This window comes from Balaenoptera physalus (genome assembly GCF_965194825.1).
Source record: "Balaenoptera physalus genome assembly, chromosome: 15".
NCBI lineage: Eukaryota > Metazoa > Chordata > Mammalia > Artiodactyla > Balaenopteridae > Balaenoptera > Balaenoptera physalus.
In genome coordinates, this window is record NC_138894.1 from 19,881,263 (window position 1) to 20,025,441 (window position 144,179).

General features: G+C 34.9%; 1 long non-coding RNA gene across 1 annotated transcript; it reads right to left on the bottom strand.

Moving 5' to 3' along the window:
• Positions 1–52,078: 52,078 nt before the first annotated feature.
• On the bottom strand, positions 52,079–97,464 carry LOC309643304. The gene is made up of 3 exons (XR_014253672.1): positions 95,224–97,464; positions 65,847–94,889; positions 52,079–65,519 (listed from the first exon to the last, which is right to left on the bottom strand). It is a non-coding gene; the product is annotated as an uncharacterized lncRNA (long non-coding RNA).
• Between the last annotated feature and the right edge of the window lie 46,715 nt (positions 97,465–144,179).

The window sequence follows — 144,179 nt, forward strand, 5'->3', positions numbered from 1 at the left end:
GGAACAAAACTTAAGTTTAGCTTTTCTTCCCAAAGCCCTCATTTCCTCAAAGTCACCTCATACCAATGGTCAATCATATAATGATAAACAAGCCTTGATGGAACTTTGGAAAGTCCCCAACCCAACCAATAAGAAGAGGCCCAACAACTATCTCTATTTCCTGCTTTAGCCAGTAAATAGTTGGGCTTGCCCTGCTTTCAGCTGATCACCTAACTTTGTTTTTGATTTGCTCTGCCCTGTTCTCCAACTGTGGTACACTCAAATAAACTTAGAATTTGATGAAACTGAAGTAAATTTATTTTTCTTTGACAGCTGGTACCAATCCCAGGTAAGGAATTCCTTTATTCTAAAGAGACTACAAAAGTTTAGAAGTCAGTAACACAAAGCAAAACTAATAAGTAATTTAATTTTAGAAATTATAAATTTTGTTCACAAAAAGTAACATCAGATTTTATATATCACACACACACTCACATATATATATATCTATTTCTGTTTCTATGTCTACTTTTTCTATCCCATCTCCTTGCAGGGACTTTGCTTCTCTAAAGCATTATGTTGGATTTCACCAAGTGACTTGCTTTGGTCTTATGGTGGGTGGAAACTACCACACTGACCGTTGGCTTCAGTCTTGGCTTTGTGAACTTCTTGGAGAATGTGATGTTAACATATGGGATGTAAGCACAAGCTTGAAATGTTTTTAGGAGTGTGGATTTGCCCTCTGAGGTTCCTGCCATCAGCATAATAAGAACTTCTTCCCTGTCCTTTATGACATGAATCCAAAATGAAAATACAGAAGGCAGAAGTGAACCCAATTTGCCAATTCAAGCCAGACCCCACTGCTAGAAGAAGAGCTTTCTGGCAGTCCAATCAGGTTAACAAACCCCAGGCACCTAGAAGATTGACAAGATGGAATAAATGATTGGTATTTAAAGGTACTGAATTATGAAGTGCTTTCTTATGTAAGAATAGTGAATAACCAATAAATACTATCTGTTAAATAAATACATTACAAGCCATTTTACTACAGCATATGTGTCCTCTCTATATTGGCACAAATGAACCTTGAATATTTTATTAATCCTGTTGGGTGAAAGAAATACTGCAAATATGTAAATAATGTCTCCAAAATAATGTAATAATGAATAAATATTAGACATAAAATGCTTTGAAATGTTAAAAGAACTTTATCAGTATGACAGGACCTATAACATTTTCTCCAATAAGAAGATATTTACTGTAAAAAGATAACCATTGTACACATGCTAACTATGCCCATAGCATGAAGATAATATATGCATTCTCTGAACCTTCACATATAATGCCTTAAGTCATTAAGTCATTTCCTTCATTAAGAATCTTGAAGAGTCCTTTGACAACACATAGCCACTCCAGAAACAGCACACCAACCATTGATTCAAACTAGTGTTTATAAAAAGAAAAAATCCTCGTATTTTAAACTAAAATATTTTCACGTGTGCTTGCTTAGCTTTCTCCCAGGTTATATATTTTCCAAAAAGTGTGGCTACAAGTTGCTTCTAAATTTGTCACATAGACTTTAGAAAATCGGTTGTTAGTAAACACTATTCATTTAAGGATCTTTGGCATGAAACTGTTACTGCAACTTCTTAAGTTTCCCACATTGTAAACCTTATCAGTTAAAACCAAAGGCATTCAATAGTTAGTGAATTAAGAGTTATATAAATTTTTAGTAAAGACTAAGTAGTTGATTACAAATAAAATCAAGATCCTTGCTAAGAACTGTCAAAGGCTTTTTTCTTTATAGGATGACAGTTTGTTATTACCTTCCCATGGTTTCTACATTAACTGGAGATGTTTCTTAGAACCTGTCACTCAAAATATCCACTGGACAGATTTTTTTCCATGATAAGAATTAAAGGCATATCTAAATATCAGGTAAAGCCATTTAGATCTACTTGCAATGCCTCCTTAAAGTGGCCCTACACATTCCGTGTGCACTTCAATAAAAGAGAAAAACATTTCATTGTTGAAACTTCGGGGGACTATAGAGATGATTAGTTTAACCACAGTAATTTCACCAGAATTAATTCTTTTTAATATTATAAACGATTAGGAAATTCACATTTACCTATTTCAAAAGTTCCAGTATATAAAATGTTCTATTCTCTTTCCTTTTTTCTTCCAAAGAAATTCACCACACTATCAGTAATTATGAGTGAGTTGCTATGATTTATGAATATGGTACATTTTGAGATTAAGATCTTATTTCAGTTTTCTTTAATGTTTTTTTCCATATAATAGCTCTTATTTATGATTCTAAAATTCAAATAACCACTCTATTTAAATCTGAAAGCACCTTTTCCACCACCTCATGAAAACTTGACTGTAAGTTGGAAAAGGGGTCAAGATTTTTGCTATTTTTTCCTCCTTTTGGTTTCAGACACACTTTCTACTTACATCAAAGGCCTTTTGGGAGAGATAACAATTTAGTAACTTAATGGAGCTCATATAACATAATTGCATTAAAATCTTCCACTATTCTATTTTTTTCTCTATATAAATCTTCTTAGCTAACTATTCTGTAAAAATAAGTGAATAACAGCATCACTTCTGAAAAATGAGAATATCAGGAAAGGATAAACTGAATTTTACATATACAATTTATTTTTCAGGCATTTTAAGGAAAATAGATTTCTGCATTCTGGATCCATGGCATATGCATTGAGACTCAACTGTCTCATTTTTCTCCCAACATGGACATCTTTTTATTCATAGTGTGTTCTTCGTATTCATAGCCATACCCTCAGTTTTCACCATTTGCCCCAAGTAGGTTGCTAATTTTCCTGACTCTTTCCTGTCCTTTTCTGGGGCATTTTTACTCATTCTATCTCAGAAGCATGGATATAGAAGAGAAAATTGAGAAGAGAAGAAAGAGAGAATAAGAAGAGATTGGAAATAAGGCTTATGTAAAGTTACCACAAAGCAGATAAAAAATAATATATATTTGACAGGACATAATATATAGTAGCAGTTCAAAAAAATCTGCTATGCGATTGTCAAAAACAACACAATGTTCAATTTATTTTGAGGCTTTGTAAACTTTGTTTCTCTTTTAGACAAGAAACCTCTAAAATAATAAAGAGCAAAGCTTAGCAAAGCTAGTAGCTCCTTCCATAGGAGAGCTTTATTAATAGCAAATCAGACTGTGCCACCTCTAATTCCCATGACCATTTTAAACACATTGTTCTTCAAAGTGAACAAATTCATCCTCACCTATAATTAATAATTGTTTGCCATACCTCCAGGCTTAAATATTTTCTTTACTCATCAACCTCACACTAGTTATTCTAGCCCACAAATGATCTTAATGAACTTTCATGACACTTCTGTTTGTTAACAAAAGATTAAGTATTTAATTAGTCTCAATTAATTGTATGTGCCTCAAGTTTTTTGCACAGACTATACACAGCAGAGCCAACACTCAATGCCCTTCTTGAAACCAGCCCTTATTGTTTTATTCTCTGTGCTTATTTTCTCTTGATTGCAGGTTCCTTATATGCTACTTTTTTATGCCATCTGACCACATCTATAGACATCTGGATAATATATGTAGATTCCTTAGAATCACCTTGATCAGCTGGACATTTACTTTGTGTACAGAAAAGATGCACTCACTTCCTAGGTGTCTAACCATCCTCTCATCTTTTTTTTGTTTCGTTGAACAACTTTAAAGTGAAAACATCTGACTTTTCTCCTTTATGGGTCTTTGGGGGTTTGTATTGTAAATTTCAATGGAGACAATGCTTTTGGATTGTAAATTATTTGAACAAGGTATTGAGATTTTTTTTTTAAAGCTACAATAAAATTAGTATTGACTAGACAGCAATAATACTAATAACTAAGTGCTATGCTCTTCTGAATACTAGAAGTTTTGTCATGTCAATATTAAGATAACATAGAATATATACCACTACAGTAAAGTCTAAATATTTATTGGGTGAATAATTAAAACGTCTAACAGTTTGATACCACCTCTTATATCAGACTATAAATCAGGTATATTTTCAGGTTTAAGTGATAACACCTTTTACTTAAGCAATAGTCAACTCTATCAAACTAAAATAAAGCACACAATCAAAACCATGACTCAGGGTCTTTAAATTAATTAAATCTGAGAGGCACTGAAGAGTTTTACATGTAGCAAAATATTAACTCAGCTCCAAGTAATAATAATAATAAAAAAAAGAAGTTTCAATTACTTTTTGTGTTCCTTAATTCATCCACTCATACATTTTTTACACAGATAACTCTCAGGAATTAGCACAAGAAATGAACTAGAAAAGGTCTGTAGTGCTGTATAAACTATCTGCCAGACCTAAATGTTGGTCACTTCCAGGCAAGTCCTACAGGCAGTTTTAATGGTTGGTGAGAACCAGTTTAAATTTAAGGAATTTTTAAAGCTAGTTAATAAAACAATTGTTAAAAATTAAAATATATAAGCTTCCAACTAAAAATATATAAAAAAGTAGTCCATACTCAAAACACATCACTCCCTATTTACTTACTATATTTTTCTATTACATGCAGCTTTGAGATTTTTTTGCATATATTGTTTCTATATTGTGGAAACATTATAAAATGGTGTACCACTGCACATATTTTTCCAAGCACATTCAGCAGTATATTGCTAGCTGACAACTGGACATGGTGGGAATATTGTCACCACACAAATTGATAAATTCAAAATTCAGGGACCCTTCTGCCACCCAAATAGCTAAAATCAGAAATGGAGGGAAGGACATTACTAACAACCTTACAGAAATAAAATGGAATATAAGACAATACAATGAACAACAGTGTGTCAATAAATTAGATAACTTAGAAAAAATAAACAAATTTCTAGAAAGGCCAAACTATTGAAACTGATTAAAGAAAAAGTAAAAATAATAGAACTAGAGCAATAAAGAGGTTGAAATAGTAATCAGAGAAAATTACCTACAGAGGAAATCCCAATCCCAGATGGCTCCACTGGTGAATGCTAACAATTGTGCAATGAAGAATTAATAGCAACTCTTCACAAATTTTTCCAACAATTATTACAGAAGGGGGCACTTTCTAAATCATTCCATGAGATGAGTATTATCCTTGTATCAAAACCAAAGATATCACAAGAAAATAGAACTATAAGCCAATATACTTTATTAATATTGAAACAAAAGTTATCAACAAAGTATTAGCAAACTGAAATAGCAAATTATAAAAAGGATTATACATCATAACCAAGTGAGGATTATTACAAGAATGCAAGATCAGATTAACATTTGAACATGTACATCTTATCAGTCGAATAAAGGACAAAAACCACATAACAAAGTTGATAGACCCAAAATATTATTTTTCATAATTTACATCCTTTATTAATAAAACCACTCAAGAAACTATGAAAGAAGGAAATTTTCTCAACCTGATCAAGAGCATTTTTGAAGAACACACAGCTAAAATCATACATAATAGTGAGAGACTGGATGCTTTCCTCCTAAAATCAGGAACAAAAAAAGGATGTACACTTTTGTCATTCCTATTTAACATAATGTTCTGGAGGTTCTAATCAGGACAATTAGGACAAAAAATAACTGAAGTAAAAGTCATGCATATTGGACAGGAAGAATGAAACTATCTCTATTTGCAGACTACATGATCTTTTATATAAATCTCAAGGAATCCACAAAATAATTATTAGAAATAGTAAACAAGTTTAGAAAGGTAGCACTATCAAAATTAATATACAAAAATCTATACAATTACAATGAACAATATGGAAGGAAATTAAGAAAACAAATCCATTTACAATAGCATAAGAAAGAATAAAATGTTTAGAAATAAATTTAACAAATGAAGTGCAAAATTATAAAAAAATCATTGAAAAATCAAAGAGATTCTAAATAATCAGAAATAAATCTCAAATTCATGAATTAGAACACTTAATATTGTTAAGATTGACCTATAAATTGTTTACAGGTTTAACACAATTTCTTTCAGAATCCCAGCTACCTTCTTTACAAAAATTGACACACTAATCCTAAAATTCATATAGAAATGTACTGAACCCAGAATTGCTAACATAACATTGAAAAACAAAAACAAAGTTGGAGGACTCACAGTTCCTAATTCAAAGGCTTACTACACAAATACAGTAGTAAAGACAGTGTAGTATTGACAAGAAGAGAGACATAAAATAGAATTGACAGTCCAGAACAAACCTTTATATCTACAATAAATTGATTTCTTCAGCTTTATTGAGGTAAATTAACAAATAAAATTAAAATATATTTAAAGTGTACAATGTGAAAATTTGATATACATATACATTGTGAAAGGATTTTCAACAAATGGTGTTGGACCATATGAATATACAAATGCAAAATAATTTAGATGAACCCCCTACCTCATACCATACAGGAAAGTTAAGGGAAAAAATGGATAAGTAGTTTAAATGTAATAGCTAAAAGTATAAACATTTTAGAAGAAAAGAGAGGGTTAAATCTTTGTCAGCTTGGATTTGGTAGGATGTTTAGATAAGACTCCAAATGCACAGGCAACAAAACAATAAAAATAGATAAATTATGTTTCATCATCAAAATTGAAACTTAAACACTTCATAGGACACCATAAAAAAAGTGAAAATATAACCCACTGAAAGGGAGGAAATATTTTCAAATCAAATATCTGATAAAGAACTTGTATCTAGAAAACATAACAATGCCTACAGATTAATAAAGGAAAATAACCCTATTTAAAGATGGTAAAGGATCTGAATAGATATTTCTACAAAGAAGACATAAAATAGAAAATAAGCACATAAACGAATGCTCAACATCATTAACCGTCAGGAAAAATGCAAATCAAAACCACAATGAGACACCACTACACACACACTAGGATAAGTGTTAATAAGGATATGAAGAAATTGAAACCCTCATACATTATTGATGGAAATTTAAAATTATACAACTCCTCTGGAATATAGTGGTATTTCTTCCAAAAGTTAAACATAGAGTTACCATTTGACACAGCAATTATATTTTTTGGTATTCAAGATAATTGAAGACACATGACCATACAAATACTTTCACATGAATGCTCATAGCAATATTATTCAAAACGGGCAAAAATGAAATATATACCAAATTCTATCAACTGTTGAGTTAAACAAAAATTGCTATAGCCATACAATGAAATATTATTCTGTCATAAAAAATAATGGAGTACTTATTCATGGTGGATGAACCTTGAAAACACACTAAGGGAAATAAGCCAGACATAAAAGGTCAGGTACTGTATTGTATATATGTATCACATGTTATATGATTACATTTACATATGTTAATGAACATTTCAGAAAGGGAGACCTGATTGAAATAAAGAAGTGTTAATTTGGGGTTCATTAGGACTGTAGCCTGGGAGACAAAGATTCCAAAAGCATTTGAATTGTGTTCCTCTGGACTACAAAATGCAGGAATCTTATAAAGGCAAAAAGTTGCAAGGCTTTGCAAGGTACTTAGTTACACAAGTTGTTTCTCAAGAACTGTAATTGGAGCTGGCAATTAGTAAGTGTGCTTGTTAAGTAAGGATTCATAGTGGTCTGAAATAGTTTCATGGTTACAAGGGGGTCATTGAGACCATAAGGTTGCAGCTGACAGATGTTCTGAATATGGCTGGTGGTGTCCTTGGATCTGGTACAGTTAAAGAAAGTTCAAGTTCTCAGTGGTGTGGGGACTTGACTAAGACCAGATCCTCAATGACTGTCTGACTCTATTTTTGCATTCCTGAGCTGTGCTTAGTCCATTATGATATCAGTTTGGCATCATATGAAATTTCCAGAATAGGCAAATTTATGGAGACAGAAAATAAGTTAGTAATTGACTAGGGTTGGGATTATTGGGGAACTATGGGGTGATGGCTAATGGGTAAAGGATTTCTTTTTGGAGTGACACAAGTATTCTAAAATTGATTGTGGTGATAGTTGTACAAGTATGTGAATATACAAAAAAAAAAATTGTACATGTTAAATTTGTAAGTTATATCTTAGTAAATCTATTACCAACAACAAAAAACTATGTAAGCAGCTAGTTTTTACCTTCTTCCCTCTGCTTCTGAAAAATAATTTCGCATTTGTCAGAAATGTAAAACTGCAATCTTTAATACATTCTTTTATGGAATGTATTTTTCTGATTATAATTAGCTGCTTTTATGAAAAAATATCTATTTAAAGAAATCATTAAAGTACTGTTTTAAGGCTGTCTTAGTTTTGACTGTTTAAGAGAATTTTCTGTAATATTTGCTGCCTCGTTTTAGGAGTTTCTTTCAATTCTCTTTGTGTTTGCTGTGCATTGTTTAATTCTTGATGTGTGACTACTTTAAGTCTTCTACAATATTGGGAATACTGCTAATTTCACAAACTCTGGATGTAACTAATTCACAAGATTATGAGCAGTGTTTAGTTGTTCTCACTCCCTTCCACAATTTCAGTAATCTCTATAACAGAACATGAATATAATTAACTATTTTTTGTTCAAAGTATTCACAGCATTTTCTTATCCACTCCTCCTCTTCCCCCTTATCTTTAATGAAGTTAGACTATCAACTGATATCTGGCTTTTGTTCACATCTTATTAAAATAACAGTAGAAAATCTTTGTCCAAGACATAACTTGCATTGATATTTGAGACAGTTTAGTATAGAGGAAAAATTGTCTATACAAAAATGATTTGAAGCTGATACATACACATTCAAATTAAAAAATCTGTTTATTACTGTGGAGAGCATTTTAAAATCAATGAATAACCATCTCTTGGGCTGGCAACCAAGATGGCGAGTAAAAAGACCCTGTGTTCATCCCCTCTCACAGGCACATGGAAACAAAAAAATATTTGTAAAACAACCATCGGTGAAAAAGCCTGAAGCCTACCAGAAAAGATCTTCTACAGCTAAAGATATAAAGAAGATGGGTAAGAGGAGTGGAGTCACTATATAATCAAGTCCCATACACGAGGGTCAGTGACCCACAAATGGGAGAATAATTACAATTGCAGAGGTTCTCCCAAAGGAGGTCCAAGCCCCATGTCAAGCTCCCCAGCTCTGGGGCCCTAGGGTGGGAAGATAAGTCCCCAGAACATTTGGTTTTGAAGGCCAGTGGGGCTTAATTTCAGGAGTCTCAGAGGGCTAGGGGAAATAGAAACTTAATTCTTAAAGGAAAGTGTGCACACAAAATCTCACATGCTCCAGGACTCAGGAAAGAAGCAGTAATTTCAAAGGCGCCTGGGTCAGACCTATCTGCTCATACTGGACAGTGTCCTGAAGAGGCAGGAGGTACCTGCAGTTCACCCAGAGCACATAGATACTGGTGGCAACTATTTTGGGGATTGGTCTACCACATGAACAATGATGCTGGCAAACACTATTTTGAAATCCACTCTCTAGCTTATTAGCCCAGGACCCAGCTTTGTCCTGGCCTAGTAGCTTGTATCCTAATACCAGTGCTGGGATGCGTCAGTCTAAGCAACTAACTAGGTATGGATACAGCCCATCCACTAGGAAACAGGCTGCATTAAGAGCTCCTGAGTGCACAGCCACTGTTGGACATGGCCCTGCTTACAGAGGGCCCAGGACCCAGCATGATACACCAGAGCACAGGCACTAGAGGGAGAACCCCCAGTGCCTTACTTCCAAAGATCATGGGACCTGCTCCACACACCATGTGGCAGTCACCAGCCCTAGAACCTCCTGGGCCCTAACCCCACCTTCCAAGGAGTCTACTCTACCCCTAGGGCCAATTTTATCCACAAACAGGCAGACACCAGCTGCAAGAAAACTGCAACCCAGTAGCCTGTGGATAAAACCCATCCACTAACAGACCAGATCCTTCCCTGGGACTGAAAGGGCCTTGGCCCCACCCAATACCAGGCCAACACAAGCTTTGGGACACCCTAGATTCCAAAGCTAACTATGTCAGAAACTGGGCCCACCCACCAGCAATTCAACAACATTTCTGGGTCCCTGAGATATGCAATCAGACCCCAGGACTGGGTCTGCCCACCAGTAAGTTAGCACTAGTCTCAGGACCTAGTTTCACACACCAGTGAGCAAGCAACAGCCCTGGGGTCTCCTGGATCCTGACCTCATCCACCACTAAGCCAACAAGAGACTCAGGGCCCCCCCAGGGTTCCAGTCGGCCACCTCATGATCCAGTCCTACCAACCAGAGGATGGCAGCCTCTAAACAAGTTGGGGCCTGGGAACCAAACAGACCAGGGGCCAACCAAACCTATCAGACTGCTCACTTTGTCAGCCTAACACAAGAAAGACACACACAAGCCTTATAGGGGGAACTTCTAGAGCATATAGCTCTGGTGATGAGAGTGCATTGCTGGGATACATAGAAATACTACAAATGGCCACGTCTCCAAGGTCAGAAAAGTTAATCAATCAACCTACTAGATACATAAGAATAACAACAGCAACTTAGGCAAAATGAGGCAGCAGAGGAACAGGTTCTAAATGAAAGGACAAGATGAAACCCCAGAAGAGAACTAAGTGAAGTAGAGATAAGCAATCTACCTGAGAAAGAGTTCAGGGCAGTGATCATAAAAACGATCAAAGAACTCAGGAGAAGAATAGATGCACAGAGTGAGAAGTTAGCAGTTTTTAGCAAAGAGTTAGAAAACATAAAGAACAATCAAACATAGATAAAGAAAGAATACAACAACTGAAATGAAAAATACACTAGAAGGCATCAACAGTAGACAAAATAATACAGAGATCAGTGAGCTGAAAGACAGAGTAGTGGAAATCAGTGATGTTAAACAGAAAAAAAGAAAAAGGAATGAAAAGAAATGAGGACAGTTTAAGAGACCTCTGGAACAAGATTCAGCACACTAATATTCACATTATAGGGGTCCCCTAAGGAGAAGAGAGGAAAGGGTTGAGAACATATTTGAAGACATAATAGCTGAAAACTTCCTTAACCTATGAAAAGAAACAGAAATCCAAATCCAAGAAGCACAGAGAGTCCCATATAAGAATAACTCAAAGATGAACACACCATGAACACACCATTATAATTAAAATGGCAAAATTAATGATAAAGAGAGAATATAAGCAGCAGCAAGGGGAAAGCAACAATTTATATACAAGGGAACTCCTATAAGGATGTCAGCTAACTTTCTTTAAAATGAAACTTTTATATAGAGTTTTTAAAGAGTTTCTCTCTTTAAAAAAAAAAAAAAAAAAAAGTCTGCAGGCCAGAAAGAAGAGGCACAATATATTTAAAGTGATGAAAGGGAAACACCTACAACAAAAATACTCTACCTGGCAAGTTTCTCATTCAAAGTTAATGGAGGGCTCAAAAGCTTTACAGACAAGCAAAAGCTAAAAGAGTTCAGCACCACCAAACCAGATTTACAAGAAATGTTAAAGGAACTACTCTAAGGGAAAAGAAAAGACCACAACTAGAAACATGATAATTAGGGAAGAAAGAAAAAACTCATATGTAAAGTCAAATACAGGGTAAAGTTATGAAACCATCCATGCACAAATCTAGTAAGAATATTAAAAGAAAAAATTAGGAAAATCATTCATATACACGTTAAGCGGTTAGGGGATACACAAAACTATTAGATGTAAAATATGATATCAAAAGTGTAATCATGAGGGGAGGGAAGTACAAATGCTGAGGGATTGTTAAAATGCATTTGAAATGAAGAGATCAACAACTTAAAGCAATCATGTATATATACAGATTTTTATATATAAACCTCATGGTAATGACAAACAAAAATTCTACAGAATGTACATACATGAAAAAGAAAAAGGAATCCAAACATATCACTAAAGATAGTCATCAGAGAAGAGAAGAAGAAAATAACAAAAATGACCTATAAAACCACCCCCAAATAAATAACATAATGGCAATAAGAATATACATATCAACAATTAGTTTAAGTGTAAATGGACTAAACACTCTAACCAAAAGACATAGAAGAGCTGAATGGATACTAAAACAAGACCCATATATCCATATATAAGCTGCCTACAAGAGACTCACTTCAGATCTAAAGACACACATTGAAAGTGAGAGGATGGAAAAGGTATCCCATGCAAATGGGATTCAAAAGAAACCTGGGGTAGCAATATTTATATAAGAGAAAATAGACTTTAAAATAAGAATGTTACTAGAGACAAAGAAGAATACTACATAATGATCAAGGGATCAATACAATAAGAAGATAATATATAATATATATGTCAATATATATGCACCAGCATAGAAGTACTTAAATACATCAAGCAATATTAACAGAAATTAAGGGAGAAATTGAAGTAATCCAATAATAATAGGGACTTTAACACCCCACTTACATCAATGGATAGATCATCTAGACAGAAAAAAAATAATGAAGCATTGGCCTTAAATGACTCACTAGACCAGATTGAGTTAATAGGCTTATACAGAGCATTTCATCCAAAAACAGCAGAATACACATTCTTTTCAAGTGCATATGGAACATTCTCCAGGATAGATCACATGCTAGGCCATAAAACAAGCCTCAGTAAATTTAAGAAAACTGAAATCATATCAACCATCTATTCTGACTACAGTACTATGAGACTAGAAATCAACTACAAGAAAGAACTGCAAAAAATGCAAACACATGAAGGCTAAACAAAATGTTACTAAACAACCAATGGATCACTGAAGAAATCAAAGAAAAAAATAAAAAAATACCTGGAAACAAATAAAAATGGAAACACAAAACTCCAAATTTTATAAGATGCAGAAAAAATACTTCTAAGAGGGAAATTTATAGCAATACAAGCTTACCTCAGGGAAAATAAATCTTAAGTTAACAACCTAACCTTACACCTAAAGAATGTAGAAAAAGAAGAACACACAAAATCTAAAGTTAATTATGGAAAAAAATCATAAAGGTCAAATCAGAAATAAAATATACAGTTAAAAAAAATAAGATCAATGAAACTAAGTGCTAGTTCTTTGAAAATATAAACAAAATTAATAAAACTTTAGCCAGAATCATCAAGAAAAAAAAGAGAGAGAGCACAAATCATAAAAGCAGAAATGAAAAACAAGTTACAACTGACACAACAGAAATACAAAGGATCATAAGAGACTACTAGAAGCAACTAAACACCAGTAAAATGGACAACCTAGAATATATGGACAAATTTCTAGAAATCTGCAATCTCCCAAGACTGAATCAGGAAGAAGTAAAAAATATGGACAGATCCATTGCCAACAGTGAAACTGAATCAGTAATAAAACAACTCCAACAAACAAAATTCCAGGACCAGATGGTTTCACATGTAAATTCTTCCAATCCTTTAAAGAAGAGTTAACACCTATTTTCAAACTAATGTAAAATTTTTCAGAGGCAGGAATGCTTCTGATTTCACTCTATGAGATCAGCAACACCCTGATAACAAAACCAGACAAAGACACCACAAAAAAAAAAAAAAAAGAAAAAAGAAAGTCACAGGCCAATATCACTGATGAACATGATGCAAAAATCCTCAACAGAACATTAGCAAACCAAATTCACCAATACTTGAAAAGGATCATACATCAAGATCAAATGGGATTTAACCCAGATACGCAAGAATTTTTCAATATCCATCAATAAATCAACGTGATACACCACTTTAACAAATTGAAGAATGAAAATCATATGATCCCCTCAAAAGATGCTGAAAAACTTTTTAACAAAATTCAACATCCATTTACGATAAAAACTCTCCAGAGAATGGGTGTAGAGGGAATATTCAACATAATAAAGGTCACATATGACAAGCCCACAGCTAATATCATGCTCAGTGGTGAAAAGTTGAAAGCATTTCTTTTGAGATCAGGAGCAAGATAAGGATGCCCAATGTAACCACTTTTATTCAACATAGTATTGGAAGGCCTAGTCACTGCAATCAGACAAGGAAAGAAATAAAAGAAATCCATAATGTAAAGGAAAAAATAAAACTGTCACTATTTGTGGAACACATGATACTATACATAGAAAATTCTAAAGACAACACCAGAAAACTATTAGAGCTCATAAATGAATTTAGTAAAATTTCAGGATACACAATTAATATACAGAATTAATATACACAATTAATAATATATGCTGCATTTCTATACACTCAAAATGAACTATCAGAAAGAGAAATTAAAGAAACAATTCCATTTATAATCTCATCAAAAAGAATAAAATACCTATGAATAAACCTACCTACAGAGGGTACAAACCTGTACACAGAAAAATCTAGTAATACATTGATGAAAGAGATTGAAGATGACACAAAAAGATGAAAAGGTATAGCATGTTTATGATTTGGAAGAATTTATATTGTTAAAAAGACCATACTACCAAAGACAACCTACAGATTCAATGTAAGCCTTATCAAATAGCAAGGGCTTTTTTTCACAGAACTAGAACAAATAATTTTAAAATTTGTGTGGAAACAAAAAATACCCCAAATAGCCAAAACAATCTTGAGAAGGAAGAACATAGCTGGAGGAATCATGTTCCCTGGCTTCAGACTACACTACAAAGCTATAGTAATTAAAACAGTATTGCACTGGCACAAAACAGACACATAGGACCATGGAACAGAATAAAGAACTCAGAAATAAACCCACACACTTATGGTCAATTAATCTACAACAAAGGAGGCAAGAATATACAACGGAGAAATTACATTCTTTTCAATAAGCAGTGCTGGGAAAACTGGACAGCTACAAGTAAAATAATGAAATTAGAACATACTCTAACACCATATACAAAAATAAACTCAAAATGGATTAAAGACCTAAATGCAAGATGGGAAAACATAAAACTCCTAGAAGAAAATATAGGAATAACACTATTTGACATAAATCATAGCAATACTTTTTGGGTCTGTCTCCTAAAGCAAAGGAAATAAAAACAAAAGGAAACAAGTGGTACCTAATTAAACTTAAAAGCTTTTGCATATCAAAGGAAACCATGGACAAAATGAAAAAAATTCTACTGAATGGGAAAAACCGTTTGCAAATGACACGACCAATAAGAGGTTAATATTCAAAACACATAAAAAATTTGTACAACTCAGTACTAAAGAGCACCCCAGTTAAAAAATGAGAAGATCTGAGCAGACATTTTTTTCAGAGAAGACACACAGATGGCCAACTGGCACATGAAAAGATGCTCAGTGTCACTAGTCATCATGGAAATGCAAATCAAACCCAGAAGGAGATATCACCTTACACCTGTCATAATGGCTGTCATCAAAAGAAAAAACACAAATAACGAATATTGGCAAGAATGTGGAGAAAAGGGAATCTTTGTAGAACATTAATAGGGTATAAATTTGCACAGCCACTGTGTAAGACAGTATGGAGGTTTCTCAAAATACTATATAACTACCATATGACCCAGCAATTCTACTTTTGGGTATATATCTGAAAAAACAAAAAAACTGTTCAAAAAGATACATGCACCTCAATATTCACAGCAGCATTATTTACAATTGCCAAAGTATGGAAACAACCTAAGTCTGTCAACAGGTGAATGGATAAAGAAGATGTGGTACAACTGTACAATGGAATACTACTCAGCCATAAGAAAATAATGGAATTTTGCCATTTGTAACAACATGGATTGACTTGGAGAGTATTATGCTAAGTGAAATAAGTCAGACAGAGAAAGGCAAATACTGTATGATGTCACTTATATGGAATCTAAAAAATAAAACAAACTAGTGAATATACCAAAAAAGAAACAGATTCACAGATATAGAGAACAAACTAGTGATTACCAGTGGGGAGAGTGGAGTGGGAAGTGGCAAGAGAGGGGTAGGACATTAAGAGAAACAAGCTACTATGTATAAAATAAATAAGCCACAAGGATATATTGTATAACATAGAGAATATAGCCAATATTCTATAATAACTATAAATGGAAAATAACTTCTAAAAATTGCAAATCACTGTTTTACACCTGAAACATAGAATATTGTACACCAACTATACCTCAATAAAAAATAAATAAAATAAAATAAAATATGACTCTTGAAAACAAAAAAATAAATAAATAAAATTAATGAATAGCATGTTGTGAGTGAATTCAGCTATTTCATTTTCACTTATTTATTTAAATTTATTCCATTTACCTAGCTGTGTTTCTATATTAATTATGTTAAATCTCTAATATATTTTCTTTCCAGAACTTAATCCTTGAGAATTGAAGACTACTAGGTATTTGTTAGGAATGCTTGCTCTTCAGATATCACTAGTACTGCTTGTAGATAGGACAAAGTTTAATTTATTTCTTACCTCAATAAAGGAAAATACTACCTCAACAAGACTTTTATAATATTTCCCAGGGAAAACAAGGACAAGGTCAAATTTATTGAAATTTTGAAGTTTAGTTGAAGGCAAACCTCTTATTATGAGATTTAGTTAAGATTGGTAAAAACTAAAATAAAATTTATGATTTGGGAGAAAAACAAACAAACTTCTGAGGCCAAAAGTTAAATGAAATTGGGATGTCTGGTGATTCTATTAAGAGTTAATGAGTCTTTCAGGAAATTCCTGTAATAAAGTTTAAAGTTATTTTCTTAGGCCACAATCTTCTGGAATTTTTAGTAAAATTATGCTAAAGAAAACAATGGGACAATAAAGTCATGTTAATGTAGACAGCAAGCTGAGGGCAGATAATTCTGGTTCTCTATTGTTTTAACATCTTCACAGAAAAGGGTCATTTGAATTTGCTCTTGCATCTTTGAGCCAGATTATAAATGAGAATTAAAAGGGCAGAGGTAATTATACCTATTTCTTTGTGAAAAAAAAAGAAGAAAAGGATTGAGCTATATGTTTTCAGAGAGAAGTGACAGATTGAGATATTAATTAAGAGTGTACTATGAAATGAAACAAGGATAAAAGATTAATGAAAACATTTGATGTCATGTAATAAGAAATGCAATTTTTTTACTAAATCAAACAAAGGCAAAATACAGAACATAGACTATAAGGTACCTGAAAATACAAAATATAATAATTAAATCATATTCAAGTAGCAGCTGGTAAAAATCAAGTTTAAGACAGGAAGATATATGATAAGTACCTAAATTACATTGGTTCATGCTGGTTTCATCATACTCATATTATTTTAATTAATAGAATAAAATATATAATCCATAATCAATCAAAAACCATGATATATATATGTGTGTGTATATATATATATCGCCATATTCAATTCAATAAATTTTCAATAAAACTTAACTCCATTAATTTTATTAATATTATATTATTATTTATGCTTATGTTTTTTTGGTGAGCATCAGTGACAATTAAGAGAAAAAACATGGGATTCCTCCTAAAGAATCAAGATTTTGAAATCAAGCATAATTTGCTTATTGTGCTCCCAGATACAGGAATGAACATCCTTACCTATAAAAATTTCATGTTTTCTAGAATCTTAAGATAATTATATTCATCTTTGTCTATTTATGTCCCATTGATTACTATCAGGTTTTGGACTTGTAAGAGAATTCAGGAAATACTATGATACCAATTGTGGGAATTTTGCTCATTTAGCTGCAAAGCTTTCAATACTCAGAGCGGGAAATGCATTAACACAATATGCCAACATGAATAAGATGTAATAAGAACCCTGAAAATTTCCCAAAGGACCAAATATTGAAACAGGAGTGCAGATACCCTTTGCCTTTTTGTTGCTCTCCTTGCCTCTAGAATCTGGATAATGATTCCTTTTTGGTACATTTGATAGAGAACAACATTTTAAAACCCAGGAGGATTATAGTAGTATTCACATGTAGTTTTTGAAGAATCTTAGGGATTCACTAAAGACTTCTTGGTGTCAAGTTTTCGTGCTGCCCTCAGCTGACAGCAGTTTGTAGGTCATCGTATTAAATAGCTCTGTGATAGATACCAAACCTCCAAGTGATAAGGAACTGTTTGGAAAGATATGAGGGTGTGGACCAGGAAGATATGTTGATCTCAAGTCACAAGAGATACTAGATTTAAAGGTTGTTGAGTATGGGCCAAATTTTTGAGTGAGTCAAGTACTTAAAGGCCAAACTGCAGGGCCTTCAAGTTTGAATAGGGAGGGTGGGTACTGTGGCCTGCTGGGGAATTAACATTTTCTCTGTCGCTGGATAAAAAAAAAGGAGTGCCAATATTGTAGCATGTTGTAGAATCATCTTTTCTTTGCTTATACGTAACAAAGTTCTCTCACAGCACACCAGGACCCAGAAAGAGGTAAGGAATAACACAGACTGTTCAGACACCCACTAAATAGAATTGTGCATAATCTTTGTGGAAGGTTGGAATTTGATGAGCCTTTCATTTTAAGAAAGAGATACTATTGTAGTATGAGAAAATATAAAACAAAACAAAACAAATTGATCTTAACAAAACAAACAAACATAACAAAACAACTGGAGACCTCAAGTCTTTTCAAATGTATTTCTAAAACAGGGCAAATCAAGTAAATATCTCACCAGTGCTTTTCTATAGATTTTCCAAGCATTTCCAACATTCTTAAAGAAAATTAAAAGGGTCAAGAACAAGTCAGGGACATTTCCAAAATTAGCAGGGTAAATAAAAGTATCCTATTACCTGTCAAAGTTTATTATGAAGCTCAGTGTAACTAGTTCTAGTAATTAAAAATTTTGTAATATTTGAATCAATAATGGAAAGGATGAATAGGCCAGAAACAGATTCATGATGACAAAGACAATTATACATATTTGAGAGGAATGTAGTCTATTCAATAAACAGATCTCTAGTGTTGGAAAGAATGTCTTACGCTGGATGAAAATACTTTTCATTCCTGATATTATATTTAAAAATTCAATGCCAACTTTTCATGACTCTCCATGGATTTAAACACATGGAATTTAAGAGCTTCAGTCCCACATTGTCATGAGTATACAACCTTACTACTAAATTGAGAACCTGGACATTTTCTGTGGGAAACAATTATAAATGCCGAGTTTCTAAAATTGTTTAGTTGCTATGAAAATACGTATTGGTATTTTTCTTTATTTTTCTTCCGAGTTTAAATAATTAACCAGCATTTGAAGAAATCATGTCTAAAACTCATTCTCTCTTTAGTTGGGTCAATAGAGTAGAGCTCCAGAATGAGTAAATATTTGGTCACTGCAGGAAGGCATAAATCAAAATTCCCACATTTGTTTGTTTTTACAATGCGTTAAGCAAACTAATTTCATTTGGATATTACATAGAAACCCATTCTAATGTTCAGCCTTTCTCCCTGGCCATGAGTAAAATGTGGTGAGTAAAGACAAGATTACATACATAATCTTTATATAATCATTTAGAGCAGAGCTGGTTTCAAACTCCAGAGCCTTTATAAGAGTAATTCTTTAACTCTTATGTTTCAATCCTGGTCTCAGTATTTGTAGCCTTGCAAAACCAAGAAAGTCACTTATTCACTCAGTTTAAGTGTCTGCCTCTGTAGAATACTAATTATAATACCAACTGTACAGTGAGGATTAAATGAGATGATATGTGTGAACATTGTGGTCATCAGTGAAACGCTTTCCAAATATGCGAGATGTGATGTTTATGGTACACACAGGGGGGACCTTTAATAGATGCAGCAATAGATGGAGTGATAACAGAGAACCAGCTGTGGATGGGATTACTATCGGAGGGAATACCACTGCACTCAGTAGAAAGACACATGTTATCAAATGTCCTCCTCTTTAGGCATTTCTGTAAGATAAACAATTTGGGTTGCTGGGCAGAAAAAGCTCCCTTATCATTTATGATTGTATTTTGCATGCACACCAAGTGAAGTTTTTTATTTTTTTTTCAGTAAGTCTAAGGGATTATCTATAAACTCAATGCCTATTTTGAAATGTATAATATTAAATAAATCTGTCACTAAAAACAGAAATTAAATTGATCAGTTCTCTCACTATTGGCAACCAGACATGGTAAGCTACATTTATTTGGCAGGTGTGGAATCAAAACAAGAAGGGTCAGAATTTAAAATTTAATGACATCAGGTAAAATCAGCCTAGTGATCCATCTCCACCTTAGAGCTCACTTCCTGGAGGATCATGAATACTCTCAGATTACTGGCTAAGGCTGTCTTCATCTGGACATTGCTAAAACGGTTATTGCTCCTGTTTGACCGTATGACTCTCGTTTTCATGGCTGTCAAGGATGATCAAACTGCCTGTAACCAATACGTTCTCTAATAATGCTGGTATAAAAAGACCTGTTTTACACTTGGAAATATCTACTCTATTGTGTATCGTTTTTCATCTTAAACTCTGAAGTTTTGTAAGAAGTGTGATAAAATTTGCATATACATCTATGAGCCTCCTAAAAGAGAAAGTATTGGTTTTCTCAGGCTTCTACCTCTGATGCTCCATTTTTCATAAAGAGAATTTCTGCAGTGATAAAATGAAGTCCAAGTCAGTACCTAGATGGTTATTGGAAGGCTTGGTTCCATGACCAGCATGAAATAGAGACAGAGACTATCTCCTGATCTAACATTTAGAATTTCTAAGAGCCACAAATGATTATGAAGTTGATGCACTTCACGTAGATGCCCAGCTACAGGTGGGGTAAGTAGAAACTAAAAATCTGACTCACTTTAATCACCAAACTTAAACACTGCTAAGAAGTTGCATCCTGCCAGAGGGGTGCCTGTGTCTAATTCGAACCAAAGTGCCAAATAGCATGGTAAAGACTATGATCTTGAATCTGTTTGGGTATTAAAGAGAATGTGGGATAATTTAAAATTAGGAACTCTAGGGTTTGCAAGGCTGTGGAGAAATCACAGTTGTGTGTAACAAGGGAGTAGACAAGATTTCTGCCTCTCGCCCACCCTAAATTTGATACAACAGGACATGCACTGAGACAAGCAGTAAGATTAGCAGAGGCTTCGTCACAGCAGTTGACATGTGTCACACTCTGTTTTCAATAAACAACCCTGTGGCCGACACAGGATATTCTACTGTTCTCTCTTTGAGAATTCTTAAAGATACTGAGGTGCCTTGATATTGTTAGACAAAAAGTTTCTTCAAATCTCTCTCTTTCTTACTGCCTGTACTTTCTGGTAATTAGAACAATATCTCTGGAAGCAGCCATATATTGGTGACAATTTTACCTGGTAGCAATTGAAGTACTTTCTCGTCTGATGTTTATGAATCTGAATTCCAACTCCTGGAGAGAGAAAGTTACCAGGATTGTGTTTTGTGGTTAAATACCATGGGTAATATTTTTATGCCAAGGAGAGTTAGTCCAGGTGGAGGTAAAATCATTAATGTAGTAGGGAGTTCAGAATATTATGTATATTAAATTAACTAGTTTAAAAACAAGTTTCCTTGTTTTTCTCTTAGATTGATGAAATATATCACACATGTTATGCCAAGACAGGTAATCAAGTTATCTAGGAGTCTTACAGAACAAAGAATTATCCTTACTAATTTTTTTTTTTTTTTATGAAATCATTTTTAGTATGTAATTCTGAGAAAAAAATATTTCCTATTTTGGGGGGAAAATTTCAGGGTACAACTCAAATGTTCTCAACTTCCTTTTTCTGAGCCAACTGTCCAGTCTTACAAAGACATCTACCACTAAGATTTTGGCATTTGCATTGCACTGCCTATTCAAATAACAAAAGAATATATCCTACTGTTTGCATTTTGATGCTGTGGAATTCCATTTGAAACAGCTCAAGAGGACAGGTAAAATCAAGTACGGTTTTTCTAATTGCAATTAGCAACTACAAGATGGTGTCTCATTTTAGACTGAAACCATACTGGTCTATTTCCTTAGAAAAGTACATGAAGACTGAGAGTTGAATCCTACCAAATCATATGTCTCCAACATTTTTTATTATGGTAAAATATGCATAACATAAATTAACCTCCTTAATCATTTTAAGTACACAGTTCAGTGGTATTAAATACATTCATGGTGTCATGCTACTATCGCCACCATATATCTCCAGAACTCTTCATCTTGTAAAACTGAAACTCTATATCCATTAAACAATAATTCCCCATTCCTCGCCTCCAACTAGCCCCTAGCAACCACAATTCCCTTTTCTTTCTCTATTATTTTGTCAATTCTAACTATCTCATATAAGTAGAATCAGAGTATTTGTCTTTTTTTTCATGACTTATTTCACTTAGCGTAATACCCTCAAGGTTTATCCATGCTACAGCTTATGTCATAATTTTCTTATTTTTAAGACTGAATACAATGCCATTTTATGTATATAGCACATTTTGCTTATTCATTCATCATCCATCAATGGACACTTGTTTTGCTTCCATGTTTTAGCTATTGTGAATAATGCTGCTGTGAACATGGGTATACAAATATTTCTTTGAAACCTTGCTTTCAATTATTTTGGGTATATACCCAGAAGTGGAATTGCTAAATCATATGGTATATTCTATTTGTGATTTTTGGAGGAAATGTCATACTGTTTACCACAATGGATCTACCGTTTTACAACTCTGTTTTCAATGAGCAACATGTGGCTAATACTGGATATTCTACAGTTCTCTCTTTAAGAGTCTTAAAGACATTAACCAACAGTGCACAGGGTTCTAATTTCTCCACATCCTAGCTAACACTTGTTATTTTCTGCTTTATTTTTTCATAGTAGCCATCCTAATGACTGTCAGGTGGTATCTCATTGTAGTTTTGATATTTATTTCACTAAAGATTAGTGATCTTGAGCCTCTTTTCATGAATGTATTGACAATTTGTATATCTTCTTTGGAGAACTAGTTATTCCAGGTCTTTGCCTATTTTTGTATCCAGTTGTTTGTTTTATTGTTGTTAAGGTTTAGAAGTTGTCTATATACTCTATATATTAATCCTTATTAGAGATATAATTTTCAAATATTTTATCCCACTCTGTGTGCTGTCTTCTTACTCCATTGATAGTATCATTTGATGCACACAACTTTAAAATTTTTATGAAATCTAATTTGTCTTTTTTTTTTCTTCTGTTGCATGTGCCTTTGGTACCATTTTCAAGAAACCATTTCCAAATCCAAAGTTGTGAAAATGTTTGCTCTGTTTTTTCTTCTATGAGTTTTATAGTTTTAGCTCCTACATTTAGGTCTTTGATCCATTTTGAGTTAATTCTTGTATATGGTGTTAGGTAATGGTACAGCATCTTTCGTTTGCATGTGGAGATTCTATTTTCCCCAATCCTTTTTTTAAAAAGATGGTCTTACCCCATTGAATTGCACTCTCTTCAAAATCATTTGGCCATATATTTGAGTGTTTATTTCTGGGTTCTCTATTCTGTTCCATTTGTCTCTATGTCTGTCTTTATGTCAGTCTCACACAGTTTTGATTAATGTAGCTTTGTAGTAGTTTTGAAATCAGGAATTAAGAGTCCTCCAACTTCGACTTCTTTTTCAAGATAATTTTGGCTATTTGAGGTTGTCCCTTGAGATTCCATATGAATTTTAGGATTTTTTTTCTATTTTTGCAAAAAAAATGTAGTTGGATTTTTAATAGGTATTTAACTGAATCTGTAGAACACATTGGGAAATACTGACATCTTAATACTGTCTTCCAATTCATGAACATGGCATGTTTTACCACATATTTATACTTCCTTTAATTTCTTTCAGCAATAATTTGCAGTTTTCTTCCTACAGATAGTTTACCTCCTTAATTCATAAGTATTTTGTTCTTTGGATGCTATTGTAAATGGAACTGTTTTCTTAATTTCCTTTTCAGATTGTTTATTTTTAGGGTATAGAAATGCAACTGATTTTTGTGTGTTGACTTTGTATCCTGCTACATTACTGAATGTTTTTACTAGCTAACAACTTGTGTGTGTATGTGTGTGTGTGCGTGTGCCTGTGTGTGTGCTATCTTTAAGTTTTTCTATATATAAGATCATGTCAAGAGTGAACAATTTTATTTCTTACTTTCCAATTTGAAAGTCTTTATTTTCCTTTTCTTGTCTATTGTTGTGGCTAGAAATTCCAATAATATATTGAATAAAAATGGAAAAATCAGACATCTTTGCCTTGTTCCTGATCTCAGAAGAAAAGATTTCCGTCTTTCACCATTGAGTATAATGTTTACTGTGGGTGTTTCATATATGACTTTTATTATGTTGAAGCAATTTTCTTCTGCTCTTAGTTTGTTGAGTAATTTTATCACAAAAGGGTGGTGCATTTTGTCAAATGTTTTTTTGCATTGAGATGATCATTTTTTTTGGCCATCGTTCTGTTAATGTGGTGTATTACATTGAATAATTTTCATATGTTGAACCATCCTTGCATTCCTGGAATAAATCCCACATAGTCCTGTTGCATAATCCTTTCACTATGCTGTTGAATTTGGTTTGTTAGTATTTTGTTAAGGCATTTGCATCAGGGTTTAAAAGGGACATTGATCTGTAGTTTTTGCTTCTCATAGTTGCTTTGTCTGATTTTAGAATCATGCTAATTTTGTACTCAAAGAATGAGATAGGAAGTTTTCCCTTCTTTTCAATTTTTAGAAAAGTTTCAGCAGCATTGCTGTTAATTATTCTTTAAAGGTTTGGAAGAATTCAAAGATATCAGGTCCAGGGCTGTCTTTCATTGGGAGATTGTTAATTGCTGATTCAATCTCTTCACCAGTTAGAGGTCTATTTAGATTTTCTATTTCTTCATGATTTGATCTTAGTAGGTTATATATTTCTAGGAATTGTTTCATCTAGGTTATCCAATTTGTTGACCTACCAGTGTTCATAGTACTCTCTTATTTTTTTTTTTAATTTTTGTAGAATTGGTAGTATATCTCCATTTTCATTTCTGATTTTAGTAATTTGAATATTCTCTTTTTCTTAGTCCTTTTAGCTATCTTTAAGTTGTAATGTTAGATTAAGGATTTGAGTTCTTTCTGTTTTTTAATGTAAGCATTTATTAATTTCCCCCTTAATGCTGCTTTCTCTGCCCCATAAGTTTTGGTATGTTGTGTTTCCATTTTCATTCCTCTAAGTATTTCTATTTTCCTCTGCTCTTTTCTTTATAGAGCCATTGGTGGTTTGAGTGGGTTGTTTAATTTCCTCAAGTTTGTAATTTTTCCAGTTTAACTTATGTTGTTGATTTCTAATTATAATACATCCTGGTGTGGTTGGAAAAGATACTTTTTGGGAGATCTGTGTTTTTAAATCTATTGGGACTTAGTTTGTGGCCTAATATATGGTTTATCCTGGAATGACCCATATACACTTAAGAAGAATGTTTATTTTGTTGTTGGGTAAAGCATTCTGTAAACATTTGTTAGATATAATTGGTTTATTGTGTTTTCAAGTCTTATATTTTCTTTCTTATCTACTGTCTGGTTGGTCAATCAATTATTCAGAATAAGATCTGAAAGTCTCCAACTATTATGGTAGAATTCTCTATTTCTTTCTTCACTTCTATAAATTTCTGCTTCATATGTTTTAATGGTATATTATTAAATGGTGTGTAAATGTTTATAATTTCTCCATCTTCTTGCTGTACTGAACTTTTCATTAATATAAAATGTCCTTTATCTCTTGTAAATTTTTTTGATTTAAAGTCTTTCTGTCTGAGAGTGGGGGCAAGATGACAGAAGAGTAAGACGCAGAGATCACCTTCCTCCCCACAGATACATCAGAAATACATCTACACGTGGAACTGTTCCTATAGAACACCCACTGAACACTGGCAGAAGACGTCAAACCTCCCAAAAGACAAGAAACTCCCCACGTACCTGGGTAGGGCAAAAGAAAAAAGAAAAAACAAAGACAAAATAATAGGGACGGGACCTGCACCAGTGGGAGGGAGCTGTGAAGGAGGAAAGGTTTCCACACACTAGGAAGCCCCTTTTCGGGCGGAGACTGCAGGGGGCAGAGGGGGGAAGCTTCGGAGCCATGGAGGAGAGTGCAGCAACAGGGGTGCGGAGGGCAAAGCGGAGAGATTCCCGCACAGAGGAGCAGTGCCGAGCAGCACTCACCAGCCTGAGAGGCTTGTCTGCTCACCTTCCGGGGCAGACGGGGGCTGGGAGCGGAGGCTCAGGCTTCAGTAGGATCGCAGAGAGAGGACTGGGGTTGGCTGAGTGAACACAGCCTGGAGGGGGCTAGTTCGCCACGGCTAGCTGGGAGGGAGTCCGGGAAAAGGTCTGGAGCTGCCAAACAGGCAAGATAATTTTTCTTGCCTCTTTGTTTCCTGGTGCGAGAAGAGAGAAGATTCAGAGCGCCGCCTAAACGAGCTCCAGAGACAGGCACGAGCCGCGGCTCTCAGCGCAGACCTCAGAGACAGGCATGAGACGCTAAGGCTGCTGCTGCCGCCACCAAGAAACCTGTGTGCGAGCATATGTCACTATCCACACCACCCCACCAGGGAGCCTGTGCAGCCCGCCACTGCCAGGGTCCCGTGATCCAGGGACAACTTCCCTGGGAGAATGCACGGCGCGCCTCAGGCTGCTGCAACTTCACGCTGGCCTCTGCTGCTGCAGGCTCGCCCCACATCTGTACCCTTCCCTCCCCCCAGCCTGAGTGAGCCGGAGCCCCCGAAGCAGCTGCTCCTTTAACCCCGTCCTGTCTGAGCGAAGAACAGACGCCCTCAGGCAACCTACAGGCAGAGGCGAGTCCAAATCCAAAGCTGAACCCTAGGAGCTGTACGAACAAAGAAGAGAAAGGGAAATTTCTCCAAGCAGATTCAGAAGCAGCGGATTAAAACTCCACAAACAACTTGATGTACCTGCATATGTGGAATACCTGAATAGACAACGAATCATTCCAAATTGAGGAGGTGGACTTTGGGAGCACGATATATTATCTTTTTCCCTTTTCCTCTTTTTGTGAGTGTATATGTGTATGCTTCTGTGTGAGATTTTTTCTGTATAGCTTTGCTTTCACCATTTGTCCTAGGGTTCGGTCCGTCCTTTTTTGTTTTGTTTTGTTTTTTTTCATTTTACTTAAAATAAATTTTTTTTCTTAATAAATTTTTTTCTTAATAATTCTTTTCTTAATTTTTATTTTAAAAAATTTAAAACATTTTTTTCTTATTACTATTTTTCTTATTTTTTATTTAAAAAAACTAAAAATTTATGTTCTTAATAAGTTTTTCCTTAATTTTTTTCTTATTTTTTATTTTAACAAACTAAAAATTTTATTTTAAAAAATTAAAAATTTTTTTTCTTAATAATTTTTTATTTTTTATTATAATAGCTTTATTTTATTTTATCTTACTTTATTTTATTTTATTTCATCCTCTTTCTTTCTATCTTTCTTTCTTTCTATTTTTTCTCCCTTTTATTCTGAGCCGTGTGGATGAAAGGCTCTTGGTGCTCCAGCCAGGCATCAGGGCTGTGCCTCTGAGGTGGGAGATCCAACTGCAGGACACTGATCCACAAGAGACCTCCCAGCTCCATGTAATACCAAACGACAAAAATCTCTCAGAGAACTCCATCTCAACATCAAGACCCAGCTTCACTCAACGACCAGCAAGCTACAGTGCTGGACACCCTATGCCAAACAACTAGCAAGACAGGAACACAGCCCCATCCATTAGCAGAGAGGCTGCCTAAAATCATAATAAGGCCACAGACACCCCTAAACACACCACCAGACGTGGACGTGCCCACTGGAAAGACAAGATCCAGCCTCATCCACCAGAACACAGGCACTAGTTCCCTCCACCAGGAAGCCTACACAACCCACTGAACCAACCTTGGCCACTGGGGACAGATACCAAAAACAATAGAAACTACGAACCTGCAGTCTGTGAAAAGGAGACCCCAAATACAGTAAGATAAGCAAAATGAGACGACAGAAAAACACACAGCAGATGAAGGAACAAGGTAAAAACACACCAGACCCAACAAATGAAGAGGAAATAGGTAGTCTACCTGAAAAAGAATACAGAATAATGATAGTAAAGATGATCCAAAATATTGAAAATAGAATAGACAAAATGAAAGAAACATTTAACAAGGACGTAGAAGAACTAAAGAGGAACCAAGCAACGATGAAAAACACAATAAATGAAATTAAAAATACTCTAGACAGGATCAATAGCAGAATAACTGAGGCAGAAGAACGGGTAAGTGACCTGGAAGATAAAATAGTGGAAATAACTACTGCAGAGCAGAATAAAGAAAAAAGAATGAAAAGAACAGAGGACAGTCTCAGAGACCTCTGGGACAACATTAAATGCACCAACATTCGATTATAGGGGTCCCAGAAGAAGAAGAGAAAAAGAAAGGGACTGAGAAAATATTTGAAGAGATTATAGTTGAAAACTTCCCTAATATGGGAAAGGAAATAGTTAATCAAGTCCTGGAAGCACAGAGAGTCCCATACAGGATAAATCCAAGGAGAAACACACCAAGACACACATTAATCAAACTGTCAAAAATTAAATATAAAGAAAACATATTAAAAGCAGCAAGGGAAAAACAACAAATAACACACAAGGGAATCCCCATAAGGTTTACAGCTGAACTTTCAGTAGAAACTCTGGAAGCCAGAAGGGATTGGCAGGATATACTTAAAGTGATGAAGGAGAAAAACCTACAACCAAGATTACTCTACCCAGCAAGGATCTCATTCAGATTTGATAGAGAAATTAAAACCTTTACAGACAAGCAAAAGCTGAGAGAGTTCAGCACCACCAAACGAGCCTTACAACAAATGCTAAAGGAACTTCTCTAGGCAAGAAACACAAGAGAAGGAAAACACCTACAATAACAAACCCAAAACATTTAAGAAAATGGGAATAGGAACATACATATCAATAATTACCTTGAAGGTAAATGGAATAAATGCTCCCACCAAAAGACACAGACTGGCTGAATGGATACAAAAACAAGACCCATATATATGCTGTCTACAAGAGACCCACTTCAGACCTAGGGACACACACAGACTGAAAGTGAGGGGATGGAAAAAGATATTCCATGCAAATGGAAATCAAAAGAAAGCTGGAGTAGCCATTCTCATATCAGACAAAATAGACTATAAAATAAAGAATGTTACAAGAGACAAGGAAGGACACTACATAATGATCAAGGGATCAATCCAAGAAGAAGATATAACAACTGTAAATATTTATGCACCCAACATAGGAGCACCGCAATACATAAGGCAAATACTAACAGCCATAAAAGGGGAAATTGACAGTAACACAATCATTGTAGGGGACTTTAACACCCCACATTCACCAATGGACAGATCATCCAAAATGAAAATAAATAAGGAAACACAAGCTTTAAATGATACATTAAACAAGATGGACTTAATTGATATTTATAGGACATTCGACCCCAAAACAACAGAATACACATTTTTCCCAAGTGCTCATGGAACATTCTCCAGGATAGATCATATCTTGGGTCACAAATCATGCCTTGGTAAATTTAAGAAAATTGAAATCGTATCAAGTATCTTTTCCGACCACAACGCTATGAGACTAGATATAAATTACAGGAAAAGATCTGTAAAGAATACAAACACATGGAGGCTACACAGTACACTACTTAATAACGAAGTGACCACTGAAGAAATCAAAGGGGAAATCAAAAAATACCTAGAAACAAATGACAATGGAGAAACGATGACCCAAAACCTATGGGATGCAGCAAAAGCAGTTCTAAGAGGGAAGTTTATAGCAATACAAGCCTACCTCAAGAAACAGGAAACATCTCGAATAAACAACCTAACCTTGCACCTAAAGCAATTAGAGAAAGAAGAACAAAAAAACCCCAAAGCTAACAGAAGGAAAGAAATCATAAAGATCAGATCAGAAATAAATGAAAAAGAAAGGAAGGAAACAATAGCAAAGATCAATGAAACTAAAAGCTGGTTCTTTGAGAAGATAAACAAAATTGATAAACCATTAGGCAGACTCATCAAGAGAAAAAGGGAGAAGACTCAAATCAATAGAATTAGAAATGAAAAAGGAGAAGTAACCACTGACACTGCAGAAATACAAAAGATCATGAGAGATTACTACAAGCAACTCTATGCCAATAAAATGGACAACCTGGAAGAAATGGACAGCTTCTTAGAAATGCACAACCTGCCGAGACTGAACCAGGAAGAAATAGAAAATATGAACAGACCAATCACAAGCACTGAAATTGAAACTGTTAATTAAAATCTTCCAACAAACGAAAGCCCAGGACCAGATGGCTTCACAGGCGAATTCTATCAAACATTTAGACAAGAGCTAACACCTACCCTTCTCAAAATCTTCCAAAATATTGCAGAGGGAGGAACACTCCCCAACACATTCTACGAGGCCACCATCACCCTGATACCAAAACCAGACAAACATGTCACAAAGAAAGAAAACTACAGACGAATATCACTGATGAAAATAGATGCAAAAATCCTCAACAAAATACTAGCAAACGGAATCCAACAGCACATTAAAAGGATCATACACCATGATCAAGTGGGGTTTATTCCAGGAATTCAAGGATTCTTCAGTATATGCAAATCAATCAACGTTATACACCATATTAACAAAGTGAAGGAGAAAAACCATATGATCATCTCAATAGATACAGAGAAAGCTTTTGACAAAATTTAACACCCATTTATGATAAAAGCCCTGTAGAAAGTAGGCATAGAGGGAACTTTCCTCAACATAATAAAGGCCATATGTGACCAACCCAAAGCCAACATTGTCCTCAATGGTGAAAAACTGAAACCATTTCTACTAAGATCAGGAAAAAGACAAAGTTGCCCATTCTTAACACTATTATTCAACATAGTTTTGGAAGTGTTAGCCACAGCAATCAGAGAAGAAAAAGAAATAAAAGGAATCCATATCACTGAAGAAGACGTAAAGCTGTCACTGTTTGCAAATGATGTGACACTATATATAGAGAATCCTAAAGATGCTACCAGAAAACTACTAGAGCTAATCAATGAATTTGGTAAAGTAGCAGGATACAAAATTAATGCACAGAAATCTCTTGCATTCCTATACACTAATGATGAAAAATTTGAAAGTGAAATTAAGAAAACACTCCCGTTTACCATTGCAACAAAAAGAATAAAATACCTAGGAATAAACCTACCTAAGGAGACAAAAGACCTGTATGCGGAAAATTATAAGACACTGAAGAAAGAAATTGGAGATGGAGAGATATACCATGTTTTTGGATTGGAAGAATCAACATTGTGAAAATGACTCTACTACACAAAGCAATCTACAGATTCAATGCAATCCCTATCAAACTACCACTGGCATTTTTCACAGAACTAGAACAAAAAATTTCACAATTTGTATGGAAACACAAAAGACCCCGAATAGCCAAAGCAATCTTGAGAAAAAAAAATGGAGCTGGAGGAATCCGCCTCCCTGACTTCAGACTATACTACAAAGCTACAGTAATCAAGACAGTATGGTACTGGCACAAAAACAGAAATATAGATCAATGGAACAGGATAGAAAGCCCAGAGATAAACCCATGCACACATGGTCACCTAATCTTTGATAAAGGAGGCAAGCATATACAGTGGAGAAAAGACAGCCTCTTCAATAAGTGGTGCTGGGAAAACTGGACAGGTACATGTAACAGTATGAAATTAGAACACTCCCTAACACCATACACAAAAACAAACTCAAAATGGATTAAAGACCTAAATGTAAGGCCAGACACTATCAAACTCTTAGAGGAAAACATAGGTAGAACACTCTATGACATAAATCACAGCAAGATCCTTTTTGACCCAACTCCTAGCGCAATGGAAATAAAAACACAAATAAACCAATGGGACCTAATAAAACTTAAAAGCTTTTGCGCAGCAAAGGAAACCATAAACAAGACCAAAAGACAACCCTCAGAATGGGATAAAATACTTGCAAATGAAGCAACTGACAAAGGATTAATCTCCAAGATTTACAAGCAGCTCATTCAGCTCAATAACAAAAAAACAAACAACCCAATCCAAAAATGGGCAGAAGATGTAAACAGACATTTCTCCAAAGAAGATATACAGATTGCCAACAGACACATGAAAGAATGCTCAACATCATTAATCATTAGATAAATGCAAATCAAAACTACAATGAGGTATCATCTCACGCCTGTCAGAATGGCCATCATCAAAAAAACTAGAAACAATAAATGCTGGAGAGGGTGTGGAGAAAAGGGAACACTCTTGCACTGTTGGTGGGAATGTAAATTGATACAGCCACTATGGAGAACAGTATGGAGGTTCCTTAAAAAACTAAAAATAGAGGTACCATACGACCCAGGAATACCACCACTGGGCATATACCCTGAGAAAACCATAATTCAAAAAGAACCATGTACCAAAATGTTCATTGCAGCTCTATTTACAATAGCCAGGACATGGAAGCAACCTAAGTGTCCCTCATCGGATGAATGGATAAAGAAGATGTGGCACATATATACAATGGAATATTACTCAGCCATAAAAAGAAACGAAATGGAGGTATTTGTAGTGAGGTGGATGGAGTTAGAGTCTGTCTTACAGAGTGAAGTAAGTCAGAAAGAGAAAAACAAATACAGTATGTTAACACATATATATGGAATCAAAGGGAAAAAAAGAAAAAGGTCATGAAGAACCTAGTGGCAAGACGGGAATAAAGACACAGATCTACTAGAGAATGGACTTGAGAATATGGGGAGGGGGAAGTGTAAGATGTGACAAAGTGAGAGAGTGACATGGACATATATACACTACCAAACGTAAAATAGATAGCTAGTGGGAAGCAACCGCATAGCACAGGGAGATCAGCTCTGTGATTTGTGACCACCTAGATGGGTGGGATAGGGAGGGCGGGAGGGAGGGAGATGCAAGAGGGAAGAGACATGGGAACATATGTATATGTATAACTGATTCACTTTGTTATCAAGCAGAATCTAACACACCACTGTAAAGCAATTATACTCCAATAAAGATGTTAAAAAAAAAAAGTCATTCTGTCTGATGTTAGTATTAACACCCCTTTTCTCTTTGTTTTTTTATTTATATGAAATATCTTTATTCATTCCTTTTTCTTTCAACCTATTTGTGTATTGTGATGTAAAGTGAGTCCCTTGTAGACAGCATAGAGTTAGGTCATGTGTTTTTTATTTCATCCTGCTAATCTGTTCCTTTGATTGGAGAATTTAGTCCATTTACATATGAGGTAATTACTGACAAAGAACTTACTTACTGCTGTCATTTTGCTATTTGTTTTCTGTGTCTTACAGATATTTTGTTTTCATTTGCTACATTACTGCCTTTTTTTGTGATCAGTTAACTGCAGTGAAACATATAAATTCTTTTTTTCTTATTTTAATTTGTTTAGAACTCAGATGTGATAAATGGATACAAATTACATCTCTGAGATCCATATTTACAAAATGGTTTTAGTTCATATTTATAACAATTTCATATCAAATAATTTTATATCCCTATTGTTACCATACTATATATTTCTTTTACTTGGTGAAGTGCATTTGATATATTGAACTCAGTCTTAAATTATAATGTGTCCCAGGGGAAACAAACATTCACAAAGAATGCCATTAGAAAGGATGTACAAATTTTGTCGGCTTTAAGGAAGACAAATAAAAATGCAACTTAACTGATCTGGTTATTAAAACAAATCTCAAAATTTATAATGGAAAGGAATTATATTTCTGCCAATGCAGGAGATTTCTTAGTTTATTTCAAAGGTATATAATTTATGGTTAGTTTAATAAAACTAAACTAAGGGAAAAGTATTTTATGATTATTTTTAAATGGGTCCTTTTTACTTCATAAGTAGAACGTATCGAAGTGTTAGTATCTATCTTCTGGCCACAAGAGCAATCAGGTTTTTTTCTCCTTACATCTTGGTATCACCTACTATTATCACTGACTACTCTATATTTAATATTATACTTTTGACCAGCTGTTAATTACTTAACTGTATCTTTATATCTAAAATTTTGAAATAAGTATATAACTACTCCCATTATCCAGCCAGGTAAAATTCCAAGAAAATTATTTTATGAAGGAATGAAGAAGAAGTATTACGTTTGAAAAATAATGGAAAACATTTCCCTTGATGAGAAAAAGTAAAAACTTGTAATGCATTTAAGAATTAATTTGAGGGACCTTCTCTGAGATGAGAAAAAAGAAACATTGAGAGAATTTTCTCACTTGTCCATGCATCCAGCCTGCAAATGACAGTGTTCAGATATAACTCAGGTAGGCTGACTTCAGAATTTGCACTCTGAAATGTTATGTCATATGTTACTAGTAATAGTGGTAACCATATTATATCAATCAACTGATTAATATGTACCAGATATTTTATAAATGCTTCATCCATATATGGTAATTAATACTATGCAATGACTATGTGATGTAGACATTGATATTAACATTTTACAAGGTAAATTTTCTACATCAGAAATCATGTGCAATGTGAATTTCATGTATTGATGTGACTGTGTTTCATCACACAGTTGTACTCAGAGTTGTTCTGGGCATAATAATTTGTAAATCAGAGAGACATATGGAAACAAAGTTCAAAGAATTTTTTGTCTACTAAAAATTACTAGGCAGAGTGGAAGAATTGAACCTTGTTTTAGTATTTCCATGTTGGACGTATTTACATTGTATTATATATTTATTCATTGAATGACCTCTATGATTACTCACCTGAGAAAGCTGAGCTAAAGGGGGTGTTAGAAGTGATTCTTGTCTTTGAAAAGTGCACACTTAAATTGTGGATATTAGCTATGTAGACATTTAAAGAGCTGATAATTTTTTGCCTTGTTTTAGGCTTCAAAATTGCTAACATATGTGTCGATATAATCATTTTTCAAGGATTCTTTATATTTCAAAGTGTAAAAATGAGGAGGAGGAAATGAAGAAAATAAAAGACAAAAGCATTTCAGTACTGTTGTTAAGCCCTTCTATTTCACACCAAGCCATTTTAGTGAATCTTTTCACCATTCCATCACCAGCCAAGAGCTGTTGCAGCTAAAACTGCAGATGGTTCCAGCATAGACCACACAACGTCCTGGGTTCCACCTGGCTATACAAACCTCAAAGCTGAACTTATGAGACACAGCAGTTTATGAGCTTATGCCAGCAAGCTGCTATTCCTTCTTCTTTATTTTTCCTATTAAAAAAAAGGTTTTCAAAAAGAATAGAAGATTTGCTTGAGTCCATTGGCAGTTTATAATCTTTTGGAATCAGAGAAATCAAAGTAAAGCTGGAAATGCTAACTTCTTTTCTTCCTCCTCATACTGAGCCCTAGTGCCCTTTCCTCTCCAGCACTCATCATAGGCATAAGAATTTTGCTTAGCCTTGATAAGACTAAGCAGGCTGTACCTCTCATTAAGTATTAGGATTGAGTAATTCCTTGAAGCTTCTGCATATCAAGATGATGAAAGAGAATCAGACTAATCCAAACAGCAGAACAATCAGGCACTGACTAATTTGGTTGTAGAGAAATTTAGGAAAAATATTACACTGCAATCTAATCTAGAACTCCCATGCTCATCATAAGCTTAAAGCAGAAAGTGAAATCCTACCCAAAGAAACATAATTTTGAATCAAAACTTCCAGAAACTCCCTAACAATATTCAACAGTAAGAATTGTGTGAAAATCGTCATTACACATTGGAATCTGGATAAAAACAAGTGTGTTGCTAGGGAATAAGATATAGGAGCTGCCCACAGTTTTCCATTTCAAAATATCTGCAAAATATAGTTGCAAGTCTACAACTTGTGGGTCAGGGAAGTGGAACGTAGAAAACAAAACAAACCAAAAATTGTGCTGGGAACTGCTCCACACCTTTCAGTGTTTTATGTCCTTTCTGCCAATTCATAAGCCTGGAGGAAAAGGGCAGAGCTGTGTGACTGCAGTGGAGGAAACAAAAATTTACCAACAATTTAACTCAGTCTGCATTTTTTTAATGTTTGAATTGGCCCAATTTTTCCACTACAAGTATCCGTGTGTATAAGAATTAATGCTAGAATTATGGAGTTGAGAGGTACCTTCATAGTCCAGTCTCTTTTACGCTGCAGATATTATTTCTTTAGAACTGTACCTCTAGACAACCTTAGGATGGAGGTATTTACTAATTTGTGAGTTAAAGCTGGGATCCTTATGCTGACCTCAAAATTCCTTATCTGTAATGTCTACCCATTTGTCCAACTGGAAATATAAAATACCTCACTTCAATCTAACAGCTATTGAAATAGCTAAAATAACCTGCATTCTTCCATATTTCAACTATGATAAAACACTTTTTAAAACTTCAGAGTCTGTTTTTAGAGCAATTTTAGTTCACAGTAAAATTGAGAGGAAGGTACATAGGTTTCCCATGTACTCCCATGCCAGCACACATGCATAAGTTTGCACATTATCAGTATCCCCCCAATGGAGTGGTACATTGTTACAACTAATGAACATAAGTTAACACATCATAACCACCCAAAGTTCATAATTTAACTTAGAGGTCATTTTTGGTGTGGTACATTCTATGGTTTAGACAAATAAGTGCCATTTATCTGTCATTATAATATTATACAAAGTATTTCACTGCCCTAAAAGTACTCTGCTCCACCTGTTCATCCCTCCCCCACCACACCTACCCATGGTAAACACTTATTTTTTTAGTGCTTCCATATAGTTTTGTCTTTTCCCAGAATGTCATATAGTTGGAATCATATAGTGTGTAGCCTTTTCAGATTGGCTGCTTTTGCCTAGTAATATGCATTTAAGTTTCATCCATGGCTTGACAGCTCATTTTGTATTAGTGCTGAAAAATCATCCATTGTCTGGATATACCACAGTTTATTTATCCATTCTGACAATCTCTGCCTTTTAATTGGTGCATTTAGATCATTCACTTTCAAAGTGACTATTGATTTAGTTGTACTAATATCTACCATATTTCTTATCATTTTCTTGTGGTGCCTTTGTTCTTTATGTCTCTTTTTGTCTTCTTCATTTTTTCTGTCTTTTGATATTTGAATTGATTTGTGTGATTCCATTTTCTCTCCTTTCCTAACATAGCACGTTTTGTTTATTTATTTATTTTTTACTTTTTTATTTGTTGCTCTAGAGTTCACAATACATAATTACAACTCATCAAAGTATGCTTTCAAATAACCCCACACTGATTCAGGGGTAGTTATTAAGGAATAGTAACAAACTAATACTAATTCCTCCCTCTCATCTCTTACAGCATTGCTGTCATTCAATTCACTTATATATAGGCACACATAGTATACACATAAATTTAGACAAAACACAGTGTTGCTATCACTATTTTGAAAATCTCTAATCTGTATGATCAATTAAAATAAGAAAATAGATGTTTTTATTTTACCTTCACTTATTCCTTCGATGCTCATTCTTTCCTTATGTAGATCCAAGTTTCTGACCTATATAACATTTTCCTTCTTTCTAAATTATTTCTTTTTAACATCTCCTGCAAGGCACGTCTACTGGCAACACATTCCCTCAATTTTTGTTTGGCTGAGGATGTTTTTATTTATTTTTCACTTTTAGAGGAAAATTTCACAGGCTACAGAATTTTAGGTTGGTTGGGTTTTTATCTCAACACTTTATTTCACTTCAGTCTCTTCTGGAGTGCATGGTTTCTGAGGAGGAATCAGATGTAATTCTTATCTTTGTTATTCTATAGGTAAGGTGTTTTTTTCAACTGGCTTGTTACAGGATTTTTTTTTTTTCTTATCTTTGATTTTTCTGTAGTTTAAAAATCATCATCCTAGGTAACAGTTTTTTGGCATTGATGTTGCTTGGTGTTCTCTGAGATTCCAGGATCTATGATTTGGTGTCTGACATTAATTTGGGGAAATTCTAAGTCATTATTGTTTCATATATTTTTTATATTCCTTTCTCTCTTTTTTCTTTTGGCATTCCATTTTTGCATATCTTATTCCTTTTGTAGTTGTCCCACACTTGTTGGTTATTCTGATTTCCCAGTCTTTGTTCTCTTTGCTTACTAGTTTTTGATGATTCTATTGATATACTGTCTAAGTCAGAGTTTCTTCCTTCAGCCATGTCCAATCTACTAATAAGCCCATAAAAGGCATCCTTCATTTTTTGACTATATTTCTATTTCTAGCATTTCTTTTTGGTTTTTTCTTATGATTTCCATTTCTCTGCTTACAGTGCCATCTATCTTGCATGCTGTTTACTTTACCCATTAGCATATTAGCATATTAATCATGGTGGTTTTAAATCTCTGATCTGATAATATCAACTTCCCTGCCATCCTGGTTCTGATACTTGCTCTGTCACCTCAGATTGTGATTTTGCCTTTTGATATGCCTTGTGATTTCTTTTTTACTTGTGATGTTTTCTTAATAGCTAGACATAACGTACTATGTAAAAGGAACTGTTGTAAATAGGCATGTAGTAGTGTGCAGGTGAAGAGTGGGGGCATGGGAAACATTCTATAGTTCTATGATTAGGTCTCAGGCTTTTAGTGTACCTATGCATGTGGACTGTGAACTAACGAGTGTTTCTCAGTGTTTCTTCTTCCTCTTTGGGCAGGAGAGTATGGTTAGTGTTGGCTGGAGTTGAGTATATTCTTTCTCCCATTTAAGAGATTAGAGCTTACTGGTGTTGGTTATTTCTTCTTTCCCAGATCATTTAGGCCATAATAATACCCCAGAAAGTTAGACTGTGGTTAACTAGTTTCTCCTCAGGGCAGGCCTTTATTATAATAATAATCATAGTGATAATCATAATCATAATCATAATACTGTGGCACATTTCAAAATGGTTTTGTTTCCCTCCTCCCTTCAAAAATCATGAGGGAATTTTTCACCAATATTATTTTGAGAACCTGGTTGAGTTCCTGAAGGAAATTCTCACAAAATTTGGAGGTCTCCCTGATGATTGGGTCTCCATGGAATATTTAACTCTCAGGGTTTTCCACACTGAACTTCCAATAATTCCTCAATTACAGTTCAGGTTTTCCTATCCTGACACTGGTTTCCATGGAGGTTTCTACCCCTTAGCCTCATCTTTAGTAAGCTATGATCACCTGTTTCTGCCTCTATGTCTTTTGAACCTTGGAGACAATGGTTTGCCCTGTATCTTTGCCTCTCTTACACAATCTAGAAGAATTGTTGATTTTTAAGTTGGCTGAGCTTTTTACTTGTTGATGGATGCTGTGGTGATGATCAAGCTCCTTACATGTGGAAATAGAAACCAATAAAGCAAATTATTTTGAAATTATTAATGAAAATTTATTTTCATTAATTATTATTCAAAAATGTTTTCAAAACTTTCACATTATTGGAAATATTCCTAAATATGTACTCAAATTTTCAAGCAGGACTTTAATAATGAAAATTTCTCTATAAGAAATTTCTTGTGTATCTTGGTGTCCTTTACAGCTTCATTCAATGTGTCCTCAATATAGTTTACATTCATTGAGTCTTAATGGATAAAGTCTGACCCCTCTAACATACAGGTAACCAATGAGTTCCTACATTTCAAAAATCATTCTAGTTTTCTAACCTGTCAATTTATCCCCATACTTTAAACACTCTCATACTTATTTTTTACCTGCATTATTGCAATAATTTTCTCATTATTCTTCCTGTTTCATCTCTTACTCTGTGTTAACCATACTTTACACTGAAGTAAGAATGGTCTTGCAAATATTAAAATCTAATTATTTCATCTCCCTTATGGAAACTTCATGGTTTCTCGTTGTCTTAAAAAACAGAAATGTCCAAGCTGTTTAACCAAGGATATACGGCTCTGGCCAACATTGTGTTCTCAGTTCTCTCCCTTGCCACCTCTTTTCTCACATGCTTTTAGCCAACACTATGCAAACACTTTCACTACACTCTGTTACTGGCAGCCTTGTGACCACAATCCTTTCCCTGCTATGCATCATCTCTTCCTTTTGCTTTCCTTGGTAGTTTGCCCATATTAGCTAATAAATGTCCCCCACTCTAGAAGTTCAGGACAGAGTAGAGGACCTAGAATTTAGTTCATGTTATACTATTTACTAGGTGTCGGACCCTGGATATGTCACTTATTCCCACTGGATTATTCTTTCCACTCTAAAATTAAATAAATTAAATAGGTGTTTATGCTCAATTTATGGGGTTGATGTGAGGATAAAATGAGATGCAAAAAAAAGTTACCTGAACTTTAATGCGCCATACAGTTAAGAAACATTACTAAGGTGAACATTGCTGTATAGAATCTTCTGGTGGCTTCCCTTCTAATTTCTGCTTTCTTTTTTGCTTTATTTATTTGGAATAAAGTTTAAATAAAGCAGGATAAAGAGCAGTAATTTGTTAATCCTTCAATGATGACAGCAGTGCATAGATTCATTACATCAAATGTGTTTACATTTTTAAATAACATGCCAGTGGCTACTTTTTACAAAAAAAAAAAAAAAAAAAAAATTCTAGAGATGCTATATTGGGAATTTGAGCAAGATCTGAGCATTCTTCTGGGCCTGTGGTGATTTTCAATAAGGTTTCTTCCTATAAGGAATAAATTTTGTGCAAGCTAAGAGAAGTGAGTTATGGAAAGAAATGCTTCCTCTCTGTCCTTAAAATCATGACACAGATAAATACTGAATATAAAAGAAACCTGCTTTATTTTCTCTTAACTTTCCTTGATATGAGAATTCCTTGGCATATGCTCTTAAGCGGGTATTAATAGAAAAAATATCTTTTTAAATACAATCTTTACAACACCAAGAGTGAAGCCAATATAAACTTCAGGTGACAATGATGTCTCAATTCAGGTTCATCAATTGTGACATGTGTGCCACTTTGGGGGGATGTTGTTAATGGGAGGCTCTGCATGAATTGGGCCAGGAGATATATGTGAAACCTCTATGTCTTCCACTCAACTTTGCTATAAACCTAAAACTACTCTAAAATATAGTCTATTAAAAATATTTTCCAGAACAGTAAAAAAAAAAGGAAAGCAATCTCTAAAATGCCCAAGAAATTTATAAAAAGATCTTTTCTCAAAGGGATTAACAGTATGGCTCTAGACTTTTTGATCAAATGCTCAAATCTCAAAGTCAGAGCTAAGGCACTTATTTGCAACTTATAAGAGATTTAAGACTCAAGGAAGTGAAATACACAACTGAATTGTAACTGATGACAAAATTTGTAGGATTTTTTTAGGGGAGGGTGCTTTAAAATACAAAATCTTTATAACAATTTATAATTTATATATTGATTCATAGCATTCTAAGTAGCCTTCCTGTGAAGTAGGTTGTTATTCATTTTTTTGTTAAAAATATTTTCTGGAGTCATATATCTAGTATATCACAAATCAAAATATCAAATTATAGTTGATTGACATAAAAAATAGGCAAATCATAATAGCCAGAAGGTATTACGTTTCAAGTCTGTCATATTCGCTTTTGGATAATAGCTGTATATTTTTTTAGTGGTATATAATGTTAAATACAATCAAATCCTATCAAGCTGCAAAACACATAAAAAGTAACTAATGTATTTTTGGTTTTCATTCTTTTAATTTTCATATCTATTGTTTCTTCCACTGGAAATCATGTAAAGAAAGTGTTTAAAGTAGACAAAAAAAACCACTGCTGATAGGTCATATAAAAGTTGATGTGCATGCTCCTGAATTCAGTTTCCCCTCTGGTCTGCATTTGTTGAAAGCTAAAAACTTCTCTAAGAAATTAAGTCTTTAAAAAACTAACTAAATAAATAGATTTATTTGCTATATGAAAAGTTGACCCTGAAATTGGGAATTGTTGGAAGGGGGTGTAAAACAAGGGGAGAAGAAAGAGAAACAGATAGATGGTTATTGCAATAATCCAGAAGAAAGATGGCAGTGTCATGAACCAGAATGGTAGCCAAGAACAGGATCAGAAATGGGCATATTCTGGAAATATTTGGAAACGAGTGTCAAAGATTTTTTGTGATGAATTTATTATTAGGGGTAAGAGAGAGATAGAGAGGGAGAAGAAGATAAGAGAACAAGGGAGGGAAAGAGAAAGGGAGGAAAACAAGCAAGAAATAGGAAAGAAAGAAGATAAGAATGGCTACAAATATGTTGGCTTGATCAAGTGGAGGGTGTTGTCAACAACTGAGAGGAATTTCAGTTTAAGGCATATTCCTATTAAACATCAGTGTGAGGCTATTATAGAGAATGCAGTTTAATAAAAATAGGTTCAAGTGGGGACTCCAGAATAGATATATAAATTTTGGAATCATTGATGCACAGGTTATATATAAAACCATGAGAATTTAAGAGATCATCAAGATAGTTGATAAAGTAAAAAAATAAATAAATAAAAATAAGTTCAAAGAATAAGACCTGGAGCACTTCAAGGGAAAGTTTTTCAGGGAAGAAAGCATAATCAGAAATATGAACAGGAGAAAAGACTCCAGTAAAATAGCAGGAAAACCAAGAGAATGCTGTGTTCTAGAAGTCATATAAAAAAGAGATTTTAAAGGAGACAAAAGTTATTAGATGACTACTGCTACTGATGGGTCAAGTAAGATGAAAGTTAAGAACTGACCATAGCATTTTGTAATATATAGGTGATTGGTGACCTAGACTAAGGCAATTTGCGGAGAATGGTGGAGAAAATCATGAACTGAATGCATGCAAAGAGATTGACAACAAGGGAAAATCAAGGCAGTAAGTCCAGAAAACTTCCAAGTAGTTTTTCTGTAAACAAAACAGAGAAATGGTATTTGAGATGGAAGTGTTAATGGATTTAAGGATCTCCTTATTTAAGGAGATCCCAGTGATCCCCACCTCTTGTTGTTCATGCCTCTTTATAATACCCTCCCACTGCATATGGGCAATACCTGTGAATTGCTTCAAACTTATGGTATATGGCAAAAGTAATGATTGTTACTTCCATGACTACTTTATATTAGAATCCTTCTAGAGTCACTCTCCTTGCTACTTTTGCCAGAGCATCCATGAATCTTATAGTCACAAAAAATAAATTCTGCCAAACATCTGACTGAGCTTTGACACAGACCATTCCTCAGTTGAGCCCATAGAAAAGAACCCATCCTTCACTAACTTTGTGAATGCAACTGTGCAGAGGTCCCAGATAAGTCATGACTAGACCCCTGACACATAGAATCTGTGAGACGACAATAACTAACTATGTTATTTTAAATTTCTATGAAGGAATGAGATGCAAACACATAGAGGAGGGAATGTTTGAAACTTAGAATATTGGGAAATTGCAGTTACTAGAAGGACCAGGTCTAGGCTATGACCATGGGAAACAATGTCTACGGTTGATGGAGATTAATATGAGAAGGCAATTTCAAGGAGGAGGCCAGTTTGTTGATAGGGTTATTGATATATATCAATATATTCAAGTAACTTAAAGTTTAAAATAGAATAGTGTTGGAAAACATGACAGTGAACCAGAACTTAAGACCAGTAAATACTGAGTTGGTAAATGACTATAATAATGAGGTGTATTGGATAATATAGCTTGTTATCAAAACATTCAACATTATTGGGATAGGGAGGGAGAAGCAATAAAGAACAAGTGGTACAAAGACTTTGGGATCAGACAAGTACCACTTGAGAGAGCCACAGGTTTACTTAGGTCTCAGGAAAGACCTGAGTATCAATTACATCAAGAATGATAATGCAACATTAGTCAAAAAGTTTAGGGATCTAGGGCATTTGGCTAGCATGAATTATAAACTGCAGAGAGCACAGAGAGTGAGTCACAACAGTTGTGGAGGAGTGAGAGATGGGGACAGAAGAGAGGATGTATATAACTGCATGGAGTTTAGGGTGTAGGTATTGAGGTATGATCTGGCAACATGGGAGTTTGCTGGAACACTGATAGAAAAAATAACTTAATGAAATCAATCCTCAATAAACTGTAATTATCATAATTCTTATTTCAGATAAGAAGAGTAAGTTTAACATATACAAATTAGGTAGGGAAGGCTTCATGCATTAAGCAAAACTTGATTGGAGCATAATAAATGATTGAAATTTGGATATGTATAAAATCTAGTTTATTTTATTCAAAATGTAATTATTAATTTATTTTGGATATAAGAAGAAACAAGACAGACAAAATCCTGTACTCATAGAAATGTAATATAATACAGGTACCATATATCAAGTTAAAAAAATAATATAATATTAGTTAATATGGTAAAAAAGACTATCAAGAAAAATATGCCAGGTAAGAGGACAGAAAAATACCATGGATGATTTAGGAAAGAAGATAGAAAATGATAGAACCTATTACAGAGGGGTTGTGAGGAAAAGGTTCATTGAGGAGTAAACTTCAGAGGAGCCAATGGAAAATGAGGTGGCAAGTCATAAAAGGCATGTTCTAGGAGAATAGCATCCCAACCAGATAAAGAGTAGTGTCAATGTCCCTGAGATGACAATCTTGCTTCATCTCAGGAACCATAAAAGGTCCACTGACGCTGCTGTGAAATGATTTTAAGACATAATAGGAGACACACTGAAGAAAAAGTCAGAACCATCTCCAAGGAAGGCCTCCTAGGCCAAGGTAAGAAATTTAAATTTCTGTTTTAGGTATGATGAGAAACCACTGAAGAGTATTGAACATGAAAATGGCTTGATTGTATTTACTTTTAAATCAAGTTTAGCTGGTCACTTTGGATGTTATATATAAACAAGTTAAGAAGCAACTAAAGTGTTCTAGGAAGAAATCACGGTGGCTTGTAATAAATACAGAAATAATGTCTCCTTCATGCAGGAAAGAACAAAGTATGTTTGTAAAACAGTAAACAGGGCAGAACTGAGGGTTCATGTTGAGGATAAACAGATAAAAGTTTGGAAATGTGAAGTAAACCAGATAAGAAAAGATCTTGGTTTGCACTTAATTTTATTTATTTTGATTTTGAATTTGAAATAAGAAAAAGAAGAGAAAGTTACTGGAAAAAGCAGGAAAACCTATGTTACAGTGGCAAAGAAAGAGTTCAAGAAAAGTTGTGGATCTATTTTGACTGATGACAATAGAATGGAGAGAAAATGATTCATAAAAAGAATATTTCAAATGATGAATTGGCTAGAATAAGTAGAATGATTCTTATAAATAACATCTTTTTTAAAAATAATATTCTGTAAGGATGTAATGGGACAATATAGTTCTACATTTAATGAATTTTATAGACATCACTGTTTATATAAATTTCACATGAAAGTATAAATTTTATGAATTTTATTGTCCTGAAGGTGAAGAATCAAAGTTCAAGCTTTTAAAATAAAAATATTGGGGAAAAGGTGGACTGCTATGACATATAAAAGATTTGAAAAATGTCACTCCTGTTCTTACAATAAGAAAAAAATACTGAACAAAGTGAAAACCAATGACTTTTGTTATACTCCTCAGAGGACTGAGGTCATAGGGCAAACCCCTATCCTGCAATCTAAAGAGACAGGAAAATACAGAGAATAACCAGTGAGATCATCTTATCTGAAGCAAAAGCTAATGTACATACACTGGTAGGAACACTTTTACAAGGATTCTAACGAATTGATGCAGGATGAGTGTAGATTAATTTAAGATTGAGAAGCTCCTTGGGTCCACAGTCTTAGAGGGACTCCATACTATTGTAGGTATTATCGCCTGGAACTCTATTAGATTACTGAAGTAAGGAGCCTAGGAAAATGCCCTATTGTTTCAGGCAAAGGAAAGGGAAAAGTAACTGGAAATATGCCCAGAAGGTTGTCTGTAGCAAGCACCTTCTTTCCAAGGGAAGTAACATTACTAGAGCCTTATATATACAGGGAAAGGCAATTAGCCAATCCCAGCCCTCATCAGTCTTAATGTATCATCTATGGAGCCAAAAATTTAAGGTCCTCTTAAGCACTGAAGCCCACTAAAAGACCGAGATTTAATCATAACATTATACAACACTCCCCTCCCCCATACCTTATACCAAAACAGGGCTCCAGTACAGTAACAATGGATTACAATTGAAAGCTCTGCAAGGCCCATACTCTATGTAAGAAAGAGTTCTCAAGGGAAAACAATAACAACTGGGGAGAATAAGAAGGAAAAAAAAAAAAAAAAAGAAAACAAGGAAACAAGTTTTCATTGAGTAATAAAATACATCTTGCCATGTCAGTAAACAAAGGATATCATAGTCATCAGCGATTGCAGCCACCTCCAATGGTGAGCTGGTGAGCCCTGAGGAAACTCAGGAAGGAAACAAAGAATACCTGCCATCTATCAGCCATCGGGCTGCAGCCACTCCTGATGGTGAACTCTGAGGAAACTCAGGATATGAAAACACAGGATACTGGCCCGAGAGAACTGAGGTACATATCAAAAGAATTATTTCAGTAAGCCCAGACTTGCATATTCCCATACATAGAAAAGTGCTAAATTCCTTAACTGGAGATATCTAGTTTTCTTTTATTAACAGTAATCTTTTGTTCCTACTACCTGCCTTTTGTTGCAAAACTCCTATATATCCTACCTCCCCCCTTGCCTCCTTGGAGCAGTTTCCTCAGGGCTACTTGAGATGCTGCCTCCCGAGCTTGAAGTCCTCGGCATACCTGCCCAATAAAACATAACTTTCAACTTTTAGATAGTGCATATTTTTTTTTAGTCGACAGACATATATGTTACCTCCAACTTTTAACAAAAGATTGTAAGTCATTCTAAAAGGTAAAAAAAACTCATTCCAAAAAAACAAAACAAGAATTAGAACCAGACTCAGATATGATATATATTTGGAAATCATTAGATAAAAAATTACAATAACTGTGATTAATATGTTAAAATTTCTAATGGACAAACGTAGACACAGGTAGGAACAGATGGGTAATGTAAGCAAAGAGGTGGAACTATTAAGAAATGATCAATAGGAAATACTAAAATTAAACCACTCTACGAAATGAAGAATGCCATTTTTAGGCTCATCAGCAAACTGGACACAACCAAGGAAGAAATTAGTGAGTTTGAAGATATGTCAATAGAAATTTCCCAAACTGAAAAGCAAAGAGACAAAGAATGGGGGAAAAGGAAAAAAAATATCCAGACACCAAACTACTGATCCAGGAAACTCAGAGAACACCAAGCAGTATGAATGCCGATAAAATTACACCTAGGCATATAATATTCTAACTATGGAAAACCAAAGACAAAGGGTAAATCTTGAAAAGAAGTCAGAAGAAAAAATTACATTGACCATAGAAAGAATAATAAGAATTGTATTGGACTTCTCATCAGAAACCAAACAAGCAAGAGTGTGGAGCGAAATATGTATCACTGATAGACAAAAATAAAATAAAATAAAATCCTCCTAGAATTCTGTATTTAGTAAAATTATCCTTCAAAAAGTAAGGAGAAATAAAAACTTTATCCAAAAAGCAAAATGAAGGGAACTTTTCACCAGTAGACATACCTGATAAGAAATGTTAAAATAATTTCTTCATAGAAAAGAAAAACAATATAAGTTAGAATTTGGATCTACATAAAGAAAGGAAGTACCAAGAAAGGAACAAACGAAGGTAAAATAAATATTTTACTTTTTATATTCTTAATTAATTGACCAGATGTTATCTCAAAGTAATAACAGTAAAAATGTATTTGGCAGTTATAGCATATGGATAAGTGAAATGAATGACAGTAGTGTTACAGGGTTGGAAGGGAGAAATTCAGAATATTCTGCTGTATGATACCAATGCTATCCAAGAACTGGAATAAAGTTATCTGAAAGTGGACTTAGATTAGTTTTAAACATATATGGCAAACTCTAGTGCAATGACTATAAATATTTTTTAAAGAAGTATAATTGATATAAAAAAAGAGAGAAACTTGAATTGTATAAAATGAAAAATTAAATCAGAGAAAACAAAGAGGTGAGGACAGGAAAAGGAAACAAAGAACAATTGCAGGACTGGATCAGTTGATACAGTTCATTCCTGACTGTGCTTCCCCTCACAAGAACAACTAACAACTATGTAAGAACAAGACACCACTTAAAAAATCCTAGAACACAAGGGTGAGACTGAAGCCCCACCTTGCACCACAGAGACCAAGACAGATTACATTAGAAGGTAAGAGAAGTCACTACATTTTCACTACATTGCCCCTTCCTCAGGCCCAATGCAAGACAATGCAGTGAGGTTGCACATACTACTCTGGTTCCTCTAGTGGGAAAAGAGGACCTAAGGAGGACAACCAGCCCTACCCACAAAGTCAGAGTCCCCTTGTGGACACCCCTATTCTTATCTGACATCACAAGGACTGCAGGCAAATCTGCTGGGCTCAACCACTGGGAGTCTGACTATGGCAGAGGAGGGGACAGGGCTTGCAACAAGAGCACAAGGATTTTTACAGACTGAGTTTATACTTGTAGTGCCCAAGTAGTAATCCCAACCATAGACTTTGCTTATCTAAAGAAATAAGTTAGGGATACTCTCTGACCAGGGAATTTGGCAGGGTACATATCTGCCTGATTAGTATTGCTGGCCAAAGAACCCGGTTTGCCCATGTCCAGACTTTTTAAGTAGAGTCATAGCTCCATCTACTGCAGAGAGCGTCTTCCAGTCCCATTTGATCAGAAGGGCTGGCAACAGTTCCTGCAAGCTGTGCAGCCCAGCAGTGCTCCAGCTGAGATGCAGGCAGGCAGAGGTGATCATCCCCAGAGCAAAGCCAGTAGTGGAAAAGGAGGGTTCCCTTACTATGCACCAACAAGAAGATTAATTCATAGCCAAGGCTGAGGCTAGCTGTCAGTCCTCCCAACAGGAGACAGCATTTTTGGAAAATTGAGAGTAACCTAGAGTGTTCCCTCACCCTCTTGCCTAGGCAAAGCCCCTCCTGAGACATAGCCCCATTCACTAAGGAGAGTGTCTTCTAGACCCCTCTAACCAGAAGAGCTGGGGACAACTCCTAGAAACTGTGAAGCCCAGTGCCGCTCAAGCCTAGAGAAGTGCAGTCAGAGTCAATAGTTTGCAAATCAAAGACAGTGGCCCTGTTTTGCCAGGGAATTTGGGGTGTAGGTCAGCTTAAGTTAACATAACAAAGAAAGAGCTTTATCAACTTTAGAGTTCCTTCTTCCACTGCACAGCAGCAGGGATCTAAATTGTTGTGCTGCTCATTGCTAAATACAATCTTCAGCCTGCCTGAACGTGGAGCCTAACCAGAGCACATGGCAAGCTGTGTAGCCCATTCAAAAACACTATGTATAGTGGCACTTGAACAGAGATCACAGCCTTGGCATACTCCATCTGCAGAGCAAAACCAGTGGCCTCATCAGACCTTGAAATTTGGTGCACACTCTGGTCTGATTTATGTCCCTAAACAATGAGTTGTATAGGCCCTGATTACCATCCTGCTATCCTACCAGGGCAGGGAAGCTAATTCATCCACTGCTAAATATAAAGAGTACCCAGTCTCAACCAGAGAATCCTGATAACCATAAAGCCCATTCTGAAGTTTCACTTGACTAGGAAACCAAGATAGCAGTTCTATCCAACTGATCTGAGCCAGAAGCATGTCCTCCCATCCTCAAAGCCTGAACAGGTGCATCCGAAAATAGACTATAATAGAAGGTTCCATCTGCCCAAGGACATTACTGGTAGACACAAACAGAAGCCCAAACTGAGCTAACTGGTGATGAATAATCTGTGTCAACCTGTGAAGTCTGGAAGAGGAGCCCGATTATTCAACTGTACAGATACCAAATTAAGGAATCAAATATCATAAAAATACAGATAAATATGACACTAAAAAAGGAAACTAATAAAGCTTCAATAACTGACCCTAAAGAAATGGAGATCTATGAACTCTCAGAGAAATATTACAGACTAATCCTCTTAAGGAGGTTTAGTAAACTATAAGAAAATATAGACAGCTAAATGGAATGAGGAAAAGAATGCATGAACAAAACAAGAAGTTTGACAAGGAAACAGCAACCATAAAAAAAACCAAACAAACAGAAATTCTAGAGTTAAGAAATACAATAACTGAACCGAAGAATTTAATAGAAAGTGTCAAAAGTAGACTCAGTCATGCAGAAGAAAGAATTAGCAACCTGGATGATAGGACACTAGAAATTACATCATCAGAGGAACAACAACAACAAACAGAATGAAACAGAGTGAGGAAAGCCCATGGGAATTATGGGACACAATGTAAAGAAGCAATATTCATGTTATGGAAATTCCAGAAAGAGATGAGAAAAAGAAAGGGAAAGAAAGTATATTTAAAGCAATAAGAGCTGCAAACTTCTAAACCTGGAGAAAGAAATGGATATCCAGATGCATGAGGCCCAAATGACCCCAAATATGTCAAACCATAAGAGGGCTATACCAAGACACATTGTAATTAAATCATCAAAAATCAAAGACAAAGAAAGAATTTTAAGAACAGCAAGTAAGAAGAGAGAAGTTACTTACAAGGGAACCCCCAGAAGACTATGGACATATTTCTCAAAAAATCTTTTCAGACGAGGAGAGAATGGGATCTCATATTTAAAAAACTGAAAGAAAACTATCAACCAAGAATTCTACACTCAGTAAAGCTGTCCTTCAAAATGAAGTAGGGATAATGACTTTATCAAACTAACAAACAAAAGCTGAGAGTACACTACCATCACACTAGCCTTACATGGCATACTAAAGGAAGTTTATTAAATGAAAGTAAAATGCTGCTAATTAACATAATAAAAATGTAAAAAGAAAGTGTTCATCTCACTGGTATGGTAAATATGTAGTCATAGTTAGGTTCTGCATTTTGGTAATAGTGGTGCATAATTCACTTATAACTCTAGTGTAAAAGTTAAAAAAATAAGTAATCAGGAAAAATAAACATAACTATAATAAGCTATTATTAGTTACAGAATATAAAAAAACATGTACATTACAACAGCAATAACCTAAAGTGTCAGGAAAAAGAAAAGTAAAAGCATAGTTTACAAATTCTATTGAACTTCAGTATTATCCGTTTAAAATACAGTATTATAAATGTAAGATATTTTATGTTAGCCTCATCATAACCACAAGGGAAAATCCTATAGGGATTACACAAAAGAGCACAATAAAGAAGTCAAAGCAGAGAGATTGGTTCAAGATGGCAGAGTAGAAGGATGTGCTCTCACTCCCTCCTGCGAGAACACTGTAATCACAACAAACTGCTGAACAATCATCAACAGGAAGACACTGGAATTCACCAAAAAAAAAAATGCCCCACATCCAAAGACAAAGGAGAAGTCACAATGAGACGGTAGGAGGGGTGCAATCACAATAAAATCAAATCTCATAACTGCTGGGTGGATGACTCACAAACTGGAGAACATTTATACCACAGAAGTCCACCCACTGGAGTGAAGGTTCTGAGCCCCATGTCAGGCTTCCCACCCTGGGGGTCCGGCAATGGGAGGAGGAATTCCAAGAGAATCAGACTTTGAAGGCTAGCAGGATTTGATTGCAGGACTTCGACAGGACTGGGGAAAACAGAGACTCCACTGTTGGAGGGCACACACAAAGTATTGTGCACATGGGGACACAGGGGAAGGAGCAGTGACCCCATAGGAGACTGAACCAGACCTACCTGCTAGTGTTGTAGGGTCTCCTGCAAAGGCTAGGGGTGGCTCTGTCTCACCGTGAGGACAGGACACTGGCAGCAGAAGTTCTGGAAAGTACTCCTTGGCGTGAGCCCTCCTAGAGTAAGCCATTAGCCCCAACAAAGAGCCTGGGTAGGCTCCAGTGTTGGGTCACCTCAGGCCAAACAACCAACAGGGAGGGAACCCAGCCCCACCCATCAACAGTCAAGTGGATTAAAGTTTTACTGAGCACTGCCCACTAGAGCAACAGCCAGCTCTACCCACTACCAGTCCCTCCCATTAGGAAACTTGCACAAGCTTCGTAGATAGCCTCATCCACCAGAGGGCAGACAGCAGAAGCAAAAAGAGCTAAAATCCTGCAGCCTGTGGAACAAAAACCACATTCACAGAAAGATAGACAAGATGAAAAGGAAGAGGGCTATGTACCAGATGAAAGAACAAGACAAAACCCCAGAAAAACAACTAAAAAAAGTGGAGATAGGCAACCTTCCAGAAAACGAATTCAGAATAATGATAGTGAAGATGATCCAGGACCTCGGAAAAAGAATGGAGGTAAAGACTGAGAAGATGCAAGAAATGTTTAACAAAGACCTAGAAGAATTAAAGAACAAACAAACAGAGATGAACAATAAAATAACTGAAATGCAAAATACACTAGAAGGAATCAATAGCAGAATAACTGAGGCAGAAGAACGGATAAGTGATCTGGAAGACAGAATGGTGGAATTCACTGCAGTGGAACAAAATAAAGAGAAAAGAAGGAAAAGAAATGAAGACAGCCTAAGAGACCTCTGGGACAACATTAAACGCAACAACATTCGTATTATAGGGGTCCCAGAAGGAGAAGAGAGAAAGAAATGACCCAAGAAAATATTTGAAGAAATTACTGTCAAAAACTTCCCTAAAATGTGAAAGGAAATAGCCACCCAAGTCGAGGAAGCACAGTAAGTCCCATACAGGATAAACCCAAGGAGAAACACGCCAAGACACATAGTAATGAAATTGGCAAAAATTAAAGACAAAGAAAAATTATTGAAAGCAGCAAGGGAAAAACGACAACTAACATACAAGGGAACTCCCAAAAGGTTAACAGCTGATTTCTCAGCAGAAAATCTATAAGCCAGAAGGGAGTGGCATGATATACTTAAAGTGATGAAAGGGAAGAACCTACAACCAAGATTACTCTACTTGGCAAGGACCTCATTCAGATTTGACGCAGAAATCAAAAGCTTTACAGACAAGCAAAAGCTAAGAGAATTCAGCACCACCAAACCAGCTCTACAACAAATGCTAAAGGAACTTCTCTAAGTGAGAAACACAACAGAAGAAAAGGACCTGCAAAAACAAACCCAAAACAATTAAGAAAATGGTAATAGGAACATACATATAGATAATTACCTTAAATGTGAATGGATTAAATGCTGCAACCAAAAGGCACAGGCTTGCTGAATGGATACAAAAACAAAACCCATGTATATGCTGTCTACAAGAGACCCACTTCAGACCTATGGACACATACAGACTGAAAGTGAGGGGATGGAAAAAGATATTCCATGCAAATGGAAAACAAAAGAAAGCTGGAGTAGCAATACTCATATCAGATAAAATAGACTTCAAAATAAAGAATGTTACAAGATACAAGGAAGGACACTACATAATGACCAAGGGATCAATCCAAGAAGAAGTTATAACAATTATAAATATATATGCACTCAACATAGGAGCACCTCAATACATAAGGCAACTGCTAACAGCTATAAAAGAGGAAATCAACAGTAACACAATAATAGTGGGGGATTTGAACACCTCACTTATACCAATGGACAGATCATCCAAACAGAAAATTAATAAGGAAACACAAGCATTAAATGACACAATAGACCAGATAGATTAAATTGATATTTATGGGACATTCCAATCAAAAACAGCAGATTACACTTTCTGCTTAAGTGCACACAGAACGTTCTCCAGGATAGATCACATCTTGGGTCACAAATCAAGCCTCAGTAAATTTAAGAAAATTGAAATCATATCAAGCATCTTTTCTGAATACAAAGCTATGAGATTAGAAATGAATTACAGGGAAAAAAATGTAAAAAACACAAACACATGGAGGCTAAACAATACTTTACTAAATAACCAAGAGAACATGAAGAAATCAAAGAAGAAATCCAAAAATAGCTAGAGACAAATGACAATGAAAACATCATGATCCAAAACCTATGGGATGTATCAAAAGCAGTTCTAAGAGGGAAGTTTTTAGCTATACAAGCCTACCTCAAGAAACAACAAAAATCTCAAATAAACAATCAAACCTTACACCTAAAGGAACTAGAGAAAGAAGAACCAAGAAAACCCAAAATTAGCAGAAGGATGGAAATCATAAAGAACAGAGCAGAAATAAATGAAATAGAAACAAAGAAAACAATTGCAAAGATCAATAAAACTGAAAGCTGGTTCTTTGAGAAGATAAACAAAATTGACAAACTTATAACCAGACTCATCAAAAAAAAGAGGGAGAGGAATCAAATCAATAAAATTAGAAGTGAAAAAGGAGAAGTTACAACAGACACCACAGAAATACAAAGCATCCTAAGAGACTACCACAAGCAACACTATGCCAATACAATGGACAACCTGGAAGAAATGGACACATTTTTAGAAAGTTATAACCTTGAAGACTGAACCAGGAAGAAATAGAAATTATGAACAGACCAAACACAAGTAATGAAATTGAAACTGTGATTAAATATCTTCCAACAAACAAAGGTCCAGGACCAGATTGCTTCACAGGTGAATTCTATCAAACATTTAGAGAAGAGTTAACACCCATCCTTCTCCAACTCTTCCAAAAAATTGCAGAGGAAGGAACACTCCCAAACTCATTCTATGAGGATACCATCACCCTGATACACAAATCAGACAAAGATATTACAAAAAAAGAAAATTACAGACCAATATCACTGGTAAATATAGATGCAAAACACTCAACAAAATACTAGCAAACAGAATCCAACAACACATTAAAAAGATCATACACCATGATCAAGTGGGATTTATCCCAGGGATGCAAGGATTCTTCAATGTATGCAAATCAATCAATGTGATACACCATAAAAACAAACTGAAGGGTAAAAACCATATGATCATCTCACTAGATGCAGAAAAAGCTTTTGACAAAATTCAACACAATTTATGATAAAAACTCTCCAGAAAGTGGGCATAGAGGGAACCTACCTCAACATAATAAAAGCCATATACAACAGACCCACAGAAAACATCATTCTCAGTGGTGAAAAACTAAAGCATTTCCTATAAGATCAGGGATAAGACAAGGGTGCCCACTCTCACCACTATTATTCAACATAGTATTGGAAGTGCTAGCCACGGCAATGAGAAAAGAAGAAGAAATAAAAGGAATCCAAATTGGAAAAGAAGAAATAAAACTGTCACTGTTTGCAAATGACAGGATACTATATATAGAAAATCCTAAAGATGCTACCAGAAAACTACTCGAGCTAATCAATGAATTTGGTAAAGTTGCAGGATACAAAATTAATGCACAGAAATCTCTTGCATTCCTCTACACTAACAATGAAAAATCAGAAAGAGAAATCAAGGAAACAATCCCATTCACCATTGCCACAAAAAGAATAAAATACCTAGGAATAAACCTACTTAAGTTGGTAAAAGACCTGTACTCAGAAAACTATAAGACACTGATGAAAGAAATCAAAGATGATACCAACAGATGGAGAGATATGCCATGTTTTTGAGTTGGAAGAATCAATATTGTGAAAATGACTATGCTACCCAAAGCAATCTACAGATTCAACGCAACCTCTATCAAATTACCAATGGCATTTTTTTACAGAACTAGAACAAAAAATCTTAAAATTTGCATGGAGACACAAAAGACACGGAATAGCCAAAGCAGTCTTTAGGGAAAAAAGCAGAGCTGGAGAAATCAGACTCCCTGACTTCAGACTATACTACAAAGCTACAGTCATCAAGACAATATGGTACTAGCAAAAAAACAGAAATATAGATCAATGGAACAAGATAGAAAGCTCAGAGATAAACCCACACACCTATGGTCAACTAGTCTATGACAAAGGAGGCAAGGATATACAATGGAGAAAAGAGAGTCTCTTCAATAAGTGGTGCTGGGAAAACTGGACAGCTGCATGTAAAAGAATGAAATTAGAACACTCCCTAACACCATACAGAAAAATAAACTCAAAATGGATTAGAGACCTAAATGTAAGACCGGACACTATAAAACTCTTAGAGGAAAACATAGGAAGAACACTCTTTGACATAAATCACAGCAAGATCTTTTTTGATCCACCTCCTAGAGTAATGGAAATAAAAACAAAAATTAACAAATGGGACCTAATGAAACTTCAAACGTTTTGCACAGCAAAGGAAACCAGAAACAAAATCAAAAGGCAACCCTCAGAATGGGAGAAAATATTTACAAATGCCTCAACAGACAAAGGATTGATCTCCAAAATATATAAGTAGCTCATGCAGCTCAATATTAAAAAAACAAACACCCTAATCCAAAAATGGGAAGAAGACCTAAATAGACATTTTTCCAAAGAAGACATACAGATCGCCAAGTACATGAAAAGATGCTCACCATCACTAATTATTAGAGAAATACAAATCAAAACTACAATGAGGTATCACCTCACACCAGTTAGAATGGGCATCATCAGGAAATCTACAAACAACAAATGCTGGAGAGGGTGTGGAGAAAAGGGAACCCTCTTGCACTGTTGGTGGGAATGTAAATTGATGCAGCCACTATGGAGGACAGTATGGAGGTTCCTTAAAAAACTAAAAAGAGAACTACCATACGACCCAGCAATCTTACTAATGGGCATATACCCAGAGAAAACCATAATTCAAAAAGACACATGCACCCCAATATTCATTGCAACACTATTTACAATAGCCAGGTCATGGAAGCAACCTAAATGCCCATTGACAGACGACTGGATAAAGAAGAAGTTGTACATATATACAATGGAATATTACTCAGCCATAAAAAGGAAAGAAATTGTGTCATTTGTAGAGATGTGGATGGATATAGAGACTGTCATACAGAGTGAAGTAAGTCAGAAAGAGAAAAACAAATATCGTATATTGTCCCATATATGTGACCTAGAAAAATGGTACAGATCAACTGGTTTGCAGGGCAGAAATTGAGACACAGATGTAGAGAACAAACATATGGACACCAAGTGGGGAAAGTGGCAGGAGGTGGGGGGGGTGGTGTGCTGAATTGGGCGATTGGGATTGACATGTATACACTGATGTGTATAAAATTGATGACTAATAAAAACCTGCTGTATAAAAAAAATAAATTAAATAAAATTCAAAAAAAATAAATACATAAGTCAAAGCATATTGATACCCAAAGACATCAAAACACAAAAAAATGAACTGCAGAAGAAACAAGGAAAAATGGCTCTACAAAACAACCAGAAAACAATCTACAAAGTGGCAGTGGCAATTCCTTGCTATTTATCAAAAATTACTCATCACTAATTACTTTAAAGATAAATGGAAAGGCTGAATACATGAATAAATAATACCCAACAATATGCTGCCTACTAGAGGTTTACTTTAGCCTTTAAGATGTATATAGACTGAGAGTGAAGGGATGATAAAGATATTTCAAGCTAATGGTAATTAAAAAAAAAAAAAAAAAAGAGGAGTAATTATACTTAAACAAAATTGACTTTAAGGTAAAAATGGTAAAAAGAGACAAACAAGATTATTATTTAATTATAAAAGTATCGGTATATCAAGAACATATAACAATGGTAATTATTGATGGGTCTTACATCAGAGTACTTAAGTATTTAAAGTAAAAACTAACAGAGATTAAAAGAGAAATAAAATACTTTAATAGTAGTTGGGGGCTTTTATATACTATTCTCAATGGATAGATCATCCAGACAGCAGATCAATAAGGAACCAGCACATTTGAACAACACTATAGACCAAATTAACCTAACAGACAAGTACAGAACATTCTATCCAAAGTAATAGAATACACATATTTTTAAGCACATATAGAACATTTTCTAGGATAGAATATAAGTTAGGCCACAAAAAAAGTGTTACTAAATTCAAGGAGATTAAAATCATATCAAGTATCTTCTTTGACCACCACAGCATAAAACAAGAAATCAACGCTAATAGGAAAACTGGAAAATTCACAAACACATGGAAATTAAACAACACTCTACTGAAAACCAATGGATAAAAGAAGAAATAATAGGTGAAATTAAAAAAAAATGTATTTGGTACAAATTAAAATAAAAATATAACATACCAGAAATTATGGGATGTAGCAAAAAGCAGTTCTAAGAGAAAATTCATAGCAATAAATGCCTACATTAAGGAGCCAGAAAAATAACAAATAAACAACATAATTCTACACCTTAAAGAATTATAAAAAGAAGAACAATCTGAGTCCAAAGTTAGAGGAAGAAAGAAAATAATAAAGATTAGCTCAGAAATAAATGACATAGAAAAGAGGAAAACAACAGAAAAGATTAACCAAACTAAACATGGTTTCTTTGAAAAGATAAAGAAAATTGAAAAAAACTTAGCTAGAATAACCAAGGAGAAAGACCCAAATTAAAAAAATATATAAATGAAAAAGGAGACATTACAATTTATACCAAAGAAATTCAAAGAAACATAAGAGGCTACTATGGAAACATATATGGCAAGAAACTGAACAACCTAGAAGAAATAGAAAACTTCTTAAAATTCTTAGAAACATACAACTTACCACAACTAGAAAATCTGAATAAAGTGATTACTAGTAAAGAGATAGAATCAGTAATCAACTATCTCCCAACAAAGAAAAGCATCAAAAACAATATAATATTTAGGAATTAATTAACCAAGAGGTGAAAGATCTCTGCTCTGAAAACTCTAAGACATTGATGAAAGAACCTGAAGAAGACACAAATAAATGGAAAATGTATCCCATGTTTATGAACTGGAAGAATTAATATTGTTAAAAATTGATTAAAAAGCCATCTATAGATTCAATTCTTATCAAGATTCCAGTAGCAATTTTTACAGAAGTAGAAAAAAACACTCCTAAAATTTATGTGGAAGCACCAAAGACCCAAAATAGCCAAGGAAATCCTAAGAAAGAAAAACAAAGCAGGAAGTATCACACTTTCTGATTCTGAGCTACACTATAAAGCTATAGTCTTCAAAACAGTATGGTACTGGCAAAAAATAGACCAATGAAACAGATTTCAGAGGCCAGAAATAATCCCAAGCACACCTGGTCAACTAATATTTGACAAGGGAGCCAAGAGTGCTCAATGGAGAAAATACAGTCTTTTCAATAAATAGTGCTAGGATAATAGGATATTCATATATAAAAGAGTAAAATGGTATTCATATCTTACACCATTCACAAAAATTATCTCAAAATGAGTTAAAGGTTTAAATGTAAGATCTGAATCCATGAAACTTCTAAATAAAAGCATAAGAATAAAGTTCTTTGGCATGGATCCTGCTAATGATTTTTTTTTGATATGACACCTAAAGCACAACAACAAAATAAAAAATAAACAAGTGGGACTACATCAAACTAAAAACTTCTGCCCAGCAAAAGAAACCATCAATAAAGTGATAAAAACAACCTACAAAATGGGGAAAAAAAAATATTTGCAAACCATATATCTGATACCAGGTTAATATCTAAAATATATAAAGAATTCATACAACACAATATCTAGACAACAAGTAACCCAGTTAAAAAATGGGCAAAATATTTGAATAGACATTTCTCCAAAGAAGATACACTAAAGGCCAACAAGTACATGAAAAGATGTTTAACATTGGTAGTCATTAGGGAAATGCAGATTAAAATCACAATGAGATATCATCTCACTCCTTTTAGAATGGTCAACATCAAAAAGACAACACATAACAAATCCTATTGTTGATGCTGAGAAAAGGGAACAATTGTGCACTGTTGGGCAGAATATAAATTGGTACAGCCACTACCAAAAACAGTTTGGAAGAGTCTCAAAAAATTAAAAATAGAATTACAATATGATTCAGCAATTCCATTTCTGGGAATATAGCCAAAGGATATGAAAATACTAACTGGCAAAGGTATCTGCACCCTCCTATTCATAACAGCATCATTTAAAATAGCCAAGACATGGAAACAAACTAAATGCCCATCGATTGTTGAATGGATAAAGAATTGTGGTAGATAGATGATAGATAGATAGATAGATAGATAGATAGATAGATAGATGATAGATAGATAAAATATTATTCAGCCTTAAAAATTAAACAGAAAATCCTATCTTTTGTGACAACATGATGGAACTGGAAGGCATGCTCAGTGAAATTGATGAGGCAGAGAAAGACAAATGCTGTATGATCTCATTTATATTGGGCATCTTGGGAACCTTAAGAAAAAAAAAATTAGACTTGTGGTTACTGGAAACTGAAAAAAGAATTGGGGCAGAGGGTATTGGAGTAAGGTGGTCAAAAGTTACGAACTTCCAGCTATATGATAAATAAGTACTAGGGATACAATGTACAACATGATGACCATAGGTGACACTGATATATGATACGTAGGAAAGTTGTTAAGAGCATAAATGCTAAGAGTTATCATCACAAGGATTTTTTTTTCCTTTTTTTTTCTTTTTTCTTTTCTTTTTATTATATCTATATGAGAAGGTTTATGTTAGCTGAACCTATTGTGGAAATTATTTCACAGTATATATAAATGTATTTAGTGATGTATATCAATTATTCTCAATATAAGTGGAAAAAAAAAACAATCGCAATAAGTATAAAAGAGTCAGAGACATTGTGGCTATTAATCCAACTATATAAAATGTCACATTACATGTGAAAATATACCAAGTAAAAGAGACTGTGAGAGTAGAATAAACAATAAAATAATATCTAACCATGTATTGCCTACAAGAAAACAACTTTAATTATAAAAACACAGATAGATTAAAAATAAAGAAAATGAGAAATATGAACCATGCTAACACTAAAAAAAATGGAGTCGCTATATTAATTTCAGAAAAAAATCAGTATGTAGCTAAAATTAGAGAATGAAAATACACGAGGCAAAAACTGATGGAAGTGAAAAGAGAAATAGACAAAACCATTTTATGGTTGGTGACTGCTACACCCATTGAACAGAAAAAGGACATTAGGTATAAATTAAGGAAATCTGATTAGTTTATACACTTTAGTTAATAACAATGTATCATAATGAAATATACATACCATATCATATAAATGTATAATATTAATAATAGACACTCTGTGCATGTCAGGTGTATATATAACTCTGTACTATGTTCTCATTTTTCTGAAAATCTAAAACTAATCTAAAAAATAAAGTCTATTAATAAAAATTGGTATTGGGAAACAAAGTGAAAACCTATGAACACTTTGGTACATGTACTTCAAATTGTATTAAAATAACATATAGACTTGATAAACTCTTAACTATCATATCACAGCTTTCCACAAGGGAAACCTGTTAAATTTTTCAATATTCTGTTCTCCACTGCTATCAACTCTCATATTTAGATAAACCCTCTAATAATCTAGCCCTATATTTCAATGTAATTAATATTCTTTTGTTTTTTTCTATGTGAAAGAAAAGCTCTAGGTACTTGAAGAGTGTAAGTTATTCTTGATATTTCAGGAATGGCTGAGCTTTTGTTTTTTAATTAACTTCATCCTTGAGTCATATTCTTAAATCTCAGTTTTTTGGTCTCCAAATGGCCAATATCTCTTATGTTGTCATGTCATAGGCAAAATTCTGTGAAAACTCTAAACAAAATTCTGATAGGACCATGTTTTCAAAATGTGAAAGTCATAGTTCAATGCATTGGCCCTACAGTGCATCCAATGTAGCCATTGGTTTGGAATATGGGAAAACTATTCAATTTTCATTAATCTAGAATTTGGCTAGAGAAGTAATCTTATTTATTCTAACAGCAAGATGCTGATTTTTATGCATTTCCTTATATGACTATTTGTTGTAATTGTGAAAATAAATGAATTGTTTTATTGGTAAAAAATAAATGACTTGGTAATAATTTCCCTTCCTTACATGAACATAACAAAGTGCCATGGCACATGCTTGTAAATCAGAGGATAAACAGGTGAGACAGAACATTAAAATAATCATAAATGTGAGGTAGTTTCACATTTTTAGATTGCATATTCACTGATTAAGTATGTTGACACAAGATTGATTGAAATAGCTCAGCATTTACTACATTTACACCAGGCAATCTGTATTTTCAAAGCCTAGGCAGAAGTTAACATAAACATAATGCTAAACACAAAGTATTAGATGATGAATAATTAATTTACAGTGGCTTAGTTTTCTCCTATAATATACTTTAGTATTATTTATTAAAATATGATTACATCAGTATTTTCACTAAGAAATATATGCTCCTACAACTCTGTCACAATAGGCTTCTTCTTGATTTCTGTTATCTTCATATAAAAACATTGTTTTCATCTTACAGAAGTTTCTTTTTGCCATTCGTTTATCATGAGCAATAACATTATTCTCAACATCAAGGCAGAGATTCTTTGATATAATAGGTACTAATTGTTCTTAACTTTTGTGGAACTTTATAATAAATGTTATAAATTTTAGACACTTCAAAATAACTGGATGCTTGCAGACTAGATAGTTTGAAGCAAACATATTGCCAAAAAAAGACTAAAAATTGGAAAAAAAAAAACCCATCAGTGTGGAAACATAGGACATAATACTATTGAATAACTACCCAGATAAGATCTAAATAACGTATTGTTCAGAGAGGAAATCACAATGAAATTAAGTAAATATTTTGCAATGAATGATAATAAAAATGTTATAAAGTTTTTTGGACATATTTAAAGCAGTGATGACACAATATAGCCTGATATATATATGTTAACAAATAAAAAGACAGAAAAATAATGGTTGAAGACTCTAACACAAGAAATTGTATAAATACAGCAAAATAAATCAAAAGAAGACATAAAAAGGAAAATAACAGACATAAGGGCACAAATTAAAGAAATAGAAAACGTGCAATATAGAGGGTCAACTAACAAAATGTTGATTGTTTGACAATTCAACTAACCAGCATGCAAAACTGATGAATATAAAAAAGAGTAAAACACAGTTGACCAATAACACAGAGAAAAAAGATATCATTATTACAAATCCTGGATGTTTAATATGATATTAAAATGAAAAGATAATATTATAGCAATTTTATATTGATAAATTTAAAAATTAGAACAAATTGACAAATTACTAAGAAGACAGAACTGCAAAAAATGGGCAGGCTAAAATAATATAAAATGTAAATATTCCCATAGCTATCAAATCACCCTACAAAGAAGAGTTTGGGAACAGAAGACTTCACCTGCAATATATATAAAAAATTTAATGATCTCGTGTCAAACTGTCATTTCTCACGTTCATAAATTAGAACTCAATTATATTTCTATTTATCAGTAATAAAAACATTCAAGAGAGAGAAAGAGACAGAAACATTAGAGAACTATAAAAGATGATATAAAAACATGATTGAGCAATATTACAGTACTTGGAAAGAAGACACTGTGCTCAACGGAGATGACCAATCCACAAAGAACTCATATCCAAAATACATGTAATTTCCATAAACCCATAAGAAACGAGACTGACCATGTATAGAAAAAAATAAGCAAGCAACTCAAACAGGTATTTCATGTTTTAATAGTGTATCAATGATCTCCACTCCATACAGAAAACAAACAAACAAAAACAGACTGAAATGTGCTGAACCGTATTAATAATCAGGAAATGCAAATTAAGACCACAAGGTAAAAATAGGTTGCCAGTGCAAAAATGGCCACAATTAAATATTATACATATAGACATATAGGTTAGAATGAGGAGAAATTGGAACAGTCATTTATTTTAAATTGTTACAGAAGTTTGAAAATTGCTTAGCATCATCTACCAAAATTGAACATAAGGAAGCATACTACTTAACCATACAATTTTATTCCTAGGAAAGCACCTAACAAAAAAGTGTATGTGTGACTGTGTGCTTGTGTGTGGTTGAGCACAAAGAGAAAAATAAGCTGTGGCTACATGTACCGCAGGGATGAATAATGTAAATATAAAAATGAGTGAAGGTAGCCAGATAACAAATGATAGAGAAAGTAATTTCAATTTATGTAAATACCAAAGATAAAGATGATCTCTAGTGTTTAGAGATACACACTTGAGTAGTAAGGCTAAAGAGAAAAATCAAGGAAATTACCATAAACCTAAGGATAGCATTATGTTGGGAAAATAGAGTGTTGTGATTAGAAAGGGGTATGCGGAGGGCTTTTGAGTACTATCGTATTCTAATTTTTGACCCATTTTTTGGTTACAACAATTTCACTTTATAATTAATTACTAAACAGTACATTATAGTTTATGTTCTTATATTTAACATTTTTAAACATTTAAAAATTATGTAATTGTTCAGCTCTAGAAAACTGAGTTTCTGTATGAAAGGTATACAATGCTAACTTTATGTTTGCCATTATTTCTAAGAGCTGTAGATTGTAAATACCAGTTAGAGATACTGATTTAGTATTTTCACATTTATATCAACTTATACTGTTACACATGTGAAGTGATATGATTTATCCCTACTTTAAAATGACAGTGACAAAGCTCACATGTATATCAAACAATTATGCCAAATTTGGCAGTTAGTAAGTATAATGGATCATGGATTCTGCTATTTTTCCATTGGCAACATGTTGCTTTATGTAGTGTATTAGAAATATATCCCTCATATAACTCTGGGAACCTAAGAGGACTAGTAGTGTTTAAATATATTTTCAAATGATTAAATGGAAATTCCCTACGGATTCTGATTAAAGAACTGCTATCAAAACAATAAGATGTTTAGTCTTCCTTTCCATTTCTGGGCTCTGCAGTTATTCCTAGAAACATTTTTTTAAAAACATGGGTAATATCACAGGCTAGTGGTCCTTTTATGGTAGTCACTGGACTTACAGCATTATTTGGAAGTGTTTGAAATATAAATTCTCAAGTTCCCCTCCAGTCCTACTGAGTCACAAGCTCCCAGTGGGGCAGGGGAAGGGAGCAGAAGAACCAAGCAATCTGTGTTTCAACAAGTCCTCCAGGTTATTCTGTCACATGTCGAAGTTTGAGAACCACTGTTGGAGATCGAGAGCTCATATGATGCTCTTCACATGTGTTTGACGATTGTTATTTTTTTCCTTAATCTCTTTGCAATCCATGGATGTAAGTGGCAATGCTGAGATTTGGAACTCTCTAAAAGGAGATGTCAGTGCCTTCATATTCCAACTAATCTACAATTCTTATGAACTAAGATTTCCATAATTACGTGCTAGCATTTAAATATCGAATTCACCTGAGTCTTCAGGTCTTCTTCCAAGTGTACTTGTTGTTGGCAGAATTCGTTTCCTTCTCATGCTTTCAACATGGCTCTTTCCATCTCTTAGCCAGCAATGATATAGAGTCCTTCTTATGCTTGGAATCTCTGATTCCTCTTCTGCTTTATTCTTCTGTTTTAAGGACTCATATGATTACTTGATACCATCTGGATAATCCAGGAGAGTCTCCCTTTTTTAAGGCTAGTTGAATAGCAGTGTTGATTACATCTGCAAAGTTCCTTTTGCCACGTAATGTAACAAATTTTGGTGTAACATTAGGGAACAAAGAACATGCTTGCCATAATTCTGTCAATCACAGAGTTAAAATTCAGACATTATATTATCCCAAACTAATGTAGTCAACACCTGTAACTGAGTATTTTAATGCCTTTCTATATTTTTTTTTTTTTCATATTTCTTTTAAATTTTATTTATTTATTTATTTATGGCTGTGTTGGGTCTTCGTTTCTGTGCGAGGACTTTCTCCAGTTGTGGCAAGTGGGGGCCACTCTTCATCGCAGTGCGCGGGCCTCTCACTATCGCAGCCTCTCTTGTTGCGGAGCACAGGCTCCAGACGCGCAGGCTCAGTAATTGTGGCTCACGGGCCCAGCTGCTCCGCGGCATGTGGGATCTTCCGGGACCAGGGCTCAAACCCGTGTCCCCTGCATTGGCAGGCGGATTCTTAACCACTGCGCCACCAGGGAAGCCCCAATGCCTTTCTATATTTGAGAAATTTCCTTTCTAAACTAATATTAGTTGGTGGTAAAGTCATCCTTTGTCTATAGACTCAAAAATTTTGGATAATTATTTCTCTTGCAGCAAAAACGTTGTACCAGGACTTAGGATGCACCATCTAGATGCACCTGCCTTTGGAAGGCATTGATGCAAAGATGCAAGAATGATCAGGACTCATCCCTAGTAGAAGTTTTGGATGTGATTCTGTGGACTACCCAACATCATTTAAGTAAATTCCTTTTCTGCTGACTTCAGCCAAGGCATATTGGAAAATAATTTCTCATAGATGTCTCATGTTCCTGCACATATTAACTGCCCTTTGTTCTTGACTGTCTGTTAACAATATCTCTATATCAAGTAGCCTTGGAAGGTAGACAATGGCAGGTTTTCTTATAGGCCTTGAAAGACAAAGATAGTGTTTCCCTGTGGAGCAAAGAGCAGGTGTGCTCATAGCTTTGGAAAATAGAGACAATGTCTACTTCCATAGCAAAGGCTGACATAATTAGTGCCTCTTATAAATTCTATGACCACACACACACACACACACACACACACAGATGATGAGATGTATTTCCAAAAGTAGACAAGAGTAGTCATTTTTTTTCTTAAAAAATTTGAAGCAAATATTGACAATATGTTAAAATCAAACTACCAAAGCTAAGTAATAAATACAAATGTATGTGATGTATTAAACTATAAATTATTTTTATGCTTCAAATTATAAAGAAAAAATTGACTTCTAATTTTTTTAGTGTAGAGCTATAACACCATAAATTTTAGGTGTATGTTAGAATGATTTATTTAAGAAGATCATTCCAACTTAGCACAATAAATTCACAAACATATTCATAAGTAAGTAATTAAAATATCTATATTTAATTTTAAAATGTTATAGTTATATTGTCTAGAAAGAAATTAGAAATCTAGTTTTTTAACTTAAGTGACTTTTTCTCATTCTCCTTTTTAAAAAAAGATCATGATATGAGGAGATACTCTCTGTTTCTAGGTATCTCTCATGTATAAAGTAGGGATACATGTTATTAAAATTTTATTTGTTTTTCTCCTCTTAACTTGTCTTTTTATTACAGGGATGTCTCAGCCAAGAACCTAGAGGGGTAGAGGGAAAATTATTGGCCCCCTCCCTCCAGTTTGGAAACCAGTTTGGGACTTTCTGAGACACCATGCTCATTTTAGAGCCTACAGACACAATCCTAAAAAGCTGGCAGAAGCTAGTGAAGGCTAAGAATTGTGCACAGTTAGCTCTCCCAGATCTCACTCTGTAGTGCCTGGTCAAGAGAGGTAGGTAAAAATTTCTTGCTCCTTCATTTCCAAATATAGATTAGCAGGAAAAAAATATTTGTGTGAACTTTTTTCTTAGGTATAGTAACTTTGTTAAAACTTTGTTTTGAGTACTCTTGTTTTCAATTGATCCTCTTCCTCCTAAAGATGGTAATTGTTTCCTTTTGTCTCTGTCTTCTGTGTCATTTATCATAAGGAAGAGAATCATATGTGTGATGAGGTTTTCCTTTTTTCTTGTTTTATGTGTTGGGAGCTTGGCTTTGTGACCAGTGAGAATATTATCTCTGGTATCCTCCAGGTAGAGTATGCATGTACCAGCACACACTGGGCAGACAGCCCAATAGGCTGTGGATTCAAGAAACAGATTTCTCTTTGTCCAACAGTGCCAGCTCTCAGGGGAGTTTATTATAAGCGTCCCAATCCATAAGGGGCCCTTGTTGTCTCATTAATGCTTAAAAAGTCCCATTCCAGTAGCTCCTGTCCAGTGTCACAGATTAGTGGGTCTGTAACTAGAGGTGTTTCCTGTTCTCATGGGAAACTAGCACACTACACGGTGCTTACCACCTGTGACAACAGTGTTCTTTGCTTTCTTAGGATAACTTTGGGGGTGGATTTTCTGGATCTTGTGAAGACTGAATTTCTTTTGGGATGCCTTTGCATACATGGTTAACCCATAAAAAGGCTTATTGGTTTGAGTTACCATTGGATTTAATATAAGATTCTACACTTGTCAATACCAAGATGATGGATTCTTTGAATTAGATAAAGTTCTATATTTGAAAAAAAATTAGTGAGGTCTCATTCTAAACAATTGCCTTATTGGTACCTAAAGAAAGATCAAATAGAAAGGAGGACACAAAGGAGTTTGGCAGCTAACCTTAAGGATTCCTTTAGTAAGATGAAATTACAAAGACCTTTTGTCTCCACTTTAAGAAGATCACACCAAAATTAGCGAAGAGTTAGATCAATGGACATTCACAACCACACTCACAGTGATGTTCTTCCCATCCACATTATAGTGGATACCAGGCAACCCATATGCCTCTCCCCCGCCCACCCCCCCCAACCCCGCACCAGGGAAAAGAAGCCCTCACAGAGGAAATGGATGACTGGAATTTCATTCAGGCTCTCACACAAATAATCAGGAAAAGCATCACCTGGAGGTCAATGTTCAGGGGCTAATAAAAGCAATAGTAGAGGTTTTCCTCCAGAGTGTAAATTGATCCAAGGTTGAATTGTGTGTTCAGAAAAAAAAAAAAAGCCTTCCTTAAAGGTTTTGATAAACTTTTTAAAGTCACACTAAAGCACTAGGATGTAGAGATCTTCTGATTTCCATCATAGTTGGAAACCTGCCTTACTATAAAGAAGCAAAGTTTAGTTGGATAGGTAGGTCAGTCTCTGATATTCAGGATACAACCTAATTCTTTGAGGTATTAGAAGGAACTTTGTCTTGCAAAGCTATGCAAAACCAGAAATATGGCTCCAGAAGCAATTCAAAACCCAACTATCATTTTTACCAAGCCCCAAACCCCTCCTAATTTGTCTCAAATGCTTGTATATAATGGGGCACTGGAAACAGAATTATCCTGCACTTAAGAAAAAGAGGGAAATTTAAAAATAATAATTGCCATACATCTCTGATAACAGGCATATATGCCCCAAAACTTCTAGGAGAAAATTTGTATACTTTCTCTGTACCTTTGAGATGTAAATCTTCTACCCTGTCTTCTCTAGGACCTAAGAGCCATTCTTTCAAATGCAAACTTTAGGGAGAATTTCTCATCAGAAGGAGATAAAAGGAACTATTTGTAAATTAAGCTAATAAAAAATCTTACATGTCCTCTCTACAAGTATTAGTAAAAAACTTTAGCCATCTGAGCTGGTAAATTTAATTTATTCCTACTGCCAAAACTCAGTTTGGGTCGAACTCCTCTCTTTTAAACTAGTGGGATTTGCATGACTGAACCTGACTCATGGTTAAAATTTGGTAACAATTGTTATAACATCTCTGTTTGTGTTGGTCTGTAGGTTTACATGTGTCTATATATGTATGTTATATATGTGTGATACTTTTCTACCTGCAGATGGTATTGCCTAAACTAATTTGTAAAAAAGCTTTTTTTTGTTGGAATGAAGAAGATTCACTCATAAAGACTGGGTATTCTAAAATTCTCAGATATATAGACTATCCCAAATGCTTTTCAAGTTCATGTGATCTGTGATAATCTTCAGTAAATAAAACCTAGTTGAAGTGTGTTGGTTTAATTAAAATAAGCAACTCTTCAGAGTTATCAACATTAAATATAATGCAGACACGTAATTTTTATTCTACCTGAGTTTACTAGTCAAATTTATGTTGTCTTTGTTACAAAATTTGTCAGCAAAAAAAAAAAAAAAAAAAAAAAATACCTTGAGATGATTTCTGATGCTTGGCTTTGTCTAATGTCTCATGAAATTTTGCTTGGTAATATAAACAAAATTGTTGGGAACATGTGATTTAGACAGGTGTAAGTGGGGTAAGAGTTTTTAGGTAGACTTCTCAGCAATAACTATATTTTATGTTATGTGTACTTAAATAGTTTAATGGATCTCTTTGGTATCTTGAAACCTTAGAGCTTTGCTGAGTTTAGTTAAATGATGGAAATTTACTGAATATTGATATTATTTTCAAATAAGATAAAATACTGAAGCATTGATTATTGAAAATAGTTTGGCCTGTTTTGGGCTTTTGACAACCAAAAATTGTCACTTTCCATTTGCTTCTACAAGGATGAAGTCAGTAGCTACTGTGGTCGCTGACCTTCAAAACACCCTAAAAGAAGTTCATGGTGGAGGTCAGGAATGAGGCACTCTGCTCTGGGAAAAACTGGCAGAACAAGTCTTCAGATGGTTAGATATTTTCAGGAGATTTTATGAGCCCAATTTTTTGTATCTTCTAATATCTAGAAAAGCACTAAAATTATTAACAAAGACATCTGCTCCTGGTGACTTGCAGCAACCTTCTGTCAAAATGTGTGCTTGACTGCATGTACCCACTTCACTAAAATCACATGTATGCTGACCTCTTTGGAGCAGTTCCTCAGAGCTATCTGAGAGGCTCTTTCCCAGGCTATAGTCCGCATTTTACCCCAAATAAAACTTAACTCACAACTCTCATGCTGTGTGGTTTTGTTCAGTTAACACTTCCTTGTTGCAGAGAACTAAAGATAGTTTGATCTGTTAGTAAACATACCTGTGCCACATTGCAAAATTGTATATGATGAAGCATGTGCTTCTAGAAACTATGAAATGTTTTCATAAATTTTCCAATCTAAAGAATGCTGGTATAACAGAAAGTTAATAATTGCTTGCTTCTTAGTTTTCACTACAAATTAATGCTTCTAAGGGTTAAGAATTCTAATTAATATGTGTAATTAACATTACTAAAATAATAAGGGAAATAACTCCATATGCAATGAAAGTAAGATGTGTTTTAGACTGAAAAAATGTATCAATATGAGGTATGGAGGTGCATTTTTTTAAGGGAAATGAAAGTAATTTTGTCACAACATTTTTTTTTTTCAGAATGGGAAAGAGTAGAGAAAAGGACAAAATGGTATAGAATATTCGGAAGAGAGAGAGGAAATCTTACCTCGGGTGGTCAAATGGACTAAAAGTAAATGAATTTATTGTAAGAGTTTTAAAATAAGCTTTAATATCAATAGTGTCCTTATGTAAAACTGGAATTTAATTTTCTTTCATCACTTAAAAGAACAAAGTTTTCTTGGACTGTTGGTCTGATACTGATAAGAAATTGTTAAATGTTTGTCTTTACCTTTTAAGCAATCTGCCTAGAAAGCAAACACTTTGCATTTTATCAACATAGTTTCAATGTGCTTCATATTATCTTAATCAGGTCTTTGATTATTTAAGAAAACTGAATCTTCTAATATTTATAGAGCCAAGTTTTGCTCACAACTATGTAGGCTTCTGTATTTTCCTTTAAATTTTTTTTATTGTCACTTTGGTTAAATAGATAACTGAGCATTGTTTCATAATGATCAGTGATCTTTACTTAGTCAAGTGTCCAAAACTTTTGATATTTTTGACAAACTTCCCCAAATCGAATTCTAAATAAAGTGTTTTTGATCTAGAAGTAACTTTGGGATTTTTCCAGAGGGTCCCTGGAACGTATCAAAAAATTTGTTGTCTCTCCCTATCAAAGGAGAGATATTAAACTAATTAGGCTTATTTGATATGTTAAATTATGTGGGAAGCATTGCCATATAAGTGATGCTAAACCTTCTTAGACACATTTGTGTGGGTATATGTTTTTAATATATGTTCCATAAATTGTACACAATTCATAAAATTCTGATACATCCTGGTATAATGTTATTGGTCATAATTCTGCCTATTAAAATGTTGTATGTCACAGAAATAATAATTTTCTTGTCAACTACATTATAATGAACTTTCATTAAATCTTTAACTATGGACATTTTAAGTCTTTTGTCATTTATAGAGTGTTATTGTTTTACTCTGATTCTTTTGAAAAAGTATTTCTGCAAAAGTTCTTCATCTTCAAGGAGATTCATAGAACGGACTCTGGCAAGCACAGGTTTCTGATAACTTTAAGATCACAAAAGTAACTAGGTAAGAATATATAGAACTAATGGAAAAACTGGATTCAAGCAGAGCAATAATTAATAACTGAGACTGAATGAACTGATAATTGTTATGACTTTGTTTGAAACATTACTGGTTCTTTAATGTTTTGTTTTCTAGATTTAAGAAAACGTTTTTCTTTTTTCTTTTCTCTAAAGCTAACTATGATTTATAGCAATTTTTAAAATTATATCTTTGTAAGTAGAATTGAAACAATTACTTTTTCTCCCTACCTGATCCCTCCAGAATTCACAAATTGTTAGTGAGTAGTCTTATTTTCATGAAATTGATTTCTTTAAGTTAGTAAGAATCTGTTCTCCTTATAATAGGAAACAATTAGAAATATTAATTATCAAAGCTTTGACTGGAATGTCAGATTTGAGAATGTGCATAGAATCAGATATGTCCAACAGCTTTAAAGAATTTAGGTTTACTTTATGAAGTCAATAAAGCCCCTTGGAGATACAGCCTTATCTTTTTTATAGAGTTTCTGACAGTCTAACTAGGTGAGTAAGGAAGATCACTTCCTGGCAGGTACAGGAACCTCAGGATATTTGGGGGACCTTGAGAAGAGAGTAATTAACCGAAATAAACAGGAATTACAGACTAAGACAGAAGACAAGTCCTTGGCTTGTTTGCCTGGGACTGAGAGGTTTTTTAAAATCCAATCAGATTCCTTATGAAAAGTTCAAGCAAAGCAGATTTAAGAGAACCTTTATAGGTCAATCATTACTTTTGCTCTACTTATATAAATAATCAGGCCAAGTTTATTGAAACTAGACTTATTTTGCAAAAAAAAAAAGAAAAAAGTAGTCAATTTTGCTATCTTTAAAAGAAATAAGGGTTATTTTAGAGAGACCAAATATTTTCCAGTGGAAACTATAAGACACACTTGTGGAATTTAGATTCTAGTTCTGTTAATTGTATTTGCGGTTTTGTTATTCACCTGTTAGCTGGACTGCATCCTGAATTCTTCTGATTTCCTCAATTACCTAGCTAAAACTCTCCAAACTAATGTTTCAATTTTTTCCCACCCTTTTGACTTGGAATCACTAACTTATGCTGCCTTTTTCCCTGAAGCCCTGCAAACTAAATGCATGAACAACTGGATATGAACTTCAGAGAAATTGTCAGAACAGCTCCTTTTTTAGATAATCTTTGTAATATTGTGTGTGGGTCACTCAGAAACTTTACCTGGACACTTAATTACATCATCAAAAACATTCAATCTGCAAAACATTCTTTGACTCTGACATCTAGAAATCTTCTCAGATGGCTTCCCTCAGAACTCAAACTGGGTTTATGTCCTGCTTCAATTACTAACCTTTGTTTTTCTCGTTTTCACAGAAATGCCTTATTAAATACCCGATTTCTGGAATAATACAGGCCTAGATTTGGGATCACGGCTGCATCACTTCCTCCTGAATGAGACACAATTGTTTAACTGAATTGGCCAATTTTCAAGACTAAGACTGGTTCAGTATGAAGGAGCAATCTATCAACTAAGCTTCTGTACTTGAAAGTTCTTATTTGAAGTTTCAGAGGCAGGACTAAAGGGGAACAGAATTTTGCTACCCCAAAGTATGTCTCATTGGCATAAGGATTATACTGAGCTAGTTATTATTGAGAAACTGCAAACATAAGAGAAGCTCTGAAAACCAAGTTACCACTTTATAAGACCCATTTACGTTTATAAGGGAAATCTGTACTTGTAAAGGAGTCTCCCTCTCTATATCAGAAAAAGACAGATGAATCTAGAAACTCTTATCAATGCAGAAGACAACAACTTAAATGTGTATAGCAATCTGTCTTTGTTACTTTACTTTTCTTGGCAACCTTCCTTAAATGGCCTCCCCTTACAACATCTTTTGTCGTTAGGTGGAGATGTTATTTAAGGTGGTGGCTTGAGCCCTTTCAGAGTATTTAGTTTTCTTGGGTATCTCCTATGAATACAGGAGATATATATGTTATTAAGCTTCTGTTTGTTTAATTACAATTATGATGTTGAAATAACTACTATCATAACAAGAATATATATTGGCATTTCCTCTATTTTTTTTTTTTTAATATCCACACAATGGGATTTTATTTGGTCATAAAAAGGAATGAAATATTGATACATGCTAAAACATGGATGAATCTTTAAAAATGATGGTAAGTGAAAGAAGCCAAACACAAAAGATCACATAATGTATGATTACATTTCCTCTATTGATTGATTAAAATTCAACAAGCATAAGTTTGTCAACTAATTCTTGTCTTTATAATCATATCCTTAAAATATTTTCAGAGAAATAACATTTCCAGAACCAAAGACAGGCTCTAATGGCATGGACATTAAATTTTTTTTTAATATTGTTAATTGCTTTTCTAAATTTGTACACTATATTACTAGCAGCCCATGTTAATTAAATATTACTTATATAAGGGAAAAAAATAGTGATGCCTTGTGATGCTTCAGTTACTGGGTCAAATATATTTTTGTACCATCCTGACTTCATCGCTTATTAATTCCTCTGCTTCAAGCTAAATATCTCACTGCCAGACTGTTACGTCATTTATAAAATGGCAGATAGTAATATACATGACATAGAGCAATTCCATAAAACTATATGACTTGCAATATGGTAATCCATCAATAACTGCATGCTTCTTATCACCTACAATTATTGTTTGAATATTTACCAGATTAATATTTAAAGTTTCTTTATTACACATAATAAAGTCTTGTTAAATACTTCTTAATTTTTTTCTCTGTATATCTATTAGATTACCAATGTTTTTTGCATAGATTTGCACAAATTCCATATATGATCAACATTTTTATATTTTGGTGTCATTTTAAACAAAGATGTAACTTTTCTGATTATAAATTTTGTTCTGTTGCTTTTAGATTTAGAGGTAATTCCTTTTGGAGACCTAGTATTCATTTATATTTTTAAAGCTATTTTTTGATTTATTATTTAAAAACCATCTGAGATGTATGTCAGCTTATGGAATGAATGTGATTCTAATTTTATCTCTTCTTTTATTTCTTACTTCCAAAATACATAATAAATTTGATGAAAACAATTATAAATTATTTATCTTTTCCTAATTTTCTCTGATTTTATCATTTAAAATGATAAAGGACAACTTTCATATACCTAAGATAATATTTTAAAATATTCTTTGTTGTTTCCTCAGGATTTGTTTATCTATTCATTCTGTTTTCTTCAGACACAAATATAGGAATTATAGTAAAATCATAAAGTGAACTTGGAATCTTTTTACCACACTTAAAGTTTTGGAAAAATATAAACAACTTAGTTGCCTTCTGGAATTAAGACAGCAGAGAAAAATAAATCCCATTCTTCTCCTGAAAATCATCCTTAAACAGGCAGAAAAAGGAACATTATTGCAAACTCTATCAACACCTCATAATAAATTCAAGCAAGAAATTAAAAGCTGAAATAGATATGAGAGACAACAGAGATCAGAGAGAGCACTCTATAAAGAAGAAATGAGTAATAAATCATAGGCACTCATGAAATTATTGTATGCTGGAAAGAGAAAAAAAAAAGAATATATCCTCATTGAGTAGATTGAATTGGATTTGAAAATAAACTAATATGATTTATTTGCAATTAGATGAAAATGATCAAAAATGTAAAAATGTGGACTAGGAAGAAATAGAAAATATGAATAGACCAATCCCAAGTAACAAAATTGAAACTGTGACTAAAAATCTTCCAACAAATAGAAGTCCAGGACCAGTTGGCTTCACAGGCAAATTCTATTTAGAATTTAGAGAAGAGCTAACACTTATCCTTCTCAAACTCTTCCAAAAAAATTTCAAAGAGAGGAACACTCCCAAGCTCATTCTACATGATGAAGGCCTCCATCATGATACCAAGACCAGACAAAGATATCACAAAAATAGAAAATTACAGGCCAATATCACTGATGAACATAAACGCAAAAATCCTCAATAAAATACTAGAAAACTGAATCCAACAACACATTAAAAGGACCATACACCATGATGAAGAGGGATTTATCCCAGGAATGCAAGGATTCTTTAATATAGGCAAATCAAACATTACAATACATCACATTAACAATTTGAAGAATAAAAACCATATGATCATCTCAATAGATGCAGAAAAAGCTTTTGACAAAATTCAAAACCCATTTATGACAAAAACTCTCCAGATAGTGGGCATAGGGGAACCTACCTCAACATAATAAAGGCTGTATATGACAAACCCACAGCAAACATCATTCTCAATTGTGAAAGAGTGAAAGCATTTCCTCTAAGATCTGGAACAAGACAAGGATGTCCACTCTCACGACTATTATTCAACATAGTTATGGAAGTCTTAGCCACAGCAATCAGAGGAGAAAAAGAAATAAATGAAATTAGAAAAGAAGAAGTAAAGTTGCCACTATTTGCAGATGACATGATACTATACATAGAAAATCCTAAATATGCCACCAGAAAGCTACTAGAGCTCATCAATGAATTCAGTAAAGTTGCAGGATACAAAATTAATACAGAGAAATCTCTTGCATTCTTATACACTAACAACGAAACATCAAAAAGGGAAATTAAGGAAACAATCTCATTTACCATTGTGAAAAAGAATAAAACACTTGGGAATAAACCTACCTGAGGAGGCAAAATACCTATACAGAGAAAACTATAAGAAACTAATGAAAGAAGTCAAAGATGACACAAACAGTTGGAGAGATATACCATGTTCTTGGATTGGAAGAATAAATATTGTGAAAATGACTATACTACGCAAAGCAATCTACAGATTCAGTGCAATCCCTATCAAATTACCAATGTCATTTTTCACAGAATTAGAACAAAAATTTTTACAATTTGTATGGAAGTACAAAAGACCCCAAATAGCCAAAGCAATCTTGAGAAAGATAAACAGAGCTGGAGGAATCAGGTGCCCTGACTTCAGACTATACTACAAAGCTACAGTAATCAAGACAGTATGGTACTGGCAAAAAAACAGGAATGTAGATATATGGAACAGGATATAAAGCCCAGAGATAAACCCATGCACGTTTGGTCACCTAATCTGTGACAAACAAGGCAAGAATATACAATGGAGAAAAGACCATCTTTTCAATAAATGGTGCTGAGAAAACTGGACAGCTACATGTAAAAGAATGAAATTAGAACACTACTAAACACCCTACAGAAAAATAAACTCAAAATGGATTAAAGACCTAAATGTAAGGCCAGACACTTCAAAATTCTTAGAGGAAAACATAGGCAGAACACTCTGACATAAATCACAGCAAGATCTTTCTTGACTCACCTACTAGAATAATGAAAATAAAAACAAATATAAACAAAAGGGATCTAATTAAACTTAAAAGATTTTTCACAGCAAAGGAAACCATAAATGAGACAAAAAGGCAACCCTTGGAATGGGAGAAAATATTTGCAAATGAAGCAACTGACAAAGGATTAATCTCCAAAATGTATAAACAGTTTATGCAGCTCAATATAAAAAAAAACAAACAGCCTAATCAAAAAATAGCTGAAGACCTAAATAGACATTTCTCTAAAAAAGACATACGATGGCTAAGAGGCACATGAAAAGATGTTCAACATGACTAATAATTAGAGAAATGTAAATCAAAACTACAATGAGGTATCACCTCACACTGGTTAGAATGGTCATCGTCAAAGAATCTACAAACAATAAATGCTGGGGAGGGTGTGGAGAAAAGGGAACCCTCTTGAACTGTTGGTGGGAACGTAAATTGATACAGCCACTATGGAGAACAATATGGAGGTTCCTTAGTAAACTAAAAATAGAACTACCATATGACCCAGCAATCCCACTAATGGGCATATACCCAGAGAAAACCATAATTCAAATAGATCCATTGACCCCAATGTTCATTGCAGCACTATTTACAGTAGTGAGGACATGGAAGCAATCTAAATGTCCATCAACAAAGGAATGGATAAAGAAGATATGGTACATATATATAGTGGAATATTACTCAGCCATAAAAAGAAAGATATAATGTCATTTGCAGAGATATGGATGGAAGTAGAGACTGTCATACAGAGTGAAGTAAGTCAGAAAGAGAAAAACAAATACCGTTTATTAATGTATATATGTGGAATCTAGAAAAATGGTATAGATGATCTTATTTGCAAAGCAGAAATAGAGACACAGATGTAGAGAACAAACGTATGGATACCAAGAGGGAAGGGGGGCTGGGATGAATTGGTAGATTGGGATTGACATATATAGACTATTGATACTATGTATAAAATAGATAACTAATGAGAAACTACTGTATAGCATAGGGAACTCTACTCAATGCTCTGTGGTGACCTAAATGGGAAGGAAATCCAAAAAAGAGGGGATGTATGTATACGTATAACTGATTCACTTTGCTGTACACTAGAAACTAACAGAACATTGTAAAGCAACTATACTCCAATAAAAATTAAAAAACAAAACAAAACAAAAACAAAAAAGATATGGATATCAAGGGGGAAAGGGGGGATGGTGGGATGAATTGGGAGATTAAGTTTGACATACATACACTACTATGTATATAATAGATAACTAATGATAACCTACTGTTTAGCACAGGGAACTCTACTTGGTGCTCTGTGGTGACCTATATGGGAAGAAAATTTTAAAAAGAGGGGATATATGTGTACATATGGCTGATTCACTTTGCTGTACAGCAGAAACTAACACAACATCTAAAGCAACTATACTCCAATAAAAATTAATTTAAAAATGTAAAAATGATTGATAACAAGGGTAAACATCTTTCTATACTGTCCCAATGGTAATTGACCTGTTCAAATGTACTAAATCTATAGGGGTCAGTTTTGTAATCAAACCATTTATTCAAATAAATCTATATAAAGCATGTCATTATTTTTTTTATGCCTAAAATTAATTATTTTTAAATGAAAAACATGCTTATGTTCTATGGTCCAAAATTTTGGAAGAGGATTTTTTGGCACTTCAGAATATATTTTCTTTTTTGTTATTTTTACAAAGGCTATTTATGTAACACACATTTATAAAACAATCCCATTTTGTTATAAAATTTCCACTATATGCAATAAAAAAAATACTAAACTGCATTTTCTCTACCCATCCCACTCTCAATTCTTGTCTATCATTATATTTTATATATTGGAATCAGAACCAAAGAAGAAATACAGTAAAATAACAAAGAAACATGTGTAATATTTTTACACCAGATAAAATTAAATTTAATAGCATAATATGCTCTGGAGTATCATGTACCAGATTTGATAGATATTTTTGGTTGTATTTGTTTTTACTGTTTTATTTTAAACATATGTTACAAAAAGAGCTAAGTCCACTGCCATGCCCACAAAAGAGCTTCTCATCTCTCACTGTGTCTACTCTGAAGGTAATACCTACACTTATTGAATAGGTTTTACAATTGCCTATATGTTCATACATCTGTAAATCACACTGTTGTGTGTCTTTCTTTTTAATGTAATCATACTGTATCTATTCTTTCTCAGTTAAATATTACATTTCTGTAATGTTATTATTTTGTTTTTATTGATACATGTAGACTTAAATACATTTAACTGATGCAAAGTATTTTACTCTATGAATGAAACACGGTGTTTTGCCCATTTACATAAACATAAACAGGAAATCTAATTGTTGAGCTAAAAAGGAAATGCATGGCTATTTTTAAGTACTGAAATCAAAGAGGGAACTGAAATCCAAAGCACTGTGTTCAGAGATAATGCTTCATGAGACCAAATTTATAGGACAATTATATAGAGCCCTTACTAAGTAGTGGCTGTTCTTTTAATGTCTCAGAGGAAGGCTGGCATTGCCTTGGGCCTACACGAGGCAGAGACAAAATGTTGGGATTGCTCCCCTCAATGGGAGGGGAATAGAGGAACAGAAAGACATGCCCAGAAACTCAAACAAGCAAAGTAGGTTGGCCTTTGTTCCTACCTACCATTTGTAGTCAAAATGCAAAGACCATCACACATTTCTAAGAAATTTGAAAATGTGCTACGTCTGGGATACAGGTCTCTACTTGCCTGGATACAAATGTAAACATGGATTCTTTACTTGTGGAATTCCTAGAGAACCTGCAGAAGCAACAGTGGAAACACTCAGAACAGTGTTTACAGAATGTGATACACACAACTTAATCACAGGATTGGGTAGAAGTGGGGGTTCCCAGGGACTGGGCACAGGAGAACAGTAGTCAATGAGGATAAACTCATAGTAAAAACTTACGCACATTCAAACAATGCACAAATGAACTGTCATGAAGGAGATCCAATAGACATACACGATAGAATTAAGATCAACAAAAACTTGAGCAATATAGCACAGTCTGAAAGTACATTTTAAATTATTTGAGGTGTAAAAAATGAATTAAATAAACGGAATAAAATGGAATCTTGAAAAATAGTAGTCATATACAAACAACAAAAGAGAATTTAGAGGAAAAAGAAATATAGTCTTGGAAATGAAAACTCCCTGGGGGTTAATAATAGTAAACTAAAAGATCTATTTTAGGAAATAAATCAGAGTAATCTTACACATAGAGATAACATACGTAAAATTTAAAATAAATTTTAAAAAGGAAAAAAGTCCAAGAAATATGGAAGGTGGAATAGGAATATTAAAATTCCACGTGATATTGACTTAATTAAAGAATCTCAAATGGAAAATCACTGGAGAGAGATAATAGTAAAACATAGAAAGTTTAAAAACTTTCCAGAATTTAAGAAACATGTGATGCATCAGGTTAAAAATAACATAGTCAAGTTTGAGTAGTATCAATAATAATGAAAATAAATTCATACTGACAAATCATACTAAAAATGTAGAATAAAAATGAAAATAAAGGAGTGTGGGGTGAGGATCATAAAAAGTAAACACAGAGAAAAGAAATTACCTAACTAAGCCAAGTCAGAGACAACCAAAAAGATCATGCTTTATGGCAGATTCTTCATCTGCATGTACAGAGACAATATAATGTGATAATATTGCCAAACTGCTGAACTACAGTAATTGTAAGCCTAGAATTTTTCACTCAAGTAATCAATATAAGTTAAGAACAAAATATATCCATTCTTATATATAACCTAAATCTGTATATGTGTTCTTTTTTTAATCAGAAAACTAGCAAAGAGATTGCTATTTGTCTTATCTAGTTGATGTAATACGTTGAAATTTCCATTTCACTGCAGTCAGAAAATATAGGTGCTACAAATTCTGCTGTATAATATCATCAATATTTATTTGGAGTTTATGAGAGACTTTAATTTTCGATGAGCTATAGAAAACAAATATAGTATATTTGTTAAGGTGTCCAAGTTCGTACCACTCACTGCAGGCCAGGCCAATAGAGATATGAGGTGTTGGGGCAAGGAATAGTGTCTTTATTCAAAAAGCCAGCAGATCAAGATGATGGACGAGTTTCCCAAAGAACCATCTTACCTGAGTTAGAATTCAGGCTTCTTTTATACTAAAAATGGAAGGGCTGTGTCTGGGTGTTGCAAATTTCTTCGTGCTGGCCAGACCCCCAGAGGGGATGTGATAACCCTTTGTTCTTTCAGCTGTCCACATAGGTCTGGTCATAATGTTCCTATAAACATCCAACAAGACAATTGCTATTTTCTTTTCTGCAAATTTTTATCTCTATATGAACAGAAACGTGTTATACTTCTGAAGGTCAAGCCTAGAAGGCAGAGCCTCCTAGGGCTATTATGTTTATTTCAGGTTATAGGCAACATTCTTTAAAAAAAGTGCAGAGTCAGCATAACTAAGCACAGGCAATAGAGCACAAAGCTTGGAGCTAAAGGAATAGATTCAATATAGAGTCAGGTTTGTTATTTTCTGTTACATATTTAATATATTTTATACACTTAGAAACACTCACATATACATGCATATGTATTATCAATGCAACACAACATTATTATGGAGATTAATTACATTCTTATTTTGTTTGGGCTGCTTTATCCATGAAATTTAAGAGCAGTGGGTTACCTGTATAAATATATTTATTTTTCTGCTTTAATTTTTCTGCATGTAGGATTCAGTGTTGCTCAGACATGAATATTCACAAACATTAAATTTTGCTGTTAATTATATCATTATTTTCAATTTAATCTTACATCTATTAATTAGGAAATCCACATCATTTTTTACAAATGTTAAATAGTTGTAGGAGTTTTGTAATTATAAACTGTTTTCACTCGGTCTCGATTTCTTTTAGAAGAAACAATTTTCAAACTTTTAACGTAACTTTTTATTGGTAATTAGCCCATATATCAAAACAGATTGTTTATACTACTATTTCTTGATTTTTTTCCCCTTTTTAGACATTATCCTTTGAATTTTTTTATGGCAGCTAGATATTTATCTTTCTGATACCACCCCTCCAAGCCATATATGCAATTTCTCTTTTAATGTATTTTTTCACAAACATGTTAACTAAATATTTAATGTTTATACAATAATTACTATGTAAATAATATTAATAGATGAATAAACTGTTTACATTTTCTTTTTTAGTATTTTCCATTTATATTTGTCTGGAATTCAATAGTTGCCTTATTTTTTATCTGATTACTTTTACTATTACTAAGACATTGCTACACTTTCCAACAAAACTGTAGATCTGTAGGTATCAGTTTTTTGTTTGTTTTATTTTGAGTGAGGTACTATAACTCATTGAAACCTCTGAGGATATGGATAGGTTTGTCTGGTAAGGTGATTTCCTGAAATAAGATGGATTTGGCTCTTTCACTGCAGAAGATTTCAAATCTCAGAATATGGAGTTATTGAGTCAAGATGGAAAAGGGGTAATTGTTTGACTACATGGTACAGAGAAGCGATGAGGGAAGCAGGGAATTTTTTAAATTTTTCTATTGTAATAGCTGCTTTTATTAAGCATGTTTCATAATTTTCTTCAGTAACTACCAATATTTCTACATTGTAGTTCCATCACTTTTGCCCAAATATCTATTACTTAACTGCACATGATTTTAATCTTCCAAACTTTTACCTTTCCTGTTTGTACTGCGCCTAAATGATAGTCTCTAGAACTTACATAGTCTATACATAAATCATGTTCTCTAATAAGTATTTTGATTTTGCTGTTAGAGTTTTTTTGAAAAATTTTTTCATTCCATTTATTTCCTCTTACATCAGATATTATTGTCTTTTCATTCTTTTCTCTCATTATAGCACTTTCTTATATAATGTAGTTCATGTATTCTTGATATATATACCATTTAATCAAACTAGAATGTATATATATATAATGTTTAATTTTTAAGAAATTGCCGAACTGTTTTCAAGTGGCTATGTCTGCCCAACTTGCAGTGACAAAGTTCCAGGTGCTCTGCAACCTTATTAATACTTCATTCTGTCACAATTTTAATTTAAGACTTTCTAATGTGTGTGTAGTGATAACTCATGGGTGTGTTAATTTAGAATTTTCAAATAATTCATGATGTTTATTTGTCAAGTGTTTATTTGTCATCTCTATATAGTCTTTGATAAAGTACATATTCAAGTAATTGTGCCATCATAAAAGTGAGTTGTTTATGGGATTACCTGGTGGCACAATGGTTAAGAATCTGCCTGCCAATGCAGGGGACACAGGTTCAATCTCTGGCCCAGGAAGATCCCACATGCCACGGAGCAACTAAGCCCATGCGCCACAACTACTGAACCCATGTGCCACAACTACTGAAACCTGTGCACCTAGAGCCCATGTTCCACAACAAGAGAAGCCATGACAATGAGAAGCCTTCACACCACAAAGAGAGTAGCCCCACTCACTGCAACTAGAGAAAGCCTGCGCACAGCAACAAAGACCCAACACAGCCAAAAATAAAAATAAATAAATAAATTTATAAAAATAAATAAATAAAAGTGATTTGTTTGCTTTCTTATTACCAAGTTTTTAGAGTTATTAATACATTCAGATGAAGTTTTTTTTCAGATACATGATTTTTAAATATTTTATTCCACTCTGTGGCTTGTCTCTGTTCTCCTCACATCATCTTTTGAAGAAGAGTTTTACATTTTGATGAAGTCCAGCTTTTTAAAAAATTTTGTGGACAGGCTTTTGGTGTCATATTTTAAAATATTTGCTTAACTCAGGATCAAAAATTTTATTCTTTCTTCTAGAATTCTAATAGTTTTAGGTTTTATGTTTAGGTATATGATTTATTTTTATTTAAGTTTTGTATGCAGTGAAAGGTATAGATCTAAATTCATATTTCTGCATATGAATATCTAATTGGTCTAGCACCACTTGTTACAAACACAATCCTCTCCATAAATTGCCTTGGTAACTTAGTTAAAAATCAATTGGCCGTATCTGTGTGGGTCTTTTACCAGACTTTCTATCTTATTCCATTGAAATATTTATCTAGATTTATGCTTATATTATAGTCTTATTCTCTGCAACTTTAAAATGGAATTTTAAAATAAAGTTCCCTTTCCTTTTATGTGGTATATTTTAAATATGCTCTTCATTTAATCAAACTAGAATGTATGTATTGTCCTTCATTAGATGTTACTTCCGTACAAAAGCATCAACCTACTACAATTTTGACTCATTTCTATGTAAAATCTATTATAAAATTTTACGTTATTTGCCAAATTTGATTATAGTTAATTACCCTACATAATTCTAAATATACTTGTTTTATATATTTAGTATTTCTTGAATAACAATACGTTTTTCTTATAATATCCATTGACCTTGGCTATATTTATCAGTTTGACAGGTTTTGTTTCAGTTTTTATCACTGATCATTATTACATCCTTATTCATGTTTCACTAAGCTTTTTTCTTATTATTTTTATAATTTCTTGAGTTAAGTGTATATATAATGTATTATACATGTTTTTCTTATTACAAAATAATTTTAAAGCTATGAATTTTACTCTAAGCAGCATTTGAGCATTATCACCAACATGCTGAAATTAGGCCCAAATAATAACATGGTTTATTCTCTAATTATGAAGAAGCTGGGCAAATGTTTACTTTGTTTCTATTTTGTCTTTTTTTTTTTTAACATCTTTATTGGAGTATAATTGCTCTGCAGTGGTATGTTAGTTTCTGCTTTATAACAAAGTGAATCATCTATACTATTTTGCCTTAATCTCCATGTCACATATAAGATGTGGCTTTGCCAGGCTTTTTGGTGATGCTTCTCTAGTTCCAACCAGTGAGAAACTCAACATATTAGGAAAATGTTGAATTATGGAAAACACTCTCACCATTAAGATTTTGACCTAATTTGGCTTAGTTTAATCTTTGGATCTCTCAGCCTAGTTGTCCCTTGAGAATGGATACTTTCAATAATTTTTCTTTTCTGTTTCATGATCCATTTAGGTCCCAGCCTTTTCCCCTAGAAGTTGAGGAAGTGATGTTCATGTTTAAATAAGATGTACTCATCTTCTTTTCCTTTTTTTAGAACTCAGTGGTGTTTTGTCTGAAAGTTTTTGAGAAAAATCCACAATGCCTTTTCACATACATTGCAAAGTTTAATTCTTTGTATGTGGCATATGGGTGTCACTCTCCTCTACATTACACACAGGATTTTCCCTTGTTTTTATATTATTTGATCTTTTCAGTAGTGTCTTTTGAAGAGCTAAATATGAAAACGTTTTTGCAATTGTCAACTCTTCCTAATTTTCAACTGCTGTAACTATCCTTGGTTTATATTAAACATAGGTAAACATCAGGTAAGTCTAGCTTTCCTTAGCATTCAATTCTTAGATATAATTCTTTAATATACTTAGCCATTTATTTTTTGTGTATGAAATAAATTTTTATAAGATTATTAGAATAATTCTTTAAGAATTTTAGATTAATTAGAGAATAGACAACATTGCAACATTTAGGCATTTTCTCAAGAAATCTGCTATATCATCCCATTTGTTCACATATTCTTTTTTCTCTCAGATTTTATAACTTATGTAATATAGGTCATTCATTCTTCATGTTAACATTATTCCTAGACACTTAATGTATATTGCTTGTATCATAAATGGTATTTCCATTTATATTATATATTTTAACCAATTATTCATGATTTTTTAATGTGTAACTCTTTAGAAAATCTAGGACTTAAGACAAAAATAAAACTAAATGTTTTCAAAAATCAAAGAAGACTTGCATTATTCCCCTATTGCTTCCTTAGCATGATATTATTGGCATTGAAAAATGTTCCTGTTATTCAAACTATACATTTATTCTCAAAACTTCTTACAACTGTCATTGTTCAAATATGCTTTATATCAATTTAACATAAATGTCATTGTAAAAGGTATGGTATACACAGTGAAATATTAATTCCTCATACTTTAAAGTTCATAAAATGAAAACAAACCTCCCATCTTTTATTTATACTTTAGAGTCAGAATACAAATGTCTCTTTAAGAAGACATCTTATCTTAAGAAGATCATAAGTTGCATTGAGCATGTATGAAAAAATATATTTTGCCATAAGGTAAAATATCGAGCTTTCTACATAGTGTCAAACAGTGATCAAATAGGACACAGCTGAATACAAAGACATAGAAAGATGAATTCTAATTACTACCATATAAATATTAATTCTAATAAGAGGAATAGGATTTTCATAAAATTTTGATGAAAATAATGAAAAAAAGAAACAATTGGTTGCCACAAAAAGAAATCTTCACACAGAAAACATCTAAGTCTTTATGGTTTGCAAAGAGTTGGTAAATAAATGATTGTATATGTAAATTAGTTATTGAACTAAATGGCATGACTTGAAAGCACTGAAGTTCTCCTTGAAGAAATATGACAGAAATAGTGACGTGAAAAATAATTTATAAAATAGAATAAGAAATAATGAAGTAATGACAAATATTTTTACTTAAATTAGGGAAAGAGAATGAAGCATTCCCGGTAAAGGGAGATGAAAATTAAAATGAGACTTGAAGACTAGTTACATGACAGAAATAGAGACGGAAAGCTATTCATAGTAATTGGAATAAGGTAAAGATATAATTGTGAAAATTTATAAAGTAAACATATATGGTTTTAGAAGAGAAAAAGAGGATGGCAAAAAACAAAAACAAAACAACAACAAAGCTTTTAAGGTAGAGGTATGTTTTAGAGAAACTTATATGTGAAGTGATGGTTGTTTGATTTTATTTTGAAAGCCAGTGGTTCTTAACATTTCTTTAGTCATAGATATTGTTTGAGGATCTGATCAAAGTTATTGATTCTTCCACTGTATGTTACAGATGACTTATGCTGACTTGTAGATGTTAATTCTTACATTTTTAGGAATTTTCTGAACCAACTGGTGTTAGCTACTTGAAATAGGTAGCAGTGGGAGTATTAATGCTGTGGAAATAGGCAACAATAAAATTCGTTTTTTTTGCTATTTTCTCCCTCCCTCCAACTCCCTCTTCCCCTTACTCCTCTTCCTCTATACTCTCTCTCCCTCTGTCTTTCTCTCTCTGTATTTCTTCCCCTCTCAATCTTTTAAATTTTATTTATTCTTATTTTTGGAAAGTCAGTTGTTAGTCATTTACCAGCACACTACTGGCTTTTTTCAATATCAAATTTCTTTATTCTTATACACTTGAAATTTTGCAAGCAACATTATAAGTTTTTCATAAAACCTCTGAACTACTACATGGATTTATTCTATTTTATTTATTTATTTGAGTGTAAGATTAGGAATCATTTTATAGTTATTTAGGAGATATTGGATTATTAACTTTCAAAGCAGGGTTAGGGCTTCCCTAGTGGTGCAGTGGTTAAGAATCTGCCTGCCAATGCAGGCGACGTGGGTTCCATCCCTGGTCCGGGAAGATCCCACATGCCGCAGAGCAACTAAGCCCGTGTGCCACAACTACTGAGCCTGAGCACCACAACTACTGAAGGCCACGCACCTAGAGCCTGTGCTCAGCAACAAGAGAAGCCACCATAATGAGAAGCCTGTGCACCACAACCAAGAGTAGCCCCCACTCGCCACAACTAGAGAAAGCCCTCACGCAGAAACGAAAACCCAATGCAGCCAAAAATAAAATAAAAGTAAAGCAGGGCTATATTACCAAAATTTAGTATATTTAAAATAATCCAGCAATGCAAGTCTAAATTTCTTGGAGGATGGAGAGAATTCCCATTTTGTAGTTGAGAAAAGTAAGGTTACCTGAGTTCACTTAATTATGAATAACAGGAGGCAGAATTTAAACACAGGGGTTCAGCACTGAAGTTCAGGATTTTACAAGTCAGCTGGAAGACTTAAGTTTCTGAACCAGCCTTTGTTCCCAAAAGCCTTGAAGATGATGACCTATTCTCCTCCCCGTCTCATGTGACTTCCATTTGCTCTTTTGTCAAATGGCATCAATTCAATAAATTAAAGAAAACAGATGGAGAGGCACATCAAGTCAGCATTACACAATCCTCTAAAGTAATTAAGCAATTACTTTCAGGAACACATTCCTCCCTCAAATATTATAATGTGCTGCATTATCAACATTTTTCTTACAGAGGATTAAGAGCATTAAGAAAATTAAGCATCATTAAAAGGCTTGCCATAAAATTACATAGTAAATTATTAAAACTAAACCCATTTTTGATTCATCAATGTGTTTTTGTTCTTTTATTTGGTAAGGATCAATTTAGTGAAGGGGAAAATAGAGAGAGAGAAGATGGAAAACCAATGAGACTGGCATAGGCTTATCATGCCAGAGGAGATTAGTGGCAAGCTTCCAACTATGTGCTATAAAAACCTTACTTTGAGGCCTTTTCTCAATAAATTATCTAGCAACATAAATTGGAAAGGGAAAGAGAAAGTAGAGAGAGACTCATCTGTGAAATCTGTGCTGATGTATAAATTCCTTTTCAGTATTCTCCAAAGTGAGCCAGCAGCTACCTAGCATTTGAAGGCAATCTTATCTCACACACAGACACACACACACACACACACACAATGTCATGTCTTTGCATTGCATGAGAAAAGACTGAGGAAAAATGAAGGTGAGTCATTCACAGATATGGCAGTGCAGCTGGGCACAGAGAGCTGTCACTTGCTTCTGTCAGGCCTGAGGGACTTTAATCTCTAGGTATCAGATCCTGCCCAGATGTAAAGCTGACCCTCACTTCTGCTTTCCTTAACACCAGTGGGACTGATTTCAAAACACTGCAGAAGACGATTAATCAACTAACATGTGTTTGTAAAATGAAACTGATAAATTTGCAGGTTAGCATTACTATGACCACTTCTAACACATTAGCAATTTCTATTAGCCTAAATTTTATCACATGGCTTTTGCTCCAAAAACAGGGTAATTGATTAGAAAAAAAAAAACAAAAAACCAAAACTGTCAGATGGTCCTGGAACCTCACATGATATTAGGAAAGTGTGCTGTCTTGTCATAAGAAAGCATTTTTATGAAGAACAGATTCTCTATATCATCAGGTAATATTATTGTGAATATCAGTAATATAAGATGGAGTTTAGGAGAACTGACACAGCTATTAAACATCAGATTTTTAGACAGAAGTCACATATGTTAGTGAAGATCTGGATGAACTCATTCACTCATATTCTCTGCTTATTTTTTTACCAGGTAGAATACTAAGAACATATTATTTTTTGGAAATTTTTGGAGAATAGAAGGTAAAGAAAGAATATCAATGTTCAGAGACTGAGTGTGTTGTATAATAAGTTGTGATGGAAAATATGGAGAGACTGATTATTTTTTAAGCATTATTTCTTAAACCACGTGTTTTAATAAAGGTATCACTTGGCAGAGTAATCCTATGCAGGAGGCTTTATACAAGTGGATTTTTCTAAAGGGTAACAGTCAAAACTTAAAGGCAGTGCCTCAACCAATGACCATACGTGTGCCATGGATTGGTAGCACCAATACTGTAGAGCTGTACAGAAAAATGCATTTTTTGTCTCACATTCTTCAAGGAATTCAGTAAGACTGGAGTGGGATCCAGAAAAGAAGTAAATGTAATCATTTCCTAACTGAGAACTCTGCAATTTGGGAAACCGCTGTCCCTGGCCTTTTGATACTAGAGCAATGGCCCTGCTTGAAGAGGGAGAAAAGTGCAAAGATGGCAGGGTGTTCAGAGGAAGCATAAAAGATGCCATTTCCATTATCTGAAAGAACAAAAAGGGACCATGTGCTATAATTTTTGTAGCTTTGAAATTTAGACCTGAAAAATACAAAGACCATTAGTATCACTCTATTTGATTGAATCATCATTTTGAATAATCATCTGAAACTTCTCCCAATCTCCTTATATTACTGACATTCACAGTTATATTGTTTGATAAAATATAGGTTCTCTTTTTCACAAAAATGCTTTCTTGTGATAAAACTAGCATTATATATTCTTCCTTGGAGTGAATGTGAAGGGGTTTGGGGTGTGGTGGGCAAGAGGGTTGAGGTTTGAATTCTTCCACTGAATTCAACTTGGGACGCTGAATTTTACATAGAGTAATCAGACACAATCTCCACTTTGTGAAAATCTGAAATCAAGTTGCCTTTTTATAAGATTTAAGTGTCACATTTACTTAACTAAACATTGTTAAGGTTGTGACAGTCTGAATCAAGTTGATGAGAGTACAGAATTGCGGCAATAAATTGGATCAGTGAAGATCTGAGTCAAAGGCCACCCAACACTTCCTGTTGTTTTTAGCACATTTTAAGCCTGATCACCAAGAATACTGTTTCAAGTCCTTCGTTCATTTAGACATGCTACAATATATGCATATCTAGGACTTGAAGGAAAAAAATCAGTCAATGTGTAAACTTCAGCATCCCAAAACCTAAAAAGAAATTATTGAAAATTAATTGCAAAAAAATCTTGAATTGATGTGAAATGCCACTATTTTTGTCTAAATTATTAATAAAGAATTTCCACAAATCTATTTTGTGAAAAAATTATTATACATATTGTTTATTCATTTAAGAACACCCTGACCTATCCAATAAATTAGATACGGCTTTTAGATTGCTTACTGAAATAAGACAGAGATCTTCAGGGTCCTTCAGGTTAGATTAAAAGGGTGAAAGACAGGTAACTCAGCCAGGAAACAAAAGAGCTGCTATGAATTTTGAAAGGAAAAACAAGAATTGAATTGAATCCAAATAAATCAATTGTTTTAGGATGCTGAAAATGTTAATTGGAAGATGTTAAGTGAAAATGATCACTCTCTGAAATCTAAAAATTTAAGTTTGATTCCACTTTCTTTGTAATTGATTAAGCCCCACAATCTCCCTCGAGAAGAGGAAAATATATTTGCTGTTCTGCTCATACAGAGTCCTGGGATAACATAGGTGAACAATACCTCTTGGATGTTATATATAATTATGGGGTGCAGCTTGAAGTTCTGAAGTCCAACGTGGGGGACAAAGTGAGAAATTAAATCCAGACCATCAGGCAAGAGAGGATAAGCTTGCTACAGTAAAACACCACCCCATTATCTAAAGAGCATAAAACAAAAAATGAATTTATTCTTCACTCACATCGTATGCCCAAATCCAACTCAACATCATCATTCAAAAATCAGGCAGATACAGAGAACATTTTTGAAGATATGGCCAGTCTCCATGCCAGAGGAAAAGAACTTTGAAGGATTTTGTACTAGTAGTACCATACTGTAGCCCAGAAGTATAACATGCCAGGTCTGCTTACAGCTCAGTGTCCAAAATGAGGTACGTGGTCCAGCTGACTACAAAGACAAAAGAGAAGGGAATCTCACCATATATCTGGGAGGTGGAGGGGGAAACTATTTGGCAATTAGTAGTGACAGCTGCCATATCAAGATGTTTAGGTATTAATCCGAGTTTGGGATATAAGGCAAAGGATTCAGAAGTAAAAATGTTTTGATTAATTGAAAGAATAGCATAACTCCTCAGGACTCTTAGTGAAAAGGTAAAAAAAAACTACATAAAATTATTATGAAGATATAGCCATTGAACTTATGACAGGGGCTCTCTGTTTTCTTATCCTAGGATAAGTAGCCTTTCTGACATGGACAAACAAAATCTGGAAGGTGGGACTGCTCTCTGTGAAGCAGATGTCTTTTCAGAATTTTTTTTTTTTTTATATGAGGAATTTGAAGGACACTGGAGAGCCCTCACAGTTCTGACAAGATTCTTCTTTCAAGTTTACCCTGTTTATTTTCTGGTTAGTTTCTGAAATACTCTGAAAACATTTTGGAAATGTCCCCCATGTATAATCTGGATTCCTGGCCTCTCTCTCTTTTTATATATATGTATTATATCTTTTCTAACATAATGGGAAGGAGACTACTTCTAACTTGGTATCAGGAAAATAATAAATGTGGGAGGCTCTACCTGGGCAACGGCAAGGGAATACTAGTATGGTAAAGGGATGTATGCATGCTAGTGTACATCAGGAAAACACCTGAATAAATAATGCTCTCATGATGCTGGGTACATGGTGGGAAGAAAGTGAACTGATAAATACAGAATCTGTGGAAGGTATTCTTTGCCTTCCCATAATTAATCATAATAACGCTTAACATTTTTTAAGTTGCTTATCAATGGCAGGACCCGTGGAAAGTGAGGTACATGTATTTTCTAATGTAATTTCCTCAATATCTTATGAGGTCAGGAGGAGAACAGGGCAAGGCAATGTTAAACAATTTTCCACAGAGCACATAGCTAGTGGAAAACCCAGAACATTAACCCAGATGGGCTGAGTTCAGAGTCATCTTAAGGGAACACCTCAGTGTGGGTGGGAGGTAAAAATAAATAGCATCAAACTTAAATTCATGACTTGATGAGAAGAATCACATAAAGGTAGACATATAGAGTGTGTAAAAAACAAGTGAGAGAATTCAACTTCAGCAGCTTGGGAGGAGTTAGGAGACGGTAAATAATGAAAACTAATGTTGTGGTGATGGTGCTTTTTTCCTCTCTCTTATTTCCAGAAGAGTATAACAATGTTTCAGGATGTGGGACCAGGTAACTTCCTGTATTGTTTAATGTCTGTGGACTAGGGAGTCACCAACACGGAAACAACATCCTGTTTAACTTAGTATGCTACATTAAAGTCCAAAATCAAGTTTTCCTTCTAATTAAATTTTAATGCTTAAAGTTATTTTATTGAGAGCTTCATATAACTGTTTGTTCATCATCCTCCTTAAGCAAAGACTATTTAAAAAAATAAAACAACAAAAGTAGAATAGAAGCTAACCTAGAGATAAGATAATCTAAAGCACTGTAATAAAACTACAAGTAACCTCTGACAATAAGGAAACAGGACCAGACCATCAATGGATACAAAAATCAAGCAGCTCAGGGCTGCTTGGCTGAGGAGAGTAGAGGCAGAAATTGACTCAGCAATTGAGTTCAAAGATTGCAGTCAGCCTTGCATACACTTAAATAGACATTTAAGAAGTGGGTAGATTTCAAAATTTTATTGTATTAATTTATATTAATATAGATGAAAGAGAAAATATAAGGAAAGTTTTCTATTAGGAAAATAATCGCAGTAAAATAATGATTAAAATATAGATGCATATACAAAATAAATCAATCTTGAAAAATTATAACTAAGGTATGGAATTTGGATTAATAATATTTAGAGGATATATGCTGAGTGGGGTAGGAAATTGCTACAAACAAATAAATAAATAAAGGTTGATCTCAGAAACATTAGAGTAAACATTAAAAGGTAAGCTGGGAATTTTGGTGTATGGTTTAGACAAGAAAGGAGAGGCCTCTCCAATTGGAATAGTTACTCAAAGGTTAGAAGTGTAAGTAAACAGAGCCTATAAAGGGAGCATGTATTTTGGGCTTTGGCCCCATGACATTCCAAAAGTGAAATCAATGGCTTGCAGTAAGATCATGGGTTATTTATTCATATTATCAGGAAATGATACTCAATTTTCATAATCAAGATTTCCAAGCAGCCAAATACCACTTATATTAGACTGGCTTAAAGATCAGGACCCATATCTTTGTGCAACAGTTATTCTTAAGTAAGTAATCATATTAAAATATTTAATTTCGCGTATTTAAGGAAACTTCAAAAAGGTTCTTCACTTGATAAAACAGACTAAAATATACCCCTACCTAGACAATATATAGATAATGGTAATATCATTTAAATATCCCCATTATTTTGTCCCAACAAATATTCTCCAGCTTTCTCTCCCATTGTTACCATAATAATACAGTTGCCAATCCAATATTAGTTGCCTCAGAGGGGTTTGGAGAAATTGACTGGAAATGGATGTTAGGGAAATTTCTAGAGTGATGGAAATATTATATATTCATAGAGTTCTGGGTTGCTTGAATATACATATACATGCTAAAACTCATGAAAATATAAACTTGGAATCTGTATTTTTGCATATAAATTATGCATACGATGTTATGTATAGTTCAATATAATGAAACAGAATGAAGGAAGAGGAGATGGGAGAAAAGGAATCGATAAAATGTGCATATAGATAACTATTTTCAACTCATTAGCTGCAGAAGCAAGCAATGAAATAGCTCACTAACTGTTGGAAGAGTAAGTGTTATCAGGGTCCATTCTTACTGAATTTTTATAAAATGGAATACATATATACATATTTATAAACATATAAAAGCACATATATAGGGCTTCCCTGGTGGCGCAGTGGTTGAGAATCTGCCTGCCAATGCGGGGGACACAGGTTCGAGCCCTGGTCTGGGAAGATCTCATATGCCGCGGAGCAACTAGGCCTGTGAGCCACAACTACTGAGCCTGCGTGTCTGGAGCTTGTGCTCTGCAACAAGAGAGGCCACGACAGTGAGAGGCCCGCGCACCGCGATGAAGAGTGGCCCCCGCTCACCGCAACTAGAGAAAGCCCTCGCACAGAAACGAAGACCCAACACGCCATAAATTAATTAATTAATTAATTAGGAAAAAAAGCACGTATATGATATCTTTGTTAGCTCTATGATCCACTGTCGATGGAAAAATGATGATGTTGTAGCAATGTCTTAAGTAGAAAAGAAAATGATAGGATCTAAAACACCTTTGGGGGGCTTCCCTGGTGGCGCAGTGGTTGGGAATCTGCCTGCTAATGCAGGGGACACGGGTTCGAGCCCTGGTCTGGGAAGATCCCACATGCCACGGAGCAACTAGGCCCGTGAGCCACAACTACTGAGCCTGCGCGTGTGGAGCCTGTGCTCCGCAACAAGAGAGGCCACGATGGTGAGAGGTCCGCACACCGCGATGAAGAGTGGCCCCCACTTGCCGCAGCTGGAGGAAGCCCTCGCGCAGAAACGAAGACCCAACATAGCCAAAAATAAATAAATTAATTAATTAATTTAAAAAAATAATAATAAATAAATAAATAAATAAAACACCTTTGGTGGAATTGACTTTAATAAGAGCTGCAAAGTTCATCTAAATGAGCTGAAATGTGAAGTGGGTGCAGAAAGTGGTAGGTATGTATATCTGCTAGCTTGAGTCTATGGAATTTCTCTTCTGATTACCTCAAATTTTTCACAAAATTAGAAAGAGAGGCCTTTATCTGGAATGTGGAAGGAGGAGGAAGTGTTTTGTATTTGAAAGAATAGGGAAAAGAAAGAAGCAGTCAGACAGGAGAGTAGGGAAATAAAGATCAATATCTGGTAACATCAAGACTCCAGTTGAGGTTTGTAATTATGGATCCAAAACAAGTATGTAAAGGCAGAAGAACTGGACTTTCCAGCAAATGTATTTTAAATCCAGGAAAATGGCTACTGCATGATTTTGCTTGGTCTTTAAAAGCAGAGTGAGTACTCAGCCAGCATATGAGAAGAGGGGTCCAGAAAATACATTTGGAGTTTATGATTAAAAATTTTAACCCCTGGCCCTTTCTTCTCACCTCAACACTAATCTTGTCATAAATCTTATTGATACTTCTGATACCTTGGCATCTTCTCCTTTCTTCAAATATCTTTTCCACCTTCCTACATCAGCCACTATTTTGATAGTCATACCCTAAAATTTGGCCACTGCCAGTAACTGCAATCACATAAGAATCTAGGCTGTAATCATTTTGCATTCTGACCTTTATCTCTTACAAATTACATCCTTTGAGAGAACTGCAGTACTGTCAATGAAATTATATTGATCCTACCATCTTTGCCATATCCCTCATTCCCACTCACACCTTTATTTTTCTTCCCATGACCTATCACTACATTCAATCCTCTGCCTACATGCTTATTTCCTTACCTTTCTCTCAACTTGTGGGAAAAATCAACTTTAGTTCATATTGACTCTGCCTGCTCTCCTTCTCACCCATGCATCTAGATGTGGCTATTGAAAACCACACAGCTATGCTATAGTCTCAAGTAAGTGAAAGAAAAATAACTTTAAGGGAGTTGCTCATCATTTCTAACACTTTCCCTAGTCTGTTTACTCTTCCATTCCATGCCCATTTCCCAACCATTTTGTTACCATACATTGATACGCCTCAAATACATTACAAATTTGCAAAATATTTGTTCCACTACTCACAGAGCACTTAGGAGATGTCTGGAGTGACTTATAGACCCTAGTTACCCTGTAATTACTCCCAGTCACCTCCAGCTGTGAGCACTCTTACATGTCTTCCAGTGTTTTGCACAAATATAATTTTCCAAGTGTACCATGATGTGAAAATATTTTGAAGTACTGTAAAAAGTGACTATTTCACAACTTTCTTCTTAAATGGTAAAAGCTTCTCTCCCTTCCTCACTCTATGCTGATTGCCTGATTTCTGACATCCCTGGAAAATAAACACTATAGCAGATCTTGTTAACATCATCCCCACCAAATTGACCAACCTGAAATCTTACCTCTGTATTCTACCATCCTTTCTTTCACTATGGATGAAGGTCCTATCCAATTCAAGCATATTATTTTTCACTAAATTCCATTATCATTCTTCTACTCAAGGATTTTATTCCTGTAACTTTTCCCTTCTCCCTACATCTTGCATGGTTCTGTATATAATAGCTCATTTTATCAGTTTATATCCTATCAGTTCACTTCTCTTCTCAAGAACACTTTATCCTGAACTCATCTCCTGTTCCCCTTTAGCAAACTCTTCAAAAGAGCTATCTTTAGCTTTTTAATCTAAATCTCATCTTCCCCTTCTCTTCTAAATACATTCCATTTAGAATTGTTTTATACCAACTACTCTACAGAAACATTGCTTATCAAGATCGTTAATGACCTTCATGTTGCTTTTCATCATACTCAACTTTACATTTATTCCCTTTCATGGTAGGCAGAATAAGGAACCCCCTACAGACCTGCACATCCTAATCCCCAGAACCTTTGAAGGTTTCATGTTACACAGAAAAGGGGAATTAAGGTTGTTAATCAGATGATTTAAAAATAGTTTACACTAGATTATCTAAGTGGGCCCAGTGTAATCACAAGGGCCCTTAAAAGTGGAAACAAGAGGCAGAAGAAGAGTCAGTGTCAGAATAATGCAAAGTGAGGAAGATTTAACTGACCATTGCTGAAGATGGAAAGGAACCATGAGCAAGGAAGGCAGACAACCTCTAGAAGCTAGAAAATGTAAGGAAACATTCTCCCTTAAGCCTCATCATCCACCTCAGAGGTGCCTTTGCATGTACCTTAACAACAACTGAATGGCTACATGTGAGTCCTAGACTTCATTTTCTCTGTCTATGGTCATTATTTATTTGACACATTCTATTGACTTTGGAACCATCTAAAGGCTGATGACTCTCCGGATTATCTTTTTTTTTTTTTTTTTGGTAAGTAAATCACAGTTTTATTTATTGAAAGGTTATTTTTTTTTTGGAAAAATTTATTTATTTTTGGCTGCATTGGGTCTTCGTTGCTGCACCTGGGCTTTCTCTAGTTGCGGTAAGCAGGGGCTACACTTTGTTGTGGTGTGTGGGCTGCCCATTGCAGTGGCTTTACTTGTTGTGGAACATGGGCTCTAGGCACATGGGCTCAGTAGTTGTGCCTCATGGGCTCTAGAGCACAGGCTCAGTAGTTGTGGCACATGAGCTTAGTTGCTCCGTGGCATGTGGAATCTTCCTGGACCAGGGCTCGAACGTATGTCCTCTGCACTGGCAGGCAGATTCTTAACCACTGCGCCACCAGGGAAGTCCCCCAAATTATCTTTTTAATCATTGTCTCTCTTCTAAATTCCAGACTCATATGTATCTACCTGCCTCCTTGATATCTCCACTTGAATGCTTATTGTGATGTCATAGTCGGTAATTCCAAGACACAATTTCTTTTCTCCTATTCCCAACACTCTCCCCCCCAACCAAAAAGGACAATACTGGCTCATATGCAGACTTCTCCACCTAAGTAAATGACATATCCATCTTTCCATTTGCACAAAAAAATGTTGTAGTTTATCCTTGATACCTTTCAAATCCTAAATGCAGTTCATTTGTAAATTATGTTGGCTCTGTCTCCAAGTTTGCAAGTAATCTGCCTCTCCATTTCTGATTTCACTCCTGACCTGCTATTATTTGTGCAAACAAATATCCCTCTACTTTAAGGTCTTCTCACTTGTTTTTCCATTGGTTTGTAAAAAATCCAGTCCTCCATGTATCTGCATGGTTTTATCCTCTCACTTCCTTCAGATCTCCCACATGCATCATATTAAAATCTTTCTTTAGTCCCCTTCATTAATCGCATTCCTTTCCCCAGGGTCATTCTACACTTATTAGCCTACTTTATTATACTCATGAAACCTGTCACATTCTTATATTTTTTTTATTTGCTTATTATATTCCCACATCAGAATATAAGCTCCATGAGGGTAGGTATTTGTTTACCTCTGTATCCCTTCTACTAAGAACATGATGCAGCAGTGCATAGATACTCAATGAATATTTATTAAATATTTATTTATTGACTATGAACAAGACTTTAGGGAATGCTATATCTCGCCAAGTAAACAGATGCAAAGTTTTCATCCCAGCCCTTATATTAGAATAAATAATATGGTTCAATTTGGTATTGAGAGTGTTCTGCTTCCAATATCCTTTATGTCTCAGGAATATTAATATTTAATAATTAATATTCTTAGATATACAAATTCTGCATTTTCAATTACATCAGTTGCAAATGACAAAACTAAGAGAGGCAAGAAAAGATACTGTTTAAATTTGTGTTTTTCTTTCTAGGAATAAGTTTATTACCCCTTAGAGAATGTAAGATACTTTCTAATCTTTGGAAATGAATAGGAATTATCAAGTTTAGATACGATGCAGAAGAAAAACTAGAGAGACCTGGAAATGATTTTATTTATTACACATGACAGATATGGTTTATTCAGAGACACATTGTCATTGTTGTGAGCTATGAAGTTTCCATCATCATTAGCTTTCCTTCTTTCCCAGCCAGCATTATTTCCCAGTCCTATAGCCATAGCTCAGAAGAAACATATCACCTACAACACACACACACACACACACACAGAGTCCAATAATCCTAAACTGTTAACATTCTGAGGAGGAATGAGAATGCGACAGCATGGGAGAGGGAACCAGGATGGTGTCATAATTGTGTGATGAGTTTTGTGTCCTTTTGAAGTAGCATCCCTACAGCTAAATTTGCTTACCTTTAAAATACAGACACTCCAACTCTAGTTCTTGGCAGAATCAGTTAGTAAGAAAATTACTTGCTTTGCTGCTTTGCTGTGGAATCTTTCACTTTATTTATTTATTTTTAACAGGGACATTGTACACAATCTCCTTTCCTGGCAAAACATCCAAGGTGGTGAAGACAGTTGTTAATATTTCCCTACTTCCCAAATCTGTATATTTACATGAACTCAGACATTATTCTTATGAAAACTGTGTTCTCCTATGCTGCCTCATATGAATCATGTTTTAATGTAAGTCACTTAACAATATCTCCTGCTAAAATATATATATATGGTTTTCAGTAATTATAAATTACAGAATATTTAAACTTCTTATGTCTCTTAAGAGTAATTATACTTTTATAGGAGTCAGAGGTTTAAATATAAAAGGGTATAACTCTAGGGACACTCTATCATTATGGTATTTATAATACACCTGGGAGTATACAATGTTGTCAATCACTTTGCTCCTGCTAGTGCTAACTTATTCTTATACTCTCTATGTTTTATCCTTGTTCTTAAATTAGACATAAGCAATTTCACCTTCAATTTGACATATCTAGAAGTTCCTTTTAAATTTTACTTTAAGAAGTAAATAATAGCATATCGAATGATATAAGATGACATAAAATATCTGTATACTATTTTTCTTTTGAAGCATTTAAGCTAAAGCAGAATCTAAAGACAAAATAATTTGAGAACAAAAGGACAAATTTACTCACTGGTAACTTGCACTTTATGTTTCTTGGAACCATTATTCTATGAGCCCAGAAAAACTTTGCAGAATCCTAACTATCTTGCTGGAGAGAATACATAGAGTTCCTGAGATTTCATAGAAGGAGAAAGGCCCAGATAAACTCAATCTTCCATACCTTTCAGCCAAAGCAAAAGGCCTGTGTATAAAATAATCTCTGACTCTCCAGATCAAAACTAAATACCACTAGAGGATTTCAATCAACAGTCAGTGAAAATAGCAGATAAATCTGCCAGGCAAGCACTGCCTGAATTTCTGATGCCCCAAATCATGAAATATTACAAATCATTTGTTTCATTAATTCACCAAAATTGTGGGTAGATTGTTATGCGACACATAGTAGTTGTCTAACTGATTTATTTTTAGCAGTTTATTATAAATTTTAACTTGTTCTACCAGTTCCATAAGCCATTTTGTGTTCTTTCTTGTCCCTTTGTGATTAATGTATTAAAAAAATAATTCTACGCTCTCTTTAATATAAATTATAACTTTTATCACATTTGAGTATGGTTTTGGGTTCTAAATATATTTTAATTTCAAAAATATGTTAGTATTGTGAAGGCAGATACATTTAGATTAACCCATAAATTTACCCATTTTGTTAACTTTTTTTTTTCCTTTTGCTTTCTCTAAGCTTCCTTATGGGATTACTTTTTGTTTCTTCTTGTAAAACTGTTTTTCCTATTTTTGATATGATTCCACTAGTATTTTTTCCTTTTATTTGTCTGTAAGACTTTATTTTAGAAGAATATTTTTTGCTAGTTTATAATTCTACATGGGCAGTTCCATTTTGTCACACATTAAAATTTTAATTCCATTGTCTTCTAAAATATACAATTACTATTGAAAGTTTAACTGCCATATTCAGCTCCTTTGAATGTAATATCATTTTATTTATATTAATATTTTGGGTTTTTTTTTTTCTTTTCTTTTATTGTTTTGTTCCTGACATTTTGGTTTTTGTACCTATCCTTTGCATTTATCCTTCTTGGAATTTGTTGTGCCTTTTGTGGCCTGATATTTCCCTATTTTCAAAAAAAATTTAGTACTTATCTTTTAAGTATTTCCCCATACTATTCTCTCTCTCTTCAGTTATATGCATATTAGAATATTTCACTTTATCCCTTTCTTTATAACATTTTCAATAATTTCTATTATTCTGCTTTGCTTTTTTAAGAACCATCTTCTATCTTTTGATGTGTCTAATCTGTTCTTAAGTTACTGTATCTGTTTTATTTATTTTTCCATTTGTTTTTTTGCACATGGGCAAAATTAACAATCTTGCTTTCTAATTTCTTAAACATACTAAGAGAAGTTATTTAAAAATCTTTGTCGGTGAAGAGACCTTCAAGATGACGGAGGAGTAAAATGTGGAGATCACCTTCCTCCCCACAAGTACATCAGAAATACATCTACATGTGGAACAACCACTACAGAACGCCTACTGAACGCTGGCAGAAGAACTCAAACTTCCCAAAATTCAAGAAACTCCCAAGGTACCTGGCTGTGTGGCTGACAGGGTCTTGGTGCTCCGGCCGGGTGTCAGGCCTGTGCCACTGAGGTGGGAGAGTCAAGTTCAGGACATTTGTCGACCAGAGACCTCCCAGCTCCATGTAATATCAAATGGTGAAAGCTCTCCCAGAGATCTCCAACTCAACACTAAGACCCAGCTCCACTCAATGAACAGCAAGCTACAGTGCCTGACACCCTAAGCCAAACAACTAGAAAGACAGGAATACAACCCAACCCATTAGCAGGGAGGGTGCATAAAATCATAATAAGGTCACAGACACCCCAACTCACACCACCGGATGCAGTCTTGCCCACGAGAAAGACAAGATGCAGCTTCATCCACCAGAACACAGGCACCAGTCCCCCCACCAGGAAGCCTACACAACCCACTGAAACAACCTTAGCCACTAGAGGCAGACACCAAAAACAACAGGGACTATGAACCTGCAGCCTGCAAAAAGAAAACCCCAAACACAGTAAGTTAAGCAAAATGGAAGACAGAGAAATACACAGCAGATGGAGGAGCAAGGTAAAAACCCATCAGACCAAACAAATGAAGAGGAAATAGGCAGTCTACCTGAAAAAGGATTCAGAGTAATGAGAGTAAAGATAATCCAAAATATTGGAAATAAAATGGAGAAAATGCAAGAAACATTTAACAAGGACCTAGAAGAACTAAAGAGCAAACAAACAATGATGAACAACACAATAAATGAAATTAAAAATTCTCTAGAAGGAATGAATAGCAGAATAACTGAGGCAGAGGGACAGATATGTGACCTGGAAGATAAAATAGTGGAGATAACTACCACAGAGCAGATTAAAGAAAAAAGAATGAAAAGAATTAAGGACAATCTCAGAGAACTCTGGGACAACATTAAATGCACTACCATTAAAATTATAGGGGTCCCAGAAGAAGAAGAGGAAAAAAAAAGGGACTGAGAAAAAATTGGAAGGGATTATACTTGAAAACTTCCCTAATATGGGAAAGAAATAGTCAGTCATGTCCAGGAAGTGCAGAGAGTCCCATACAGGATAAATCCAATGAGAAACATGCCAAGACACATATTAATCAAACTATCAAAAATTAAATACAAAGAAAATATATTAAAAGCAGCAAGGGAAAAGCAGCAAACAACATACAAGGGAATCCCCATAAGGTTAACAGCTGATTTTTCAGCAGAAACTCTGCAAGCCAGAAGGGAGTGGCAGGACATATTTAACGTGATGAAAGGGAAAAACCTACAATGAAGATAACTCTACCCATCAAGGATCTCATTCAGATTCGACTGAGAAATTAAAACCTTTACAGACAAGCAAAAGCTAAGAGAATACAGCACCACCAAACAAGCTTTACAAAAAATGCTAAAGGAACTTCTCTACACAGGAAACACAAGAGAAAGAAACGAGCTACAATAACAAACCCAAAACAATTAAGAAAATGGTAATAGGAACATACGTATCAATAACTACCTTAAATGTAAATGGATTAAATGCTCCAACCAAAAGACATAGACTGGATGAATGGATACAAAAACAAGTCCATATATATACTGCCTACAAGAGACCCGCTTCAGACCTAGAGACACATACAGACTAAAAGTGAGGGGATGGAAAAAGATATTCCATGCAAATGGAAATCAAAAGAAAGCTGGAGTAGCAATTCTCATATCAGAAAATATAGACTTTTAAAATAAAGACTATTACAAGAGACACTACATAATGATCAAGGGATCGATCCAGGAAGAAGATATAACAACTGTGAATATTTATGCACCCAACATAGGAGCACCACAATACATAAGGCAAATGTTAACAGCCATAAGAGGGGAAATCGACAGTTACACAATCATAGTAGGGGACTTTAACACCCTACTTTCACCATTGGACAGATCATCCAAAATGAAAATAAATACAAAAACACAAGCTTTAAATGATACATTAAACAAGATGGACTTACTTGATATTTATAGGATGTTCCACCCAAAAACAACAGAATACACTTTCTTCTCAAGTGCACATGGAACATTCTCCAGGATAGATCATATCTTGGGTCACAAATCAAGCCTTGGAAAATTTAAGAAAATTGAAATCATATCCAGTATCTTTTCTGACCATAATGCTATGAGCCTAGATATCAATTACAGGAAAAAAACTGTAAAAAATTCAAACACATGGATGATAAACAATACACTACTACATAACCAAGAGATCACTGAAGAAATCAAAGAGGAAATCAAAAAATACCTAGAACCAAATGAAAATGAAAACATGATGACCCAAAACTTATAGGATGCAGCAAAAAGAGTTCTAAGAGGGAAGTTTATAGCAATACAATCGTACCTCAAGAAACAAGAAACAAATCAAATAAACAACCTAAACTTACATCTAAAGCAATTAGAGAAAGAAGAACAACAACACCCCAAAGTTAGCAGAAAGAAAGAAATCATAAAGATCAGATCAGAAATAAATGAAAAAGAAATGAAGGAAAGAATAGTAAAGATCAATAAAACTAAAAGCTGGTTCTTTGAGAGATAAACAAAATTGATAAGCTATTAGCCAGACTCATCAAGAGAAAAAGGGAGAAGACTCAAATCAATAGAATTAGAAATGAAAAAGGAGAAGAAACAACTGACACTGCAGAAACACAAAGGATCATGAGAGACTACTACAAGCAACTCTATGCCAATAAAATGGACAACCTGGAAGAAACGGACAAATTCTTAGAGAAGCACAACCTTCCGAGACTGAACGAGGGAGAAATAGAAAATATAAACAGAACAATCACAAGCACTGAAATTGAGACTGTGACTAAAATTCTTCCAACAAACGAAAGACCAGGACCAGATGACTTCACAGGCGAATTCTATCAAACATTTAGAGAAGAGCTAACACCGATCATTCTCAAAGTCTTTCAAAATATAGCAGAGGGAGGAACACTCCCAAACTTTTTCTATGAGGCCAACATCACCCTGATACCAAAACCAGACAAAGATGTCACAAAGAAAGAAAACTACAGGCCAATATCACTGATGAACATAGATGCAAAAATTCTCAACGAAATACTAGCAAACAGATTCCAACAGCACATTAAAAGGATCATACACCATGATCAAGTGGGGTTTATCCCAGGAATGCAAGGAGTCTTCAATATACACAAATCAATCAATGTGATAAACCGTATTAACAAATTGAAGGAGAAAAACCATATGATCATCTCAATAGATGTAGAAAAAGCTTTCAACAAAATTCAACACCCAGTTATGATAAAAACCCTCAAGAAAGAAGGCATAGAGGGAAATTACCTCAACATAATAAAGGCCTTGTATGACAAACCGACAGCCGACATCATTCTCAGTGGAGAAAAATTAAAAACATTTTTGCTAAGATCAGGAACAAGACAAGGTTATCCACTCTCACCACTATTATTCAACATAGTTTTGGAAGTGTTAGCCACAGCAATCAGAGAAGAACAAGAAATAAAAGGAATCCAGATTGGAAAAGAAGAAGTAAAGCTTTCACTGTTTGCAGATGACATGATTCTATACATAGAGAATCCTAAACATGGTACCAGAAAACTACTAGAGCTAATCAATGAATTTCGTAAAGGAGCAGGATACGAAATTAATGCACAGAAATTTCTTGCGTTCCTGTACACTAATGATGAAAAATCTGAAAGTGAAATTAAGGAAACACTTCCATTTACAATTGCAACAAAAATAATAAAATACCTAGGAAAAATCTACCTAAGGAGACAAAAGACGTGTATGCAGAAAACTATAAGACACTGATGAAAGAAATTTTAATGATACAAACAGATGGAGATATATACCATGTTCTTGGATTGGAAGAATCGAGACTGTGAAAACGACTATACTACCCAAAGCAATCTACAGATTCAGTGCAATCCCAGTCAAACTACCAATGGCATTTTTCACAGAACTAGAACAAAATATTTCACAATTTGTATGTAAACACAAAAGACCCTGAATAGCCAAAGCAATCTTGAGAAATAAAAATGGAGCTGGAGGAATCAGGCCCCCTGACTTCAGACTATTCTACAAAGCTACAGTAATCAAGGCAGTATGGTACTGGCAGAAAAACAGAAATATAGATCAATGGAACAGGATAGAAAGCCCAGAGATAACCCCACACACATATGGTCACCTTATCTTTGATAAAGGAGGCAAGAATATCCAATGGAGAAAAGACAGCCTCTTCAATAAGTGGTGCTGGGAAAAGTGGACAGCTACATGTAAAAGAATGAAATTAGAACACTCCCTAACACCATACACAAAAATAAACTCCAAATGGATTAAAGACCTAAATGTAAGGCCAGACACTATCAAACTCTCAGAGGAAAACATAGGCAGAACACTCTATGACATAAATCACAGCAAGATCCTTTTTGACCCAGCTCCTAGAGAAATGGAAGTAAAAACAAAAATAAATAAATGGGGCCTAATGAAACTTAAAAGCTTTTGCACAGCAAAGGAAACCATAAAAGATGAAAAGACAACCCTCAGAATGGGAGAAAATATTTGCAAATGAAGAAATTGACAAAGGATTAATCTCCAGAATTTACAGGCAACTCATGCAGCTCAATATCAAAAAACAAACAACCCAATCCAAAATGGGCAGAAGACCTAAATAGACATTTCTCCAGAGAAGATATACAGATTTCTAAGAAACACATGAAAGGATGCTCAACATCACTAAGCATTAGAGAAATGTAAATCATAACTACAATGAGGTATCACCTCACACCAGTCAGAATGGTCATCCTCAAAAAATCTAAAAACAATAAATGCTGCACAGGGTGTGAAGAAAAGGGATCCCTCTTGCACTGTTGGTGGGAATGTAAATTGATACAGCCACTATGGAGAACAGTATGGACGTTCCTTATAAAAATAAAAGTAGAACTACCATATGACACAGCAATCCTACTACTGGGCATATACCCTGAGAAAACCATATTTCAGAAAGAGTCATGTACCACATTGTTCATTGCAGCTCTATTTATAATAGCCAGGACATGGAAGCAACCTGAGTGTCCATCAGCAGATGAATGGATGAAGAAGATGTGACACATATATACAATGGAACATTACTCAGCCAGAAAAAAGAAACAAAATTGAGTTATTTGTAGTGAGGTGGATGGACCTAGAGTCTATCATACAGCGTGAAGTAAGTCAGAAAGAGAAAAACAAATACCATATGCTAACACATATATATGGAGTCAAAAAAAAAAAAAAGGTTCTGAAGAACCTAGGGGCAGGACAGGAATAAAGGAATAAAAACGCAGACATAGAAAATGGACTTGAGGATATCGAGAGGGGGAAGGGTAAGCTAGGATGAAATGAGAGAGTGTCAAGGACATATATACACTACCAAATGTAAAATAGATAGCTAGTGGGAAGCAACTGCATAGCACAGGGAGATCAGCTCAGTGCTTTTTGACCATCTAGAGCAGTGGGATAAGGAGGATGGGAGGGAGATGCAAGAGGGAGGAGATATGGGGATATATGTATATGTATAGCTGATTCACTTTGTTATAAAACAGAAACTAACACACCATTGTAAAGCAATTATACTCCAATAAAGATGTTTAAAAGAAGTATATAAAAGAAATTAAAAATCTTTGTGTAAAAGCCCCACTATCTGGATCCACCATAGTTCTGTTTGTGTTATCTTGTGTTTCTCTTTCCTTTTGTCCATATATTTTCACATTATGCACCTGGTATCGTTTGGTAGAGTTTCAGAAAATGAATATGAATATTTGTAGAAATAATTTGAAGGTCTGTGTGATTAATCTTTTTTTTTTTTTTTTTTTTTTTTGCCAGGCGTCTAGGTTGGCAACACTAGTAAGTTTAATTTACCTAACCCAATTAGGTATTTAAGTAAAGCTAGGATTCAATATCTGTGAGTGTCCTGTTCAGTGGAGTCCTGATCTATTATCAGTGGATCATTACTCCCAAGGTGTAGACTTCTAAATCTAACCTTAAGTAATAGGTTTTTTACCAGGCATGCTGATTTGTGGCAAACCCTAAACTCCAAATTTGCCCCCTTAGTTCTGTGAGTATGTTATAAATTCTGTCTAGCTTCTGAAATTTATGCATCAATTTCTCCTATTTTGGGGATCATGTGGGTACTAAAAAGAAAAACAGAACCAGATACTGAGCTCAGAGCTGTGAGCTTCTAGTATTATTTAGTTATTGTTCCTGCAATTCTCCACTTCATTGAGAGTTGTCAAATAATTTTAAAGAGATTTTGGCTATGCTGTTTTGTATTTATTTTCAGTGGAAGAGTTAATTTGAAATGGCTACCTTGCCATTATTACAATCTGTATTTCCTTGGAAATACTTTAAATTTAATTCAATTAAAAAACAACAAATTGTCAAGTCTTGGAGACAAAAGCACCTTACATACTATCAATTTTCACAGGAACACAGGACTACAATTGGATGTTTGTATAATTTTTAAGTGAAATGTGTGTTATTGATAATTATATCAGACAATAGGTCTAGACTTAGATTGTTCTGGAAATAGCAGAATGCAAAACAATTGTATGTTACCCTAGTTTTAATTCCATATTGGAATTTTTATGCAAGAATTATGCTTGAAGTGACATGAAGATATACATATATATGAACAATTTCTCTTTCTTCTGTGAATAATATGCTGTAATAGATGAAAGGAGGTGATAATGTGATAAACCATGCCTTCAAGGTTACATACAACTTTACCATAAATATAGGGTCTCCATAGGAAAAAAATAAATGGTGAAGTTATAGCGGTATCAATGTCCTTCATACATTTAAGGAGAGAAAGTTGTAGTAGACAACATGAATATTGTTCAGTTGCCTGTAACAATACTTTAAAGACTTTTAACTGATTTACAAAATATATGGCAAGTGATAAGTATATAACACTAAGAAGGTTTGACTGCCTAAAGCAGGTAGTTTCTGGGGTATAAGAATTCATTCTAAAATGAAGTATTATCATCTCTCTATCAATTTACAAATGTTTGACATTAAATGTTTTATGTTTTTCTTTTAATTTAATCTCCTCATTGACTAAGGCAATAAAATATTATAGAAGTTCAATAAATACTATCTGAATTAATTAATAGCGCCAACTACATTTTTGTTAGATTTTTTTTTTTTTTTTTTTTTTTTTTTTTTTTTTTTTTTAACATCTTTATTGAAGTATAATTGCCTTACAATGGTGTGTTAGCTTCTGCTTTATAACAAAGTGAATCAGTTATACATATACAATATGTTCCCATTTCTCTTCCCTCTTGCATCTCCCTCCCTCCCACCCTCCCCATCCCATCCCTCTAGATGGTCACAAAGCACCGAGCTGATCTCCCTGTGCTATGCGGCTGCTTCCCACTAGTTATCTATTTTACATTTGGTGGTGTATATATGTCCATGACACTCTCTTACCCTGTCACATCTCACCCCACCCCCTCCCCATATCCTCAAGTCCATTCTCTAGTAGGTCTGTGTCTTTATTCCCGTCTTGCCACTAGGTTCTTCATGGCCTCTTTTTTTTTTTTTTTTTTTCCCCTTAGATTCCGTATATATGTGTTAGCATACTGTATTTGTTTTTCTCTTTCTGACTTACTTCACTCTGTATGACAGACTCTAACTCCATCCACCTCATTACAAATACCTCCATTTCATTTCTTTTTATGGCTGAGTAATATTCCATTGTATATATGTGCCACATCTTCTTTATCCATTCATCTGTCGATGGACATTTAGATTGCTTCCATGTCCTGGCTATTGTAAATAGAGCTGCAATGAACATTTTGGTACATGACTCTTTTTGACCTATGGTTTTCTCAGGGTATATGCCCAGTAGTGGGATTGCTGGGTCGTATGGTAGTTCTATTTGTAGTTTTTTAAGGAACCTCCATACTGTTCTCCATAGTGGCTGTATCAATTTACATTCCCACCAACAGTGCAAGAGTGTTCCCTTTCCTCCACACCCTCTCCAGCATTTATTGTTTCTAGATTTTTTGATGATGGCCATTCTGACCGGTGTGAGATGATATCTCATTGTAGTTTTGATTTGCATTTCTCTAATGATTAATGATGTTGAGCATTCTTTCATGTGTCTGTAGGCCATCTGTATATCTTCTTTGGAGAAATGTCTATTTAGGTCTTCGGCCCATTTTTGGATTGGGTTATTCGTTTTTTTGTTATTGAGCTGCATGAGCTGCTTGTAAATCTTGGAGATTAATCCTTTGTCAGTTGCTTCATTTGCAAATATTTTCTCCCATTCTGATGGTTGTCTTTTGGTCTTGTTTATGGTTTCCTTTGCTGTGCAAAAGCTTTTAAGTTTCATTAGGTCCCATTTGTTTATTTGTGTTCTTATTTCCATTTCTCTGGGAGCTGGGTCAAAAAGAATCTTGCTGTGATGTATGTCATAGAGTGTTCTGCCTATGTTTTCCTCTAAGAGTTTGATAGTGTCTGCCCTTACACTTAGGTCTTTAATCCATTTTGAGTTTATTTTTGTGCATGGTGTCAGGGAGTGTTCTATTTTCATACTTTTACATGTACCTGTCCAATTTTCCCAGCACCACTTATTGAAGAGGCTGTCTTTTCTCCACTGTATATGCTTGCCTCCTTTATCCAAAATAAGGTGCCCATATGTGTGTGGGTTTATCTCTGGGCTTTCTATCCTGTTCCATTGATCTATATTTCTGTTTTTGTGCCAGTACCAAACTGTCTTGATTACTGAAGCTTTGTAATATAGTCTGAAGTCAGGGAGCCTGATTCCCCCAGCTCCATTTTTCGTTCTCAAGATTGCTTTGGCTATTCGGGGTCTTTTGTGTTTCCATACAAATTGTGAAATTTTTTGTTCTAGTTCTGTGAAAAATGCCAGTGGTAGTTTGATAGGGATTGCATTGAATCTGTAGATTGCTTTGGGTAGTAGAGTCATTTTCACAATGTTGATTCTTCCAATCCAGGAACATGGTATATCTCTCCATCTATTTGTATCATCTTTAATTTCTTTCATCAGTGTCTTATAATTTTCTGCATACAGGTCTTTTGTCTCCTTAGGTAGGTTTATTCCTAGATATTTTATTCTTTTTGTTGCAATGGTAAATGGGAGTGTTTTCTTAATTTCACTTTCAGATTTTTCGTCATTAGTGTATAGAAATGCAAGAGATTTCTGTGCATTAATTTTGTATCCTGCTACTTTACCAAATTCATTGATTAGCTCTAGGAGTTTTCTGGTAGCATCTTTAGGATTCTCTATGTATAGTATCATGTCATCTGCAAATAGTGACAGCTTTACTTCTTCTTTTCCGATTTGGATTCCTTTTATTTCTTTGTCTTCTCTGATTGCTGTGGCTAACACTTCCAAAACTATGTTGAATAATAGTGGTGAGAGTGGGCAACCTTGTCTTGTTCCTGATCTTAGTGGAAATGGTTTCAGTTTTTCACCATTGAGGACAATGTTGGCTGTGGGTTTGTCATATATGGCCTTTATTATGTTGAGGAAAGTTCCCTCTATGCCTACTTTCTGCAGGGCTTTTATCATAAATGGGTGTTGAATTTTGTCGAAAGCTTTCTCTGCATCTATTGAGATGATCATATGGTTTTTCTCCTTCAGTTTGTTAATATGATGTATCACATTGATTGATTTGCGTATATTGAAGAATCCTTGCATTCCTGGGATAAACCCCACTTGATCATGGTGTATGATCCTTTTAATGTGCTGTTGGATTCTGTTTGCTAGTATTTTGTTGAGGATTTTTGCATCTATGTTCATCAGTGATATTGGCCTGTAGTTTTCTTTCTTTGTGACATCTTTGTCTGGTTTTGGTATCAGGGTGATGGTGGCCTCGTAGAATGAGTTTGGGAGTGTTCCTCCCTCTGCAATATTTTGGAAGAGTTTGAGAAGGATAGGTGTTAGCTCTTCTCTAAATGTTTGATAGAATTCACCTGTGAAGCCATCTGGTCCTGGGCTTTTGTTTGTTGGAAGGTTTTTAATCACAGTTTCAATTTCAGTGCTTGTGATTGGTCTGTTCATATTTTCTATTTCTTCCTGGTTCAGTCTCGGCAGTTTGTGCCTTTCTAAGAATCTGTCCATTTCTTCCAGGTTGTCCATTTTATTGGCATAGAGTTGCTTGTAGTAATCTCTCATGATCTTTTGTATTTCTGCAGTGTCAGTGGTTACTTCTCCTTTTTCATTTCTAATTCTATTGATCTGAGTCTTCTCCCTTTTTCTCTTGATGAGTCTGGCTAATGGTTTATCAATTTTGTTTATCTTCTCAAAGAACCAGCTTTTAGTTTCATTGATTTTTGCTATTGTTTCCTTCATTTCTTTTTCATTTATTTCTGACCTGATCTTTATAATTTCTTTCCTTCTGCTGGCTTTGGGGTTTTTTTGTTCTTCTTTCTCTAATTGCTTTAGGTGCAAGGTTAGGTTGTTTATTCGAGATGTTTCCTGTTTCTTGAGGTAGGCTTGTATTGCTATAAACTTCCCTCTTAGCACTGCTTTTGCTGCGTCCCATAGGTTTTGGGTCGTCGTATCTCCATTGTCATTTGTTTCTAGGTATTTTTTGATTTCCCCTTTGATTTCTTCAGTGATCACTTCGTTATTAAGTAATGTATTGTGTAGCCTCCATGTGTTTGTATTTTTTACAGGTCTTTTCCTGTAATTGATATCTAGTCTCATAGCGTTGTGGTCGGAAAAGATACTTGATACGATTTCAATTTTCTTAAATTTACCAAGGCTTGATTTGTGACCCAAGATATGATCTATCCTGGAGAATGTTCCATGAGCACTTGAGAAAAATGTGTATTCTGTTGTTTTTGGATGGAATGTCCTATAAATATCAATTAAGTCTATCTTGTTTAATGTATCATTTAAAGCTTGTGTTTCCTTATTTATTTTCATTTTGGATGATCTGTCCATTGGTGAGAGTGGGGTGTTAAAGTCCCCTACTATGATTGTGTTGCTGTCGATTTCCCCTTTTATGGCTGTTAGTATTTGCCTTATGTATTGAGGTGCTCCTATGTTGGGTGCATAAATATTTACAATTGTTATACCTTCCTCTTGTATCGATCCCTTGATCATTATATAGTGTCCTTCTTTGTCTCTTGTAATAGTCTTTATTTTAAAGTCTATTTTGTCTGATATGAGAATTGCTACTCCAGCTTTCTTTTGATTTCCATTTGCATGGAATATCTTTTTCCATCCCCTCACTTTCAGTCTATATGTGTCTCTAGGTCTGAAGTGGGTCTCTTGTAGACAGCATATATATGGGTCTTGTTTTTGTATCCATTCAGCCAGCCTGTGTCTTTTGGTGGGAGCATTTAATCCATTTACATTCAAGGTAATTATCGATATGTATGTTCCTATTCCCATTTTCTTAAATGTTTTGGGTTTGTTATTGTAGGTGTTTTCCTTCTCTTGTGTTTCTTGCCTAGAGAAGTTCCTTTAGCATTTGTTGTAAAGCTGGTTTGGTGGTGCTGAACTCTCTCAGCTTTTGCTTGTCTGTAAAGGTTTTAATTTCTCCATCGAATCTGAATGAGATCCTTGCTGGGTAGTGTAATCTTGGTTGCAGGTTTTTCTCCTTCATCACTTTAAGTATATCCTGCCACTCCCTTCTGGCTTGCAGAGTTTCTGCTGAAAGATCAGATGTTAACCTTATGGGGATTCCCTTGTGTGTTATTTGTTTTTTTTCCCTTGCTGCCTTTAATATGTTTTCCTTATATTTAATTTTTGATAGTTTGATTAATATGTGTCTTGGTGTGTTTCTCCTTGGGTTTATCCTGTATGGGACTCTCTGTGCTTCCAGGACTTGATTAACTATTTCCTTTCCCATATTAGGGAAGTTTTCAACTATAATCTCTTCAAATATCTTCTCAGTCCCTTTCTTTTTCTCTTCTTCTTCTGGGACCCCTATAATTCGAATGTTGGCGCGTTTAATGTTGTCCCAGAGGTCTCTGAGACTGTCCTCAGTTCTTTTCATTCTTTTTTCTTTATCCTGCTCTGCAGTAGTTATTTCCACCATTTTATCTTCCAGGTCACTTATCCTTTCTTCTGCCTCAGTTATTCTGCTATTGATCCCATCTAGAGTATTTTTAATTTCATTTATTGTGGTTTTCATCATTGCTTGGTTCCTCTTTAGTTCTTCTACGTCCTTGTTAAATGTTTCTTGCATTTTGTCTATTCTATTTCCAAGATTTTGGATCATCCTTACTATCATTATTCTGAATTCTTTTTCAGGTAGACTACCTATTTCCTCTTCATTTGTTAAGTCTGGTATGTTCTGACCTTGCTCCTTCATCTGCTGTGTGTTTTTCTGTCGTCTCATTTTGCTTATCTTACTGTGTTTGGGGTCTCCTTTTCACAGGCTGCAGGTTCGTAGTTCCTGTTGTTTTTGGTATCTGTCCCCAGTGGCTAAGGTTGGTTCAGTGGGTTGTGTAGGCTTCCTGGTGGAGGGAACTAGTGCCTGAGCTCTGGTGGATGAGGTTGGATCTTGTCTTTCTGGTGGGCACGTCCACGTCTGGTGGTGTATTTTGGGGTGTCTGTGGCCTTATTATGATTTTAGGCAGCCTCTCTGCTAATGGATGGGGCTGTGTTCCTGTCTTGCTAGTTGTTTGGCATATGGTGTCCAGCACTGTAGCTTGTTGGTCGTTGAGTGAAGCTGGGTCTTGATGTTGAGATGGAGATCTCTGAGAGATTTTTGCCGTTTGGTATTACGTGAAGCTGGGAGGTCTCTTGTGGACCAGTGTCCTGAAGTTGGCTCTCCCACTTCGGAGGCACGGCCCTGATGCCTGGCTGGAGTACCAAGAGCCTTTCGTCCACACGGCTCAGAGTAAAAGGGAGAAAAAATAGAAAGAAAGAAAGAAAGAAAGAAAGAGGCTATAATATAGTGAAGTAAAATAAAGCTATTGTAAAGCAAAGCTATACAGACAAAATCGCACCCAGAAGCATATACATATACACTCACAAATAAAGGAAAAGGGGAAAAATTAATATATCCTGCTCCCAAAGTCCACCTCCTGAATTTGGGATGATTCGTTGTCTATTCAGGTATTCACCAGATGCAGGCACATCAAGTTGTTTGTGGAGTTTTAATCCGCTGCTTCTAAGGTTGCTGGGAGAGATTTCCCCTTATCTTCCCTGTTCGCACAGTTCCTGGGGTTCAGCTTTGGATTTGGACCCGCCTCTGCGTGTAGGTCGCCTGAGGGCGTCTATTCCCCGCACAGACAGGACGGGGTTAAAGGAGCAGCTGCTTCGGGGGCTCTGGCTCCCTCAGGCCGCGGGGAGGGAGGTGTACAGAGGAGGCGGGGTGAGCCTGCGGCGGCCGAGGCCGGCGTGACGTTGCACCAGCCTGAGGCGGGCAGTGCGTTCTCCCGGAGAACTTGTCCCCGGATCACGGGACCCTGGCAGTGGCGGGCTGCACAGGCTCCCGGGAGGGGCGATGTGGAGAGTGACTTGTGCTCACACACAGGCTTTTTGGAGGCGGCAGCAGCAGCCCCAGCGTCTCACGCCCGTCTCTGGGGTCCGTGCTGATCGCCGCGGCTCACGCCTTTCTCTGGAGTTCGTTTAGGCGGCACTCTGAATCCCCTCTCCTTGCGCGCCGCGAAACAAAGAGGCAAGAAAAAGTCTCTTGCCTCTTCGGCAGCTGCAGACTTTTTCCCGGACTCCCTACCAGCCAGCTGTGGTGCGCTAACCCCTTCAGGCTGTGTTCACGCCGCCAGCCCCAGTCCTCTCCCTGCGATCCAACCGAAACCGAAACCCGAGCCTCAGCTCCCAGCCCCGCCCGCCGAGCAGACAAGCCTCTCGGGCTGGTGAGTGCTGCTCCGCGCCGAGCCTCTGTGCGGGAGTCTCTCCATTTTTTTCCTCTGCGCCCCTGTTGCTGTGGGGTCTGCGGTGATCGCCGCGGCTCGCGCCCTTCTCTGGAGTTCGTTTAGGCGGCGCTCTGAATCCCCTCTCCTTGCGCGCCGCGAAACAAAGAGGCAAGAAAAAGTCCCTTGCCTCTTCGGCAGCTGCAGACTTTTTCCCGGTCTCCCTCCCAGCCAGCTGTTGTGCGCTAATCCCTTCAGGCTGTGTTCACGCCGCCAGCCTCAGTCCTCTCCCTGCAATCCGACCGAAGCCGAGCCTCAGCTCCCAGCCCCGCCCGCCCCGGCGGGGGAGCAGACAAGCCTCTCGGGCTGGAGAGTGCTGCTCGGCGCCGAGCCTCTGTGCGGGAATCTCTCCGTTTTTCCCTCTGCGCCCCTGTTGCTGTGGGATCCGCGTTGGTAGCTGCGGCTCGCGCCCGTCTCTGAAGTTCGTTTAGGCAGCGCTCTGAATCCCCTCTCCTCGCGCACCCGGAAACAAAGAGGGAAGAAAAAGTCTCCTGCCTCTTCGGCAGCTGCAGACCTTTTCCCGGACTCCCTCTTGGCTAGCCGTGGTGCACTAACGCCTTCAGGCTGTGTTCACGCCGCCAACCCCAGTCCTCTCCCTGCGATCCGACCGAAGCCCGAGCCTCAGCTCCCAGCCCCGCCCGCCCCGGCGGGTGAGCAGACAAGCCTCTCGGGCTGGAGAGTGCTGCTCGGCGCCGAGCCTCCGTGCGGGAACCTCTCCGCTTTGCCCTCCGCACCCCTGTGGCTGCGCTCTCCTCCGTGGCTCCGAAGCTTCCCCCCTCTGCCACCCGCAGTCTCCGCCCGCGAAGGGGCTTCCTAGTGCGTGGAAATCTTTCCTCCTTCACGGCTCCCTCCCACTAGTGCAGGTGCCGTCCCTATTCTTTTGTCTCTGTTATTTCTTTTTTCTTTTGCCCTACCCAAGTACGGGGAGAGTTTCTTGCCTTTTTGGAGGTCGGACGTTTTCTGCCAGCGTTCAGTGGGTGTTCTGTAGGAGCAGTTCCACGTGTAGATGTATTTCTACTGTATCTGTGGGAAGGAAGGTGATCTCCGCGTCTTACTCTTCCGCCATCTTCCCGAGGACCCCTCTTGGTCACAGGAGGCACAGGGCAGGTGAGGGTGGCAGGGTCAGTGGTTTCTGAGTGCCCAGGAGCGGGTGGTGTTTGGAGGGAGCCGTCCTCGGTTAAGCAGCACGAAGGAGACCGAGAGCAGCGGCCTGGGTCCGCAGCGGGAGGGCTGTAAAAGCAGACAGCGCCGGCACTTTCAGGCGGGCTGCATTCCGGTGGCCTCCTGACCCACAGCCCCTAAGTTTCTGATACTGGGAAGGAACGGTGGCCTTCCCGTCGCTGAGACCTTCCTCGCTCCTTGTTAGATTTTTTACCACATATCTGTCTTCTCCACACAGCCTCAAAATCTTTCAAGAATAAAAAGTTACTACCTAGCACACAGATAACAAAAATTTAAAAAATAAGTGCATAAATAAATTTCACACAACTCTTAAAATGTACATATTTTATAAAAGTACGTTTTCTTTTATTTTATTTTAAAATAGGAAATTGCCTGACCCTCAGTTCAAAATAGGAGGTTCATCTGGAAACACAGATTTAACTCTGGCATGAAGGAAATAGCTAATATCAAATCTTCTTCTGAGAAGTGGAAGATAACACAGGAGTGGTAATAGCCCAAGGGGATGGAAAGGGCATAACACAGTGTAACACATAGTGTATAGTATAAGAAGATTTATATTATATAAAGAGTACCTAAGAACTTCATTCAAATTCTATTTAATTCAAGCAAATTCTGCACAAACCCACCACTTTGTATGTAAGAGGATTGTCATGATTTGTAGTATCAGATATGACAAACAGTTATCTAGTAGTTTCTCCACAAGCAAGGTGTAAGTATCCTCCTACTCTGATTTGCTGGGAGTCCAAAATCTCTTCTCTAGAGCTACTCTAGCCTCTAAATATACTCTGCCAAGGCATGTACTCATGTAGAAAGACATAGATACGTTTGCTTCTTGCCACCCACACAATGAAAACTCAGCTAAAAGTTATTCTACATCAAAATATGCCAGGAATCCATTATTATAGCACATTAGATTTCCATTAGATTTGCCTACTTGGCCATTTTCTCAAGAAAATGATCTGGGTCAAGGTCAGTTATATTCCATCTGACACACCACAAATCAACGTTTCTGTTCCTTATTTTTTTAAGTGAAGGGTTAAGTTCACTGATTCATGCCCTTTACAAAAGGGTACTTCTTGTGACTCATTGTTCAGAGCCCCTTGTTATTCCTGAGGGATATCAAGAAACATTTGGGTATTGAGAAATATTATTCACGGTCTCAATACTTTACCTCCAAGCAGCATTTAGTTTTCAGATGCACTTTTATCATACCTCAAGTCTAATTATCTTTGCATCCTATATATCAATTGTTTCTCCCAGGGAGGGGGCACATTTACTTTCCCAAAAATTAGCCACTCTTTTGCTCTCCCTTTTTTTTTTATGACCATTACTACATCACCCCTGGACCATCGTCATAATTAAAAATGGGCATATGTTGTGAGAAAACATTTCAACCTCTGATACAAAGTTGTCTTGGCCAAACACTCAAGTATTTAATGAACTGTAGTGGGAGCTAAAGTCAAAATTCTGCATTTTATATTTTAAAGACCTTATAATCTTACACAGAAGCAGGGAAAAACATCCATTGCAAAACAACATTTTTCAACTAAAAATTCATTGAAATAAAGTGTTATTAGGCTAGTGCATGGGTGTGAGTGGGGAGGCTGTTTATATATAGTTAAGGGAACATTTACTTATTTATAGTGTGGTCAGTGATAATCTGGAGCAAAAATGTTTTCCACAAGAATATTTTCCTTTTGTGTGTGTGTCTGTTTATTTTATCAAAATACCATACCACCTCATAACATATTCCTAGTTAAAAATTAGCATACACGAAGCAAGAAAAACTACAATCCTGCAGCCTGTGGACCAAAAACCACAGTTACAGAAAGATAGAGAAGATGAAAAGGCAGAGGGCTATGTACCAGATGAAGGAACAAGAAAAAACCCCAGAAAAACAACTAAATGAAGTGGAGATAGGCAACCTTCCAGAAAAAGAATTCAGAATAATGATAGTGAAGATGATCCAGGACCTCGGAATAAGAATGGAGGAAAAGATTGAGAAGATGCAAGAAATGATTAACAAAGACCTAGAAGAATTAAAGAACAAACAAACAGAGATGACCAATACAATAACTGAAATGAAAACTACACTAGAAGGAATCAATAGCAGAATGACTGAGGCAGAAGAACGGATAAGTGACCTGGAAGACAGAATGGTGGAATTCACTGCTGCGGAACAGACTAAAGAAAAAAGAATGAAAAGAAATGAAGACAGCCTAAGAGACCTCTGGGACAACATTAAACGCAACAACATTCGCATTATAGGGGTCCCAGAAGGAGAAGAGAGAGAGAAAGGACCAGAGAAAATATTTGAAGAGATTATAGTCGAAAACTTCCCTAACAAGGGAAAGGAAATAGCCACCCAAGTCCAGGAAGCGCAGAGAGTCCCAGACAGAATAAACCCAAGGAGAAACACGCCGAGACACATAGTAATCAAAGTGGCAAAAATTAAAGACAAAGAAAAATTATTGAAAGCAGCAAGGGAAAAACGACAAATAACATACAAGGGAACTCCCATAAGGTTAACAGCTGATTTCTCAGCAGAAACTCTGCAAGCCAGAAGGGAGTGGCATGATATACTGAAAGTGATGAAAGGGAAGAACCTACAACCAAGATTACTCTACCCGGCAAGGATCTCATTTAGATTTGATGGAGAAATCAAAAGCTTTACAGACAAGCAAAAGCTAAGAGAATTCAGCACCACCAAACCAGCTCTACAACAAATGCTAAAGGAACTTCTCTAAGTGGGAAACACAACAGAAGAAAAGGACCTACAAAAACAAACCCAAAACAATTAAGAAAATGGTCATAGGAACATACATATCGATAATTACCTTAAACGTGAATGGATTAAATGCCCCAACCAAAAGACATAGACTGGCTGAATGGGTACAAAAACAAGACCCATATATATGCTGTCTACAAGAGACCCACTTTAGACCTAGGGACACATACAGACTGAAAGTGAGGGGATGGAAAAAGATATTCCATGCAAATGGAAATCAAAAGAAAGCTGGAGGAGCTATACTCATATCAGATAAAATAGACTTTAAAATAAACAATGTTACAAGAGACAAGGAAGGACACTACATAATGATCCAGGGATCAATCCAAGAAGAAGATATAACAATTATAAATATATATGCACCCAACATAGGAGCACCTCAATACATAAGGCAACTGCTAACAGCTATAAAAGAGGAAATCGACAGTAACACAATAATAGTGGGGGACTTTAACACCTCACTTACACCAATGGACAGATCATCCAAAATGAAAATAAATAAGGAAACAGAAGCTTTAAATGACACAATAGACCAGATAGATTTAATTGATATATATAGGACATTCCATCCAAAAACAGCAGATTACACGTTCTTCTCAAGTGCGCACGGAACATTCTCCAGGATAGATCACATCTTGGGTCACAAATCAAGCCTCAGTAAATTTAAGAAAATTGAAATCATACCAAGCATCTTTTCTGACCACAACGTTATGATCTTAGAAATGAATTACAGGGAAAAAAACGTAAAAAAGACAAACACATGGAGGCTAAACAATACGTTACTAAATAACCAAGAGATCACTGAAGAAATCAAAGAGGAAATCAAAAAATACCTAGAGACAAATGACAATGAAAACACGACGACCCAAAACCTATGGGATGCAGCAAAAGCGGTTCTAAGAGGGAAGTTTATAGCTATACAAGCCTACCTAAAGAAACAAGAAAAATCTCAAGTAAACAATCTAATCTTACACCTAAAGAAACTAGAGAAAGAAGAACAAACAAAACCCAAAGTTAGCAGAAGGAAAGAAATCATAAAGATCAGAGCAGAAATAAATGAAATAGAAACAAAGAAAACAATAGCAAAGATCAATAAAACTAAAAGTTGGTTCTTTGAGAAGATAAACAAAATTGATAAGCCATTAGCCAGACTCATCAAGAAAAAGAGGGAGAGGACTCAAATCAATAAAATCAGAAATGAAAAAGGAAAAGTTACAACAGACACCGCAGAAATACAAAACATCCTTAGAGACTACTATAAACAACTTTATGCCAATAAAATGGACAACCTGGAAGAAATGGACAAATTCTTAGAAAGGTATAACCTTCCAAGACTGAATCCGGAAGAAACAGAAAATATGAACAGACCAATCACAAGTAATGAAATTGAAACTGTGATTAAAAATCTTCCAACAAACAAAAGTCCAGGACCAGATGGCTTCACAGGTGAATTCTATCAAACATTTAGAGAAGAGCTAACACCCATCCTTCTCAAACTCTTCCAAAAAATTGCAGAGGAAGGAACACTCCCAAACTCATTCTATGAAGCCACCATCACCCTGATACCAAAACCAGACAAAGACACTACAAAAAAAGAAAATTACAGACCAATATCACTGATGAATATAGATGCAAAAATCCTCAACAAAATACTAGCAAACAGAATCCAACAACACATTAAAAGGATCATACACCACGATCAAGTGGGATTTATCCCAGGGATGCAAGGATTCTTCAATATACGCAAATCAATCAATGTGATACACCATATTAACAAATTGAAGAATAAAAACCATATGATCATCTCAATAGATGCAGAAAAAGCTTTTGACAAAATTCAACACCCATTCCTGATAAAAACTCTCCAGAAAGTGGGCATAGAGGGAACCTACCTCAACATAATAAAGGCCATATATGACAAACCCACAGCAAACATCATTCTCAATGGTGAAAAACTGAAAGCATTTCCTCTAAGATCAGGAACGAGACAAGGGTGTCCACTCTCACCACTATTATTCAACATAGTTCTGGAAGTCCTAGCCACGGCAATCAGAGAAGAAAAAGAAATAAAAGGAATACAAATTGGAAAAGAGGAAGTAAAACTGTCACTGTTTGCGGATGACATGATACTATACATAGAGAATCCTAAAACTGCCACCAGAAAACTGCTAGAGCTAATTAATGAATATGGTAAAGTTGCAGGATACAAAATTAATGCACAGATATCTCTTGCATTCCTATACACTAATGATGAAGAATCTGAAAGAGAAATTATGGAAACACTCCCATTTACCATTGCAACAAAAAGAATAAAATACCTAGGAATAAACCTACCTAGGGAGACAAAAGACCTGTATGAAGAAAACTATAAGACACTGATGAAAGAAATTAAAGATGATACCAACAGATGGAGAGATATACCATGTTCTTGGATTGGAAGAATCAACATTGTGAAAATGAGTATACTACCCAAAGCAATCTACAGATTCAATACAATCCCTATCAAATTACCAATGGCATTTTTTACGGAGCTAGAACAAATCATCTTAAAATTTGTATGGAGACACAAAAGACCCCGAATAGCCAAAGCAGTCTTGAGGCAAAAAAATGGAGCTGGAGGAGTCAGACTCCCTGACTTCAAACTATACTACAAAGCTACAGTAATCAAGACAATATGGTAGTGGCACAAAAACAGAAACATAGATCAATGGAACAAGATAGAAAGCCCAGAGATTAACCCACGCACCTATGGTCAAGTAATCTATGACAAAGGAGGCAAAGATATACAATGGAGAAAAGACAGTCTCTTCAATAAATGGTGCTGGGAAAACTGGACAGCTACATGTAAAAGAAAGAAATTAGAATACTCCCTAACACCATACACAAAAATAAACTCAAAATGGATTAGAGACCTAAATATAAGACTGGACACTATAAAACTCTTAGAGGAAAACATAGGAAGAACACTCTTTGACATAAATCACAGCAAGATCTTTTTTGATCCACCTCCTAGAGTAATGGAAATAAAAACAAAAATAAACAAGTGGGACCTAATGAAACTTCAAAGCTTTTGCACAGCAAAGGAAACCATAAACAAGACGAAAAGACAACCCTCAGAATGGGAGAAAATATTTGCAAACGAATCAACGGACAAAGGATTAATCTCCAAAATATATAAACAGCTCATTCAGCTCAATAGCAAAGAAACAAACACCCCAACCCAAAAATGGGCAGAAGACCTAAATAGACATTTCTCCAAAGAAGACATACAGACGGCCACGAAGCACATGAAAAGATGCTCAACATCACTAATTATTAGAGAAATGCAAATCAAAACTACAATGAGGTATCACCTCACTCCTGTTAGAATGGGCATCATCAGAAAATCTACAAACAACAAATGCTGGAGAGGGTGTGGAGAAAAGGGAACCCTCTTGCACTGTTGGTGGGAATGTAAATTGATACAGCCACTATGGAGAACAATATGGAGGTTCCTTAAAAAATTAAAAATAGAATTACCATATGACCCAGCAATCCCACTACTGGGCATATACCCAGAGAAAACCGTAATTCAAAAAGACACATGCACCCGAATGTTCATTGCAGCACTATTTACAATAGCCAGGTCATGGAAGCAACCTAAATGCCCCTCAACAGACGAATGGATAAAGAAGATGTGGTACATATATACAATGGAATATTACTCAGCCATAAAAAGGAACGAAATTGAGTCATTTGTTGAGACGTGGATGGATCTAGAGACTGTCGTACAGAGTGAAGTAAGTCAGAAAGAGAAAAACAAATATCATATATTAATGCATGTATGTGGAACCTAGAAAAATGGTACAGATGAGCCAGTTTGCAGGGCAGAAGTTGAGACACAGATGTAGAGAATGGACATATGGACACCAAGGGGGGAAAACTGCGGTGAGGTGGGGATGGTGGTGTGCTGAATTGGGCGATTGGGATTGACATGTATACACTGATGTGTATAAAAGTGATGCCTAATAAGAACCTGCAGTATAAAAAAACAAACAAAACAACTAATACTAAACTTTCATTGGGTTATTTGTATGGAAATATGTTAATATAAATGTTTCAGACATTACATGAAATTTCTAAAAATCTTATATTTGTATTTGTATGGAAATATGTATGGAAATATGTTAATATAAATGTTTCAGACATTACATAAAAAAGAAAAATTAGCATACACTGTGAAAGTCTTAAATTTGGATTTGAATTATGAAATTACTAATTTTATTGCAATGAAGTATGTATTCTTTAAAACTTTATCTGTAACAATGCATCTATAGTCAGGCAATAATTATTGAAATCGACACAATATCTCCATCTCATTTGAAAATATTGAATTGAAAACACTTCCATTCCACAGGAGTAAGGAAAACATCTGATATCATATACATTTTAACTCCTATATGTGTAGCATAATGTTTGACATTGTACAGGCATACCTCATGATATTTTGCTTCACTTTATTGCATTTTGCAGATATTGTATTCTTTACAAATTAAAGGTTTGTGGCAAAACTTGTGTAGAGCAAGTCAATTGGCACATTTCTTCCAACAGCATTTGCTCACTCTGGGTCTCTGTGTCATGTTTTGGTAATTTTTGTACTATTTCAAACTTTTTCTTTATTATTATATCTGTTATGGTGATCTGTGATCAGTGATCTTTGATGTTGTTATTGTAACTGTTTTGGGACATGACGAACAGCATTCACAGATGATGGCAAACTTGATAAATGTGTGTGTTCTGACTGTTCCATCAACTGGCCTTTCCCTCAAATCTCTCCATCTCCTTGGGCTTCCCTATTCCCTGAGACACAATAATATTGAAATTAAGCCAATTAATAACCCTACAAAATAGCTCTAAGTGTTCAAGTGGGAGAAAGTCACACATTTCTCACTTTAAATCAAAAGCTGGAAATGATGAAGCTTAGTGAGGAAGGCAGGTTGAAAGCTGGGATCAGCTGGAAGTTAAGTCTCTTGTGCCAAAAGGTTAACCAGGTTGTGAACGTAAAGAAAAAGTTCTTGAAGGAAATAAAAAGTGCTAATTCAGTGAACACACAAATGGTACGAAAGTGAAAGAGCCTTATTGTTGATATGGAGAAAGTTTTAGTAGTCTGGATAGAAGATCAAACCAGCCACAACGTACGATTAAGCCAAAACCTAATACAGAGCAAGGCTCTAACTCTCTTCAATTCTATGAAGGCAAGAGAGGTGAGGAACCTGCAGAACAAAAGTTTGAAGTAAACAGAGGTTGCTTCATGAGGTGTGAGGAAAAAGAAGCCGTCTTTATGACATAAAAGTGCAAAGTGTAGCAGCAAGTGGTGATATAGATGCTGAAAGAAGTTATCCAGAAGATCTAGCTAAGAAGATTAATGAAGATGACTACACTAAATAACATATTTTCATGTAGACAAAACAGCTTTCTATTAGAAGAAGATGTCATCTAGGGATTTCACAGCTAGAGAGAAGTAAATGCCTGTCTTCAAAGTTTCATAGGACAGGCTGACTCTTCTATTAGGGGCTAATGAAGCTGGTGATTTCAAGTTGAAGCCAATGCTTATTTACCATTTCAAACATTCGAGGGGTGGGAATGTAAATTGATACAGCCACTATGGAGAACAGTATGGAGGTTCCTTAAAAAACTACAAATAGAACTACCATACGACCCAGCAATCCCACTACTGGGCATATACCCTGAGAAAACCATAATTCAAAAAGAGTCATGTACCAAAATGTTCATTGCAGCTCTATTTACAATAGCCAGGACATGGAAGCAACCTAAGTGTCCATCATCGGATGAATGGATAAAGATGTGGCACATATATACAATGGAATATTACTCAGCCATAAAAAGAAATGAAATTGAGTTATTTGTAGTGAGGTGGATGGACCTAGAGTCTGTCATACAGCGTGAAGTAAGTCAGAAAGAGAAAAACAAATACAGTATGCTAACACATATATATGGAATCTAAGGAAAAAAAAAAAAAGTCATGAAGAACCTAGTGGCAAGACAGGAATAAAGACACAGACCTACTAGAGAATGGACTTGAGGATATGGGGAGGGGGAAGGGTAAGCTGTGACAAAGTGAGAGAGTGGCATGGACATATATACATTACCAAATGTAAAATAGCTTGTGGGAAGCAACTGCATAGCACAGGGAGATCATCTCTGTGCTTTGTGAACACCTAGAGGGGTGGGATAGGGAGGGTGGGAGGGAGGGAGACGCAAGAGGGAAGAGATATGGGAACATATGTATATGTATAACTGATTCACTTTGTTATAAAGCAGAAACTAACACACCATTGTAAAGCAATTATACTCCAATAAAGATGTTAAAAAAAAATTATGTGAAATCTACTCTGTCTGTGCTCTATAAATGGAACAACAAACTCTGGATGACAGCACATCTCTTTTCAACATGATTTACTGAATATTTTATGCCCACTGTTGAGACCCAAAACTCAGAAATTAAAAAAAAAAAAAAAAAAAAGCCTTTTAAAATCTGACTGCTCATTGACAATGCAGCTGGTTACCCAAGAGTTCTGATGGAGATGTACAATAAGATTATTGCTGTTTTCTTTCCTGATAGCACAACAGCCATTCTGCAGCCCATAGATCAAGGAGTAATTTCAACTTTCAAGTGTTATTATTTAAGAAATACATTTTGTATGTATGACTGAATTGCTGCAATCTCAGGATAAATCTTCAGCAGATGAGGAGTTGCTTCTTATGAATGAGCAAAGAAAGTGGTTTCTTGAAATGGAATGTATTCCTGGTGAAGATGCTGTGAAGACTGTTGAAAAGATAGCAAATGACGTAAACTTAGTTAATAAAGCAGAGGCAGGGTTAGAGAGGATTGACTCCAACTGTAGAAAGAAGTTCTACTGTGGGTAAAATGCTATCAAACAGCATTGCATGATCCAGAGAAATTATTTATGAAGGGAAGAGTCAATTGATTTGGCAAACTTCATTGGTGTCTTATTTTAAATGTCTACAATGACCCCCAACTTTCAGCAACCACAACCCTGATCAGTCAGCAGTCACCAACATCAAGGCAAGACCCTCCACCAGCAAAATGATTATGACTCAGTGAAGGCTCAGATGATAGCCTTTTTTAGCAATAAAGTATTTTTAATTAAGGTATGTATGTTGGTTTTTTAGACATAATGCTATTGCACATTGCTAGACTACATTATAGTGTAAACATAAATTTTATGTGCACTGGGAAACCAAAAAAAATTTTGTGACTTTTTTATTCCAATATTCACTTTATTGTGGTGGTCTGGAACCAAACTCACAACACCTCTGAGGTGTGCCTTTCTAAACCAATATTCATTGAACAACAACAACCAAAAAAGATAGAATATAACGTCCTAAAAAAACTATCATCAATCAAATAAAATATTTTACATCTAGTGAAAAAGTAAACTGCAATGAATAAAATGTCAATATATGTACAGAAAAATCATACAAAGATTTTACAGATTTAGTCCCATTCCTGTTTAGTCTAATTCCTGAAAATTATAAGACTTTTCAGTTTATATATTCCAATAAAATATTATATTTATTTTAGTTTTTTGTACACACTACATGGTAGGTAAAAAAAGCACCAGCGATGTTTTAAACTTATAATAAATTAAGAAACAGTGAACAGATATGTAACAAAAGTTTTTTGCCACCATACTGAAAAAAGAAAATTTAAAATTCTCATAATTACCATAAGGTTTTGGCTATGAAATGGGTGTGTAAATCAAGCCAAAGGAAAGTGGCCAACCAGAGAAACATAATTCAGCTGAAGAAAATATATGGAAACAAAATGATAAAAAGAAAATTGCCTAAAAACTTTAATATGACTCATACTCCCAAGCAAATAGTAATAAAAATATTTCAATTATGAGCATGCTTCAATTATGACACATTTCAGCAGCTGTGTCAGGTATTTTTTTTTTTATGGTTTCCTGTGGATGAAAGGTCATCCTGAGGCCATATATTTCCCTTGCTGTTCTCTCTCTCTCTCTCTGTCTTCCTGTTTCTCTCTTTTACACACACACACACTCTGAAACGTCACATAATAAACATTACTTATGTTCTGAAATTAAGTGGCTGAAGATAACCTTACTCCCTTTCCAAATAACGCAAATTCTAAATCACAAAATCTTATTTTGAGAGATTTTTGGAAGTGTCATTGCATTGAATATTCAATAAACTAATGCTAATGCATATTACAAGATAGAGAAAGCATGGGGCTCACAACCAAACTGAGAGAAAAAATATTATTTTGCTAGAAAACTAGAATATCTTTTTTTTTTTTTTCCTCTTGGGTCTTGGAAGAGAGTAACTGCATTGAAACTGCTTTCTCTTTTCTTGTCTGAAGATAGATTGCTGAGCAGGTAGGATTATGAAAATGGTTATTCAGCTCAGCATTAAAAATTTCTAACTGGTATTTCTACATTTTTGTACAACTCTTTTATTAAGGCTTTTGGGAAATGACTATGCCTGAGAATTCCAATGTGTTGTACCTACGCATTTGAAAATAAATGACAAGATTTCCTTCCATGTTTCTTTAAAGTATATATTTTTTTAAATTTATCTCATTGAAGTCAGTCTGCTTATAAGAGTAGCTGTTCCTAGGATATGACGAATAAAAATCTGCTTTCTGTTAAATAGTATCAACACATATTTCTAAAAGAAAAGCATATATTTTGTTAATCCTTTGAAAACATGGAATTGTGCCATTTATGCTCATGCTTTGAATAAAAGTTGCAATTATTTGCTTTTGTAAATATTTCTTAGAGATATTTTAATTATTCCCATTTTGTAAAAGTTGGCACTAAAATAGTGAGATTGCCATAAGAGAGATCAGGTTTTTAAACAACTGTTAATTATTATATAGTTTCAAAACCAAATGCTGAAAATATTTTGCTAAAATTTAGTGATATAATAAACCACAATCCCATTATTTTCCTATGCAATTCCTCTCACTCTGTATGTGAACTCAATCAGGTAGTCCGTGTGGCCAGCCTTTTCTGTTCAAAGATAATATTTATTTTTACTAATACCCTGATGTGCTGCTGAGTCCTGAGGTGACACAATTTGAAGTAAAATAAATATATTTGCAATACATTCAATATTTGGTCTGTTTTATCAGAGTTTTTTAAAAACAATGCACCCTTGAATAGTGGTTTTTATATTCTTATTGTTAGGAATATTTATTTATTATTTTCCTATGATTCCACTATATTTCATTTCATATTCATATTAAAATACTTTATAGTTAATTCCAGATAATCTGGGGGAAGAGATTTAGCTAATTTTAGGGTGAAGTGTTGTTAAGCCTCTGTGAATTTTAAAGTATAGTTTGGATCTAAAGCTCCCCCACCCCCAAATTAAGCTGTGTTTGATGACTTCAGATATATATAGGCTTACTTGATGAAAAAAAAGGAATCAAGAAATGGGTGGGAAGAAACAGAGGATCAGTGTGTTCCCCTCCTCTGGCGCCTAAAGACTGACCACCTGTTGTAGAGTTCCTGGGTTTCAAATTCCTAAGCTTTTTTTGCAGAGTTGAGTAGCAGAGCTTTCTTAAACAAACAGCTAATTATCAAATCAATCAAACTGGCCAATGACAAAGATTCGTCATTTTGTCTTCACAATGTTTTTGAGTTTCTCATGGTCACCAACCTTCTCAAGAACTTCCATGATTCATCAATATTTAGTGGTAATGTGCTATTTATTTGACTCCTACAAAAGGCTTCAAATTTTACGTGAACAAGGAAAATTGTTTCTTCTTGGTATCTCTGGAACATATCACAAAACTGTTGAATGTAGCAGGAAACAATAAACATATATTAAACACATAAATAACTGACTGATTCATTGAATGGATCAATGAATTTGCTATCTTACAGAAGTAGCTTGACTGAATAATGGAGATGTTACATTTATATAAACAATTTGCAATTCAGTATTTCAGAGGGATCAATATTAATAATCAATGAGCAAAGGTAGACTACATAGTAATTTCCCCTATTACTATTAGGTAAAATGATATTTTCTCTAATCATGGTTGTCTGATCTCCCTGTGGTTTCCAAAACTCTATTGGCTCTGGATTCTGGTTATGAGATGACTTCTGCAATGGTAACTTGGCTTCATAACAGTGATAAAACATGAACTTAAGGTTTGATGGAGATAAAGGGCACTAGCCAAAACAAAAACCAAACAAACAAAAAGCTCAGCATATCTTTACTCTCATTGGAAAGCAAGCATAGCATTATTTAATACATTTTCTTAGAATTCTTTCTAAAGGCTGCTTCTCTAGTTTTTCTGGATTCTTTGAAATTAACTTCCTTTTTCTTTCCTCTTCTTTACCATATGATAATAGTTATTTTGTGAGTGTGAACACAAGTTTAAGTGAGATTGTTCAAGCAAACTAAACTTTCACAATTTGCATCAACTAATTTTTGTGCTTTCCAAAAATTATTTTTCAAGCATATAATGATCTGGATAGGAAACAAAAATGACATGTATCTTCATTTTGCTTGAATGAAGCTATACATGTTCTTCCAAACAATTACAATTTTCTCCAAACTACTATTTAGATCTGTATCATTCATATACTAAAACCCTTCTTTGTATATTATTCCAGTTTTGCCTTAATAAAGTGATCAGCAACTAGAAGTTTTGTGCTTTTTATTAAGCCTGGGTTGCATGTGATGCTAAAATATCACTATGCAAAGAATACCTACCACTTAGACTTGCTTCCATTTTCCACTCTATAGGGTATACCCTTTTATGGGCTCGAGTTCTTTTCATTGGTGTATGCCTTCATAATAGGTACTACTGCCATACAAATTCAATGAACAGCACAACTGCCTGCATTTTGTCACTCGTGTGTCAGAAAATATGGCAGAAACAGCTAGTTGACCACCAAAATTCATGATCTCTTGCATATTAAAGAATTGCTATTGTGCACTAAATAGCAACATCAATGTATATGAAAGTATAAAATACTGGTAAATGCAGATATATAGACAAACAAATAAGTCTGTAATGCTACAAAGGTAATATGTAAGTCACATGTGATTTTAGTATAAAAGTTAAAGACAAAACTATTAAAAACAATTAAGTACAAAATTTGTTAGTATTATAGATACACAATTAAAACATGTAAATTTTCATATCACATAAACTGTGATGGAAGAATAAATGAGTGTAGTGTTTTATATATGATTGAAATTAAGCTGTTATCAGTTTAAAATAGATTGTTATAAGACATTTTATGAAGGCCTCACTGTAACACAAAGGAAATACCTATAGAAGATACACAAAGATGGAATCAAAACATATCACTACAAAAAGTAAAAGAAATACAAAAGGGTGACCAATACATCTAGAGTGGTTGCTACTTATTGTTTAATATATCAATTCAGCATAATGTCAGTGTGAAATCTTTTTATTGAAATACAGTTGATGTACATTATTATGTTAGTTTTAGGTATACTACACAGTGATTTGACATTTACATATTTTATGAAAAGATCAACATGATAAGTGCAGTAACTATCTCTCACCATACAAAGTGATTACAATATTACTGACGATATTCCTTATGCTGTAGATTACATCCCCATGGTTTATTTACTATATAATTGAAAGTTTGTACCTCTTAATCTCCTTCACTTATTTCACCAAATCCCCCACCACCATCCCCTCTGGCAACCACTGGTTTGCTCTTTGTATCAATGAGTCTATTTGCATTTTGTTGTTTGGGTTTTTAGAGTCCATGAGTCAGTGAGATGATATGGTATTTGTCTTGCTGTCTGCCTTAGCAAGATCCATCCATTGATCTAGATCCATCCATGTTGTCACAATGGCAAGATTTCTATTTCTTTTTATTGCTAATGAAGCCGAATCTGGCCTCTGTACACTAACACCGAATTAAATCTCAGAGACAGAGTTCTGAGTGAAGTAGAAAAGAACAGTTTTATTGCTTTGCCAGGTAAAGCGGGCCACAGTGGGCTAAAGCCCTCCAAACTGCGTGTCCCAACCTGGAGGGAGTAGTGAGAAATTTTATAGTAATTGTTCAAAGAGACTTGATCAGCTCTTGGACATTCTTCTGATTGGTAAGTGGGAGTCAGCATCATCAACATTTTGATTCCAACTGGTCTTGGATCTACATACTTGTGTGCAGCATACAGTTAACTTCTCCCACCTGGTGGGGGTTTTAGAATCTGCAAAACAGCTCAAAGATATTGTTATGTGTATCCCTTGATGGGGAACCAGGACCTTGCCCCAAGGCTGCACTATTGTTTCTCTTGACTGTTCCTCCCTTATCTCGCATCCTCTCCCTTCCTTAATTAACAACTGCTTGAACCTGCCCATTGGAACTCAGGGAATGTCATGGAAGCTGAATGAAGCTCATTTCCTGTAATCAAAGAAATGGGGGACACAGGAAGGCTGTTGTGCCCAGAAGCCCCACAGGATCCTGCTTGGTATCACTAAGTATATTCTATTGTATATAAATATCACATATTTTTAATCTGTTCATCGACTGATAGACATCTAGGTTGTTTCCATATCTTGGCAATTGTAAACAATGCTGCAATGAAAATAATGCTACATATATCTTTTTGAATATGTTTTTTTTTTTTTTCCTTTGGGTAAATAACCAGATGTAAAAATGCTGGTTCAGGGACTTCCCTGGCTGTCCAATGGTTAAGACTCTGTGCTTCCACTGCAGGTGGCACGGGTTCGATCCCTGGTCAGGGAACTAGGATCCTGAATGTCTCGTGGTGCAGCCAAAAAACAAATGCTGGTTCACACAGAAGTTCTATTTTTAATTTTTTTGGAACCTTCATAATGTTTTCCATAGTGACTGAACCAACTTAAAATCTCAACAACAGTGCATGAGAGCTTCTTTTTTACCACATCCTAGCCAACACTTGTAATTTGTTGTCTTTTTGATAATAGCCATTCTGAAAGGCATGAGGTAATATCTCATTGTGGTTTTGATTTGCATTTCCCAGATAATTAGATATTGAGCATCTTTTCATGTGTCTGTGGGCCACTTGTTTGTCTTCTTTGGAAAAATGTCTATTCAGGTTCTCTTCCCATTTTTTAATCAGGTTGTTTGTTGGTGCTGAATTGTGTGAGTTATTTGTATATTTTGGATATTAACACCTTGTCAGATATATCATTTGCTAAAATCTTTTCCCATTCATTATACTGCCTTTTTGTTTTGTTGATAGTTTCCTTTGCTGTGAAGAAACTTTTAGTTTCAAGTAGTCATGTTTGTTTATTTTTGCTTTTGTTGCCCTTGCCTGACTTGACAGATCCAAAATAACACTGATAAGACTGATGGTAAAGAGTGTACTGCCCATATTTTCTTCTAGGAGTTTTATGGTTTCAGGTCTTACATTTAAGTTTGTAATCTGTTATGAGTTTATTTTCCTGTATGGTGTGAGAAAGTAGTATAATTATTTTGCATATAGTTGTCCATTTTTCCCAATACCATTTATGGAAGAGGCAGTCTTTTCCCATCTATCTATATCTATCTATCTATCTATCTATCTATCTATCTACTATCTATCTATATCCCTACTTCTATGTATTTCCAGAATATATTTCACCAAACGTCCTTAGCCCAATTGATGGAAAATCCATCCTTCCGGTTGCTTAGGCTAAACACCTTAAAGTTGTTCTTGACTCTTCTCTTTCTTTCAAATTCCACATGTCATCATAATATCTAAAATGTGACCATTTCTGATCACCTTCACTTGCTTTGTTCATGGCATAACTCAGGGGCCCAGAGCAGTGCCTGACATGTAGTACTCCTTGAAAAATAATTTGTGAATAAATGGATTAATAAATGAACAAATGGTTAAAAGAATTTGGAGAGGTATTAGTAAAGCAATGGAAACAGAGATTTTCATGGCTTCTTTGGATAAAAGTGAACGGCCAAAATGAATGTTGGGCAAGATTCATTTGGGGAGAGAGGCAAAGGGGAAATGGTAGGTAAGTTTAAATGGAAAAAGAAAGTTAAGATCATTTTGCAAAACTTCTTACAGCAATGAGAATTTTGGATTTCAGCCTAGAAATTCTGTAAATTCCATTATTTGGAATTTGTGAGGAGGACTTTAAACCTCACTAAGAGTTAAGTCAAAAGAGGACCATCTAACTAAAAAGCTGAAACTACTATGAAATAAATTTCCTCATTAAACCTTAAATTTTTGCAAACTTGAAAAACATTGTTCATTAAAATGTTTAAAATATCAGCTGGTTCTTAAATTATATTAATTAGAAAAAATGCCAAACACTTTTATTTTGCCTTAGAGTCATCCTAATTTAAAAAGTCCAATGTTCACTTGAAAGAAAGTTTCTTAAGGCTTGTCCAAGGGATGTCAGTAAAAAATACAAAGAGATGTCAGAAAATACTACAGTATTTTGAGTATCAATGTCTGATAAAGTTCAATGAACCCATTGGGATCACACACACACACACACACACAGGATATACTTTTAAAAATCGTTGTGATTCCCTTGTCAAAATATCAAATACACAAATTAAGATCTTATTTCTATTCTATGGGTACAACTTTCTTAAATCATTTCTTCAGTCACTTATTAAAGAAACAGATTCTGTAGAACACTGAACTCTAAAAATATGTGTTGAGTACTATGGAGAATACAAATAAGTATGGAGCTTCTTGACTATATATGATATGAGGATGGAGATACTGTCAATTTGTTCTCTATTATCTCCCTGACAACTATCACAGCTTTGGGCACATTATAGATGTTCCAAAACTGTCAAAAAAATCTGAAAATTTAGTTTATATAATAAGGTATGCATTTGCAAATATTAATTAAAATTCTTCCTGTATTTATAATTAATTCCTCATTTTTGCATGGCAATTATAACTTTTCCAAGTACTTGCCTAAGTAATCTCATTTGATTTTTACAACTCCTTTGCATTGAGCACTTTTCTTTTACTAATTAGGACACATTAATTGTTGTGGCCAAATTCACACAACAGAGCCACTAAAACTCAGAGCTCTACTTCTTTTTTTCCATGAAATTATATCCTTGTATGATATATTTATATTATAAAACATATGAACTAAGGAAATTGTTCAAAATCACCTGCTCTGTGACACTGTTCTCAAATATAGTTTCTATACATGCTAGTAAGGCAATTCAAGAGGAGTATCTAAATCCAGTTTTTCCAGTAAGCAATCACTATATCATACATTGTTTAATATTTCCCTACCATAATATTTAGATACTGTTGTATGAAATATGAAGTAAAAAGTACTAACTTTTTAAAGTAATTTTTTCCTGATCATTTTCATTTCTCTATCCAAGGAGGCTAAGCCTAGGATGTCGATGGGGATAATTAATTCTGCCTTATTATTCTGAATAATTATTTAAATTACACACTTTTTAAAGATAGTCAATTAATGTGTATTGATAGCATACTATTCAGATTTTTTATTGAAATATTTTTTTTCCCTACAAAATCCCTATGAGGTAGGTACTTGTATATGCTATTATTGTGATGAGGACATCAAGGCTCAGAAGGTTCAAGTAACTTTTCTAAGTTAAGTATTAAAACAAAGACTGGAACAAAGGCAATCTGATTCCTTTTAATCTTATGCTTACCTAAGTGTTTTTGCTTGTGTGTGTTTCCCCAACGTGTATGTACATGTGTATAAACATAAATGTTGTAGTGATTATCTTCTTTCTGTGTTTTCATTCTTCTGCTCTTACTGGTAAATGATTTGTTCCACAAACACGTAAGTATATGTATACAAATATATGTATATGTATGTATGTGTGTATATATATATATATATATATATATATATATATATATATATATAATTGTACTTTTGTGGATTCCATTTTCTAAGTGGAAACTCAGGCACTGAGTTCCCTTTCCTCAGTCACAATTCACATTTAAAAAATATCATCCTGTGTCCATTATCACTGAAATGTATGACCAAGCATCAGTTTCTATCCTTCCAACATTGAATCCATGTAATCTGATAGAAAATACCCTTAGGTTATGGAATGTGATATACAATGGCAGTTAATATTAAATCATAAAGGTTGGTTTTAAATCAACAGACTGGAATATTTTGGATGAAGTTATATATGCAAGATATATTACAAATATCTGGGAAGTCTCATTAAAGCTAAGTTTAGAAGTAGAAACTAAACAAAATTGATGATGAATCAAGGAAGCTAACGTAGAATTTAGAGACAGAATGATTGGGTTTAGGAATTTGTAAACTCATATTTTTAAATAAGCAGCCAAGAAGGTGTGATATAACCAGTTCTTAGGAGAGAACAGCTGAGAGAAATGAGTTGGTGGTACACTGTGCTGAGATGAGGACTTAGGATACCAAAACCTTATGTCTGAGGGATAAAAGCAGTACGTTCTTCCTAATCAAGCTGTATCAAAGAGCCCAGTTAAAAACATGTGTGTCCAAGGCTTAGAACAAGTAGCAATGAGGAACTGGAACGGGAATATTGAATTCATTGTCTCACATTTTTTGTGATATCCCAAACTTGAGAAGACATAGCTATCAGTAAGTAGTCCAGTTAACAGATATTTTTTAAATGTATAGAGAGAAGAACAAAGGTTGAGAATTTGTATTTGACAGGATTCTCCAGAGAAGCAGTATAGATAGATAGATAGATAGATAGATAGATAGATAGATAGATAGATGATATAGATTTATTTTAAGAATTGGCTCAGAGGATTATGTAGGTTAGGTTGGTAAATCTAAAGTCTGCAGAGTGGACTGGCTGACTGGAGACCCAGGAAAGATTCATTACTGCTGTTGAGATCCAAAAGCCAGCAGGCTGAAGACCCAGTTAAGAGTTGCTGCAATTCAAGTCTGAAGGAAGTCTATCGGGGACGTCAGTCTTTTTTAATTCAGGACTTTAACTGATTAGGTGTGCCCCCCACATTGGAAGGGCAAATTACTTTACTCAAGTCCATCAGTTTAAAGGCTCATCTCATCCCAAAACACCCTTACAGAAACATTCAGAATAATGTTTGACTACCTATGTGGGCATCATGGCCCAACCAAGTTGACACATAAAATTAACCATCAAAGGAGTTAAAAGGCCTCAGTTATAATTCTTGCGCACAAATTATATGACAATTTACCTACATTGTGGAAATTTTTTTTTTTGCCTCTAAAATAAGGAAATCAATACTTTTTTGACAGTACTGTTGTAAAGAAAAATGATGATAATAAAGGGAAATGTCTTACCACAATATCTAGTACATGTTAGTATTCAATAAATACTAGACATCATTTGTTAATAACTTTACATGTTTGCCCTCTGCCTGATTGCACTTTTCTTAGACTTTTTCGTGGAATGAAGCCTAGATCTCAGCCTCTTATTAGTCTTTGAGCTATAGTGCTGCTCCTTCTACCTTTGTTGTTCAATGAAATGAATCTCCTAGGTTCAAACTATTGGATCCCTATTCCTAGTTTTCCACCCTGAAATTAGCATATTCCTGTCCCCCAATTTTGCATAAAGAGTTCCTGAACTAGTTAGATATTTCAACCTTTGACTATAACCTGGCTGATCCTAAATCTAGCATTACTGATTAAAACAGATAAAACCCAAATTATTTAGATAAAAATAAATGATATTTCACTACATAACTAATATGTGTTATTGCACGCCAGCAAGCAATGAGATACTTTAAATACTCTGGGTATCTAACGGTATAGAGACAATTTATCCAGAAAAAAAAAAAGTTGTACTCTATACCAATGAGTTCAGAGCCACAATTATAGCACAACATGCATATTTGGAAGCAGTTAATAATATGTGTACCCAAACTCTGAGAAGCGGCAACATTTGTGACCCCCTTACAATAAAAATTAATAAAGTAACAGGTTTACAACTTTCTGAATCTGAAAGACCCAAAACCCTGGCTCCTTTTTTTCCTCCTCTTTAGTGTCTTCCTTGTAATATTGCCAATTTAGATATTCAATTGACCTTGTAAGCAAGTGAAGCTCACATCTATATTTGAAGTTCCAACCTCTCCTTTGACCAAAACGCTGCCAGTCTGCAGTGCATAATGAACATGTCCTTGCTGCTGTGACAGTACATTAGGGACAAAGTAAGACTAACTCAGTTTAATATCTTAACATAAATCAAAATCTCCTCTGGAAGTATTATTTTCTAATTAGCCTTGCTTAAACTTTGAATCATTTTTAACTCATCCTTATCTCTGGTTTCCATTGCTCCATTCCCATATGTATTTAATTGACTAAGATCTGTAAGTTTGTTCTGACTCTTCAGTCTTTTCCCTTAATCTAATATCAATCTCCACTGTCTTTGTCAAGCACTTATTACTGTATTACATATTCCAATAAGCATAATTTATGACATTCATAATCTCAACTCCTAAAGCAATGCTACCCATATTACTCTGTTAATAACAAGGGGGTTTTCAAATAGATTAAACCCTTAGTCATACCCTGTATTCCGTTTTAATTCACCTGTGAACTCAAAAGTTGGATTTGGCCTTTGTTTTAGTAGGGGACCTAATCTGCTTTCTTTAAACTTCATGTGGGTCTTTGACACTTTTTTTGAATAGTGATCTTTAAATTATAGGTTCGTTTAGACTGCTGTGAGCACAGAAGATGCCCTCAAATTACAATTCTATTTGTGCTGGTTGGCAAGTGCATTTATTAGCATTAATGTATCAATTATTTTTAATTAGTTCTTAGAACTTCTCTTTCACCAATAGTAAAGTCATTAGCTGCAATTTGCAAATGAAAATTATCACACTGTTTCCCATTCCCCACACAATAGTGTCTCTCATTATCTAACCCAGAAAACCACTTATTATTTCCCTTTATTTTAGTCCCTCTTTTCTCTGTATCTGTTAGCCCAACAACCTGTGGAAATCTTAACAATGTAGCAAAAGTTTCCTAATTTCTCCTTTCCTCCTTTTCGCTGATACCACGGTGAATTTTGACCTCCTCTATTCTTTTTTCAAGTTTATTTCTGTGTAGCTCAAACAACAAAATTCATTTTTGAAGAAAAAATAAAAAAACAAAACAAAAAACCCCTGCCTTTGGAACTCACAGCAGTTTTGTATTTGAACTGAGAGGAGAAACGCTTTCAACCTCCACCTTCCAGATCATTTCAGACCTTAAGTGATTATAGTCTTTCATTCGAGGCAATTCTTTGCATGCTTAGTTTAAAAGTGATCAAATTTTGAATGTTATTTTAATATTTTAAATGCATTAACAAATCACTAATACATTTCTTTGCCAGAGCAGTTGATTCATATCTGGGGGTATCACAAATTTATTCTAGGAATAAACTAAATGTAGGACCAAAAGATTAAGTTGCTCTATATAAAAGGAACTCAGGTTAAACTGTCAAACAATAACCATATTAACAATTAGCTCACTGAACCTGTAATTCAAAATTAAAAATCAACACTTAAATCATTGAATTATGAACCAAGGTTAATACTTAAAAAAAATTTTTTTAAGCTCAGTTAAGAGTAGTTTAAGTGAAGCAACACAACATATAATTTACTTGAATAAGGTAGAATATCCAAATTCTCTGAATTGAAGTTTAACTTTATTTATATTTTTTATTATGGTACAAAGACATCACAAATTTGTATGCGGTATCAAATGTTATTTCAGTGGCTTTCAATCAATGCTCCTTTGGAGCAAATTTAGGCAGCAACTACAGGTTACACATGGGAAGTCTCAGACACACAGTTAATAGTCATAACCAGGACTATCCTGGTTACATGAAAATTAAAATGAAATTAATAAGCAAAATACTAAATACTTTACAATTTATGTTCCTTATTATTTATATTTTAAAGCACATTAGCATATATAATTCATTCAATTTAAAAATAATGTCGGGGGCTTACATGTTAGCCATTATTTTGTACTGAATACACAATTCCTCAAACATTTTAAGTAATTTCATCAAGGTAAATAGATAATTAGTAGATAAGACAGAGTTAAAACCAAACTCCACTGATTCCTGTGCCATCACAATACTACTGTTACAATGAATTATCATTTCCAACAACTAAGATTCCATTGTTAATTCAATCAATACATATACTGAGTGACTTTTTTGTAAGGTGAATTTTAAACGAAGGCAAGGATACTGAGAAATATATGTCAATGATCACACAGAGAAAATTGGAGCAGGTGCTCACTACCAGAAATGGTGATCATAATCAAAATGTATTGATTTCAATTAGAACAATGTGGAAAAGGGCAAGAATGGAGGATAAGGAAAAGGGAATAAGCATTTACATAGCACTTACTCCTGTTCCCCAAACATAGTCTGTGCTATGTGATTTGTATACCTTAATTTATCTCAGTTTCCACCAGACTGATATGGTAGCATGCTTGCCATTAAGTTTACAAATGAGAAATGGTCTGAGATCATTTAAAGGAGTTACCCAGGTTCACACAGAATGGGAAGAGCAATGCCAGACTTGCAATCAGTTCTGTTTTGCATCAAAGTCAGGCTCACTTGATGGTTAAGAACATGATAACAAAGAAATGGGTCAACTGGAGCAGTCATCTATTTAATATTTAAAAACTAAGAAACTTTCAGAAACAAAGATGGTAGGAAGAATAGAAAGGTTTTGTCTTTTATATCTAGAAAGAATTTAATACACTTTACTGTTGGTTCACAAACTGGTCCCCATACACGAAAGGCAAGGAGAGACCCAAGAAAGAGGCAGACCATTCCAGATTGGTGGCAGGTTTTATAAGCAGGGGAACTTACATAGGAGGTTTGTCTTGGGTAGCCACAGAGGAGTAGATCTCTGCACCTACCAGAATCTTAAAGTTTACATAGAGGTCTTAAGTGGGTGTATATAGAGCCACTTATACCATCCAGGTGACCTCAACAAAACACTGCTCTCTCAATGCTGCATCCTTGAAAACAGCTCCAGCTGTGGGGACAGTGGACAACACGTATATTCCAAGGGGAAGGGATGAGGATTGCCTCTGATTGCCCAGGTCTAACTCTTGGGCCAACTGGTGACCAGGTCCTCTCTATGATCTTCTCCAACAATTGCTAGGAATAGATTCATAAACTCTAGAAATACTTCTTTTTCTGAGGTTCACACTCATTCATTTAATCTTTTCTTCATCCTTTCCTTCTTTGTTCAACAATTATGTAATTATGCCTACTTAAACATCAGACAAAAAAAAACTACATTTGAGCATCGGGTGAGTCCCTCCATATATAAGGCAATGTGCCAGGTACCTTAAAAAACACAGCTTATTATCTCTGAGTCTCAGACAGTTGTCAGGATAAAGAAATATAAATCTAGTCAGAAAAATTCTCTCTCTCCTCTGTGATGGAAGAAAAAAAGCAGGTGATCATCTTCTCCCATGGAATTCTTTGTGTTTTGGAGAGTATGGTACTATAACACATGAGGGATCCAGTGTTAGTCACAGCTACCAGAACACTAAAAACACCCAAATCCTAGTCAGCTTTAGAGAGCCAAGGAATAGACTTCATTCCTGCTATCATGGCCACTTTGTCTTCAGCTAATTCAACCATCCATCTTACATGTGGTTCATGTATATACTCATGTTCTGCATCATACTGAGAGGTTCATTTATATATTTCTTCCTCAAATTTCCTTATATTCTCCATTTTTTGCTCCAATTCCTTGATCATTTAGACAGAGTAGTTGACACTGCCCTTGTGTCAGAGTAAATCCACATTACAGAATGTCTCTTTTACCAGGCAAAATGAGCATTGGACAAATTTTCTTTCTCCACTGCCTGTAAGTAAATTTCAATCCTGAAATTTGCTTACGGGCAGTGGAGAAAGAAAATGTGATGCCACTTTATTCACCCTGATGCTGATGTCAATACATTATGTAATGCCATCTCTAAACCAGGCTCATTTTGTTTCTTCTACCTCCATCAACTGGTAATAGAAAATTCCCTATGATGAAGCCGCTAGCATTTTAAGTTTTAAGAACTTATAAAAACCTTTTCTTAAGAATCACAATGCTTATATCTCCAGTTTATATAACAAAACCTTAGTCAATGTACCAAATTTATGGATATTTTGTGAAGTGAGGCAGGAATACTGATGTAATAATCCATCCAGCTTTATTATCTTGTGATTCATTCCTCTAGTAATCTCCTTTTATTAGGCCATTATTTCGTCTAGATTTGCATTAATAGAACCTCACCTGCTTGAGTGAGCATGGACTCTTGTAGACACACACTTTCCATTAAAACTGAGCTAAAATATATACTCTCTCCTCCTTCAAAAAACACCCTAAAATTCACTCCATGTACACAATCCCAGATTTTAGTGAATTGCTATAGTTCTTTTCAGAAATACTTTTCTCTTTGGGATATATTCTGCATTTGACAGTTTGGGACAAATTAGGATGCACCAATTATAGATATAATAGTAAAAATCATAGGGAAATGAGGGGTATCTTTAGGTACCAACTACTATGGCATTCAGGTGAAAGGACTACAGCATCTTCAACAGAAAATGATCAGAGAAGGGAGAGTCAACTTTTTTATAAGAGAGAAGAGAGTGGCAGAAGAGGATATTCAGGCATTAGGACCTCCAGATCCTTCTGGATAAAACTATTTCAACATTTCAGATAATATATTTTCCTTCTTTACTTGTATTAATATCTCTTTACACAAATACTGAGAATACCGAAAAAGCTGAGAATACAGCTCTTAATGCAATTTAACAACCTGAGAAACAAATTTTAAGTTTGATTTCTGGTCATTTCAATTGTCTGTTGTAAAAAAATAGATGTTATTTCAATATAGTCACACATAAAAGTCCTTGAGTTTCAGTGACTTGAGGAGAGAACTCACATATTTGAGCTGGGCTATTTGTTTACTTTGAATTACCCCACTTATCCATTCATGACTACACTACTGTGTGGTCTTCGAACTCCTGCTCTTCACAATAATCTGTGGCAGAAGTTGTGTAGTAGTCAAGAGCAACTTCTGCCACAGAAAAACTTAATTAATTTTCTCCCTTTATGTGCCATGGACTGTGAAACTCCATGCCAGATTAGAACATAATTTTCTATCCTATTATAAACTTACTTATTTGATGCTCTATTGAATAGATCCCATCCTCTAATTTGCTGTTCTTTATCAATTAGAACTCTTTAGCTGCAGTCAAGATGGTCTGACTCTAATTACATAATCATAAGGGCAATTATTTGAAGTAAAAACTAGAAATCAGACGTGGAAATTGGTAGTTATCAATGCAATTCAGATGTGCCTGGATCTGATACAGTTGTATTACAAGAACAGCATCATGGGGATTTAGCTGCAAGAACTGAGTGAACTCCAAAAGTTAGGTGTCTTTATTCATTTCCTTATGATTCATTTTTCAGGAAAAGAAGATTCGGTTGTCTAACTTGGGTTTCACATTTACTCTTTGTCTAGGGTAGGAGTTAACTTCATTATAAAGAATTCTGTGGAGGAAAAGTTAAAACATCAAAAGACTATCAGGATGATTTTAAAAAGTGGAAATATATGTTGTATATGTGGGTTACATTAGGTTTAAATATTTGTGTTTTGGAAATCCATTTCCCTGCTCAGCATTATACAGGTCTACAAAACCTAAATAGGGTTCAAATGGCTTCACTTATCTGACACAGGTAGAGCCTCCATACTCACCTGTCTCTGTTGTAAGATGCTTATATGTTACAGGTTTTATGATCTTCATCATAAAATTATACAGGCTCAGAGGACATAATCCATGTTGCATTCATGTCTTTTATCTCCCACAGTGCTTCACCTGTGGTAGAGGCCTTATGAATATTAGTTGAATTGAAACATATACATAATAGTTTAAGCTAGTGACTGTGTATGGTTTCTTATTTGGAATCTTTTTTTTTTCCCACAATGTAGGAAATGTAGTTGTTAGATTACTTGAAGTATGTTATTCAGGTAACAATATAATAATTGACAACATTCAAGACCTTTAAAAATCAAATTAGAAAAACATGACATTATTTTGAGAAGCATGGATCAAAACTCATTTCTATGACTAACACTTGATGACGCTTTCTCATTTATGTCATTATTTATAGTCCCACATTTATTTTTCATTAACTCCTATATTCAACAAAGCCTCCATTACATGCAAGCAAATAACATTTCTACATACTAACTCTGTCAGGGATTTCAATAGTTTTCTGAAAAGTTATAACAATAACTTTTCCATAACCATAAAGTGTATCCCCTTTATGATACCTCAGGTGATAGGTGGTGATAGCTTGGATTTCTGAAATACAATTCCCCGCTCTGTGAAGAGAGGAGAAACAAAACTCTTTTTCTTTAGAAGGGACAAGTCCAGAGTGAGTTGTATTTTGATTATTTGTGTTAGTTATAATAACTTTTGTATTTGTCAAGAGTTACAATTGGAATGTTTTGAAGTTTGCATCCTGACTGTAATTGGAAAATAAATTTCAAGTCTTTTTGTTTGCCTGGAGATGAGCCTCACATT